Below are 144,179 nucleotides of genomic sequence, written 5' to 3' on the forward strand. Positions count from 1 at the left end.
ATCAACGACCTCCACCAGGCTAAGGCCTCACCTTTAAACGATTGAGACACAAATTTCACTATATCCTTCTCAGCGCACCCGCTGATATCAACCACCGTGTCCATCTCATCTAACCATGTCATGTAGTCTATTGCTCCTTTCTCCCCCGTAAAATCACGGGGCTTACATGAGACAAAGTATTTGTAGGAGCAACCCTTATCACGGGGTCCTTGATTCAGCACGACTCTTTGAGACGGAATACTATGATGGTTCGAAGAGTGATGATCGTCATCATCTTTCTTTGGTTCTTCTTTCTTGGAGGGTGGTGGCTTGCTATGTGCCTCGGAATGAGTCTTGGGCTTAGAATGCGGTGCGGATAGCGTCCTACTTCGAGTCCCGCTATATTCCTCATACTGCCATTCTAAGGCCGTTGTAACAGCGTTGTCCACTAACGCTTTCAGTTCAGCACCCGTTATATTAATCCGGGCATCATTCAGATTCTCCTTTGGGTGACTATTAATTTCATCCGAGTCAGCCATTGCAGTGTTTAACTGTCACAAAAGATAATGACAAAAATTTATTTGGGAGTTTATTATGGAATTGCCCTTATTGGGTAATTCATCAACCATGGTAACATATACCATATTTGGTTAATTTGTTACTCACATTCATTTAGGATTTTAAGGTAACTTATCCTAATTATAAACAATATTATTAGTGGCACGGAAGCCTAGTCACAGGGACGTTTTAAATTATAAGCCATGATTTCAGAGAATCAAGGCATGAAGGTTTGAACATAGTTCTTTTACCTTTTCTTGACAGGGAGTCATAGACTACTACTGTCTTTTGTCTTATATGACAATGGATATGGCCCGTAGGCACTACATCACTAATGGATGCTTGATACGAGATCATCTTAATTGATGATTTAAACCCATGATTTATAGATCATTAATTTAGGGTTAGGAATCCCTTGGAGGATCCTTGTGTAAGAATGACGCATGTGATTTTAACGAATCACAACTGCCAAGAGTGTTAACATGTTTTCAGACGTTAACAAAGATTTGAATCTTTTAACCAGGTCTTACCATCTTGGTCAGGTCTTATAATGACACGAAGGCTAGGTTTTACCGTTAAGATTCTTAATTAATATATGATAGGCAGATTATTTTAAAAGGAATGATTTTGATTTATCTATTTCTTATATAATGTACATAATGACAAAAATGAATTTCATAACTTAACATTCCATTAAACATAAAAGGATTACACACTTCCCTAAACGGGACTTTTAATAGACAAATTACCTACGTAGAGGTTAAACTAGAAAACAAGTCCTCGCAGGGACCAATACTAGGATAGATGTCCTCACAGGGACAGAAAGACAAGTCCACGCAGGGACTGAAAGACAAGTCCACGCAGGGACTAAAAGACAAGTCCACGCAGGGACTAAATACACACATAAATGTCCACGCAGGGACTTGATTGAAAATAAATAATACAAATAGAGATTAATGATCCCTTTTCTTCTTTCCTTTCAACAGGTTTGCTAGGCCCTTAAGGAATCCACGGTTGTTCTTACGTTCTTCTTCAAAATCTCGTTCCACCCTGTTTAAACGGTGGAGGATTTCTTCCTGCTCCGGTGGGGAAAAACGTGGCTGTTGTGATAGGTGCTGAGCCGGAGGTCTAGCAGGTATTGGATACCCATGATTTGAGTATCCCATTCCCCAAGGTGTTTCATAAGGTACTTCAGGATGAAGGGCGTGGTAGTTTGCCACCGCTTCTATGTATGGGTCGACACCAATATAGTTGTAGTGAGTGTGAGCTGGCTGCTCAAATGGGTTCTACGCTGTGGAACCGGCGTATGTAGGTATCGGGTTATCATAACCAAATGGTGGCGGAGGTGGTGCAACAGGTGCAGAATTCACCTCTGCAGCTGGGTTAGAAGGTCCACCCATTTGTGGGTCTTCATGCAGTGGCGGATAATGACTGCCACTGGAGTGTCGAGGGGTGCTAAAGTGAAAATCCCCTCTTCGTGCAGATATCCGCGCGCCTGCTCTCCTACGCCTTGGAGGATCCGGAGGTGCTTGATGAACTGGCGGCGGTGGAGGTGGTGGCGTGACTGCCACGAAACGCGAATCCTCGGAGGGATCCTGCTGTTGTTGTTGTTGCTGCTCATGAGGCGATAAATGTGAAAGGGTGTAAAGTACCACTCGCACTGGTTGAACCTTGCTTGAAAACTGTCTGGACCCTGATAGGGTGTTCCATGGAAGGATGATCCATCAGAGATCTCGATTGGATGGTTGGGGGTACCTCTTGCAGGCTCGACGGGATCCGTGTCCTCGTCCATGTCCATCGCATTGTCTTCTGAGAAATGATCCTCTGGTCCAAGAGGGTTAAAACCTACTGGTTCTTGGACATAGTTTGCCGGGTTGAACCGGCCCTGAAAGACAGGAGTAGGGTCGCCAAAGGAACGGTGCGAAACAGAACGCTGGAGAGGTATGAATGAAGGTTGAGGGTTATCGGGCTCGTTTTCCGAATTCGGCCCAAAAGAGTGACGATAAGAAGGTGTTGAACTGTGTGAGATAGACCGTCTAGCGGGCTCAAAAAGGTTCCTTCTGTTTCTCTGAGGGTCGGCACTCATTGTGCTGGCAGGAGCTCGCATGTGTGAAGGCCCGGCCTCGTGATAGTTGTGGGTAGTGATTGGCCCTTTGCCTCTTCCTCCTCTTCTGATTGCCGGTGGCATATTTCCTGCTTAAACAAATGAAATAAAATAACAGGCAATAAAGGACAAACTAGAACAACAATTCGAATTCGTCCTAAGTTCTTGTCTAGACTCGAGTATGTGCAATTGTGTCATTGAGATTAAACACATAAGGATAGTGTTTAATTCACTCAACGTTGGCTCTGATACCAACCTGTCACACCCCGATTTTCATACGTTTCACCGGTGGCCCCGGTGGGGGACTATCGTGACGTAGTTGGTAACATTATAGTCAAACAACACAATATTTAAATGCACAGCGGAAGCAAAAGATAGATATATTTCAACCGAATGTTATTTTAATATCATGTATCACAACAGTCGAAATTAATCCACAGGGGATCCAAAAATAAATAGGAAACATGTTTAACAGTTTGACATCCAAGCTTGCGGGACTTATTGAGGATGCTAGGAGAAAGCCAGCCTAGTTCGCTTAGTACCTGCACTTAACCTTTTTGGGAAAATACGTCAGTTTACACTGGTAAATACATTCAACCGACACTTTTGAAAATGTTTAATAAAATTGATTTGAATGCACGAGGCACAAATTTTTTTATAACTTGGGATAATTTTTTTAATATAATACTTGTAAATGAATTACATGTTGCTTATGCATTCAGTAGCCCGTTCCGTAGACCGGGTTAAAGATCAATAGACACACCACATTATTTATTCATTTATGCACCGACGGGTGTACGCCTACACCCCGAGCTCAGGTCGTGGCCATCTCGTAAGATGATGCCAAGGATATCTGGGACATGGTCATTAACCCCCCAAAGGCTTTAAGCAAACAAAACATTTTAAAACAAAGCATATCAATTGATGCGTGTGTAGTGTAATATATTTTTAATGTATAATTAAGCCCTTTTTTTACACCTTTAGTCAAGTTTTAAATTTATAAAACACGATATTCACTAACACTAAACACACATATGGGCAAGTGCACCCATCGTGGACGTAGTATAGTGTTGGTAAGATACCGAGGTCGTCCAAGGACACAAGAGCTTTTAGTACCGGTTTATCCTCAGCGTCTAATCAAATCAAAAGGTTAGAAAAATGTTTTTAAACTAAGAAAATAAAAACTAAGTAAATGCTGAAAAATAAAAATAAAATAAAAACAGATAGACAAGATGAATCACTTGGATCCGACTCGTGTATTAGTATAAACTTTGATTATTTTCGCACTTTTGCACTTGTTTAAGAGATTATCTTAGTTATTGTAGTAGGCCCCTCTTTTGAAGGCGACGTTACCCTCAACCCAGTAGTTTGAGTCAGCAAGGATACAATCCTAAAGGGTTGGATTATTGGAAGATAATGAATTAAGTTATTAATGCAAATTATGGTAGGCCCCGCTTTTGGCGGTGACGTTACCCTCGGCTAAGTAGTCTGAGTCAGCAGGGATACAGTCCTAAATAGCCGGGTTATAGTATTAATAGTAGTTAACTTATGAGGGGGTCAAAGAGTTTGGATCCCCGCCATTCAATACCTATGGGCATTGAAGGAGATCCTACTAAATTTGACCCAGGTCCCTTGCAGGACCTCTAAACGCTGAACAAGGGCAAGACCCTTACCAAACCGTTCCCTTAACCCCCGACCAGGTAGCCAACATACCTCCATATAGACCGTGGAGATATGAATGGTGAAAATCTTTTATTTTATATAGACAGTAAAATAATGCCAAGACACCACGGACAAACGATAAGGAAAGATCACCTTCAACATAAGCAACTAGTTATTAAAGTCATTAATACAAAACCAAATAAAAAGTGCAAAAGATTAAAAATAAAAAGTATTATACTAAACACTTGTCTTCACCAAGTGATGTAAGAGACTTAGGCAAACATGGCCTTGATTGTCAAGAACTCTTACTATCAATCTTGGATCCCGAGACGACTCACACACTCTACGATGGACAATGGATGATGGTGGTGGATGATGGTGTTATGGTGGTGGTGGGTGGTGGATGAAGTGTGAGAGAGGTGGTGTGCCAAGGGATGGATTGGAATGAAACCAAGCACTCATATTTATAGGCTGAACAGAAGGCTAGGCATGGCCCCGTGTCCGCTGGACACGCCCCCGTGCCCGTCTGACACTCTCTCTCTTCATTAATTGTAATTCGCAATTACAATTAATGCGCCTGCTGTACTTTCGCCACGCCCCCGTGCTCACTGGACACGGCCCCGTGGTGGGCAATAGAAGCTTCTACAGGTTTGTCTTTTCTGCTGCTTCTTGGGCACGGCCCCGTGCTGGCTGAGCACGGGGCGTGTTCAGGCTTCTGTTTTCTCTTCTTTGCTTGGGAAGATTTCGTTGAGGGTTCGGGCAGTCTACTTTTATTCCTTTTCTTGTATTTATGTTAGAATTAGCTGTCTTTTTGCTTCTTTTGTGAATTTGAGCTCATTTCATCCTGAAAATACAAAAGGAAGACAAAAACACTCTTTTTCCAACATTAGTACTTAAAAAGGGTTAGTTTTATGCCTTAATTGATGTCATTTATATGTTGCATTTTACACACATCAAATACCCCCACACTTGAACTTTTGCTTGTCCTCAAGCAAAACTCTTTAAATGTGGCTTACACTCCCAAATGGAATTGGTAGAAGAGAAGGTTTTTGGCTTGTCATAGAGTGTCGGGAATCCAAGATCTTTTTGGGTTTTATTTTTATTTATTTACAATCCTATTCGTTATGATTTATTTAGAACGCTTCATAGGATAAATTACTTATTTGGGCATAACATGCCTTTTTAAAATTCCATTTATATACAAGTTCACATACCTCACGGGAGAAATCACTCAACACTCGGCCGAAGGTGTATTTTTATAGTGAATCACTCGAGAGCGGCATGGAACTTACGCCTTCCATAGGCTTGCCAAGCAATCAATCCTCATCCTTTTTAACTTTTATACCTTTGTAAAATATCAAGAGGACTTTTTGGGTGAAGGGTTAGGCTTGGGCTAAAGGTAGGTGGTTGGGTTAGTGGTTAGTAAAAGGGCGAAAAGCGTAAAAAGCGTCGGTTTTCGTAACACACTTTGTTTTTAGTGACTTTTTATTTTGAAGTATTTCTTCAAACAAGCTTTTGTTTGCATACCTTGTTTGTTTTTAACTTCATCATCATATATATTTTTTTTCAGTCACATAAAAGAACGAGCTTGCGAAAAACCGAGCTTGTTACTAAAATAAAGGGTGAAAAATAAAAAGGGTTTTTGGTGGGTAAAAAGGGTTTAGGGTAAAGAAACGAAAGGTTTAGGCTCAAAGGGGTTAACTTGGGGGATTTTGGGTAGGTGGTAAAAAATGAAAAATAATGGTGTAGAAAGAAAAAATGGTTAGTCCTAATGCCTCCATCATTTACTTACTTGGGTTTAAGTTGGTAAGGACTGGGAATGAATCGTCGTGGCAAGTTCTAGAGTTGTAAGAACCAAGCGGCTATTCACACAAGAAACGAAAAATGAGCATTTAGTCTAAAGATGTAAATTTGTATGCTCAATAAAGGCTCAAAACTCACTTTTGTGGGAATGGGTTTTTTAATGTGATCAAGTATATATAATCAAATTTTAACTAGACTTGTTATGCCGTTTCATAATTTTCTTATGTTGGTTCTTGTTATCACGATGCTCTCGGTTGTAAATTTAAAAAAAAATATAACCTTATTAATCTTGTGATTCCTAACTTAAACTTTAGACAAGTAAAAAAATAAAAATTTTTGTAAAAAATTTGGGGTGTTTAGCGGTTCCAATAGAGTTTTGTGTAAGGCTTGTTGTTAGGACTTGCAAAGTTTCAAAGTGTTAGCTTCCTCCCCCCCCCCCACACTTAAATAACACATTGTCCTCAATGTGTCCCAAAAATAAATTTTTAGGTTGATTGGATGTGCAATGTGGTGTTAAAAAGCAAAGATTTATGTTACTGGCCGTCTGGACACGGCCCCGTGGGGACCGGACACGGCCCCGTGTTCAGGTGCCAGTAACATAAATTAAAGAAATGAGACAGAAGCCTGGACACGGGGGCGTGTCTGGTGAACACGGCCCGTGTCCAGTTACCTGAACTGGGCGTTTTTCTGCAGGTGGCTCAGCACGGGGCCGTGTTGGTTGAGCACGGCCCGTGTTGAGCCTTCGGTAATGGAGATTTGTGTCGGGTTGCTTCGTTCTTTGTGCATGGGGCCATTTTTCTCGTTCCCTTTTTCATCCATTATCACCATGAGTGTGTTTTATTCCTGCAAATTAAAACTAAAAGATTAAACTAGACTAAGGATAGTTCTGCGGAATGCCTCCGTGGTGCGCCACGTTTATAAGGGTCCTTGGCTAGACCCAATGTGAGGTTATATATTTTCTGAGTGGGATGCTTGGCGTCCCATGTTACACCGTCGGAGAGCAGCATCCAAGCTCGAATCAATAACCTTCATGAAGTTGACCGGGTCGTCGTCCTCTATTCTCTTCCCAACTCCGAATTTTACTTCATCATCCACGTACCTCAAGGTGAGTGTTCCGTCATTCATATCTACCACCGCTTGTGCGGTGGCAAGAAATGGTCTCCCTAGTATGAGGGGGACCTCGGTGTCTTCCTCCATATCGAGTATAACAAAGTCGGCTGGATAGACGAATCTGCTTACTTTTACCAAGACATTTTCAATGACACCTTGTGGGAATTTGATGGATCGATCAGCGAGTTGTATGCTCATTTTTGTAGGACTCGTGGTTCCCAGGCCAAGTCTTTTAAACAATGATGAGGGCATGAGGTTAATGCTAGCCCCAGGATCGGCTAGGGCATTACGAACGGGGGACTCCCCTATTGAGCAGGGAATCGTGAAGCTTCCGGGATCGATTTTCTTTTGGGGAAGTTTATTGAGTACGAGGGCAGAGCATTCTTCGCCTAAATTGACTAATTGCAAATTTTCAATTTTCTTTTTATGAGTGAGGAAGTCCCTCATGAACTTAGAGTATTTGGGCATTTGGGTTAGGACCTCAATAAAAGGAATATTGACATGCAATTGCTTTAATAGACTTTCGAACTTCGCGAATTGCTCATTGGTCTTCTGACGAATTAACCTACCGGGGTACGGAACTCGAGGAGCTTTGGTAGGCTCTGGTGACGGAGGGGAGTTCTTTTCCTGCAGAGGTGTGGGTGTCGTTTCTTCTGTTGGCGGCGGTGCTTCTACAGGCCCTACGGTGCGGTTTCGTAGCGTGATGAGGTGAACTTGCGCTTTTGGGTTTGTTTCGGTATTGCTAGGTAATGCGCCTTGCGGTCTCTCGGCAAAATTTTGAGCTATTTGATTTAATTGTTTTTCTATGTTTTGAATACTAGCTTGTTGATTTCTAAAATTTGATTCTAATTGTAGAAATCTTTCCGAGTTTTTCTTTTCAGTGTCGGAGATGAGGCGAGATACAGTATCTTCAAGCCTTTCTCGTCCACTTTGTTGTTGAGTGAAATTTTGTGACTCATTTCTTGGTTGTTGAAAGTTTGTTCGTTGGGTTTGTTGGTTGCTACTATTGCCGGGTTCTCTCCAACCAAGGTTTGGGTGGTTTCGCCATCCTTGGTTATAAGTTCCCGTTGGAGGACCCGACGGCCTAGGTCTATTATCAATGTAGTTTACCAATTCTTGTTGATCGTCCGTTTCTTTCATACAACTCCAATTTTCATGTGACCCACCACACCCTTCACAAGCCATAACCGAGAATGTTTTTGTCATTTCCAATTTTTTTATTTTTGAAGAAAGGGCCTCGATTTGGGCTTGTAAAGAAGTGCTTTCATCGACCTTATGGGCGCCCGGGGCAATAGATTTATTGCCTCGGGGGGTGTGCCATTGAAAATTGGTTTGAGCAATTTCCTCAATTTGGTTATATATTTCATGCGGGTGTCGATTACCTAAAAGTCCCCCGGAGCTAGAATCAAGTGTCTGCCTTGTGTGTGGCAACAATCCATTATATAAAGTGGATACTTGTTGCCATATCGCAAGGCCGTGATGTGGATACTTGCGTAATAACTCCTTGAACCTTTCCCAAGTTTCATATAAGGAGTCCCCGTCCTCTTGTGAATATGTATTAATTTCAGTCATTAATTTAGCCATTTTAGCGGGAGGGAAATACTTATATAGAAATTTTTGGGCTAGTTCATCCCAGGTGTTCACCGATCCAGCTGGGAGGGCGTTGAGCCAAGCTTTCGCTCGGTCTTTTAGTGAGAAAGGAAACATTCGGAGGCGGATGGCGTCATTTGATGCTCCGTTGATCCGAAAGGTATCACATATTTCTAAGAAATTAGTGATATGTAGATGGGGATCCTCGTCCGCAAGCCCATGGAAGGTTGCGGAGTTTTGGAGCATTTGTATCAGATGCGGCCGAAGTTCGAAGTTATTAGCTTCAACATTCGGAGCATTGATAGCGGCGCCCAGGTTACCTACGGTAGGTCGTAGATAATCCATGAGGGTACGTTGGTCCGCCACTGGAGGTGGATCACCCGAAACTTTCTCTTGGTTTTTAGCTTTTAATCTTTTTCTGAGAAAGCGTTCGGGTTCTTCTAGAGGTTCTTTTATGTCCTTATTAGAACTGGAGCTCATACACTATGTAAGATTGGCGTCTGGTTCCAAGTCCTGCAATAAAAACAGAAAAGAATGTTGGTTAGAAGGTTCACCACGGCCCCGTGTTCAGTGAACACGGCCCGTGGTCGGAGTTACAGTGATTGTTTTCCAGATCCCAGTTACTGGAAGTTAGACACGGCCCCGTGTTGCACCGACACGGCCCCGTGGTCAGCCTTCTGTAACTTGGAAAACTAAAAACTGCCAGTAACGATGCTGAGCACGGCCCGTGTCCGACCAGGCACGGCCCGTGCTGAGCTCTGCAGAATCTGAAAAACTAAGAAAATCCTAAAAATTAAAAAGAAGAATAAAAATATGATTAGGCCGTTGATTCCTAACTTTCTTAAAATCCTTGTGTCCCCGGCAGCGGCGCCAAAAACTTGATGCGTGTGTAGTGTAATATATTTTTAATGTATAATTAAGCCCTTTTTTTACACCTTTAGCCAAGTTTTAAATTTATAAAACACGATATTCACTAACACTAAACACACATATGGGCAAGTGCACCGATCGTGGACGTAGTATAGTGTTGGTAAGATACCGAGGTCGTCCAAGGACACAAGAGCTTTTAGTACCGGTTTATCCCCAACGTCTAATCAAATCAAAAAGTTAGAAAAATGTTTTTAAACTAAGAAAATAAAAACTAAGTAAATGCTGAAAAATAAAAATAAAATAAAAACAGATAGGCAAGATGAATCACTTGGATCCGACTCGTGTATTAGTATAACCTTTGATTATTTTCGCACTTTTGCACTTGCTTAAGAGATTATCTTAGTTATTGTAGTAGGCCCCTCTTTTGAATGCGACGTTACCCTCAACCCAGTAGTTTGAGTCAGAAAGGATACAATCCTAAAGGGTTGGATTATTGGAAGATAATGAATTAAGTTATTAATGCAAATTATGGTAGGCCCCGCTTTTGGCGGTGACGTTACCCTCGGCTAAGTAGTCTGAGGCAGCAGGGATACAGTCCTAAATAGCCGGGTTATAGTATTAATAGTAGTTAACTTATGAGGGGGTCAAAGAGTTTGGATCCCCGCCATCCAATACCTATGGGCATTGAAGGAGATCCTACTAAATTTGACCCAGGTCCCTTGCAGGACCTCTAAGCGCTGAACAAGGGCAAGATCCTTACCAAACCGTTCCCTTAACCCCCGACCAGGTAGCCAACATACCTCCATATAGACCGTGGAGATATGAATGGTGAAAATATTTTATTCTATATAGACAGTAAAATAATGCCAAGACACCACGGACAAACGATAAGGAAAGATCACCTTCAACATAAGCAACTAGTTATTAAAGTCATTAATACAAAACCAAATAAAAAGTGCAAAAGATTAAAAATAAAAATTATTATACTAAACACTTGTCTTCACCAAGTGATGTAAGAGACTTAGGCAAACATGGCCTTGATTGTCAAGAACTCTTACTATCAATCTTGGATCCCGAGACGACTCACACACTCTACGATGGACAATGGATGATGGTGATGGATGATGGTGTTATGGTGGTGGTGGGTGGTGGATGAAGTGTGAGAGAGGTGGTGTGCCAAGGGATGGATTGGAATGAAACCAAGCACTCATATTTATAGGCTGAACAGAAGGCTGGGCACGGCCCCGTGTCCGCTGGACACGCCCTCGTGCCCGTCTGACACTCTCTCTCTTCATTAATTGTAATTCGCAATTACAATTAATGCGCCTGCTGTACTTTCGCCACGCCCCCGTGCTCACTGGACACGGCCCCGTGGTGGGCAATAGAAGCTTCTACAGGTTTGTCTTTTCTGCTGCTTCTTGGGCACGGCCCCGTGCTGGCTGAGCACGGGGCGTGTTCAGGCTTCTGTTTTCTCTTCTTTGCTTGGGAAGATGCCGTTGAGGGTTCGGGCAGTCTACTTTTATTCCTTTTCTTGTATTTATGTTAGAATTAGCTGTCTTTTTGCTTCTTTTGTGAATTTGAGCTCATTTCATCCTGAAAATACAAAAGGAAGACAAAAACACTCTTTTTCCAACATTAGTACTTAAAAAGGGTTAGTTTTATGCCTTAATTGATGTCATTTATATGTTGCATTTTACACACATCATCAATAATTTAACCTCTAATCGATTAAAAATTCAATGCTGGACCAAGCGGTATTTTATATACCGTACCCCAAGCCCGTATAGGGAAATAAGTTAAAAGTATTTACCTTTGCAAAGTATCAATTCACAAATAGCAAGTGCGGCAGCTTTTACCGGGTCTCCTATTCTGGAACAAAGGTTTATAATAACCTATTATAATCCTAACGGGTCTTTAATTAAGCCTAAACTTAGACCGGTTAGTTTTAACGAAAGATACGGTTCGAACGCACGAATAAGCGAAGACCAGAATAGAATGTGATTTAGACCCGACAAGTTTGAAGACTTGTATAATATGGGTAATCCAACCACATTCTGGATTTTGAGATAAAAACGATAAGTTGTAAAACAAGGTTTCCAAGGCCGAGTACTCCCTGAGTAGTCGCTACAAGGTAGGCTGCCGAGGCGACTTTCTTTGACTCCGCCTAATTACTCGGAATCGGTCAAACGCGGTCAACCGAGGCCAAAACCGTATCTAGTAGGTCAACTTGGACCGAGTTTGACTTTAAAAATAATAAAACATAATTTCTATGCCTATCATATTAAAGAATTAAAGAATGAATAATATTTTCACGTATTTTGTTATAGATATTAGTAAATTTATGTTATTTGACACGTATTTAATTTCCAAAAACTAATTTCTTTATAATTTAACATGTCCGAGTACTCCCCGAGTACTCTCCGCCTAGGCCAAGTACTCTCAACTCCCCGGTCGACCGACTAGGGAGCGCCTAGCGACTTTTGCAACCATGCTTAAAAAGGGTTAGTTTTATGCCTTAATTGATGTCATTTATATGTTGCATTTTACACACATCATCAATAATTTAACCTCTAATCGATTAAAAATTCAATGCTGGACCAAGCGGTATTTTATATACCGTACCCCAAGCCCGTATAGGGAAATAAGTTAAAAGTATTTACCTTTGCAAAGTATCAATTCACAAATAGCAAGTGCGGCAGCTTTTACCGGGTCTCCTATTCTGGAACAAAGGTTTATAATAACCTATTATAATCCTAACGGGTCTTTAATTAAGCCTAAACTTAGACCGGTTAGTTTTAACGAAAGATACGGTTCGAACGCACGAATAAGCGAAGACCAGAATAGAATGTGATTTAGACCCGACAAGTTTGAAGACTTGTATAATATGGGTAATCCAACCACATTCTGGATTTTGAGATAAAAACGATAAGGTTTGACCCGTTTCGGCTAATTTATGTAAACTAGTTACATAAACCGAACCGAACGCGTAAATGGCGTAACGGGTAACCGTAAGAGTCTTATACAGGTTTTCCTAAGTCAATATGCTCTAAATATGTTGTGGTATCAGTAGGATACCTTCCATTATGCCCATAACGAGTTTAATCCCATAATACGCCCCGTAGGGGTATTTTGGTCATTTTAAAGATTATAAAAGAGATTATTTATACTTCTGATGTTCGGGTCTGAAGTAATCAGTAGAACCACTTATTTTAACAAGTTACATCTGTAGGTAAATAAGTCTTTATGACAAAAATGGTTTTAAACCCAAATTATGCGTTTAATACGCGTATAAAGTCGTTTTAAGCGATTTCCAGGTTATACAGGAAATTTGAGTTTTCTGATCAGGTTATATGGTTCAAAATACTTTATTTATTATTTAAAATCAGTAGCAATTGGATTGGCATCGAAATACTATGTAGAACTCGTTTTATGTCCGAAAAGGGTATATTCGGTATTTACCGAATCAAGGTCATAACCTCAGGTTATGAGCAGGTTAAAAATAACTAAAAAATCTTTAAAATCTCAAAATATTATATTACATCAGTGTGTAAAAGGTTTGGTGTTGAAATTTGGGTTTAGATAGGCTTTATGCTAAGTGCGCTGTTTAATTAACAAAAGTTTTCTTAATTGCGCTATTTAGCATAACTCCTATTCTAGACCTCGAATTGACATGAAATTTTTGGGACATGTTTAGGAATCAGTAACTAAGGTTATTGTTCTTTCACATATCCAAAATTCGCGTTTTAAGGTCAAAAGGGCATTATGGTCAACTTTTAAGCATATAACGGAAATGTGCAAATGACTCGGACAAACAACGAACCAGTCACAGAGGGTCATACCATCATGTAACCTGGTCCTAAGGAAGTCCTAAGGCATTTCTAAACTCTACTAAAACGGGTCAGAACTGAAGTCAAAACAAAAGTCAAAGTTTTGCGACTTTCGGTTCCGAACCGGGTCTAAATAGGAAAATGGTCGGATCAAACAAGCTTAGACCAGTTCTTATACTTCTTATCAAGTTATATGAGTGATAAAATATGTTACATGCCTTCTACATTTCTAATTACATGTTAATTCAAAAATTAAGCTTCTGTTGACTTTTTCTAAACAACTTTGACCCGACATTTGATCTAGATAGAGTGGGAACCAGGGGGTGCCCTCATAAGGGTTTAAAGCCCTCATGATTACCAACTTATAACTACCTTCGATTCGACTAATCACTGGACCAATAGTGATTAATCGTTAAGTCAACCGCTAATTACGACGGTTTGACTTTTAAGCTAAAACTAAGCAAAAACTAAACTAAGAAAGGTTAAGCATACTTACTGAAGTCTAATGAACAACCAGAGATGCTTAGAGAAGGCACTTGTGCTCCAGAGAAGCTCCAAGAATGCAGAATGAGGAATGAACACAATGTAGCAACTCATGGCCCTTTTATAGTGTTCTTAAACCATTGAGATCATGACAACTAGGTCTATCATTGTTCCCAGATCATTTACAAGTGTTTCCTAGTGTCTAGGAAAGGTTAGGGGTCGCCCATGTTGCTGAAAATATCTTACAAGGTCGGTTAAACTGTTATAACAGCCAACAGCCAAGTTGCTGTCGCTGGGCGCTCCTTACGGACCGTAAGGCAGGACCTTTACGGTCCGTAAGCCTTTGACAGAGGAAAAGTTTTAACCTTTCGCACATTACGGACCGTAAGGCAGGACCTTTACGGTTCGTAAGCCCTTGCCAGAAGCAAAAAAATAACCTTTCATGCTTTGAACGGACAACTTGTAATGCATGATTTTTAGGCTGGAAAATGTCAGTATGAGGCCTTTTTACCCATGCTTGACAAGTTATGTCTACTTATCTCAATGTATCATTGGTTTGCCTTATGATGGAAAAGTATAAACGATTTAATGAGCATTATTTCATAGGATCCATACTAGTAAACTTGGACCTCCATTATTATTAGTAATCACCGGATTAAGGGTATACTAGATGTTTATTAATCATGTTAGGGTCTTGGGATTTATAATAAAGTCGTTCAGAGGTATAAATTAACATGTCGACGTGTTTAAAAAATCCTGCCATGCATCTTTAACTAAATCCGGGTTTATAATGCTTTTGTCGTATGTGACACGTGTCGTTTATCTATTGGACACAAATTTTCGAGGTGTTACAGAAATAGAGTAGAGAGAGGCGACTGTTAGGGCAAGGGTTTCACTGTCGAAGAAGTAGGGCCATCTGACGGAGATAGCCAGTAGGAGCTGAATTGCTGAAGTCGAAGAAGAAAGGAACGGTGAACATCCGATACCGGCGCAGAGGCCGGTGAAAACGATGGTGTTGAAGCCGAAGACTTACCGAATCAGCTTCGTACATCTGCGGCCTTAAACGCTTCAACCGGCGGTGCAAACACCGTGCTATCTGGTAAACTTTAAACACTCCTGTCTCAGTAATCAGCTTCACAAACATTCATTTTTTCATGTCAAGAATTTTCATATCCATGTAAGGTTTATGTTGTACTTCACACATTTAATGTTGTATTTTAGGTTATGGTGATGGTAACAGCGGTTTCAGGTGATGGGTGGTAAGTGTGGTGTTTGGTTCAAGATGGCGGGGGCATAGTGGTGGGGTGGCGGTTTCAGGAGGCTAGAGAAAGAGATGTGGGGGGATATATTGTTTTTTTTGGCTAACGATATGGCCTAATTCGTGAGCGCCCCTACCGTCACAGGTCATTGATAGGTATGTTGACTAATTGGTTTGAGATTTGTCAAAGATTGGTGAAGTTTGTGAATTGTGGTGAAGACTTACAAAATTAGCGTAGTGTGTATTGATGTTGCTGCTATTCTTTTGAATCTATTTGAAGTATGCCTTTTAATGGATTATTTATCACCCTCTTATTTTATACTTGCTTTGGGTTGTCTGGGATTTTATTCCTAATTCATATTTGTTGTGTTGGTTATAATTTCATCTCAGATGAGACAGGTTCAAGCATATCTTGGCGTTATTTCAAGAGCAGAAGGGTATGGTTTCAGTGTTTAACATTATTACATGTTTACACAAGATTAAACGATTTGCTAAATCTCAAAGGTGTGTTGGTTAATATTGGTTGTTGTTTCTTAATTTTTGATGGCGGTGGGTCGGCAGTTTTTGAGATGGGGAACACCAAAGTCGGTGTTGGACTTTATGTTAACCTAGGGTGCGGGTGGGTCGGGTCGGTTTGGAATGGTAGAGTTTGCGGGTCGGGTCGGCAAGGGACAGTGCGAGTCGGCTACGGTCTGGGTCGGTTCGGAACGATGGAGGTCGGCGGCGGTTCGGTTCAGAATTTGGTGAATGAGGTTGTACAAATGCACAATTTAACATTTTGACTAGGACCTTGGATGGAACTTAGTTTATTGGGCCATCTGAATCTAGCATTCGGTTTGGTAGTACGTATGTCTTGATGAAGCTTTCTTTGTTAAAGTGTTTCATAGTACTAGATGACTTTTATTGTGAATTAGGTTGCATATTTTTTTTCTGCTGAGCCGTCTATAGTTTTATTTTCCTGTCAATTTTTAATACCTATAAGTGAAAGTATTTCATCTATTTGAAATAGCTGGATCTTTTTTTATCATGGATCTGTGACAGATTCGATAAAGTTCTTTATCGTTACTAAACTTTTCATCTGCTTTTGCATTGTATTTATTGACAACTCTTAATGTATCCAATCTTCTTTATAGATTTAATATTTGCAGGTTTGGGATTTTCCTGTCAATTTTTAACACATGCCTTCCGGTGTTCGTACTATGGTCAGGTATTTGAGTTTTACCCCTGTCCTATTCATGTTTAAAAAAGTGATGTTTTGTTTTACGATACAGTGACTAATATCTGTTTTTGGCTAAACTAACATGTTTGGCTAAAAAAACATGTATTTGTTAGTTCTTATTTCTAATTACATTATGTATATACTTCTTAAGACTGCCTTCATTACATCAACTATATTGATAAAAATAAAATTGGGCAAAATGTGGGCTGAGTTGGTTTTTGTAACGGGTCAAATTGAGTAATTTTAGGTATATGTTGAAATGGGTCGGGTGACCCACAAAATATAAGGTCAACATGATTTTTGATTATTTTAATGACTGCATTTTTGTGTAAAATAATTCAGGAGGTTTTACGAATAGAAATTACACCTAGGTGACTTTAATTTTTTTAACCCACCTGGCCTATCTGATGGTGTTTTATCTATGATTTTTTATGCGATTACTAGAAATAAATTTAGCGAACACTTATAGTTATATATGATTTTGTCATTTAATTACTCGATGTTTTGATTAATAGTGTAAAATTGCGGGAACAACAAATATGGCACCGGGGGGAGAAAGGATTGATTAGTATTCTGTCAGTTCGAGATGATGCAAAAACAACGCGAGTGGATCCTATTGTCAATGTTTACTTTATCGTATATATTTGTTTCTCTGACGACTATGCTTTTATCTATGTCTTGGTATAATGTTTCCTGAGATCGTGTTATGTCATCAAACAGAGAACAATTTGGTATATGCGCCGCAACGCGCGTAGGATTTAACACTAATTAAAATAATAAAACTATTAGGTTAGAACTCCGTGTATTACATGGGCTGAATACGTGTAATTTTATTTACTAAATAATAAAACAATGTATTTTTTAAGAACCCCATTTATTACACAGGTTGATTAAATGTAATTTTATATATTAAATAATGAAAAAGTTATTTTTAAAAATTTCGTGTATTGTACGGTTGAATAAATGTAGTTTTATATACCAAATAATACAAAAGTTATATCTTTAAAAACCTCGTGTATTACACTAGTTGAATAATGTAATTTTGTATACTAAAAAATAAAAAGTTACATCTTTAAAAAACCCTATGTATTGTACGGGTGAATAAATATAATTTTATATACCAAAAATAAAAAAAAAAGTTATATCTTTAAAACCTTGTGTATTAGATGGGTTAAATAAATGTAATTTTGTATAGTAATAATAAAAAAGCTATGTCAAGCCATTTTTTACTTGATTACTTAAATTTTCTGAAATTTAATTAATTTATCAGCTTTAAAAAAAAATAAAACACATAATCATATATGATGTCAAAAAATTGCTTTTGGTAAGGAAACAAATTTCTTTTATCATATAGCAGATATATATATATATATATATATATATATATATATATATATATATATATATATATATATATATATATATATATATATGAACATGAATATAGATATAGATATATAGATAATTTTTCAAGTGAAGGAAATAAAATGTATAATTGACATTAGGAATCATTCATTTGTTTGGATAAATAATTTTGAAATCTGATAAAGATTTCAAAATATTATATTATCTCATATATAAATTGTTTAATATATTAAATTCAATTGTATAATTATTTTTTAATTAAAATTAGTTATGTATAGAGGGGATGATTCAAATGAAAACCACTTTTATTGCGAAAATTCGAAAACTAACTAAAAAAAGCCTAAAAAACACACCAATTTTTTTTTACAATTTTTTATTAAAAATCGCTAGTTTTTATATATAAAAAAATTTCAAAAAAAAAAATTGTAGTGCATATGTGTAATAATTCACATGTGTAGTACTATTACACATGTGCACTACAATTTTTTTTTTTTTGAAAAAAAGTTTTTTTTTATATAATTTAAAAAGCGAAAATTGGTATCCAAAAAAATTTTTTTTTTTTGTATTTTTTTAGGTTTTTTAGTTAGTTTTTGAGTTTTCACGATAACTAGTGGTTTTAATTTTAACATTCTCCTATGATATAGATATAGATATATAGATATAGATGCATTTATATTTATTAAAACTTATAATTATAATAAAAAATGAATTATACATTAAATGCAAGAGTTAGTATAGGAATAAGAACATATAGATATAAATTCATTTATATTATTAAAACTTATAATAAAAAAAAAATGAATTATACATTAAATGCAAGAGTTAGTATAAGAACAGAAGTAAAAAAGAAAAAGAAAAAAAATTAACCCTAAACACTACTCAACTTTCAACGGCGTTTACCCTCCGTTTTCTTTGGCCCTAGCAGCAGCCCTTACAAAGTTACCGGTCCCACCGGTTCCCGGTCATCCGGTTTAAAGACGTCAAATTACCATCACTATCCTCGTGGTCTCCTCTCTTTCTTCTTTCTGTGTGTTTTACTTTTTATACAGTATTTATACACACACCTATAATAATATTATACCTATACGTACACAAAACCTGTATCTATATCTCCTCTCCAAATTGTCTCCTGTAAATCTATAGATACAGTGTATACATTCAAACAACACAGATTAATCGATTATATACGCTTTTATCGTGCAAAATTGCACACAGTTCGATGCTGAATTTTGCGAATTTGAAGTGAACGTGACGAACGAGAAGATCTTCCGGTAAAATTCTCCGTTTATGATTTTTTGTTGTTGCATTGCTGGATATTTGATTCACGTTTAAGCTTAATTGCTGAATTATTGTTTTGTTGACGGTGATCTGGTTACAGGTTTGAATTAGGTTATGTTGATTATTGATTTTTGATGTGTGTGGTGTTTTGATTGTTGCAAATTGTTGTTGTGAAGGTATGAAGCGCTCTAGAGATGATGATGATGCTTACAGTAGTCCTCAAATCAAGCGGTCATTTGTTTCTGAACAGTAAGTGTTTGTAGATGTGTTGTTTTGGAAGAAGTGTGTGATGATGATGTTATGATGTTAATGTAAGTTGTTTAGGGAGATTTCATGTTTGTTGGATATAGAATTATAGATAGATACACTATTGTTCAATTAGGGTTATAATATTATCTAATTTAATTAATCATATGAATTTAGGTTAAATTTAGTTTTGTAGTGATAAGGCTTGGAATAAGTCATTCTTTTGTTAAGTGGCTAGATGATCTTACCGCCGCCACTGATCACGTGAGCGCGCCAGTGGGCCCCCGCTCACCACGAAGCGGTGATTTGTTTCAGAACAGTAAGTATTTGTAGATGTATTGTTTGGAAGAAGTGTGTGATTGTGATGTTTATGTGGTGGTTTTTGTTGTTGATGATTTAATGTAAGTTTGTTGGATATAGATAGATACACTATTGTTCAGTTAGGGTTATAAGAACAGTATAGGATCCTTGTCAATTGTCAAATTCAGTTAATCATGTGAGTTTAGGTAAAATTTGGTTTTGTAGCGGTAAGTCTTTGAATAAGTCAATCTTTTGTTAAGTGGCTAGATGATCTTAGTGCTGCTACAGAGTGGGAGTCTACGATCGCCTGAGTGCGTTAGTGGGCCCCCAATCACCACAAAGCTGGCAGGGGTAAAGGGAGAGCCGTCCCCAGGGGTTCTCTAGGGGCGCTTCCGGAAGAAAATTTGAATCACGGCTAGATCATATGGCGTTTTAACATAATTTGGCCTCCATAAATACAACTCCTGTGCAATTATAAACCCTAAACCTAAATGAGAATCGCAAGAGGTAATAAGGTTTTTTTGCTAGTGCAGCTATGGACCTGTGTTATTTATTGTTTACCTTGTTCAGTTATATTTCTTAGGTGTGTTCTTGCGTGTTTGTGACCTGTGTGATTTGTTAAGCCTTGTCAGTGTATTTTGATATTCTAGTAGCTTGTGGTCTTCTGTTAAGTGTTTTAATTACTTCCATTTATCTTCTGCAATGAAGCTCTAGGCATAGGCAATCCCCGATGACCGCAAAAGGCAGCTCACAGAAGATAACAACAAATGATGTCCTTACATATATCCAGAAAGTCAAAGATACATTTCATGACAAAAAGGAAAAGTACGGCGAGTTTCTTAACGTCATGCACGATTTCAAGGCGCAAAGGTTTGGCTAAGGTGTTGCTTCTTTCAGTTTTCATGCTTTCCTTATGTGGAAACGTGTTCTTGATTTTATTTGTGATATTTTCTTAGACTTGACACCACAGGCGTCATAGCAAAGGTGAAAGAATTGTTTGATGGGCATCAGGAACTAATTTCGGGTTTCAATCCTTTTCTGCCAAAGGGATCTGAGATCACCCTCTCACGGGATCATGCGCAACGTCATGTTAAGAAACCTGTGGATTACGAAGAAGCACTTGTATTTGTAAACAAAATAAAGGTAATAACAAAGTTATTGGAAACGGGGGCCATCAAGCCACAGATTTAAACCCCCCTTCCCTTTACCTATATAACGAAAAGGAGTAAAATGCCATTTTCGTCCCTGAGGTTTGGCTAGTTTTGCGACTTTCATCCAAAGGTTTGTTTTTCCGCATTTGGATCCAAAAGGTTTGAAATCTTGCCATTTTCATTAGGCTTGTTAACTCAATCCATTTTTCCTCGTTAATTCAGGGGTATTTTCGTCTTTTTTATTTAGTAAGGGCATTTTGAATTCTTGTACATTATGCTAAACGCTTGTACATAAAGTGAAAAGGGCCGAATTGCCCTTTAAGTTAACAAAAAAGACGAAAATACCCCTGACTTAACGGAGAAAAATGGATGGAGTTAACGGGCCGGATGAAAATGGCAAGATTTCAAACCAGTTGGATCCAGATGTGGAAAAACAAACCTTTGGACGAAAGTCGTAAAACTGGCCAAACCTCAGGGACAAAAATGACATTTTACTCGACGAAAAATGTGGTTTATAATGGTAAACCTTAGTTTCCATTTGAAACTTTAATTCTTACACGTGTTTTTTGCTTGCAGATGAGATTTCAAGGCCAAGACCATGTATACAAATATTTTCTTGATACTATGAATAAGTTCAAAAACGAAAATAAATCCATGAAGGAACTCCACCAAGAGGTTTGTCATGAAGACTGTAAACTATTTAGTTGTTAACAACCCTTGTGGTGTTACTTGACCGGTACATTCTACGTTTATCCTTTTCAGGTTGCTGCTCTTCTTAACGATCAACAAGATCTGCTAAAGGAGTTCACCAGTTTTTTTCCCGACTCTTCAACGGCAGGATCTAATAGTTCTGGTCACTCCAGTAGCAACAATAACTCTGTACATGATGATCGGAGCTCGCCATCTGTCACAACGAGACCTCTTCAGTCTAAAAAGGTAGTTAATCTAATAATGGTCTCCATAGGGAAAGAAATATTCTGGTTTTCAAATTAGTTTCTATTCATTGCCAGATTGCTGGTGCTTCACATGTTGAACGCAAAGTGAGTGTTGACCGAACTGATCCAGTTCATGAAAAAGGATGTGTCGCGGCTGATAAAGAAACAGACACATCAGAAGACACGGAACTCAAAGAACATAATTCGGATGTCAAAGACTGTGACGGGATGCAGCATTTTACCCAACATAAACCTGCTCGTACTCTTGAGGACTCTGTAGCTGAACTGTTTCATCAAGGTATCGCATAATTCAGAAAAAAAAAACTGCATTGTGTTATTTTATTTCACGCCCTTATTAAAGTTTTTTACGTTGGGAAGATTTGCATGGCCAAATGCTTTGTCTCCGTGAGAAAGTAAAGGAAAGATTGAGCAACTCAGAAGATTATCAGGCGTTTCTGAAGTGCATTGAACAGTACTGCACTGAAACTATTACTCGACCACAACTGCAATCACTGGTAAGTATATGTATATGATATGCATTAGCTAAACCTTTTTGCTGTTTATATATCTTCTCTTTATCAGTTATTCCGTATATGAACAAGTTTAGTAAGTTTAAAGAATTTTTTTTTTGTTAGGTAAATAATTTGCTTGGAGCATATGCGGATCTTGTGGAAGAAGTCAACGAGTTCATAGATCGCAGTGAAATGACAAGTAATTGTTAATAGAAGTTGTTAATTACCTGCTTACAAATAATCTATTTTCCTCTGTGAGTTAATAAGGTTTTTATCTAATAATTCATTTATGCGTATAGCTTTTTCTCCTTGAGTAAGTATACATGTATTTTTGCATATCTCAATGCTGACTTTGACTTTGCTAAATTTATACTATCTTCACATATGTAACGGTATTAAATTTTTGTGCTTATAAGATATAACTAATATTTGCAGGACCTGGATCGAAACCGTCTTTAATTTCCAGCAAGGACAAATATGCATCAAAATCGATTCAAGAACTTGACCTTTCTGACTGTAAAAACTGCACTCCAAGTTACCGACTTCTGCCAAAAGATGTAGGAAAATTTACATCACGGGTGTTTGGTTTTTTGGTTTTGCACTTGAATTGTTTTTTTTTTTTTTTTAATTTGAAACTGGGTTTTGCTTTACACAGTACCCAATTCCTTCAGCTAGTCAAAGAACAAAGATCGGTTTTGAGGTGTTGAATGATCATTGGGTTTCTGTTACATCTGGAAGTGAAGATTATTCTTTCAAACACATGCGTAAAAATCAGTATGAAGAAAGCTTATTTCGATGTGAAGATGACAGGTTGGGAGTTTGTTTGAAATGTCACATCACTGTGTGTGTCTCTACTATATGATGCTTTACTATTGGTTTGTATATTTCAGATTTGAACTGGACATGTTAGTAGAATCTGTGAATGTAACAGCCAAACGCGTGGAAGAATTGTTGGACAGGATTAATGATAATTCCGGCAAGACCGACAATTCTGTTAATATCGAAGACTTCACTGGTGAGAAGCTTTTTAATGACCAGTACACGTGTCAAAATGGGTGATCCGGGGGGGGGGGGGGGGGGGTCAAAACGGGTAATTTTATACTTTTGTCCAAAAATCTCAAAATTCTTCTAAACTTTTAGTATGTCAGTTATGATCACAAAATTAATGATATTTCAATAATAATCAAGGTTCTTGAGTAGACCAAGTTATTAGATTTACACATTAAAAATACACTTCGAGCCACTTCAGATTTTACAAAGTGTTTTTGACCTGTTTGACCGGTGAAGAGATAAAAACATAATCAAGTAGATCTATTTATAAATAAATTGTTTATTTTTGTGTGTTGTTCAGCTATACATTTGAAATGCATTGGACGCCTGTATGGTGATCATGGGCATGACGTGATGGATGTATTAAGAAAAAACGCATCTCTTGCGTTGCCGGTAATATTAACTCGTCTGAAGCAGAAACAAGAAGAGTGGCTGAGGTGTCGTTCCGATAATAAAAAAGTTTGGGCAGAAATTTACGCTAAAAACTACCACAAGTCACTTGATCATCGTAGCTTTTATTTCAAACAGCAAGATTCAAAGAGCTTGAGTACTAAAGGTGAACACATTCTCTCCACTTGATATTCATTTTTCATATTTTATATACACTTGACAAAAAGACAGAAAACAACCTTAATCTTTCTAAATTGACAAAAACAACCCTAAACTTTAGAAAACTTTCTAAAAACTTTATAAATTGTCATTTTCACTCCTTGGGTTCTAACTTTGCAAATTTCCCGTATTTTCATTCTTTAGCCTAAAATTAAAAAAAAAGTTATTTTCTCAGGCGGTTAATTTTATGTACGTGTCTGTATAAATTCATGTTTGAACGTAAGTTTTTCCGAAATATAATGTGTTTTCAAGCTTATTTTTATATACGTTTTTGGTTGGTCTATGTTTTGACATTTTAATGTACGTGTCGATATAAATTCACGTTTCGACATAATTTTTTTTGGAAAGGATTCTGGTCTAATATAATACTTTTTCGTGCTTATTTTTGCGTACGTTTTCGGTTGGTCTATGTTTTGATGTAAACGAGTCGGTTCAAGTGTAATACGTTTTAATTCGATGGTATAAATTCAAGTTATTGTACGTTTTGACGCCGCTAAGTCTTGATGCAAAGGTAATGGTGGTGTAGTGGTTAGGTGGAAACCTCACTAAACGAACCAACACGGGTTTGTTTCCGTTTCTTTTGTAACCACTATGCTTTGATCGATACGCTCAAACACGCGTTTTCGTATGGTTAACGCATCACATAACGTGTGACAAGCTATAAACAACTTGCCACTGCAATGCACGACCTATGGAAACAATCTAGTTATTATAATATTCATAGTTTTCTCTTCATATTGCAGCTTTGTTGGCCGAAATCAGGGAAATGAGTGAAGAACGATCTGTAGAAGATAACATTCGTCAGTGTGTTGCTCCTGGAGGAAAACAAAACACTATTCCACATCAAGAGTTTAAGTACTCTGATCTGGACATCCATGAAGACTTGTATCAGGTTATGAAATATGCTGTTGCACAAGCGGGTTCTCCTGAACAAATTAATAAGACTGTGAAGATCTGGACTACTTTCGTGGAACCTATGCTCGGTGTTCCTCCTCGGTCTTCACGCATAGCTGACCAAAACGCTGCAAAAACAGCCAATCATGCTGTTACAAGTGGCGTAGCAGTACCGTCAGCTTCTAGAACTAGAATGTTAGATGATAGCAGTGGTGTTAAAGAGAACGGTTATTCCAAATCTGATCATTCGGAGCATACAGGAAGTGAATCTGGTGATGAAGAGGACCTCTCTCCTGATGCAGACCTTGATAACAACGGTGAGAGTGATGATGTGGCGTATGGGATGGGTGACGAGGTCTATCCAGTAGAAAATTTGTTAGAAAGAGTGAAGCCGGTAATGCTGCATCTTCCTGCAGCATTTAATAATAAAGATAGAAAATCTCGGGTCTTTTATGGAAATGATGACTTCTATGTTTTCTTCAGACTTCATCAAGTAAAGCTTACGTGTTATATTGCATATTTTTACAAATATTTTTCATTTGTTTATTTAATTTTCATTGATCTCTTTCCTTAATTAACAGATACTGTACTCAAGGCTAGAGGAAGCAAAGGAGAAGTCTTTAGTTGAGAGATGGAGGGGTTCAAATGATTCAACGCCTAATGATTCATACGCTAGGTGTTTTAGCTTTAGTAACTGAAGTCTATTTTCCGTTTTAACCAAACTAGTGGTTATCACCCGCGCTACGCAACGGGTTTGAAACGTAGATAAAAATAAGCAAATCGCGAGAGTTAAAGTTATTTGATGTTTTAGTTAATGTGCTAAACATGTTATTATTAAAGTTGAGGGGTTAAACATGTCATTATTAAAGTTGAGAGGCTAAAGTTGCTATTTATTAAAGTTGAGGGGCTAAAGTTGTTTATTATTAAAGTTGAGGGCTAAAGTTGTTTATTATTAAAGTTGAGGGGCTAAAGTTGTTTTACTTAAGGGGCTACATATGTCATTACCAAAGTTGAGGGGCTAAATATGTCATTATTAAAGTTGAGGGACTAAAGTTTCTTATTGTCAAAATTGAGGGGCCAAAGTTGGTTGATGCGACAAAATAGCAAACTTATAGTATATGTAGTTTCTCCATGGCCATTCTTATAACATAGTTTTTTTTTTCTTCTGCAATACAGATTCTTAGATCTACTGTATAGTTTTCTTGATGGTGCTATTGATAGCGCAAAATATGAAGATGAATGTCGGGCTGTTCTCGGCACTTGGTCATTTCCCGTTTTCACATTGGACAAGCTAATTGACAAGCTTATTAAATTGGTAACATCGTCATTTCTCTTAGTTATTTTTTTTATTTACATATTATTGTTATCCGGTTTGATCGTTGATCAATGCCTTCCGCAGCTACTAGCAATTACCATGGATGAGGTTAATAACAAGCTGCTTGACCTGTATGCATATGAAAGTTTAAGGAAGGAGGGATTCGTAGACGAACTTTATAACGCAAACGCCAGCGTAATTGTTAATGACTCCAAGATCTTCCGGTTCGACTGTGTGAGTAGTCTAATTTTGTTTATAAAGTTAATTGATTGAAATTGCAACGTCTACCTTATAGTCTAGTTTAACAAGTATTGTTTTGCTGCAGTCATCTATCCCGGAAACACATAGACAAACCCGACTAACCATACAGATAATAAACTTTGCATATGAAAAATCTGAACCACCGGCTGCTTCATTGGACCCGACATTTGCAACGTATCTAAACTCCCAACTCCTTTCAGTTAATCCGAAGAAAAAGAGGCACAGAATCTTCTTGAAGAGGTATGCAGTTGTCATTTATAGTTTAATGCCATTCAATTTGTCTAGGACCCACTAATTATAATATAATTGTCGGTTTTTAAACAATTTTGGTTCCTGCGTTTTCAGGAATAAGCGGAAATATGCGTGTGAAGACGTGGACTTGGCAATGGCAAAGGCCATGGAAAAGTTTCATATTGTAAATGGACTCGAGTTCAAGATAGCCGCCTTTACACATAAGGTAATTCTCAACTTCCTTTTTCAGATGTCCTATGAAGTCGTAAACTTCCATTTCTAAAAGATCCAATCAAGAGTTTTACCCATTTACCTATTTTCATCATTATAAATAAATTGATAATTCATCGATTTGGTAATTAATCTATATCAGAAGATATTTTCCATAATTGACATATACTCAAACATGTTTCTTAAACTATGTATCATATCAAATTTCTTATTTTTCATGGGACTTATAGACTTCATGGTAAAATGCCTAGAGTTCATGGCTATTTTGACCCATTTACTTATGAACGGGTCAATTCAGATTATAAATCTTTAACGGGTGACTATTTATTCATTTTCATCATTATAAATAATGTCCTCATCTCACCCTCTCCGGGCCCTTCTCTACGAATAGGATATTAATGGGTAGGTTTGTTTGTTTGTATCAATCTGATTCTAAGATTCCATAATTGATCTCTATTGGAAGATATTGTACATAATTGACAGATACTCGAAACATCTTGAATGATTTAACTCGAATGGGTAAATTCAGATTATAATCTTCTAATTGGTCAAACAGGTAAAAAATAAAATAGAATTTTTGCTAAAATGGCCCTACTTTTATGTAAAATAATTTTAGCAAAATCCAGTTAAAATAGCTTAAAAAAGGAGAAACAAGTCAAATGGTTAGACTACATGGTATGGTGATGGACCATCCTTGGAGGATGGTCCGCCACGTAGGCGACACGTCACAATCCTCACTAAGATGCTCCATCCTCCAAAACTACAAGGCATGGTAGGATGATCCTAGTCATAGTCCTCACCATGTTTTTTTTATTTTTTTTATTATTTTATTTTTTTTTAACATTTGACAAATATACTAATAAAATATTTTCATTAATATTAAACCCACATTACATAAATATTAAAAAAAAAACATAAACTTAAAAAAAAAGACTTAATAAAAATAAACATAAAGTTAAATAATTTGATGCTTTTTCATGATGTCGTCTTGTAGTTTTTTCAACATCGAACGTCTCGGCTCGGGTTCGTTCTCGACATTAATCATCATTATTTCCCATTCCTTAAGCCGAATTTTTTCATCGGAGATTCGGATTTTCTCATTCGACAATCGGACCTTTTCTTTTAACTTCTCGTCCGATGCACGGCTTTTTTCTTCGACGGCCCGCTCCTTCGTCTTCGACTTTTGGGCCGATATGTCGTTGTACACTTTTAGGTGTTCCATAAACTCAACCATGTTCGGGTCCACCGTTTCCTTTCCTTTTCCCTTGGCCCGCTCCTTTTTTGTTTTGTCTCGGCCCGGTGGACGGTCGGGTTCACGTACGTTATACTCGTCTTCGTCATAGTCGGCGTCATCATTTAAGTTAATGTGACACCTCGCGTCCGACCCACCGGCGCTTAAACTACCCGTTTCCGATGTTTTTTGGCGTTTCGCCATCGCCACCTCGTTAGGAATGGGCGACCATTTTGGGTCGTCTTTTACAACCATCCACGCGCGAACGTGAGGAAAGTTGGAACCATGATTTTGCTTATACTTTTGCAATGCCATTTTGAACACATCCTCGTCGTTCCACCCGCTACGACGGTCACTTGTGTATAATTTGTTATACTCCTCGCAAAACCGATTAATGGCCGAGTTCAATTTTCGCCACTTCGAGGAAACCGAGTCGATATCTCTATACGGGCCTTGGTCCATCATGGCGAGAAACTTGGTCAATACTTTGGACCAAAACCCGTCACCCGGTTGATTGTTACCTATATAAAAACGAACAAATAAAATTAAATAAACAAAACATATAAAATAATAAAAAAAATACTTACTGTTATGAATTAAAAAATTAAAAAACCTAAACTAAAAACTAAACTAAAAATTAAAAAACTAACTGTGAAGAATTAAAAAACTAAAAACTAAACTAAAAACTTAAAAACTAAACTTAAAATAACCTACTGTTATTAAAAAAAATTAAAAACTAAACTTAAAAAATATTAAATTTAAACCAAAAAAAAACTATAAAACTTAAAATGTAAACTTTATAAATTTAAAAAGATGTAAACTTTAAAAAATACGAACCTTTTACCGGGTTGTCGGAAGTGCCAATGAAAGCCTTGGCTAATGCTTCTTCTTCGATTGGGGTCCATTTAATCGCCTTCGGTTTCGACGCTTGATCACCCGCTACTTGTTTCCCTTTGTTTCGTTTTCCTTTCCCTTTTGGCGGTTGGGTTTCGGGCACAATCTCCACATCATCTTCGGGTTCGGATTGAACGGGGGGTGTGGGGATCGGTTGGGGTTGAACGGGGGGTGTGGGGATCGGTTGAGGTTGAACGGGTGGAAAGTTCCAAGTCCCCGCATCATCATTTGTTGAAGAGCTTGATTTTGGGAGATTTGAGTGAATTGGTTGGGCGATTGTTGGAATGACGCAAAAGCGTTCGATGAAAATTGGGAGAATTGGTTCGGTTCTAGCGTTGGATAATACCCCGGAACCGAAAAAACATTTGGTTGGGTCGGATTAGTGGGAGTATTCGGGTTGTTCGAAGGCGTGTTGGGAGTATCGGGGTTGTTGAACGGATCCATGAAAATTATGTGGAAGAAGGTTGAGAGTGTAGTGGAAGAGAGTGTAAAAATTATAGGAGAAAATGGTGAATTGTGGAAGTTAATTTGGTGTTTGATAGTGAAAATGGGGGTTTAATTTATATATTTTAAAAATGTAGCCGTTTGGCTTTATTCAAAAAATAGAAATTTAATTTTTTTTTTTTTTAATAACGGTCATATTTTAATTAGGGGGGCCCACCTTTTGCTTCGTCGAGATCGTCCGAAAAGGGACGTTGGGGACGGCGACGTATGGGGGCGGCACGGTGTTTGGACCGTCGCCGACCCGCGACGGGCCGGGGCCGACCCCCATACCGTATAGCCTTAGAAAATTGTCCAAAGTGTAATTTACTAATTTTAATGTAAAAAAGATTAAACTTTTTTCCATTATCATTAAATAATGTAGTCTACAATCATATTTGACAAAATTAGTTATGTATAAAATATATGGACAAAAAGTGGGCCGGGCCAACTCAGCCCATACCAAAAGTGACCTATTAAACCCTAAACCTTAAACCTGCCCGAAGTTGTGGATTTTCTGACCTTTGAGTACGGTGTGTGGCAGGTATATTATGTGATGGGTACATCGGATTCGATGGTGCAAATGCGCAGAAAAAGGATAACTAGTCGTATGGGGGCGGGCCAGTCTGTTGATCATGCTACTGCTATTTCAAATGGTCGTCGTGCTCTCAAAGCATTGAAGTTCAAGAAGCTTCTATTGTCTAGGCTTCCTCCCATGGAACAATGGGAAGCAATTGGATGAGGTACTTGCATAGCAACAAACATCTCCCTTGCTCAGTTTGACTTTGACCGAGGAGTTATTTTCGACAATTACTCAGTAGTTTTTATATAATCCGGTTTCTGAAATAATCATATATTGTGAAAAATTAGATTTAAATTAGAAAGAAGACAGTAGGAACCATGTTTTGATGTTTATTTGTTTTTACTTTTGATTTTAACATTTACCTTTTATGAGTCATTTTATACTTAAAAACACAAGACTATAGTAAAATGGTTCATTTGCTCGCCCGACAGGGATGACAAAAGAATCTGAAACAGGTGGGACGGGTATTTCGAATGGATATGTCATTAGATGATCACTGCCCAATCACCCCAACCGAATATGCAACTTAAAAGTTGAGAAAATATATCATATGGTAAATGGTATGTTAGAAATTTAGGGGGTGTTTGGGGTTGAGTTTTGAAAATAGATTATGCGTTTTCAATAATCAGAATCAGATAATTAGCTGTAATAAAACGTGCTGCAGAAAGATAGTGTTTGGATTTGATTATGTTGTTTGATATCACAATAATCAGATAATCAACATTGTTTGGATTTGATTATGTTGTTTGATATCACAATAATCAGATAATCAACTATTTGAGTGTTTGGCAAGTATATATATTTTTAAAAAATACATAAGTGAAAACGTAAAAAATCAGTTTTTGGATTATCACGTTTTCCTGCAGCAAGGGGTGACCTACTTATGAATTATCACGTTTTGAACTCTACAAAACGTAAAAAATCACTTTTTATTAATTTTTTACCAAACACTCAAAATAGATTTTTTGCGATTTCAAAACACAATAATCAAATAACCAGGTTGAAAACACAATCCCAAACACCCCCTTAAAACTTTGAAATTATAAAAATGATTAGAATTGTAGCATGTGTAACCAATATTTCAAGTCGGTTTTTATATGAGTTTAACATCTTATTAGAATTATTACAATTATTTAGGCAAATTGGAAATAAATAATCTCACCTAACTCAATTTGGCCGATAATAATATCAAGTCAGTTATTGACCGATAATAATCCGAACTGGTCAAACTTTTTTTTTTTTTTTTGTAAAATAGTCCGCCGTTAAAATAGCTTAACGAAGTTAAGTTTTTTTTTTTTTTTTTCCGAATTACAAACCGATGTTTTAGGGCTTTTGATCAGAACGAGGATACGAGTCGATTGATGTAAAACTTATCTCGAAATACTGCCCAAACCCACGAAAACGATGCTTCAATTCGGGTGTTTAAACTTCCAATTAACAAAAATCAAGTCATTTCGAGTACAATTTCGAGGTAAGTTTTACATCAATCGACTCGTATCCTCGTTCTGATCAAAAGCCCTAAAACAGCGGTTTGTAATTCAGAAAAAAACTTAACTCCGTTAAGCTATTTTAACGGCGGGCTATTTTACAAAAAAAAAAAAGGGAATATGCCACATAATAGTAATGAAGTTTTAGGAGTGTTCCAATTAGGTCACTAATAAAATTTATTGTTCCAATTAGATCATTCTACTTTATTTTGGTGTTCTAATGTTAGATATTTTACCTGAATAGCAGATCATAGTCCTACATGACATTTATTTATGGTTAGTTGTTTATCTTATTTTATGACTATAATTTAAATGTTTTTGGTGTAAGAGTAATTAGTACTTTCTTTCATTAAAAATTTACTGACATCTAACTATTTTTCATGATTTTATAAAATTTTGATAACTTTTTAGAGATTTTGAAAAAAAAATCACATTTTTTATTTTTCTTCGCATTTTTTTAACTTTTCTACAATTTTTTAAAAAAAATTTTAATTCTATTTCGCATTTTTTTCTAACCCATTTGGCATTTATGTGCCATGTCAACAAATTTTTTAAATAAAAAACCTAAATAAATGCCATGTAGGATGGATGACCTTCTATTTAGGTAAAATATCTAGGATTGAAACATCAAATGAAACTTGAATGACCTAATTGGAACAAAAAAAAATTATGAGTGACCTAATTAGAACACTCTTAAAACTTGGTTACTATTGTACAAAGTTAACCCAAAAAAAATTGACCAGTTCGGATTATTATCGGACAATAACTAACTTGAGATTATTATCAGCCAAATTGAGTTAGGTGAGATTATTTATTTTCAATTTGCCTTTTCCTTATAATTTAAAGATACATTATACCAACTCCATTGTGACTTGTGAGTGCTCTTAAAATTCAGATTCAGAATACAAAATGTAAGAAACTATCAATACCTTGTTAAATTAGTTTTCTCTCACATTTGATCTATTTTCCATCTGTCATTATCTTTGTAAGGGTGGAGGGTATGGTTCAATCATTTTAAGGTGTTTGAGTCATTCTTTACCCAATAATAGCATGCAATGTCAACTTCCCTTTTTACACTCAATCACTAGGTATGGTTCAAACACCCCTCAATTAAAAAAAAAAAAAAACTTGATTGGTTGTATCTCTCCTCTCTCCTCTCTCTCTCCTCTCAATCAATCCACTCAATCATCGGTGACTATACACCGAATACCCTCACCGAATCACCACTCACCGAACACCTTCATCATCATGGTGTGGTTCACCGATCGTTGACCCCCTTCCCCGGATGAGTCCCCACAACCATACCGCTTACCCTAAGTTGGTTAAAGTGATACATATGCCACTATGTAGGTCACTTGAGGTTCGGTATTGCAAATTACATATATAAAGAAAAAAACATACATGGTCACTTGACCTCGATACCATGGACCTGGATCCAATCTTGACCTTCTTCCACTATGTAACCCTGAGAAACCCCTCGCCCTCGGAACGTAAGCATTATATAAAAGAAGAGGAAAATATTGGATCTGTTATAATATAACAAGGATTAACACAAGATTAGTGCTAAGACTTAAGAACTTTAGAAATATTGTAAGATTAAGAAGTGGAAAAATGTATAACTTATTGCATGATGTGCAGTTTCTCTTCTTCGTTGAGCTAGTATTTGTTCTATAAAAAGATTAACTATTTGGTAGACAAGTGTAACTATTTGATGGACAAGTAGCATGGTATATTATATAAGTTTGATAAAGAGTTCATCCACTTGCTTGGTAGATTTGGATGGTAAATCTTGATCTAAATGGCCTTATGGCCTAGTGGTATTTTGGTGGTGGGATAAGGCTTATGACCATTAGGTCATGGGTTCGATTCCCACATGGGGGTTTTTCCCAAATTTATTGGGTTTCCTCCTTAATTGGTGTGTAGGCATTGTTGCCTAGTGGAGATGGATATGATCGGGTGGTTTCGCTAGTGGCACGATGATACTCTAGTGATTCGTCAGTGATCCAAATTTGCCGTTCAAAAAAAAATGGTAAAAATAATATAATATTTTTAATACCCCCGGGATGACACCTTGTAAACTTTGGGATCTGAAAGTAGTGTCTCATTAAAAACCTTGCTAAAGAAAAACCCAATAGAAAAAAACCTTAGCTAAGGGAAAAAGTGCAGTCTATAGCTCCTCCTCAATTTACAATTTGGCATTACATTTTTCGTACATAATGTTAGGGATGAGCTCGGTACCAGTACCGAAAATACTAATACCGAAAATCGCCAAATATGGGTACCGGTATCGGTATCGAAAATCGGTACCGGTATTTGTGTGTAAAATTCAGTAAAATACCTGTACCGTACCGAACAAAAAATATCCGAAAACGTCAAAAAGTGGGTAGCGAATCGGTACCGAAAAAATTTTGGTACCAGAAATTCGGTACCTATACCAAGTCCCAAATACTCATCCCTACATAACGCATGCCAATATCATGAATGTAGGGCTGTAAACGAACCGAACGAACACGAACAAAGCCTTGTTCATTCGTTCGTTAAGGAACAAGCTTGTTCATGAACTGTTCACGAACGCTTACTGAAGAGACACTGATCTAATTAGGGAGCTAATTAAGATTGGTTTATGTTCCTTTCATAATGGTTAATCTTCTTATGGATATTTGAGCTCCGACTTGATAATCGATCCTGCAAAACAGAACACCGTTACTCGTTAAGAGGGGAATGTGGGGGTTTCCCTCTTAACCAGGCTCCGGCGTGAGAATAAGCGACTGCTTTGAGAGTAATTAAGTGCTAAGAGTGAGAGTAGAGGGAACATAATGTTTAACCTGTGGAATGAGGTCTCTATTTATAGCCGGAGAGGTGTAAGGGGTTATGGGCTGATGGGCCTTGGGCCGGAAGCGGACAACAAAACGGATATGCTCTTTGTCTCATTGGCGTCGACCGCTTAGTGGCTTCTAGACGCTCCTCGGTGCTGGCGCACCTTGATTGGAGCCACGTGTCATTGTTGTCGGCCTTGTTGTCCTTCTGTCATCAGCAGACAAGTGGAGATCGTGGGACAGTTGTCTCCGTCCTCTGATTGGTGCCACGTAGACGTCCTTGTGTACTTCTTGTCAGGCGATCGTGGCGCACGATTGACCAGAGCCTGCTGGACGCTCATTGGCTCCTTTTACTGCCACTTGTACCTTGTGTACCACTGTAGGTAGCCTTGCGCTTCCCTACTGTGTGGTTCTTGTTGGACAGCAACTAACCCGCGCGGGGTTAGTATGCTTATTTGTTCCATTGTTTCATGCTAAGTGCTGATATCTGAGCCTCTTGAGGGCCGTGCCTCGCGCGGGGTAGATCAGAACGTGGAGTGTGGCGCGCGAGGATCTTATTAATAAGTTTACTGAAATAAGGAGTATGGTCTCACGCGCAACCTGAGAGGAGGTTTGCGCGACTTTTTGGGACCATACCCCTTCAAGTCCCCCCAGTCCAGTGCTGCACCATGCGCAACGCAAGTGGTTGGAGCTCTGGACTTAATAAAAATAAGAGAAATAAGAGTAAAGGGGAAATGTTCTTTTGATCCTGATTGGTGTGGCGCATGTGGAAATTGTTGGTTCCAATTGCGCCGCTACCAAGGCGGGTCTTGAGGAATTTCTTTTTGTTTGTCCGATCAGGCGCGCAAGGTTATTGAAGGTAGCGTTTAGCTTGCGCGGCTCATGTAACTTTTGCCTAAAGTTACTTGTAATTTTTATGGCGGGAAACTTTGAAATTTGAACTTCTGACAGGTTGGTGGGATAAGTCGTTGAGTGCGACGTTTGAGTTGACCTCTGGCACGGATGTCATCATGCCGACTGCGGCGGTTGCACTTCGTGTCAGGAGAGTGAGGCCCACGCGCGTGTGGTAACTGTCACCCCTGGTTTTCCGCTTGACGTGGCAGCCTCTCGTTGGTTAGCCTAGCGGCGAAAGTGGCACAGTTACCCATCGCATTAAATGCGATGGGTATATATAATCGAAGAGAGGTGAGAGGTTCTCACTTCTCTTCGTTGCTTTGTTACTTTCTCTCAAACATCTTCTTTGAATCTTCAAACTTGTTCTTCACATCTTCAAGATTTCTTCAAATCTTCCAAGTTTTTTCCAGAATTTTTTCCGATATGAGTGAAGAACATCAAGAAGTTGCTGTTACTGAGGAAGGATCAGTTCCTGTCCTCAGATGGGACCTAGGGCTTTTCGAACAAATCGTTCGGAGCTTCCGATTCCCACCAGAGTGGGATGCCCGGTATCCGGCTCAGGGCCAGACCGCGGCTGATGCACCACCTGGATACATTACCCTATATGAAGATTTCTTTCTTCAGGGTAATTTCAGATTGCCGGCTACAAACTTCATGGGCCACATTCTTCATCATTACAACTTTCATCTATCGCAGATGAGCCCCCCTGGGATGGTTAGGGTTCGTCACTTCGAGTTCTTGTGCCATTCTCATGGTATTGAGCCATCTGTGGATAAGTTTCGGGCCTTCTACCAGTTGCAGAGGACGATGGGTTTCTTCTCCTTTGCAAGCCGTGGTGCGGCGAAGAAGATTCTGCTAAACCCCCCGAAGAGTTTCCATGACTGGAAACCTAAGTTCTTCTTTATCCGTGAAGAGGTTTTGCCGATTGCCATGCCCTTTAGGGATTGGACTGAGGCAATACCGAAGGAAGACCTTCCAATTCCGAAAAATGCCCGGTGGTATCAGCAGTTGAACCCAACCCCAAATCGGGTGTTTGGGGAAAACGTTTTAGTAGCGGCTAAGATGAGTGACCAGTGGTCACCGAACAGCAGGGAGGTTCCGGTGTTGAAGATCGGCGATCAAGGTCAGTTATCTCCATTTTTTTTTTAAGTTCTTTGCTTTAATTGTTACTTACTTACATTCATGTTTAGAGGCGCAACTCTATCAAGCTGCCTTCTCCACATTTGGTGGTTCCATGGGCGTGCGCCCATTGCGCGATGATGAAGAAAGCTGGTATGACCAAATTAAGGGCAACTTCATGTTTCCAGTTGCTGGTGCCTTTGCTTCGCCGCCAACCGCTACTGAAGGTGCGCAATACCCTAAACCTCGTCCTTTGCGCTCTGTGACTTCTGCTGGGAAAGAGATTCTCTATCTTTCCAGCGAGGAGTCAGTAGGGTCTTCCAGCGGCGAGCTAAGTTCGTGGTCTAAAATCTTTGCAGGTGTGTTGCGCGACCTGGGGATTGACCCAGAGGAGAAGAAGAAAAAACCTTTGAAGAAGAAAAAGAAGGTTGATGTTGAAGTGACCAGCAAGGGGACTGGCACCAGTCGCGCAACTACTGCTGCCGTCAAAGGTACTCTTCGCCTTCGACAACGTGACTTAGATGATTATGTGATAATCAGTGACTCATTTGAAGGCTTGTCGCATACAGCTAAGGCCAAAACTGGTGCAGGCGGCTCAAAGAGCTCTGGGAGCGCGGGTTCTCGTAACCCTGATGCTGGCGCGACCCCATCGGTGCCTGAAGATGATGAGGCGGAAGAAGAAGAAGATGCTGCTGCCCAGCTGATTGGCAGGAAGAGAGGTAGGAGCGAAACCACGGCTGGTGTGGCTTCCGCGCCTACTGCTGTTGTGTTTCCCGTGGTTGGGAAAACGAGCAACTTGCGCTCGTTGTATAAATTTTCTCCGGGTATGTTCTTTGCTTCTCTTCTTAATACTTCTCTTTGCTTAAATGTACTTGCATTATTTTTGCAGAGATCAAGAAGAAGACCCCTGAGAAGGGTGTCACGTTCAATGAGGCTGCGTCGAAGAGGCCGAAGATTAGCATCAAGTCCTCTGATATTGCTGCTCAAGACGCCGCGAAGGCTGCTGAGGCGCAGCGAAAGGCGGAGGAGAATCAGAAAAGAGAAGAAGAAAAGAAGAAGAAGATTGAGGAGGAGAAGAGGAGGAAGGATGAAGAAGAGAGAAAGAGGAAGGAGGAGGAGAGAAAAAGGAAGGCGGAGGAGGAGAGGGTGGCCGAAGCAGCGAAGAAGAGGGCCCTGGAGAAGGAGTTAGAAAAGAAGAAGGCTATGGATCAGCCTGTTAATGTTCAAGGGCCTGAGGTCGCAAAACCTACCCACTCCGCGCATGTCATTACTTCTAAGGGGTCAGGTCGTTTCACCTCTAGCGGCGCGGGCTCTGGTGGAGCTGGGGGTTATAACCCAAATGTGATTGGGGCGAAGGATACCGTTGGTGATATCTATTATAAAACTTATAATGAAGAAGAACGCGGTGATGCTCCTCATCAAGCCCCCTGGAACTTAAAACAGAAAGATACCTTCCATGAGTTCGGCCCTTGCCGCGAGTGGTTCTTGAACTCGTTTACTCCTGCAGAGGTCAATCGGCAAAGGGCGAAGCCCCATGAATTGTTATATCGCACCTTTATACTTGGAGAGGCCAACGCTCGTGCTGCCAATCACCAGATAGTTCGCGAATGGCGAACAATGGTTAGAGAGCGCGCCGACTGGGAGGGTTATCGTGAGCGCACGTTAAAACGCATTGCTGAGTTTGAAAAGTCCAAGGCTGCTTTTGATGAGGAGAGAGCCAAATTTGAAGCCGATAAGAAGGCCGAAGAATGGGGCCGCGAGGGCCTGCAAAAGAAACTCCACAATGTTGAGGAGCAACTGGCCAAGGAGAAGGCCGAGTTCAAACGTATCTGCGCCCAGGACAACGAGCGCGCCTACGCGGCTCGACAGAAGATTGTTGATCTTGAGGCTAAAGTTGCTGATTTGACATCGAAGGTAGAGGAGGCGCATGGAGAGAAAGCTGCCAAGCAGCAGATGGAGGTTAGTTTATTTGTTTTCATTTATTCTTGCTATGTTGTTAACAAACTGGCCTAAGTTGTTTTGTCGATTTCCAGGTTGAGTTATCTGAGGCCAAGGTGCAGCTGTCTAGCAAGGACAGAGATCTCCACGCCAAGGACGCTGAGATTGCGGAGCTCAAACGTCGCTTGAACGAGCAAATCGACAGATGTGAGTCGTTGGAGATCGACCTGGAGGCCGAGAAGGTTAAGGCTGCTACAGCTGAGGAGGCGCGTGCTGTTAGCACTGCCGCGCTTAACGTTGCTCAGACCAACTACTCCGAGGCCCAAGGCATCGTTGATACGCTTGTCTCGGAGGCTGAATAGATGCGCACTCGTGGAGTAGTGCTGGTAAGTTTGTACTTCTGTCTTTTATGTTTCCATCTTGCTAAGGGTTGTCCTTAATGCTTTTCTTTTGTTGAAGGTTGCCAACTCCATCTTAAATGCTGGCGAGCTAGATCGCGCCGTTGCTGCTCTCACGGATGCGGCGCGTGCGGTGGGTCATCGAGGAGGTTACTTGGAATGTGCCAGTCACGTTGAGCAGATGCTAGGGCAAGAATTTGATGTAAGCCATTGCTCGGTGACTGAACATGCTGATGCTGCGCTTGCACATGCTGAAAACTCGTATGACAACCTTACCTTGCCTATCATGGATCTGGTTGTGGAATATTTGAAGAAAGACGACTGGTGTCAGCGTCTTAAAGCAGTCCTCGATCCACCAGTTACCGTCGAATTATCCGATGAAGAACCAGCTGGTGATGACGGTGGAGATGGTGATGATGATGGCAACGATGACGATGGTGAGGATGACGGAGATGATGATGGTGATCGACGCGATGACTATAATAGGTTGTTGAATAGGTTGTTGATAGGCGTTTGTGCCTTGTAATTGTCTTTTGCAACTTGATTGTAAATGTTGCGCTGTTGCGCAAGTTTATTATATGAATCGTTTTCGTTTTTTCCGTTGCAATTATTGCATTGCTGTCAAAACTTAGGTTAAATTAGCTCGAATAAATGGAAGTGTCTTTTAAGTAAAAGGTGACCGCCCGGTCTCGCGCTTTGTTCACGGAGGACCTTGGAGGCGGTTCTTGTCAACAAATTTTAAAATGCTGGAGTGTTTTCGCGCTAATCAAAAGTTTAGCATGCATTTGTAACGAAAAAATGTAATAGAAAAACATGTCGTATGTTTTCATTAAGTCTGGACTGGGCGCGTAGGCCTTCATACATTAATTGCTAATGGCGTATAGCCGACATAGGAAAGTAAAAACGGGCGCAAGGCCGAAGTAAGTTACATATAACATTTGCGCAGTTGTTGCGCGTTCCATGTTCGTGGTAAGACGTGGCCATCTAGGGTGCGTAACTTATAGGCCCCTTTGCCCAGGACCTCGTGGATCAGATATGGGCCTTCCCATTTAGGTGCCAACTTCCCTGGGCGTTCTGCATTTGACGCTTCATTGTCGCGAAAGACGTATTCCCCTGGAGTGAAGGTACAAATGCGGACCCTTGTGTTGTAGTACCTTTCCAGCTGGGTCTTGTACTTAGCCTCTCTGATTCGCGCGATTTCGCGCCTTTCTTCCAACAAGTCTAAGTCAAGGCGTCTTTCCGCTTCATTGTCAATTGTGTTGACCGCTGTCATGCGTGGTGAGGGTAGGCCAATCTCCGCCGGGATAACTGCCTCTGATCCATAGACCAAGCTAAAAGGCGTCTCGCCGGTACTTGTTTTTGGCATGGTTCGGTGAGCCCATAAGATGCTCGGGAGCTCATCAACCCATCCTCGTCGCCTTGTCCCCAATCTGGCCTTTATTCCCTCGACAATGCATTTGTTCACGCTTTCCACTTGTCCGTTGCCTTGGGGGTGCGCAACAGATGTGAAAGTGTGTTCAATTTTCATCTCCTTCATCCACTTCTTGAGATCTTCCGATGCAAAGTTGGTGCCATTGTCAGTTACAATTTTGAGCGGGAGGCCAAATCTGCATATAATGTGCTCCCAGATGAACTTGCGCACAATCATAGCTGTGGTGGATGCAAGGGCTTTGGCCTCCACCCACTTTGTGAAGTAATCGACAGCCACTATGATGAATTTTACGGCGCCGGGAGCATCCGGGAAGGGTCCCACCATGTCAATTCCCCACTGCTGGAAGGGCCATGCAGTGGATACAGGGATAAGATCGTTCTTGGGGCGCAGTGTTTTTGGAGAATGCCTCTGACAAGAGTCACATTTGCGGATCTCCTTCAGTGCGTCGACATGCATACCAGGCCAGTAGTAACCGGCGCTCATGATCTTCGCGACAACCATCCGTGGTCCGGAGTGAATGCCGCAGATCCCCTCATGGATCTCCCTTATCAGGTAGTTCGCATCCTGGGGGTCCACACAGCGCAGTAGTGGCCCCAGGAAGGATTTTCGGTACAAAATACCGCCGTTCATTTCATAGTGTAGGGCTTTGTTTTGGATCTTCCTCGCTTCCGCTTTGTTTTCAGGGAGTACCCCTTCTTGCAAGTACTGGATTATCGGGGTCATCCATGAAGGTTGGCCGGTTTCGATCACGTTCACTTGTCGCAGCAGCACCGATGGATTCTTGAGTACCTCTATCCTTACATCTTTGGCAAGATGTTGAAAGGAAGTCGAGGCAAGCTTGCTCAAGGCATCAGCTGGCTTGTTTTCGGAGCGATTGATGTGTATAACCTTGTGAGATTTGAATTGTTGGAGCAATTCTTTCGCTTGTTCCAGATACAAAGCCATGACTTCTCCCTTCGCGTCGTATATGCCATTTACTTGACTGGCTATCAGGAGTGAGTCAACATGTGCGCGCAAGCTTTTGGCTCCCATTTTGATGGCGAGGCGTAAGCCTGCCAGAAATGCTTCGTACTCAGCCTCGTTGTTGGTGTTTTTGAAGTCCAACTTAATGGCGTAAGTAAACTCGTGATTCTCTGGGCTCACTAGGCGCAATCCTGCTCCCGCGCCATCTTCATTTGATGCCCCGTCGGTGTAAAGCATCCAAGTTTCATCTGTTGCATCTTTCTCGGGAGTCTCTATCAGCTCGCACTCCTTGATTTTATCGGCCGGCACTTCTGTGATGAAGTCGGCTAGGACCTGACCCTTAATGGCTGGTCGTGGCCTGTACAAGATGTTATGGCCTCCTAGTTCAATGGCCCATTTTGCCAACCTGCCTGATGTCTCAGGCTTTTGCAGTATAGTGCCGATGTGGAAGTTTGTAAGCACAGTTATCACATGGCCTGTGAAGTATCGGCGCAGCCTTCGAGAGGCGTGCAGAAGCGCAAGAACCAGCTTTTCCATTGTGGAGTATCTTGTTTCTGGGTCTGTGAGTACCCTGCTGACATAATAGATCGGAGTTTGCACTCCGTTTCTGTCGACCAACAATACTGACCCTACTGCCTTATCCGAGGAGGACAAGTACAGTACGAGGGGCTCTTTTTCAAACGGTGCCGTCAGGGTAGGGAGTTCAATTAGACACGCTTTCATCTGTTGAAAAGCTGTTTCTGCTTCCGGTGTCCACTTGAACTCCTGTTTCTTCACGCAGTTGCGCAACGTACTGATGAAGGGATACGACTTTGCGGCGTGGTTGGAGAGAAAACGATTAAGCGCGGCCAGCCGGCCGGCCAGTCGTTGCATTTCCTTGATGTTTCGCGGTGAGGGCATTCGCTCAATGGCTTGTACTTTCTCCGGGTTCACCTTGAAACCGCCGTTTGTAACAATGAAGCCTAGAAATTTCCCTTCTTCCATACCAAACGAGCATTTGGCGGGATTTAGCTTCATATTAACGCTGCGCAATGAGTTAAACGTCTTCTCGATGTCTTTCAACATTTGGTCCTCCTCGGGACTCTTAACCACTAGATCATCGATGTAAACCTCAATATGCTTTCCGATGTCTCCTGCAAAGGTCTTATCCATCAGGCGTTGGTATGTTGCGCCTGCATTCTTTAAACCAAACGGCATCTTTGTGTAGCAGAAGATTCCAAGATCAGTCCTGAAGGCTGTCTTGTCTTCATCTTCGAGTTTCATCTGCACTTGATGGTACCCTTTGTAGCAATCCAAAAAGCATTTCCATCTGTAAGGTGCGAGGGAGTCAATTTTTTTGTCGATCTCGGGCAAGGAATAGCAATCCTTTGGGCACGCCTTGTTGAGATCGGTGTAGTCTACGCACATGCGCCATCCGCCATTTGACTTTTCAACCATCACTGGGTTCGCAACCCAGCTTTGATATCTTACCTCTCGCAAGATCCCAGCCTTGAGCAGCTCACATACTTGCTCATTCATTGCTTTTGTCTTATCTGCTCCTAGGCTGCGCCTTCTTTGGACCTTCGGTTCTACAGAGGGGTACGTGTTTAAGCAATGCTCGGTTATGTTGCGCGGGACACCGGTCATGTCTGCCGGGGTCCAGGCAAATATATCCATGTTTCAAAACAGCAGTTGCTTTAGACGTGTTCTGATGTCTGACGAAATGGCGTGGCCAATTGTCACAGTCTGCTCTGGGTATTTGCGGTTTAGGACCCATTTTTCTGGCTCGGTCGTGGAGACCTTCGCCGCTTTCGTGGGGCGCATTTCGTCGGTTGACATCACTTCCTTCTTCGCATAGATGATTGCCACTCCTGTTTTGGTTGGGAACCCTATTGCAGAATGGGGCGTTGAGGTTACCATGTTTAACTCGCCCTGGGTTTCCCTCCCAATTAGCACATCATGCCTTGATTTTACCGGCATCACCATGAAATTCACATTTGTCGTTCTTGAATGTTTCCCGTCAGAAAACGTGACGGGGAAACTGATCTGGCCGAGTGGAAAAACCATCTCGTTGCAAAATCCAGACAAAGGATAATCGACCGGCTCGAGTCTCGCTTTATCCTCCTCATCCAACTGATTGAAACACTGTTCGTAAATGATGTCGGCTGTACTTCCCGGGTCGATGAATATGTAGTCAGTTTCATAATGCCCGATTATACCGGTAATGACGACGGGACGTGTGGCGCGAGGTCCGCCGCGCACTACCGGAAATATAACCTGCTGCTCTTGCCAAGAAGGTTCATAGGGGCGTTTGCCTTTCTCTTTCGCGCTATACCTGGGTCCGTTGACCATGTGAGTCTCTAGTCGTCGGACCTTTTTGTGGTTCCCTTCGTCGTGGCGCTGGAGTTGACGGGTTTCCTTGCGTACATTCTTCACCAAATGGCTTAGCTTGCCGCTTTTGAGCGCTCTCTCAATCTCCTGGCGCAAACTATAACAGTCATCGGTCAAATGCCCTGAATCTTTGTGAAAATCGCAGTACAAGTTGGGGTCTTGCCCTTTCTTGTTTGTCATAGGCCTGGGAGCCTTGAAATCATGGTTCTCCGTCATCAACACCTCTTTTGGTGTTTTTGTGAGCGGAGTCCAGTGTTTGTCACGATTGTCGTCTCTGACCGCCTTCTTGTAACCAATTCGGTCAATCGTTTCTCGCGCATCTTCTCTGTAGCGCGGCCTGTCGTTGCGGCCTCTTGGTCTCTCAGACTTCCAGTCATTACTCTTGTATTTGTTACGCTTGTTGTTGTTGTCGCGCGTATTTCCTCTTGAGAATCGATCTTCAGAGTAGTAGCCCTTTCCACCAGCAAGGGACTCCTCAGTTTGCGCGACGATTTTTGCGGCTTCCATTAGTTTATCCCACTCCTTTGGCATTCCATCTTTGCCTGTGATGGTTCTAATGAGACTATCGCAGCGTATGGCCTTCTTGAAGTGACAGCGCATGAGTTGCTCACTGACGCCGCCTATTTCCAGACATTCTTTGTTAAAACGCGTGATGAAGTCCTTCAGACCTTCACCATCTCTTCGCCAAATATTTTCTACTTCGGCTGTGTCGCGTTGGTAGCGACGTTGTTGGCTAAAGTAGCTCAAGAATTGCGTCTTGAAATCTGTCCATGATTTAATATTCCCAGGCGGAAGGCTGTCAAACCAGGCGCGAGCCGCCCCGGTAAGAGTTTGAATGAACAGGTGGCACCACATGGGCATGTTCCAACCTCCCATGCAGCCCACACTCGTGAATGTTCTGACGTGATCGTCTGGATCAGTCAATCCATTGAATTTCCCGACAGTCGGGGGTAGCTTCTCTCGTGAAAGCGGCGCGAGTGCAATTTTCGGGATAAACTTGGAGTGCTCCGCAGCTTCCGCTGGTCGGTATGCCAGGCGGAAATCTCTTTCAGCTTCTTCTGTGTAGCCAATGTGTTGTCTTGGCTTGTAGTACTCATGGTTTTTTGGTAAACGATTAAAGACTGACGATTCCTCGTCACCTTCCCATGTGGGATCATACGGGTCCGTTTCTTCCCATTCGTTGTTCATGTTGCGCGGCGTGAGCCGGCTGTGAACAGGGCCTCGTTGAAGGTTCGACGGATAGTCGTAGTAACTATCCGTTTCCCCTCTTGTATCGCGCGTGTCTTGTACGCTTAAACGTCTTGTAGGGGGAGGCTTGTTGATTCTGCCTTGTAGATTGGCTGGCGGGGGCATTTGGCGCACCCCCTGACTCTGAGGGGTGACCAAGGACGGTTCTGCCGTCAAAACTGCTTGCTGAGCGATCAGCGATTGGTATGCTGCATTGATGGTGGCGATGTTCTTGGCATACCACGAGGCTGGGGTTTCGCCTTCTGGTAAGCCTAGTAATGCAGATACATTTTGAGCTGGCGCTGTGTTCGAAGGTCCTTCTCCGTTGTTCCCTAGGGTGACCACTTGGGTGATGCGGGTGATGCTCCCGCGCGGACCCCCAGTATTGGTGATTTCAACTTCGCCGATTTCTTCGATTTGTTGGGCTTGGAAGTTTTGGATTCCTTCACCCAACGCCGTGTTAGAGTTGGTTCCGAAACCGAACTCCGGAATGGTTCCTTGACCAGCCATAGTCGAAGGATGAAAAAGATGTCAAAGGCTCAAATAAAAGAAGATGAGGGTGGTTATAGAAAAAATGGGTGGGCGCCAATGAAGAGATACTGATCTAATTAGGGAGCTAATTAAGATTGGTTTATGTTCCTTTCATAATGGTTAATCTTCTTATGGATATTTGAGCTCCGACTTGATAATCGATCCTGCAAAACAGAACACCGTTACTCGTTAAGAGGGGAATGTGGGGGTTTCCCTCTTAACCAGGCTCCGGCGTGAGAATAAGCGACTGCTTTGAGAGTAATTAAGTGCTAAGAGTGAGAGTAGAGGGAACAGAATGTTTAACCTGTGGAATGAGGTCTCTATTTATAGCCGGAGAGGTGTAAGGGGTTATGGGCTGATGGGCCTTGGGCCGGAAGCGGACAACAAAACGGATATGCTCTTTGTCTCACTGGCGTCGACCGCTTAGTGGCTTCTAGACGCTCCTCGGTGCTGGCGCACCTTGATTGGAGCCACGTGTCATTGTTGTCGGCCTTGTTGTCCTTCTGTCATCAGCAGACAAGTGGAGATCGTGGGACAGTTGTCTCCGTCCTCTGATTGGTGCCACGTAGACGTCCTTGTGTACTTCTTGTCAGGCGATCGTGGCGCACGATTGACCAGAGCCTGCTGGACGCTCATTGGCTCCTTTTACTGCCACTTGTACCTTGTGTACCACTGTAGGTAGCCATGCGCTTCCCTACTGTGTGGTTCTTGTTGGACAGCAACTAACCCGCGCGGGGTTAGTATGCTTATTTGTTCCATTGTTTCATGCTAAGTGCTGATATCTGAGCCTCTTGAGGGCCGTGCCTCGCGCGGGGTAGATCAGAACGTGAACTGTGGCGCGCGAGGATCTTATTAATAAGTTTACTAAAATAAGGAGTATGGTCTCACGCGCAACCTGAGAGGAGGTTTGCGCGACTTTTTGGGACCATACCCCTTCACTTACCTAACGAGATTTCTTGTTCGTGTTCATTCATTAAGGAAACGAACATGTTCATGAACTCTACCAAATGCTAATGAACTCTAACACTTACCATATGCTAATGAACTCTAACAAATGTTCATGAACATAAATGAACACAAACGACATTTATGAACATAATATTTATTTTAGAATAAAATCTGCATTTTCATCACAAACATTACGAAGAATCCATAAAATAAATAAACACTTAACATAATTATCCGAACACAGTTGGCGTGATTACCAAAAACATGATAAACACAAAATTAAGAGTTTGTCAAGCTTTAACACAAACGAAAATTGAAATAGTGAAATGAGGGATGTTGTGAGAGTCATATAAGATAACTAGGGTTTCAAAATTTTAAAAACTAGAAATAATAAAACAAAATACAACATATAAAAACCTTTAATCGAACTAACACAAATAAATATTAACGAGCAAACATAAATGAACTCGTTACCGAACGCTCACGAACATAAATGAACACATTACCGAACGTTCACGAACATAAATGAACGAACACAACCTCTGTTCATGTTCGTTCGTTTAACTTAACAAACGAAATCTTGTTCGTGTTCGTTCATTTACTAAACGAACGAACATAAACGAACTTCCCGCCAAACGGTTCACGAACTGTTCGCTGAACGTTCGGTTCATTTACATGAATGTGTTTCCTGAAAGTTGTTGTAGGGAGTGCTTTTGTGAAAAATGCAGTTCAATTGGACATATCTCATCTTAACCTGATTGTCTTTTAACAAGGTCCTGCGTATTTGCAAAGAATCTTGGTGATATATGTTTTGTTTAGTCAATTTTTGAATATCTTCTTTCATTTGCGAGACACAAGAGGTAGTATATTCTATCTTCCTCATGATGTTTTGGAGGGTGTGGCTCTACCGCATTGATAAGGTGTTTGGGCAAACTCGTTAGTCTACAAGGTAGTGGAGAACATCTAAGAGACCACGTTATAGTGGATGTTGAAACAATCCAAGGTGCAAGTTTTGTCCTTTGTTAGCTGGTGTAGTTTAGATGTCTTGTAAAGTTTTTTTCGTATGGGTTTCTTGTGGTGGTTGGTATCTTTGCTTTGTTTTGGTTTGGTTGTTAAAAAAGACAATAACTTATATTATCCAATACTATACATCTTTATAGGATAAGATGATAATTTTTATTTAATTCTAAGATACTTTAAGACGTTTTACAAAAGCTTTTATACATTTGGTATAAATACTTTATGCATTTTTGTTCTGTGTGTAATTTACATTTTTGTTCTGTGTGTTTTGACCTGTCACTACATTCAAGTCACTATATCTAGTTTTTGTTTGGATAAAGGACATCACCTGACAAACTGTATAAAACCCAATGAAAAAAATACACCTTCAAAGGGGCATTCCCTCGTATCATCCCCAATACATGCTTTGGAGACCAGAAAATAAGAAACCATACAACCCCGTACAAAAGAACCTAAATTTACCTTGTGTCGTACACACATAAGCACCTAACCAAAAGCGTTTACAAAAATTACAGTCTTTCTAAGTAGCGGAAGGCGATCTATCTAGGCATTTTTCCCATATGCACCGTAACCAATAAGTACACATTGGATCCCAACCCAAAACGAAAAGGCCCATGGAGATCCCGTCGCATGTTTTGAAACTGCTTGTAGTAACTCATTGCTAAGAAGGTAGTGAAATCTTGGAACCACCTCATATGCACCCAACCCAAAGACACCAAGCCCATGTGAAGCCAGTTGGTACCAATATATCAAAGGGACTTGCGTTGATAATACCCTTTTAGATTGTCGGTGCACCCATGACCATAATGCGGTCAATAATGCAGCATCAGACTGGCCCGAAAATGGTTGTTTTAAGGAGTAGCCAATTAAACTGAACCGTACCTGCTTCAATGGCCATCTGATTAGCTCAGACATGCAGAATTTTGACCCGGCCCAAACTCGTCCAAACATGGGCTTTCTGTAGCGAAATAAACTAGAACCTGGGCTGATCCGGCAGCGAAGTAAACCCAAACTTGGACTTGAAGACTATATCTAGTTTGATGATGACGACACATGAACAATAGAAAATACGTGAATAACATAATCAGTAACTAACAAATCGTTTCATTAGTTGTTAAGTCAATTTTGATGATTTGCTAGTTTTTTTAGATAGAATATATAGATCGCGTTCTCTAAAAAAATCTTAGTAAAAACTTGTCCGCATGACCCGGACCAGTGATAACAATGTTTAGGGATGAGCACAGTACCCGTTCGGTACCGAACCGGTACCGAAAAACGGAAAGAGTGGGTACTGGTATGGTACCATTACCGAATACACCGGTTCGGTACCGGTACTTACCGGTGTTTTACCCGTAAATACCGGTACTGATACTAAAAAATGAAAAAAATTGGTATCAGTACCGAATATATCCGATACGGTTTGGTACGGTACCGGTACCCGATACCAAATACTCATCCCTGATAATGATAATGTTACAAGTAACTATCTAATAAGAAAGAAATTATATAAATATTGTTGACGAAAGACGATGAATAATATTTTTTTTTTTGTAATAATATATAGGTTTTTGTTTTTCTTTTATTTTATATATTATAATAACATATTTTTTATTTTCCCTCCTTTTCTAAAACCATATATTTCATATACCATTTTTTACTAATTATTTTTTAGAAAATATTAATTTTCGATTAATTTGATATTCTTTAATAATTTACATTTATAACTTTTTTCTAAAAACTTAATTATGTAGTTGTGCTTGATTTTTTCCCGACATTCTGTTATAAGTTTTGTTAAAAACGAAGTTGTATTCTAAATAAAGTATTTATTGTGTATCATAAAACAGTACAATAATAAACTAAACCGGTTTGACTTTCTAAATAACATGCTTTATTTTTAAACTACGTTTCTTTTATATTATCATTTGCTTTGTTTCGCTACAAGGCGCGACATAAAAAAACTAGTGATTATTATGTTAAAAAAGAATATTCCAACGACGTCGTATGAATGACCAGTAGCTCCAACCCAAATGTTATTGTTGTACACAACCGTACGCCACAACCTCATCCATCCCGCCATGAACAACATACTCTCATCTCCTTCTTCATCTTCTTCAATCTCCCCCCTTCAAAACCCTAATTTTCAAATCTCTCTCCACCATTATTACTTCAACCTCAAATCTCACTCTCCAAACATCCTCCCTTTCACTTTCCACAGATCCTTTCAACCTCTCCACCACTGCAATTTTCACTTCAATGTTCGGTGCAGTTACAAGCTACCGAGATCGAATCTGCCAGTAGGCGAGTCTCCGGTGGTTTCGGATACGGAAGAAGATGACGAAGAAGACGATGAGGAAGCAGCGGCAGAGTACGAAGTGGATGCGGAGTTTAGTGAGGCGATTGAGGCGGATAGTGACGATGAGGTTGAGGCTGAGAGTGATGAGAATGTTGTTGTTGTAGAACAATCTAGGTTTGAGGAGTTTAAGTGGCAGAGGATTGAGAGGATTCGGAATGATGTGAGAGAGTATGGTGATGGAATTTTGGATGTTGATGAGCTTTCTTCGGTTTATAACTTCAGGATTGATAAGTTTCAGGTTGATTTTGTTCTTGCACACTTTGAAATTTCATATTCAGTGTATGATAATTGATGTTTATGTTTGCATAAGTTTTGGTGATTGGAACCCTAGGAATAGGTTTTGTTGTAAACTGCTGTTACTGATTTCATATGTGGTTTTTTAAACAGTTAGAATTAGAATAGATTTGCCAAATATAGTTGCAGAATTGGTTATCCTAACACTATCTTATGAGCGTTCAGTTGGAAGTTTGTTTAAGTTTGTGTTCGTTAAATAAATGAACGGACATGAATGCAGAATTCCATTCGAGTAAATGAACGAAAATGAACAGAGGTCGTGTTCGTTCAATTGTTTTCATGAACGTTCGGATATATGTTTGTTTATCTTCATTAATGTTTGTTCGGTCATGTTTGTTTGTTTAAGCTCAAAGTTCTATTATTAGAGGTTTTTTTTTATATATATATTTTTTATTTTTTAACTTTTAGTTTATTACCCTAACAATTAAACTTCTTATATTTTTATTTTTTTTAATTATTAGTTTATTGAAACTAAAAGTTCTTATAAAATTTAATTTCTATTACATGAGATTAAGAATGTTCATTTTTATTATTTTTTATGATATCTATATCTTCATTTGTGTCTGTTTATGAAATTAACAAATGAACACGAACAAAATCATTTACTTAACAAACGGACACAAAATTTCGTTCGATTATTGTTTGTCCAATAAAAGCTTAACGAACGAACATGGACGACGCCTCATCCGGTTCGTGTTGGTTCGTTTACATCCCTAATGATGTCTGAAGCTTGCTAATGTTAACTTTGACTTTTTGCAGCGGTTAGCAATTCAAGCTTTTCTGAGAGGTTCTTCAGTTGTAGTTTCGGCACCCACAAGTGCGGGTAAAACTCTGATTGCTGAAGCTGCAGCTGTTGCTACAGTAGCTAGAGGGAAAAGATTGTTCTATACTACTCCTCTCAAGGCACTATCTAATCAGAAATTCCGCGAGTTTTGGTATCTAGCATCCATACATCTAAACAAAAACTATATTAGAAATTTAGATAACACATTTGGTTCTTGGTTTTACAGTGATGCATTTGGTGAAGACAATGTTGGTCTTCTCACTGGAGATTCTGCCATTAACAGGGACGCACCGGTTCTAATTATGACCACTGAGATCCTTCGGAACATGTTATATCAGAGGTGTGTACTGTGTAAGTTCTTCGTATTTCTATTTCCTCGAAATAAGCGCTTGCCCAGGTATGCAAACTACACACATTACCTATCGTTTTAAATGCAGTGTCGGAATTATGTCATCGGAAAGTGGACTTTTCAACGTTGATGTGATTGTTCTGGATGAAGTACACTATCTTAGTGACATATCGCGGGGTACAGTCTGGGAAGAGATAGTGCGTTTTCTCACTGCCCTAAGTTTGTTAAATCTTTGAACCGTTGGTGTAGTCTAACTTTGTGTAAGTACGCATTTTATAGGTTATATATTGTCCAAAAGAAGTTCAGCTTATATGCTTGTCAGCTACAGTAGCAAATCCAGATGAGTTATCTGGTTGGATTAATCAGGTATATTTCTCTAGAGTAAAGTACACGAATGGTCCATGTGGCTTTGTAACGCATTTAGTCCCCAACTTTTGTCAAAAGTACACGGATGGTCCCTGAGGTTTGAACTTTGTAACGCATTTAGTCCCCAACGTTTAGTGACTAAATGCGTTACAAAGGGCATACCATAGGGACCATCCATCTACTTTTGGAAAAAGTTGGGGACTAAATGCGTTACAAAGTTCAAACCGCACCATCCATATACTTTAAAAAAGCTAGCACTAAATCCAAAATTTTGGTTAACCAAGGGACCATCCGTGTACTTTACTCATTTCTCTATTTACAATAACATCCCACATTTTGAAATCATGTTTAATTTTTGGGTTTGTGTGTTCTAGATTCATGGAAAAACCGAGCTAGTAACATCAACAAAACGTCCGGTTCCTTTAAATTGGCACTTTTCTACCAAATCAGCTTTGCTTCCCCTTCTCAATGAAACGGGAACCGGCATGAATAGGAAGTTATCAACCAATTATCTGCAACTTAATTCCTTGGGAGGCACGTCATACGAGGAAGAACGGCCGAGAAGGAGGAACTCAAGAAAGTATGAAAACGATGTATCACCTTCTTCAAAGAATGACAAAAGCAACATTCGGCGTTCACAGGTACAAACTATTTGAAATTTTACTATTGAGTAAAATGCCATTTTCGTCCTAGAGGTTTGGCCAGTTTTGCGACTTTCATCCAAAGGTTTATTTTTTCGCAACTAGATCCATAAGATTTGAAATATTGCCATTTTCATCCGGCTTGTTAACTCCATTCATTTTTCTCCGTCAAGTCAGGGGTATTTTCTTCTTTTTTGTTAACTTAAAGGGCAATTTGGTCTTTTCACTTCATGTACATTATGCTAAATGCTTGTTGATTGCCCTTTAAGTTAACAAAAAAAGACAGAAATACCCCTGACTTAACGAAAAAAAGGAATGGAGTTAACAAGCCGGATGAAAATGACAATATTTTAAACCTTTTGGATCCAGATGCGGAAAAAACAAACCTTTGGACGAAAGTCGCAAAACTGGCCGAACTCAGGGATGAAAATGGCATTTTAATCTTTACTATTTAACCAACATAATCTTCAACAACTTTGTAATTTTTTAGGTTCCGCAAGTTATAGATACATTATGTCACCTTAAAACAAGGGATATGCTGCCTGCAGTGTGGTTTATCTTTAGCCGAAAAGGGTGTGATGTGGCAGTTCAGTATCTCGAAGACTGCAAGCTTTTAGACGAGTGCGAAATGAGCGAAGTTGATCTGGCCTTAAAACGGTTCAGACTCAAGTATCCAGACGCCGTTAGGGAATCAGCCGTGAAAGGGATACTTAGAGGCGTTGCAGCTCACCATGCCGGCTGTTTACCTCTTTGGAAGTCTTTTATAGAAGAATTGTTTCAGAAAGGACTTGTTAAAGTCGTTTTCGCTACCGAAACACTTGCGGCTGGGATCAACATGCCTGCACGGACGGCTGTGATTTCATCACTCAGCAAGAGGAGTGAAAGTGGGCGGATCCAGTTAACCACCAACGAGCTGCTTCAAATGGCGGGCCGGGCTGGGCGAAGAGGCATAGATAAAACGGGCCATGCGGTTGTTGTTCAGACTCCGTATGAAGGAGCTGAAGAATGTTGTAAACTTCTTTTAGCTGGGTTACAACCGCTTGTTTCGCAGTTTACTGCTTCGTATGGAATGGTTCTCAATCTTCTTGCGGTAATATGCCAAACTATCGTTACTTTTTGGCGGCAATTAACTAATTTCAATTCGTTTACTAATCAAGAGTTCTGGTAGGCAGGGTGCAAAAGTTACTCAGATACCGAATGAAGGAGATGGTACGGTTGTTTCTAGAACAGGACGAACCCTAGAGGAAGCAAGAAAGTTAGTTGAGCAGAGTTTCGGAAATTACGTTGGGAGTAACGTTATGCTTGCTGCTCAAGATGAACTTAATAAGATACAAGACGAGATTCGGATTTTGACTTCTGAAATTAGTGATGAAGCTATTGACAGGAAGAGCAAGAGTATTTTATCGAAATCAGCATACAAAGAAATGGCAGATTTGCAGGAAGAGCTCAGAGTAAGTATTGTGATATTATCATCATCGAAAAGATATTGACAAATGACAAGATCTGTTCGTTTTATTAGTTATCGTAAACAATTGTATTTCTACTTGTAGGCAGAAAAACGTGTTCGAACAGAGCTGCGTAGAAGAATGGAAATGGAAAGAATGTCTTCTTTGAGACCGTTGCTGCAAACATTGGATAACGGACATTTACCTTTTTTGTGTTTGCATTATCATGATAATGCTGGGACTAAACATTTGGTCCCTGTTGTTTATTTAGGCGATGTTGATTCTATGCATGGTTCAAAACTTAAAAATATGGTACGTCATACGTGTCCTTGCATTGTTTGTGTTTTTTAAGAGTAAAGTACACGGATGGTTCTTGTGGTTTATCAAAATTTTGAATTTGGTCACTAGCTTTTGAAAAGTACACAGATGGTCCCCTGCGGTTTGCACTTTGTAAAGGTTTCAGCATTTAGTCCCTAGCTTACAAATCTAAAGGTTTCAGCATGTCCAAGTTAGGGATTAAATGCGTTACAAAGTAAAAACCACAGGGACCATCCATGTGACTTTTGCCAAAGTTGGGGACTAAATGCGTTACAAAGTGCAAACCACAGGGACCATCCATGTACTTTTGAAAAGCTAGGGACCAAATCCAAAATTTTGATAAACCACAGGACCATCTGTGTAGTTTACTCTGTGTTTTTTAATGTGTTAAAAAACTTGTTACTAAAAGTAATTTATTAAAATCACATTGCTTTGCTACATACAGGTTGTTGAGAACGATTCTTTTGCTATAAAAATAATATCTGTAGATGGTGTTGACCTTGAAAGTCAACTTACTACAAGGCCATCTTATTATGTGGCTCTTGGTTCCGATAACACATGGTATCTTTTCACGGAGAGGTGTATTAAGACGGTGTATAGAGCGGGTTTCCCCAATACTGCTTTGAATAACGGTGATGCTTTACCTCGGGAAATCATGGCCGCCCATCTTGAAAAGATGGAGATGCAGTGGCAGAAGCTTAGTCACACCGAACTTGGAGCTATTTGGTGTATGGAAGGGTCGTTAGAGACATGGTCATGGAGTTTAAATGTGCCGGTTTTAAGCAGTCTTTCTGAGGATAACGAGGTAATGAATAATAATCACTGTTTTTTGTTTTCATTTATATGTTTTGAAGATTATGATATTTACAAAACTACTTCTAGCCAATATATCATGATGGAAGATATCGTTAAGTGTCTAAGGAGGTGTTTGGATGTGTGATTTGAAAGTGATTTGTGATTATGATAAAATAAAGAATAGAGACATCAGTTCTGTTGTAGCTGACTAACTGGCATGAAACTGATTATTTGACCTCTAGATAATGAGAAATATGTCTGTAAACGAACCGAGGCTTTAACTTTAACCGAACAAGAACATATAATCGAACAACTTTTTGTGTTCAAGTTAGTTCATCAAGAAAATGGGCATGTTTGTGTTCGTTCGTTTGAACTAAACAAACAGTTCATGAGTGTAAATGGACATAAACAAACAAACTTAAACGAATATAATTTAAGAAGCATCAACGAACACAAATTAACATAATTGAACATAAATGACCAAAATAAACGACGACAAACGAACCTAAACTAGTTTTTATATGTAAATTAGTGATTAACTACGATAAGTTCCATTGTAAAGCTTATTTTTATTACTAGAAAGCCTAATTACTAATTATTTATAGAGTGAATTGCAAGAATTGTCCTTTATCTTTATGCCCCTTTACAGGCGGTGTCCTTTATGTTTAAAATTGAAGAGTTTTGTCCTTTATGTTTAAAAATCAAGCACGTTTTACCCTTTGGGCCTAACCCAGTTTGTTTTCTCAGTTAAATGTGACCACATGCAGGTCACATGAGGGTAGTTGTGTCATTTAATGTACCCTGAGCATTTCCCCCAAATTTAAAGAACCCCAAACTCTAATTCCTCTCATTTCCCCAAATTGATTATCATCAAGAACTGCCAAACATTGCGAGGTAGACCCACCACCCCCCGTCTTCACCGTAGCAGCAGACACAAACCGGCCAGCTTCTTGATCCCAATACACAGATGACGATCGCGTACCCTCGTTGCCAGCCATGTTTCTCCTAGGAACCTGTGATAACCTAACCGGTGGCGGTGCTGGTGCGGGTGCAGGTACAGGAACCGGCACGGGTGCGGGCTCGTTAGACCAAGGAGACTGGTTCCCGGATGACTGGTATATCGGGTTAAAATGATCCTGCACGGGAACTGGGCTACTCAAATTACTAACGACACTATGAGCACAAGTTTCGGTATCATCACGGCTAGCTCGACTAGGCAGATACGAGCTTTTCGAGTCATGAAACCGGTGGTGGGTACTGTTCGGGCTGCTTTTTATGCTCACATTGTTGCTGGATAAATGATCGGGGTCGTATTGATTGGGTTTAGACCCTACAGGACGAAGAACAGAAGAGGAGGTTCGAGACTTAGCTCCTGCTTTCATGGCTTCAGTTGAATCCAGTTTCACAAGCTTCCAAGCACTGATTCGAACCGGACAGTTAGGTGGCCGTTTACCCTTGTCGGGTGGCTGCACTGCATCTGGATCAACCGTTGATGGAAGCCGTCCAGGCTCCAGATGAGCTATGATTTCATCCTGATTTTTTAAAACAACGGATTAATAAGAAAGGTTGTGAACAATCCTCAATTTGGGGAAAGATTTCAACTTACGATGTTTGGTAGTTCTTGATGATAATCGATTTTGGGGGAAATATGAAGAATTAGGGTTTGGGGTTCTTTAAATTGGGGGGAAATGCTCAGGGGTACGTTAAATGACACAACTACCCTCATGTGACCTGCATGTGGTCACATTTAACTGAGAAAACAAACTGGGTTAGGCCCAAAGGGTAAAACGTGCTTGAGGTTGAAATATAAAGGACAAAACTCGTCATTTTTTAAACATAAAGGACACCGCCTGTAAAGGAGCATAAAGATAAAGGACAATTCTTGCAATTCACTCTTATTTATATTTGTATAAGTAGTTATAAAGCCACTTTTTTGTTTATATTTATATAAATATAACTACTTTTGTATATATATTAAAATTTAAATAAACGAACAAAACATGTGTTTATGTTTGTTCGTTTAACTAAATGAACAAAAAAATTTATTCATGTTCGTTCGTTTATTAAATAAACGAACTTCCTGCAGAACAAGTTCATGAACATTCGGTTCGTTTTACAGGCCTTGAGAAGCAGCATACAGGCATCTGAAAAAACTGATTATCGCAACTGCCACATCTTAACACTCCCTAAGAATCATTTGGACCATTATGTTTGACTAATAATTCTTATTTGAGACTGGATTAAAGTTTTTGTCTGTATATGAATATTCTACTTCGTTTTGTTGGTTAGGTTGTGCAATATTCGCAAGCATACTACGATGCAGTAGAATCTTACAAGAATCAGAGAAACAAAGTTTCTCAATTGAAGAAAAAAATAGCTAAAACAGAAGGCTTTAAAGAATATAAAAAAATAGTGGATGTGGCTAGGTTCACCGAGGAAAAGATCCAACGGCTTAAAGCTAGATCAAATCGTTTAATGACTCGTTTAGAGCAGATTGAACCATCTGGCTGGAAGGAGTTTACGCAGGTAATCTGAAAATAACAATTTCCTACCGTAGTTTTTAACTTTTTATGATGATAACAATTTCCTAAAAGTAGTTTTTAACTTTTTATGATGACGGTAACTACTTCTGACAGGTGAGCAATGTGATACATGAGATAAGGGCTTTAGATATTAATACCCATGTGATATTTCCTCTTGGTGAAACCGCTGCTGCTCTTCGAGGCGAAAACGAGCTATGGATTGCAATGGTTCTTAGAAATAAAATTTTGTTTAATCTTAAACCGCCACAGTTAGCTGCTGTGTGTGGAAGCATTGTTTCTGAAGGAATCAAGGTGAGACCTTCCAAAAATAACAGGTACATTATATTTAATCTATACTTATATTAGTCGTTTAATTGATTTTGAGTAAATTACAAAAATTGTCCTTTATGTTTATACGAAATTTCAAAAATTGTCCTTTTCCTTTAAAACTAACGGGATTTGTACTTTATGTTTTCAAATCGTGCACATTACGTCCTTTAGTCTTGACCTAGTTAATTTTATCCGTAAGAGAGAGAGAGAGAGAGAGAGAGAGAGAGAGAGAGAGAGAGAGAGAGAGAGAAAGAGAGGTGTGGTGTGGTGTGGTGATTGGATTTATGCATTAGGATGAGAAAAGACAGTATTACCCTCACATGAGGTCAACATGATCTGACTTAACGAAAAAAATTAACTGGGTTAGGGCCAAAGGACTTAACGTGCAAGATTTGGAAACATGAAGTATGAATCCCATCAATTTTAAAGGCAAAGGACAATCTTTGAAATTTGGTATAAACATAAAGGACAATATTTGAAATATACTCATTGATTTTTAATTGTCAACAACTTCTCTAAGTTGCAGTGAGTTCATATACTTTGCTCCTTGCAGTTATATTTATGAACCTTCTAGCACCGTTTTAGAAGTAATCAACTTTCTAGACGACCAGAGAAGATCGCTCTTACAACTTCAAGAAAAGCATGATGTAAAGGTTAGTCCGTAACGGGCCAAAACAGGTGCTTTGTATATAACCAATTTGTATGCTAGATATGATTATATAAACCTATATTATTACAAAAAAAAAAAAAAATTTTTTATGCATTCGAATACAGATACCTTGCTGTTTAGATAGCCAGTTTTCTGGTATGGTAGAAGCATGGGCATCTGGTCTGACCTGGAGGGAAATGATGATGGATTGTGCAATGGATGAAGGAGATTTAGCTCGCTTGCTACGTAGAACGATCGATGTGTTGGCACAGGTACATTTTTACAGTTCCAGAGAATGACATTATGCATCAGGCTCAGCTTGTCTTTTTTTCTTAATAAACATTTTTTTCTTATAAAATTTAGATTCCCAAATTGCCTGATATTGACCCTCAATTACAAAGAAACGCAATAGCTGCATCTGGTGTGATGGATCGTCCACCAATAAGTGAACTTGCAGGATGACATTTGTAGGTCAGTCAATGTATATATGCATTTACGACATTTTTTAGTTTATTCTTGAAATTAGTAGTTTGTATATTTAGGCCTTTGCCTTTCACCCTTTGCTCGCAGGCTGACCAACTTCTATTCAACTCATTTTGTGCCATTAAGTCACAATGTCTGTGAAATGACCCTTTACCCTTGAAAGATGAAATTACCCTCAGTGACATGTCACAGTTTTATGGGGTAAAATTAGAAGGGTAAAACCTTTCTAATAATGCTAATCATATACAATCTCTTTACAAATGATAATGTGATATATGTGATCGATTTCATGGTGGTTATTGTTTAATCATGTGTTAATATAATTGTCATGTTTAACATTCAAATGTTAGGTGCAACAGTAGTTCTGCTACCAGAATCTGGGACTCATGCTATAATTACAGTTTATATTGTGTATTTGATTATTACCACCGGGAACGGGTGATTAGTGGATGCTCTATCGTTGACAAAACAAATACTTCAATATCATATCTGCTGAAATCCTCACTGGTAAGCATTAATGTACAGATCTATTACACACATGTGCGCATGAACACACACATATGTGTGTGTGTGTGTGTGTATATATGTAGAGAGAGAGAGAGAGAGAGTCACAGTCATGCATGCTAGGGTTTTGACAGAAATTCTGGGCCAAACAGCTAACTATGCTTTTGAAACACGCATGCCAAAGCAGCCCGTCTGAACTGGCTTTTTTTTTTTGCAAAATCTTGAGCTTGTAAATTTTTTAGGTGATTCATAATTATTATACATAAGTACACGTTCCGAAAATGAAAAACAAATTACATATCTGGTTCCAAGTTCCTGATCATATAAATCTCAAACCAGCCAAATCAACCGATTTGCTTCGGTTTGGGTAGTAACGATTTGTGAACACCCTCATCTTTTACCGGCTAGTTAATAACTCGTTCCTGTATAATTTATGATGCAAATTCTCTGTTGGCTGCAGAAGAATGAACCCACTTCTAAGAGGAGCACTAGGCATAAAAATGGAAGGTGATTCAGTGCTTGTAGCATTAAGTGTATGCTATATTTGAACTTAATTGGCAGTTATACTCCATTGTCTCATTAATCAAATTGTATATTCGAGTAACTGAAATAACTGAACTGTTTGAAACCAATCAGCTATGGAAATCCAAATTTAAAAACATTAGTATTATGTTTTTTATTTTTATTTTTATTTTTTTATTTTTTTTTTGTCCCATAGTAAGAACCGCACTGGCACATATAAATTTCACATTTTTGGTCTTATTGATATTTGTTGAAGTCTTTATAACCAGTTGCATCTTGAAGGGGTCAAGCCAACAATGTCCCATCATTATTCAGTCAAGCTTTCTATAAAATGAATGGTCAACTCTATGTATACGTTAAATGTATATATTATTTTAATACAAAGTTATAAAAGATATTTTTTTTTTGTCAATTTTAGGATAAGTACAAACATAAGAAAGAGTTTAACTATTTACCGAATTACTGTACTTAGGGTGAGGGGAGTGGAGTTGGGATGGTTTGGTTTGGGGCGGGATGCCATGAGTCCATGATTCAAGAGGGTGAGACGGGCTGAGGTGGAAGGGGAGAGATGGTGACGCGGGCCTCTGGGAGGTGGTGGTGCTTTAGGGGAGAAATAGAGAAGGGGAAAGAGAAGAAGAGAGTCAGGTGGAAAATTGAAAATGAAACGAACTAAAAAGTATATAGTTTTGTTTCTTTATCGTTTTCAAGAGAATATAAATTTTATTTTAGTTACAAGTTTATATAAAGAGTTGCTATACGAATTAAAAAAATGTATTTCAAGCTTATGTCAAATTGGCTGTGGGATATAGGTTGTTATTAGCTAAAACCTAATATGATTTTATAACATTAGTTGTCTTTAACCTAAAAAGCAATAATTTAGGTACTTACAAAGAAAAAGAATCCATGTTCTTATTATTCCATATCTAAATTACCAACTACTTTATGCATATAGAACTTGTACATATAGCTTTGGGAGTTTTTCAAAAAAAAAAAAATAGAATTTTCCTTTTTAATCCTAATGTTTTAATCTTTGATAATTTACCCTAAAGTTTTAATCTTTGATAATTTAATCTTAAAGTTTTAATCTTTGTTTCCTTTTTAACCCTAAATTTTTAATCTTTGACAATTTAAGTTTAAAGTTTCACTTCTAATTCAAAAGTTTCTATTTTTTGCGATTTAACCACTATGATTTTTTTACTTATGTGTTGTAATCTTGGCTTTGGGGGTTTCTCAAAGAAAAAATGATTATGATATAGTTGTTGTAACCTTGGCTTTGGTTTTTTTTTTTTTTTAAAATTGATTTTTGTACTTTTCACCCAAAAGTATTTTATAAATTACTTTTAATCCAAAACTATTTGTTTTTTTACTTTTAACACAAAATTTTTTACCTTTTGCAATCTATCCTCACAACTTTTTTAACTTTCAACTTTGGTCCTTTATAGTTTCATTTTCAGCAAATTTTTCGCTTTATACTTCGTTCTAAATTTTATGACTTAACACATCGCAACGTGCGTCTTTGGTTTAACGTTTTTACGTTTCGTTTTAAATTCTGCGAGTTAACATGACGCAACGTGCGTGTGTGGGTGAACGTTTTTACATCGTCTATTTTTCCCCGTTTGACAGTTTCAACATAACGTGCGCGTCCTAAATTGACTTAGTTATAACTTAAGAATCCCCGCCGCATTGCGGCGGGTCGTAATTCTAGTTTTTATAAAAATAAAACAGAATAATGAGAAGTGATTCTTTTATTAGAAAAATAAATTAAACATACGAAAAGTGTATATAATCATGACCATCTATTTTAGTGAAATTGAACTAAAAAAAGAGTCGGATGAGTTTGTTTAAAGGTATTCTAGTTAAAGATAATAGTTTATCTCTCCTCTAATTATCCGTTGTTTTAAGCGTTAATAACTCTTTCATATGACATTATTTTTTTTATAAAAATTGTATCAAAAAACAAATGTTTTTTTAATCTTTAAAACAAGTATACTATTACTATATTTTCGGGAAAAAATTTCGAAAACCCAAATGCATAAAATGCAATGGACAAAAAAAAATAATAATAATAATTTTTTTTTCTAAAACGCAATTGACAAAAAACACAAAGAAAATATTTTTTTTCTAAAATACAATGGACAAAAAAAACACAAATGAAATGTTTTGTTTATAAAATGCAATGGCTGAAAAACAAAAAGAAATGTTTTTTTTTTTCTCAAACGCAATGGACTAAAACAAAAAGAAATGTCTTTTTTTTTCTAAAACGCAATGGACTAAAAACGCAAAAATATATTGTTTCTAAAACGCAATGGACAAAAAACAAAGAAATATGTTGTTTCTAAAACGCAATTGACTAAATATAAAGAAATGTTTTTTTTTCCTAAAACGTAATGGACTAAAAACACAAAAAAAATGTTTTGTTTCTAAAACGCAATGGACAAAAAACATAAAGAAATATGTTATTTCTAAAACGCAATGAACTAAAAACACAAATAATATGTTGTTTCTAAAACGCAATGGACTAAAACACAAAAAAAAAAATTTCATTCCTTTGTAAAACACAATGACTTAATTCAAAAACCCATATCGTAAAAACGCAATTAAAAATTTTCTTACACAGATCGAAGCCGATTTCTTCAACGATTGACAAAATTTGAATGCTAGAAACACTTATCAGTGATCGAATCGAGTGATTCGGTTTAAAATCACGGGAAAAAATGAGAAATTGTCTGAAATTAAATTGGGTTTTCTTAAAAAAAAGTTGAAAAACATGGTGATTGGGTTTTTAATCATTGATTGATGACGAAGATCGCACTATGATGTAGTGATTATTGAGATAGAAAATGAAGAAAATGTTGAAGATGGTGGGTTTTGAAGTTGAGGGTTAGGATATAATAGGAAGTTTATTTGGCTAAGAAGGCTAGGAAGTAATCTTGACCATCCATTTATTTAATCAAGGGCTAATATTAAATGAGGGAAATTGAAGGAAAGAAAAGAGGCGTGTGAGTTTGTTTAGGGGCATTTTAGTCAATCCAAGGCAATAGTTTCTCTCTCCTCCAATTCCCCCCATTTTTAAACGTTAATAACTCTTTCATACGACATTATTTTTTTTTATAAAAATTGCACAAAAAAAAACGAGCGTTTTTTTTATCTTTAAAACGAGTATACTATTGCTATATTTTCAAATTTTTTTTTCTAAAACCCAGTTGCGTAAAACGCAATGGAAAAAACCCAGTTGCGTAAAATGCAATGGAAAAAACCCAGTTGCGTAAAACACAATGGAAAAAAAAAACCTAAAAAATACATTTTTCTAAAACGCAATGCACAAAAAACACAAAGAAAATGTCTTATTTGTAAAACGCAATGGCCAGAAAACACAAAGAAATGTCTTATTTCTAAAACGCAATAGCCTATAAACACAAAAGAAAATGTACTTTCTAAAACGCAATGGACTGAAAACACATAAAAATGTGTTTTACCTAAAATGCAATGCACCAAAAACACAAAGAAATGTCTTATTTCTAAAACGCAATTGCCAGAAAACACTTAAAATGTCTGTTTTCTAAAACGCAGTGGACTGAAAACACATAAAAATTTGTTTTACCTAAAACGCAATGCACAAAAAATACAAATAAATGTCTTATTTATAAAACGCAATGACCAAAAAACACTTAAAAATGTCTCATTTCTAAAACGCAATGGCCTAAAAAAACAAAAGAAAGTGTTCTCTCTAAAACGCAATGGACTGAAAACACCTAAAAATGTGTTTTACCTAAAACGCAATGACTAAAAACACTTCAAAAATGTGTTTTCCTAAAACGCAATGGCCAGAAAACACATAAAAATGTCTTATTCTAAAACGCAATGGCCTAAAAACACAAAAGAAAGTGTTATCTCTCTAAAACGCATTGAAACAGGACAATATTTTTGTCTGTGAATTGTCTGAACCAGGGAGTAGGAGATCAAAAGGCTGTATACGAATGCAGTTTTCCAGAGGCAATTTACAGAAAATTAAATTTTCTGATGCATTTTTATTAAAGGAATTTAATCGACCCCAGCCAGGGGCTCTGCCCCTTGGACCCCGCCAGGGGCTGCCGCCCCTTGTACCCTGCTACCAGGGGCGCTGCCCCCGGACCCTCGCCAAGATCGTAAAACGCTATGACTAAATCAAAAACCTAGATCGTAAAAATGAAATCAAAGAATTTCTTAAATGAATCGAAGCCGATTTCTTCAACGATTGACGAAATTTGAATGATTGAAACACTTATCAGCGATCTAATCAAACGGATCGAGTGATTATCATCAAAATCACTGGAAAAAACAAGATTTTGTATGAAATTAAACTAGGTTTTCTTCAAAAAAAAAAACTGAAGAACACGTTGATCGGGTGTTTGAATCATTGATTGGTGACGAAAATCGCACTATAATGTAGTGATTATTGAGATAGAAAGTGAAGAAATGTTTGAAGATGATGAGTTTTAAAAATGGTGGGTTTTGAAGTTACTGGGGAGAACAAGGAAGAAGAAAGGATTAGATTGACTAAAATACCATTCCTTTTTATTTTAAATTTTGTCACATGTGCTAATCCTATTATTTCCTATTCTTTCTAGCTAAAATAAACTTACTATTTGATTCTTACCCTTGTGAAATGAAAGAAAAAAAGGAGAATATTGGATAAGATTTACTAAAATATTTTTCTCCTTTATTTTTCAATTTTACCACATATTATAACTATATTCTTTTTTACCCAAACTACACTTCCTATTTTATCATATTCCACAAAATTATATCATGAAATGCATGCAAAACATTAAAGACATGATAAAAACACAAGTAAATGAAATGCATGCAAAACATTAAATTAAAGACATGATAAAAACACAAGTAAATGTGTTCGTTTTTCAACTTTCGATCCAGTGATTCCTATTTTTTTAAGCCCTCGTTACACGTATACTTGACTGGCCAATGGGTGGAGTAATAAACTCTTCGACAAGTATCGGGTCTGGATTGTTCCTATCATTTTAAATTGGAGTCCAAACTAGCATCACTTTACAATCTCAGTCCACAATAAATTTTCTAATAACAATTAAGTCCATCCATAGTTCAAGTTGACTTTTTTTGGTATAAATAATTGTATTAGAATATGTTTATTTATAGAGAGTTAAATGTCATTTTAGTCCCTGTGGTTTTGGTAATTTTGCCAGTTTAATCCAAAGGTTTGAAACGTTGCTATTTTAATTCAAATAGTTTCAAATGTTGCCATTTTAATCCACTGGGTTAACTCCGTCCATTTTTTCTGTTAACTAGAAGGACATTTCAGTCATTTTATATGTAATTCTATTAACCAGAAGGGCAATTCGACCATATAAAATGATCGGATTACCCTCCTAGCTAACAGAAAAAATGGAATGAGTTAACCCAGTGGACTAAAATGGCAACGCTTGAAACTATTTGGACTAAAATGACAAGGTTTCAAACTTTTGAACTAAACTGGCAAAATAACCCAAACCACAGGGACTAAAGTGACATTTAACTCTTATTTATATGTTCACATGTTAGGCTAGAAACTTGTGTATTAATTGGAAAAGCATAAACTTATCTTTAACAATTAGATTTTTTTTACAAGCATAATCACTAAAAAACTATCCCAACCTCACTCATGTCTATCAAGGCCGTCCTTGAGAATTCGAGAGCCCAGACCAAGTAAAAAAAATAGGTCTCTAAAATCGTTCAATGATCCCAAATTAATGTTAATTAATCTTAATCTAAATGGTAAAAAAATATATTTAATGTTAACTTAATAGGCGGTAAAAAAGAAGGTTATTTAATGATAATTCAAATGCTAGCAAAAAGAGGGTTGAATTGCCACAAAGTAATTTCAAATGTAGGACCTCCCATATAGAAGTGTATAACCAGCTCTACTAGCTTGTTATTTACGCATGTAAACGAATTGAACGTTCATGAACTTATTCGGCGGGAGGTTTGTTTATTTAATAAATGAACGAACACGAACAAAAAAAATTGTTTGTTTAATTAAACGAACGAACATGAACACACCTTGTGTTCGTTCATTTATGTTCGTTCATTTATATTTGTGAATGTTCGTTTACGTTCGTTTATGTTCATTTAAATTTTAGTAAATACATAAAACATTTATTTTTATATAAATATTAGGTTTTCTACCTACTTATATAAATATAACTAATTAGTAATTAACTTTTCTAGTAATAAAAAATGAAATTTCAAAATTTTTCTTAGATCGTAACTGATCACTTACTTAATATTTATATAAAAAATACTTAAATTTAGTATCTGTGAACCCTAATTTAGATGTGTTTTCAGATGAACTATAATATATTAGACTTGTCTGTTTGTGTTCACTAATGTTAAATTGTGTTTGTTTATATTTGTTCAATTACGTTCATATGTGTTCATTTATGTTTGTTTATGTTTATTCAAATATACTTAGGTAATTTTTTTTTTTGTTTATGTTCGTTTGTGTTCATTAGACTTTAAACGAACGAACACGCCCGTTTTCTTAATGAACGAACACGAACAAGAAAAATGTGTTCGATTATATGGTCGAGTTCGTGTTCAGTTAAAGTTAAATGAACGAACACGAACATGTCTATGATCGTGTTCATTCGGTTCATTTACAGGCCTATTGCTATTGATACTTAAACCGTTAATAATCATTATAACCCTTTAACTTACGTACATATATAAATAAAAAATTAAAAACTTTCGGCCCCAATAAAGTGGGCTTAGGGTGGTCACCCACTTTGTCCCTTTCATGGATCGGCCCCGATGTTAACTGTTCCCTCTTAGACCATGTGAAGTGGGGCAATATGATAATGCCACTCCCTTGGGCATGAAACGATATGTGGCATCCTAGTCAGCATGGAGGCATTACGGGAGGTGAAGTTCAAAAGTGGTGTAATGGTATAATGCCCCATAATGCCCCTACAATGATTAGTTAATTATTTATTTTTAATTCTTTTCTTTTTTTTAGGAAAATACATCAAATAATATTACATTAATATATAAAAAAACACACAAATGATACTATTCGTCTTAATTTTCATCTTCACTTTTGCCATACTCGTCTTCGTCTACATGTTGGCCTTTGTCATCATTTTCACTTGCGCCTTCGTCATCATCTGGAAAATGACACCTAAAAACTTTTGGATTTGGGTATGCCGGCGCTTCGTCCAAGTAATCTTTCATCAAACGATCATCCGCCGCAAGTCGATCTCGTTCCGTATATTCTCTTGGAAAACTTGGGCGTGGAGGGCGACTAACGTGTTTTATATATCTCGCCGCGAGCTGACACGCTCTCGTAACCGCCTCTTGCTCAATCTCCTCGTTGGCCGTGTCACCGTCATCGGCTAAAAACTCTTTGAAAAATGATTTGCAACGGATGAGGATGATGTTGGGGAATCCATTTTTGATATGGTGGTGTGGTTTTGTGTTTATTTTTTAGTTCTGTCGTCTGCCTAATTCCATATACTGTTAAGGCAAAATTTTAACTCATCATACTGTTAGGTAGTGTTTGTTTCACATAATGAAATGAAATCCGGATGGAATTGGAATTGAATTCAAATCTCTTGAAATCCTACAAGCAATGAGATTTGAAATTACTTGAGGAGAATGTTTTAGAAATCTCAAGAAGGCCAAAATTCTTGAACTTTATATGAACTACTCCAACTAGTATACAACTCCCAGGGGCCACAAAACCCACAAAGCCTTCAACAAGCTGAGATGAAATTCCTTAAGGCACAAGGTTTAGACTTCTAAGGACTCTTATTTTAATCTTCAAGCTCATATCTTTGAGACTTTTTTGAGGACCCTTCTAACTTACCACTCACACAACAAGCTGTTTTTAGCCAATTCAAATTACATCTTCAATTACAATTCATTTTGTGAAACGAACACGACTTTAGTGTTTGGTGTTGTAAATTGCCCTAACTTCCCTTTTGATATTGAAACATGTGTTGCTAAACTATCACTAATGACTCATACCATAAAACTAAAACTAACTTTTACCAACACTCTAACAAATCAAACCTTTGGCCTCGAATCAGAAACCGATAAAAAACAAAGGACTAAACTTGTAAATTACTCTTACACTTTTACACTTCATAATATTCATTATGTTTTCATAATCATCATTTTGTTCTCTTTATTATTCCTCTCCACCCCTCACCAACCCTAACATTCCGATCAATTCACCGGCCCAACCACCGTTGTCATGGCTCTAACTCGCCGGAGCTCCGGCCTCCTGAAGCCTCTCTCCGCCGCATCCTCCGCATCCTTCCTCCACCGCCGCCCGTTCTCTACCGACGACACCACCACAATCACCGTCGAAACCAGCGTTCCGTTCACCGGCCACAACTGCGAACCTCCGTCGAGATCCGTGGATACGACTCCGAAAGAGCTCATGAAGTTTTTTACGGATATGGCGGTTATGCGCCGTATGGAGATCGCTGCGGATTCTCTGTATAAATCGAAGCTGATCCGAGGGTTTTGTCATCTGTATGACGGACAGGTATGAGATTTACTAATTGAATTGAATTTTTTTGATGAATATTTACAAGGATACAGTTAGGTTAAATAAAATGAAACACAATTCAATACATGATAGGCATAAGATTTGTGAAAATTCACCTCACGTGAAATGGATTGAATTATTGTTGATGAATATTCATAAGGATACAATCAGGTTTAGGCATTAAACGAACCGAACATTCAGTTAACGGTTCGCGAATCATTCAGTTAAATGAATGAACATGAACAAACATCCCGTTCGTTTATATATGTTCATTTGTTTTTTTGTTTAATTATTCATTCAAATTTGATTTATAACTGGTATTAATTAGAAATCAATCTGAATTAAATAATTTAAAATCATTTGCTTAGGTATGTTTAATTTTTGAATGTTTGATGTAATGATGATGGTATTTCAGACTTTAGTTTGGGTATTCACATTAACTTATAACTAGTTACTAGTGTTAGTTTTTGTTGGTTTGGTTATGTTTGTTTGTGATTTTTATGTTAATGAATTGTTCGTTTAGAATATTAACAAACGAACATGAACACGTTCATTTTCTTAACAAACAAACACGAACAAGAAAATTCGTTTGTGTGAGTGTTCATGTCGGTTTGCTTTTAAGTGTTAGTGTTCGTTTGCTTGTTCGGTTAAATTTAAACAAACAAACAAACAAGAACAAACCCCGTTCGTGTTTGTTCTGTTCATTTACAAGCCTAATCAGGTTGAACACAAGGACACACAATCAAACACAACACTACGAAAATAACTAACTAATCTTATCTCTAATAACAGGAAGCTGTTAGCATAGGTATGGAAGCTGCAATCACGAAGCAGGATTGCATAATCACTGCCTATCGTGACCATTGCCTCTTCCTAGGGCGCGGCGGGACGCTGTTGGAGAGTTTTGCTGAACTTATGGGCCGGCAAGCGGGTTGCTCCAATGGGAAAGGAGGTTCGATGCATTTTTATAAGAAGGAATCATGTTTTTTTGGAGGACATGGGATTGTTGGAGCTCAGGTGCCGTTAGGGTGTGGATTAGCGTTTGCTCAGAAGTATAGGAAGGAAGATCATGTCACTTTTGCTATGTATGGTGATGGTGCTGCTAACCAAGGGCAGCTTTTTGAAGCGCTGAATATGGCTGCTCTTTGGGACTTGCCTGCCATTTTGGTGTGCGAAAACAATCACTGTAAGGCCTTTTTTATCAGAAATAGGAAAATCATGATTGATTGTCTGTCATGTTTTATTAAATGAAATAATGAGTGATCTTGTTTGAATTTGTCTATTTGTTGTATGCTAGTTTGTACACATGCTAATTTGAACATTCATAAATATCATCTAGAGACTTAAGCTGTAATACTTCTTGTTTGCTAATCATTCATACTTGGTTTTAAAATAAGCGTGAGGCGCTTTGAGGCGTTTAGGCCCGAAAGTACGCTAGGTGTTACTCTATGTACAACCAAATAAACTTTACTTACAACCAAAAGTTGTGCCTCTCTCGTCGGTTTTACATATCAACCTTTTTATCAAGCAAACATTTGATAATTTCTTCATCCCTTTGGTTGTTTATAAATATCACCCTCCTACTAACCCTAGTAATGACGAGCTTTAACCACTTTTGACCTATAAGTACATGAAACGCTGATTTAAAGCCTCAAGCTGCTTTCCTGATCGACCCGCACATCAGGCGCTTAAGGGGCACCTCTTAAAATCAAGCATACATATACCATTTGCTGTAGGATATTAAACATGTGGATATCAGGATACATGTGCCCTGTGATATAAATTTTATTGGAACAGTTGGTTGGACTAGAGTATTGAAGTATATAATTATTTGGGCATGAATTCTGGACATGATAAGCTGACCACCAATAAATTAGAAAATCAAACAAAATATAGAAAATAATGTAAAAACAATATTGGAGTTTTCTGAAAGTCTAGTTCTAGAACATAAGCTCTGACAACTTAGTGGTCTAATTAAGAAGAGATCCTGTTTCAAGATTACGTGTGTTTGTGTGTGTATCTATTCATCAACTTAAAGAGTACAAACGTAGACAGTACACATACTTTGGTTGCTCATTGAGTTTTATTGGAGATGTGCAGATGGTATGGGTACAGCAGAATGGAGAGCTGCAAAGAGTCCTGCTTATTACAAGCGTGGGGATTATGTTCCAGGATTGAAGGTGAGTTTGGTTCTTTTATATTTTTCTGGGAGTCTTGCATGCTCTTTAAAATTAGTTTAGACGTGAACGTTGAAAGAACAAAAGGTGACCGAGAATCCAAGACTACATACTCATTCTTGTTAGGTGTTTGTTTATATTTTATATATTGTACTCTTTCCTTGCCATGAACTTTGTAGCAGTACCCTTGACACAACTTGAGTAATTTCTATATATCTATATATATGTATATCTTTGTGAAATTTCTATATTTCTTTATGCATATAGTTGAAAGAACAAAAGGTGACCGAGAGTCCGAGACTACAACTTGAGTAATGATCTTAATGCTTGTGCAGGTTGATGGTATGGATGCCTTTGCTGTCAAACAAGCTTGTAAATTTGCAAAGGAACATGTTTTGAAGAATGGACCTATTGTAAGTAGTCAACGTTTTTGTGTGCTTTTCATGCCAATTAGGACCCTCGTTCTTTGTGGGATTCCTATTTTATCCTTCTCCTGATATTGCTATTTTTGTCAAAGTTATATGAAAAATTAGTTAATTAACTTAACCCTATTACTCGATGCAATACAAGCATGGGAAACATCACATATGTTCCTTACGAGCATTTTTAATATGGAATTATGGATCACTCGTTTAACTTTATTCTCTTGTTAATTATTATTTTCAGATTCTGGAAATGGATACTTACAGGTACCATGGCCACTCTATGTCCGATCCTGGTAGCACCTACCGTACACGTGATGAAATTAGCGGTGTCAGACAGGTTCGTCAAATTTTTAACATATTTTTATTAAATCATTAATTTTATTAATTCTATTAAGAGTTAAATGCCATTTTAGTCCCTGTGGTTTGGGCCATTTTGCCAGTTTAGTCCAAAGGTTTCATTTTTAACCTGTGGGTCCAAAAAGGTTTCACAGTTGCCATTTTAGTCCACTTGGTTAACTTCATCCATTTTTTCTGTTAACGAGAAGGCCAATTTGGTCATTTTGTATGTAATTCTGTTAACGAAAAGGGCAATTCAGCCATATAAAATGACCGAATTGGCCTTCTCGTTAACAGAAAAAATGGATGAAGTTAACCCAGTGGACTAAAATGGCAACTGTGAAACCTTTTTGGACCCACAGGTTAAAAATGAAACCTTTGGACTAAATTGGCAAAATGGCCCAAACCACAGGGACTAACATGGCATTTAACTCTTCTATTAATAGTAATAAACTAATAATGTGTAATCCACTATTTTCAGGAACGTGATCCTATTGAAAGAATAAGGAAATTGATACTCGCTCATGATTTAGCCACCGAAAAGGAGCTAAAGGTGATCCACAGATCCTCCTTTGCTGTTCATGCTATTGTTCTTCACTTTTTTAATCTTCAATACATCTTCAGTGACCGTATAAACCATTATATATTTTTCAGGATATAGAGAAACAAGTTCGAAAAGAAGTAGATGACGCTATTGCTCAGGCGAAGGTGATAAATTTGTCAAAGTTCTCTTTTTTTACTTTCATCCATCAACTTAAATGGCGGTTCATAAATAACCTGATACCATATTTCTCTGAAACTACAGGAAAGCCCGATGCCAGCTGAATCTGAACTCTTTACCAATGTTTATCGTAAAGGATTCGGGGTTGAGGTATTTTTTTATTTGTCTCCCGTTATTAATAATCTTTAATTGCTATTTTCTAATCTAACTTGTTACTTATGTTTTGCAGTCATTCGGGGCAGACAGGAAAGAACTCAGAGCTACACTTCCCTGATTGCAAATATGAAACCATAATCAACAGTATGTTTCTGTTCACTCCTGCTCTATTCTGCTCTCCGCACACCAAACAAGAATAACGAGAACAGATAGACCCGACAAATAACCTTTTAGCGCACGCTGTTTTGCTTTGATTTATGTTGTTTTCCGTCAATTTCACGGCACAACCCAAAAGTTGACATTCTTGGGTGAGATGATTCTTTTGGCCAGAATCAGATGCTTCTGATTTTTGTGCTCCTGGAGTTTCATACACTTTGACCCGTAAACCCATTGACCCGTTGTTTTAGTTAAAGCTTGAATTTGTGGGATGTATTTTCCCTTTCGTGGTCTATTGAAAGCCTGTTGACATTGAATTGGTATTTGGTATTGTGTTTTGTGATTTATCATAGGTTTGCGAAAATGTTTAAAACTGTTTTATGAGTAGGAAATTGTATGTTTACTTCATCTCCGGTATATGTATTTGATCTCTCTTCCTATCAACGGTATATAACTCGTGGTCACGCTTACTTTTTCATACCAAAGTGACACAATTTTTATCAATATAATTAAGGTCAAATTTGAGTTGAGCTTTTTCGAGTCATCTTATGGAATTCGTGCAAGACAAAAATGACGTATAAGGTTTGAGATCAAGTTTATAATGATTTGACTCGAGTTCTTATCAAGTTTTGAGTTATATGTAATATGCTAATATATATGTACCTAAGGCTGTCAATGTGTTTGAACTTTTATGGAGTTATTAGAGCTCTTTTGTTGTTGAATACTAATACAATACAATACTTGGCTTTTATCATGTAGGTGAGATTTTTTACAACTATTTTTATATTAACTAATTTAATTTGGGTTTCATTTGTAACTATTCTTTATTTATTGTCATAAATAATTGACAAGTTTTTACTACCTCATATCTATCTCTAACATAACCACTGCCAGATCTTGGTTGGTTTGTCAGCCTCTTTCCCATCTCTCCCTTATGATGCAATTTTTTTTTCTCCAGTCTTAGCGGCAACTAGGGGGCGTAAACAAGTTGGGGTCTAAACCAATTGAGCTGAGCCCAGGCTTATATTGGCTCGAGCTCGACTTACTTAATTTTAAGAGAGCTTGAGCTCGGTTTGTTTAAAGTTTTATTTCTAAGGGTATACGGCGTTGATGCGGGGAACAATGCGGGGAGGGTTTTTGCCGCATGAGGGGTGCACCACCAACAAGGTTTTGCCGTGCGGTGAGTTGTTGCTAGGGCTGGCATATCGTGTGTACCCGTACACGATAAGACACGATACACGAAACCCCATACACGAACACGACACGATAACTTATCGTGTCCTTTTTTTCAAACACGAACACGACATGATATACACAAAAATTACCTGTTAATACCTGTTAACACGACTGTTCGACTGTTATACACGAAAATTACCTGTTAACACGAACAAAAGCACGAACACGACATGCTATCTGAGAGTTACAGAGGAGTTTAGGGTTTTATTTTTTTTTAATTGAATGAGGAATGAAAATAGAAAGGAATTAAAGAACCCACACGTACATGTCCAATGAGTTTTATTTAATTTAATTTCTTATCGTGTACTAACAGGTATTAACAGGTAAACATGTATTTAACCTGTTTATACACGAAAATTAACAGGTAATCTCGTGTCTACCTGTTTGGTACACGATACCTGTTAAGGCCATACACGATACCTGTTAACTTCGTGTAGGTTCGTGTCGTGTATTCGTGTAAAATTGTCAGCCTTAGTTGTTGCCGCATGCGATGAAGGTGTGGGAGAGGGGATAAAGGTGGGGCCCACTAGTATTTAACCAATCATGCCTTTTATTATTAGGCAAATTGGAAATAAATAATCCCAACTCACTGTTATTGGCCAATAATAATCCCAACTCATTTAATCACCAATAATAATCCAAACTATTCACTTTTGTTTGTAAAGTACTCCCACGTTAAAAAAACACTAACTAGGTTAAAATATTGCTGATGTGGCTTAACATGTGTGGACTGACGTGGCTGGTTAACATCTTACTTGTGTATAAAATGATTATCAGCCTCATTTGCACACACAATCGCACTCTCCTTCAAAACCCTAATTCAACAAATTGGGGAAATTCAGTCGATTGTGTGTGCAAATGAGGCTGATAAACATTTTATACACAGGTAAGATGTTAACCAGCCACGTCAGTCCACACATGTTAAGCCACATCAACAATATTTTAACCTAGTTAGTGTTTTTTTAACGTGGGAGTATTTTACAAACAAAAGTGAGTAGTTCGAATTATTATTGGTGATTAAATAAGTTGGGATTATTATTGGCCAATAACAGTGAGTTGGAATTATTTATTTCCAATTTGCCTTATTATTATTATTATTATTATTATTATTATTATTATTTTAAATGGTTTGGGTGAAACCACCCTTTGTGTTTTTGGGCAAAAGGGGTGTATGAAAGGGGAATTGACATGGCAAATCATGATTGAGTGCGTAAAAATTTCTCTCAATCTCATGAGAGGTCTACCCCCTTCACCCTAAAAGATTAAGCTCAACTCAAGAGTAATTTTTCAAGGTTGGATTCACTTTTATCATTTCTTAAAGTATATAGCTATATGATTTCTACATTTATAGTTATAACTTTTATTTTATATAAAATAAAATTTGTATTATTGATTTATTTTTTTATTCACTTTTATTTTATATATTTGGGCCCTCGAAAGGGGGGGGGGGGGTGATAGTGCACTAATTTTAACGTTATTTTACTAATTTCGTGAAAATAAACGTTAAAAGCGGTGGACGGTTAATCATACATTGTGTGGTGGCATTAATAGCTGAAAGACAAAAGGGTACATGCACTAATGCTTTTGTCCCGATTGTTGAGTGTTATGTGCCTTATATTCAAGTCTTGATGCAAAACTACTATCAGGGTCTCACTGAAAGCAGTCTCTCTATTCGTAGAAGGTAGATGTAAGGTTGTCTACATCTTACCCTCCTCAAACTCTACCTTAGATTTGCTATTGGTGGGATTTACTGAGTATGATGATGATGGTTTATTGTTATTATAATTTTATGTACAATAATAATTTATATATAAATATGTATTCAACATATCAAGTAAAATTAATGTAAATAAAAGGCCCTTTTAGGTTCATTAGTCGGCTCGAGCTTGACATGTGAAACTTGGGCTCAAGCTCGACATGTGAAGCTCGAAAACCAAGCTCGTTTATTAAATGAGCCTCAATAAAAGCTCGAGCTCGTTTAAGTTCCATTCAATTCAAGTTTTAGCGAGCCAATCTCGTATGGCTCATGACCGGATGGGCTCACTTACACCCTTAGTGGCAACTCTTGCTGGCATACCGTCATGGTGTCATGCCTCTTATCACCACCGCTATGGCCTTAGATTCCTTGCTGCCGTTTGCCTCCATCAAATTTTATATTGTTCTAAATTTTTTAGAGTTCATTTTTTTTATATATTGTTTGTACTTATTCCACCGAGCTTCTTTGTTTTTAGCCTGATTTCCTCCTGCTCCGTATGCCCGAGATAAATCTAGTTAAACTTTACTATATAGACAAGATTTATTATAATCATCTTCTATATCACGATAAGGACTTATGGTCATTGTCAAAATGGTATAAAATATACAGCACAAACACAGAAATAACAAAGAACACAGAGGAAGCGACAAAACATGACGTAACTTTTATTATCTTTACCAACCCGAAAAACACCCAAACCACCCAAGATCTTACAGAACTGTAAGATCAGAAAAACGAACAATACAAAGTTCACAATCAACTGATAACGATCAGTTGATTAATCAAAACAAAAAAACAACTAGAATGAAATGTTACAACCTGAACAAAGAAGATTTGCAAGATCTGGAAAATAATACTAAACAGACGAAGAGATTAATCTTCACTAAATCTTCGACATATCACCAGCAGATCAAACGAACATCAACTAAAACGAACAGACCTTGATTCGTCTTCAACTTGATTCGTCTTCAACTGGTATGAACAAAAACCCCAAAGTTAGAGAGTGAGATAAGATGAATGAACGTTCCAGAAACCCTAGCTCACAAGAGGCCTTTTATACACCTGCAAAAATACATTTACACTTTGCACCCACATAAATCATCACATATGATCGGAACCCCTGAGAAGTTTCATATTACACCCTTGAACTTAAAACAATAACACTGATGCATTTAGAAGTTGTTATAACCGAATGAATTAATCACAAGCCCAGCTTGTATTAGTTATAACTTGACCGGGCCCAACAACAACATAAGCCCAATAAATAAGCAGTCTAGAATATGAATGAACATATAAGGATATTTTCAACATGCCCCCATCATTCATATTCTGTACATGTCAATTTTCCCAGTTTATGACACATAGTGTGTTGCAACCTGAATGACAGCCTAAAAAGCCACTTTTAACACGCCCCCTTCATTCAGGGGTAAACATGGCAAAAATTACCAAGTTCCTTACAAAGAGATTGACATCGGTTAACACACAATTCCTTCGCAAAAAAAATTTTCAGGTTCAATAATACTAGCGTAAAATCCCTTTCTCAAAAATACAGATCAATTTCAAAGTGAACAGACCTCTGATGTATAACAGGATTCTTACAAACGATATGACAAGAACACACCAGACAGTTAACAAAACAGACAACTAACAAAACAGACAAAACTGTTATGATAAGAACACCAGACAACGATGAAAGCCTACATGGTTCTGGCAACCAGAAACATATCTCTTACACAAGAGAAAACTTACAAGGCTAACATTACATACATTCAAAAAACCAAGACTATAAGACACAGCCAAACAAATCCTGGTTAAACACAGAATTACACAATTTGTAACCAGAATAACATATCTCACACGAGACAACATAACTCGGAACAAAGACTGAAAACAACAAATCATACGATTCTAAGAATTCAGAACCAAGTCCAAAAAACAATACGTGTGAAGAACTCAAAGATAATTTGAATAAAGCAAAAAACTTTTTACAACTCCACAACAAATACAAAATCACAAGAGCCATACCAAATGCATAACACAATCAGATACACATCTGACAATCATAAAGTCACACGACTTTCACAACTAAGACAAAACTCGCAAACATGAGTATCAAACATGGAATTACAAATCCCCATACAAAACAACTATCAGATACAATACTAATAGTACAAAGAATGAAGAACCACATGGTTCTATCATAATTCAAGAAACATATCTGATGAAAAACAAAGAGATATAAACCTCTATACAACTCAGAACGATGTCTGAAAACTTGAATCACATGTTTCAAGACCATAAAAAGTCACACGACTTTAAAAAAACAGAACCAAGTCTGAAACTTTTGAATCACACGATTCAAAAAACAGTTATGACAAAACTTAGAATCACACAATTCTATGTCACATAACAATTTTACAGCTAAAAAACCCCTAGGAGAATAAAAACAGAGAACTTTTTCAACTAGATAAAGAACTAACAAATATTTATTGGGCTTATGTTGTTGTTGGGCCCGGTCAAGTTATAACTAATACAAGCTGGGCTTGTGATTAATTCATTCGGTTATAACAACTTCTAAATGCATCAGTGTTATTGTTTTAAGTTCAAGGGTGTAATATGAAACTTCTCAGGGGTTCCGATCATATGTGATGATTTATGTGGGTGCAAAGTGTAAATGTATTTTTGCAGGTGTATAAAAGGCCTCTTGTGAGCTAGGGTTTCTGGAACGTTCATTCATCTTATCTCACTCTCTAACTTTGGGGTTTTTGTTCATACCAGTTGAAGACGAATCAAGTTGAAGACGAATCAAGGTCTGTTCGTTTTAGTTGATGTTCGTTTGATCTGCTGGTGATATGTCGAAGATTTAGTGAAGATTAATCTCTTCGTCTGTTTAGTATTATTTTCCAGATCTTGCAAATCTTCTTTGTTCAGGTTGTAACATTTCATTCTAGTTGTTTTTTTGTTTTGATTAATCAACTGATCGTTATCAGTTGATTGTGAACTTTGTATTGTTCGTTTTTCTGATCTTACAGTTCTGTAAGATCTTGGGTGGTTTGGGTGTTTTTCGGGTTGGTAAAGATAATAAAAGTTACGTCATGTTTTGTCGCTTCCTCTGTGTTCTTTGTTATTTCTGTGTTTGTGCTGTATATTTTATACCATTTTGACATGGTATCAGAGCTAATAGCTCATGAGTCTGATTTATGGGATTTCCGCTGTGCGTTGAGTTCGTTTTTTGGTTTGTCCTTGTCTCGTTTTTTTTAATCCGTTTCTTGTAGTGTGTTGAGATATTTTCTAGGGTTTCACTTGTTCCTCTGGTTCGCTCATGTTCTTGGTGATTCTGGAATCATCTGGTGTTGAAGATCATCTTGTGTTGATCATCCGTCTTCATCTTCTGGAGTTGATCATCTTGTGTTGATCATCTGTCTGGTTTAGATCTCAGTGTTGAGATCGTTGTATTAGAGATTGTGTTAATCTCTTTGTTTTGTATCCTTCATTTTTTGTTCTTGTATTGTTCTAGTTAATGTTCAACAGATTTCTTCAATCTGTTGAACTTGTATTGTACACTGGTTAAAGATCTCAGACTTTTGAGATCTAGGGTTTGGTTGGGTTATTTTCTGGGTTGGATAATCAATAAAGGTTTTGTCACAGTTTTGTCGCTACATCCTGTGTATTTGTTCAATATTTGTTAGATCTATACCAGCTTGTATTAGTTATAACTTGACCGGGCCCAACAACAACATAAGCCCAATAAATAAGCAGTCTAGAATATGAATGAACATATAAGGATATTTTCAACATGCCCCCATCATTCATATTCTGTACATGTCAATTTTCCCAGTTTATGACACATAGTGTGTTGCAACCTGAATGACAGCCTAAAAAGCCACTTTTAACAGTCATTATATGTTTCCATTTAATTATCTCATTCTACTTTTATAATTAGTTCATCGCTGCAACGAAAATTGGTTCGCGTTGTTTACGTCTAGCTTTCCCGAACTATTTTCGAGCCTAGAATCAAGATCCGACCTACAACACATAAATAAACTCATTAGAAGGTAACCCGAGTCCAAACCAAGTAACCAACATCATCATCATCATCGTACTCAGTAAATCGCATCAATAGCAAAGCTAAGGTAAGGTCTGAGGAGGGAAAGATGTAGACAACCTTACCTCTACCCCGTAGGAATAGAGAGACTGCTTCCAGTGAGACCCTCGGCTCGATAGTTGTTTTGCATCAAGCCTTGGACATAAGGCACATAACACTCAGCAATTGAGACAAACGCCGATTAGTGCATGTACCTCATTGTCTTTGGGCTACCAACGCCACCACATAATACATGATTAACCATCCTCCTCTTTTAATGTTATTTTCACGAAATTAGTAAAATAACGTTAAAATTAGTGCACTTTCACTTTTACCACCCGAGCGCCCACACATATATACATTATATGAGCATACCACAAGCGGGGTATCATCATACTCAGTAACTCCAACAAATAGCAAAACTAATGTAAGGTCTGAAGAGGGTAAGATGTAGACAACCTTACCTCTACCCCGTAGGAATAGAGAAGTTGCTTCCAGTGAAACCCCCGCCTTGACAGTAGTTTTGCATTAAGCCTTGGACATAAGGCACATAATACTCAGCAATTGAGACAAATGCCAATTAGTATATGTACCCCTTGTGTTTCGGCTATGATCCAATAATGAAGTTAGTTATCTATTCAAATCAATGTAAAGTATGTTAAGGAACATCTAAGATAGATCTGATAACTTTACTTAAGAAAACCGTGGGGATAGATAAGTACACTTGGTGTTGGTGTTGTCAGTTGTCACGGGTGTACCATTTAACGCAACGGTGATGTCTTATTCCACCAATCACATTATTTTTTTATATAAAGTAGCTCAACTAGATTAGTATCATTCAATATTCAATATTTTCTGTTTTAAGTTTGAAGTGAATATTATTTATATAAAAACATATTATAATAATATATTTGAAATCAGTTTTCTATGTTATATATCGTTTCTATATGTGAAACATGACTAGTTGAGTCTAGTGTTTGCTTTAATTCTCTAAGAACATATTTGGTGTTCATTTGTGCTTGTTTCGCATGGTACAACACCTGCATTGATAGTAATGCTAAGAGATAACCAACAAGAGTGCGAATTAGGCGAGGATGTTGTGTTCAGTTTCAAGGTTATGATGTAGAGTGTGTTTTTGAGTATGAATACACGAGTGTTTTCATAACGCTTAAAACGGAGTTGGAAGAAGAGAGAGTTGCCTTTCTTTATTGTGTGATTCATTGACTATAAAACAAAACTGGCAAGCAACTAATCTTGCAATAAACAATGTCTAGTTGTGTTTAACCGGCATAACGACCAATTCATCATGGTAAATGAACCAACCCGACGTCACTAATTGAGTTTAACCGGATGGAGAACTTCGACCCCGTAATCATCGAGTTTGCAAGCCACGAATATACGAGTTTAAGTTTTCCAATCAAAACTTGAATTGGTTTTTTGAATTTTAAAACTGTTAAATGTAATTTGGGAGTTTCTTTAAAAAGAACTGCATAAATAAATATTATCAATCGATAACTGTAGCACACCCACAAATTAAAAAAAGGGCAACTTAATCGAACTTTTCATAACTTCAAAAATCAAAACTACCCCCACCTCTTATATACTAATTGTTTAATTTAATGATGCTAAAAAGATTATATAAATAATTACCCCATCATCGAATTATTATATTTTAATCACTAGTTGGGTATATTATATATAGAATCTTACGCTTTACGGCTTTACAAATAATCCTTTAATAATACCATCAATTAATTTTTATTTATATAGTTATTATTGCATTGTCATTTAATAAAATCCATCAACTAATTTTTATTTATATAGTTATTATTGCATTGTTTAGTGAAAAAAAAATATATTAAACGATTGTTAGGTGAAGTCCATGTGTTTGTTTCTTAATAATAAGAATAGTGGGTGTGGAGGCGTCCTGATCACCTCGGTCAATAAAGCCCTTTAAATTTCTTTAACACTGCCCCATCTTAGTTAAAGGAGGGTTGTCATCGACTTCTTCGCTGTCACACCCCGTTAAGTCGATTACATCAAAGCCGAGTGTGACCCGAATGGTATCTTTATTGCACAACAGAAGTATATATTGCTAAGACTTTTAGAAAGTGAACACCCACTAAGTACTCGAATCTACATGTTTCTCCTATGCCAACCGTGCCATAATAGGAAGAGCGGTGGTAGTGGTGGAAGGAGGTTATGACGGTGGTGTTGGTGGTGGTGGTAGAGAAATGGAGCAGAGAGTGGAAGGAAGAGTTTTGTTTGTTCAGAGAGAGAGAAAGAGAAAGAGATCAGTTTATATAGAATATATATATAGGGTCATGATTTAGAGAAAACGGTGAAAAGTGTGAGAACGGTAAGAACGATTATGGATCGTCCGATCAAAACAATCCATGAACTAGATTGCGCGGTGGCGTTTTCGTAAATAACATGAATGTTATTATGTGGGACGCGCTACATTAAGGGTAAAAGGGTCTTTTACCCCTCATATCCAAAACGCTATCAAATGATAAAACGCCATACAAAAAAATAAAACGCCATTAAAAACAAAACGCCAAAAATTAAAAATAAAACGCGTTGAATATTACAGGGAGATGAAACAACACAAATAACTGAATTTCAGTTATTAACATTTATTAGAAGAAATTCCCTCCTAAATTACGCGCCAAAAACATCATTATATAAACAAACGTAAAACATAGCTTCCATAATCACTTCAATCTATCAATTTTCTGCAAAAAAAAAAATCGTTAACCAAAAACGCCAACTAAAACAAAACGCCAAAAATGGCAACAATCGTTTCGTGGAGATACACTCTGGAAATCAGGCGATACGTCCTCCATTTTAACAACAGAAGGAGGGTGTATGTTAAGACGGTCAGGGCAATTCTGAAGATGGAAGAAGAGACATAGAGGCAAATCTTATCCATTGACATCGCTCTAGACAACGCATGCCATGAAATGCATATGCTTATGAAAGCATTAACCAGCAAATTTGGACCAATCAAAGGAGATGTGAAGCCAGACCCTGTCATGACATCATGGCGTTTTGATGATGAAACAGACATGGTGACGGTTACATACGACAGCGGAGAGTAGGAAGTCTACTGGCTAGAGAACATCATGACAAAGCAGCGACTGGGTTTCATGGAAGAATTGCATAACGCCACTTGTACCAACACAGAAACAGACTCAAAATTGGAGTTAATGCAAGACATGTTCAGATGGAGGCTTCAGAATCTTCAGGAACAAGAAGCTAATGAAGGTGAATGTGATGACATGGATGAAGATCAAGATGAATACTCCGAGGAGGAAGAAGATGACAAAAGTGATGGATACCATTCAGATAAAGTACTTTCTGACGAAGAATTTTAATTTTTTTTCCTCTTTTTTTTCTTCTATGCAATCTTCTTTTTTTTAAGATAATTAAATGATATATTTCTATCTTTATTAGAAAAACGCCAAAATAATAATAATAATGGTTAACCCTTACAAAACGCCAAAAAATAACAAAAAATATTTTTCCTGCTTGATATTTTATTTACTCCATTATTGTATTTTGTCATGTTGGTCTGCATAAGACCATTTAAAAAAAACGCCAAACTCAGAAGATGAGACAGTAAATACAAAAAACAGTAACTGAAAAGACAGTTACTTTATTACTATCATTTATTACAATAAAAAGTCCCGGCTAAACTACGCGCCACAAAACTCCTATAAGAGAGGGGTCTATACACAATGAAATTAATCACACCCAGAAAAACACAAAAACGCCATATCCTCTAGAAATCACTCCATTTAAAACGCCACAGATGTCAAAGCTTTCACTGAAATGGATCATTTTTCTGAAGGGGTTAACTCAATAATATTTTGCTGGATGAGATGGACAAATATTTAAGAAAAAGAGACTGATGATAGTGATATGCCATCATGTGAGCTTTGTTCTTGATGATTATAGGCATGGAAGAAAGGGTTCAACACAAGTGTAAAATGCTATTTTGGACTCCATTATTACAAATAGCATCAAGCAAGAGTTGATCTTCAATGACATGCCACCAAACAAGAATATCATACCAAAAAACAGGATGCCACTAAGCAGCTTCTTCTGAAAAAGACGGGGTTTATGTAGGAAAGTTGGCATCTAGCTAAAGTATTCAAAAAAGGTTCAAAACGCCAAAACAAATTCAAGAAGATAGAGGCTGATGACAGTGAATATTTGGAAGAGAAATTAGATTACCATTTTTTATTAATTTTGTTTTCATTTTATATTGTTTTGATATCAAGTTATACGTTGATTTGTTATCTAATTCTATATAAATAAAATACATTATTATATAAAATGCCAAAAACTACAGACACCAAAACGCTAGAAGTATGAAAATTGGGAGAACAGCTGCTGGCAAAACACCTGGTAAAAGAGTATTAAACGCCAAAAAATTCACTAAACGCAAAAAAAAAATTGGTCTTATTGTAATATTATGCAAATATTAGTGACTCGAAGTGAATTATTATACAAAACGCCATAAACGCCAAAAAAATTAACCAGAAAATGCTATAACGCCAAAAAATTATATATGTGACACAAAAACAATTAATTCAACGCCAAAAAGTTAAAAAAATACAATTAACGCTAAAAAAACTTAGACGGCATAAAATATTATACCGCGTTGGGAAATGAAAGAAAAATGAAAAGTCAAAAAAGCCCCTCCTCCCTTCTGTATGCCGTGGGACACGTGTTGGGCCAGGATGCGTTCTCACCGTTCTCACACTTTTAAGCGTTTTCTCCTGATCCTGTTTCTATATATATATATATATATATATATATATATATATATATATACCTTATAATAAAACAAAACAAACTTATGCCATTTGTCCTATTCTTAAAAACCTTATTGCCACGTGTCATCTGATTGTATGTCTGAATAATATTTTGAGCGACAATTTGTTTTGGCTTCTCAAACACGCTTTTCATCCATGTCATTCAAAAACCCTAACTATCATACGCTGATTCTCTGACGATTTCATACATCTTTGATTGTCTCAAACACAAAAACTCTCATCCAGGTATCTTTATTATCTTCAACGTGCTTTTAGATCTTGAAGATCCATCCAATTCCTATGATAAATGGACGCTGGTTCATCAATTTGAATAGGTAATGTTGTTACCTATCATTATTTCATGACAATATATCTGATAATATGGTTGCTGGTAATATGTATATATTTGATCGAAATTAAACTAATCGTAGAGCTAAACTTATCATCAACAATCGTCTCCAACACATTTGTAGAGAAAGAGCAGAACTGTTGTGCTCCGGCGACAACCACTACCAGCTTGAACCACCCTTTTCTACAGATCAGGATTATTCGTTCCATTCTTCTGATGGTGTATGTTTAAATCCGTCGTTGCTGCTCACGGATCCGCTCAAGATCACATTTAATTTAAGGTTCAATTTCCTGGAAGCTTTAATGCTGGTATATGTAATCATCTGTGGCGGAACTAGACCTTCAACTCAGGGGTATCCCAAAATTTTTTAGGGGTGTCCTCGTACTTGTTCAGGGGTGTCCTGTGTATAAAAATCGGAAAAAAAAATTTTTTTTTACACTACCCGTAAAAAGTTGAGCCGTAGCCCGGGCTACGCCCGTTTACACTACAGGTCCGCCCCTGATCTACACCCAGTGAGTTCTTCATACCGATTTCTAGGGTAGATGATTATTAGGCCCAATCATAGAGACGATTCACTTCTAATCTTTCTTAGTTCACCAATCTTTCTCATTACAAATAATCAATTTCAATTTATGATTATTAGTCTTGATTTTAAGTTGAATTTGTCGATTCAATTTAGGGGTTTCAGAGTATACTATTGTTTATAATTAATAAATTTTTGCCTATTTCTACACATTAGTTTTTGATTTTTATTTTTTTCTTCCTTCCAGATTGAGTTTGAATGAGTTTTCTTTGGCAAACATTTTTTCGAACACCTTCCATGCAAGCCCAAATTCAGTTTTTTCTCTTATCTGGTTTTTAAATCAACTATTAATAATGTAGGGATGAAGGAGGATAAGGTTATAGTAGATATAAATGGTTATGATGGAGAAAATGAGGAGGAAGAAGGGGAACTTAAGAAGGTGCGATTGATTTGGATATGGAGGTTGTTGTAAACAAGAAGGGGTAAGGGTGATGTTGAGGTTTTGATTAGTGTGATTCGGATCAGGTTAGAGGGTATAACAGTTATTGAGGTTAATAAGTATGTTGAATGATAACTAATTTGATTACTGAGATTGTTGATGGTTGGTTTAGCGAGTTGATGTTTTAATTATAGATTGTTTGATGGGGTATGTTCCAGGCTTGGAGATATGTTGGATAGTTTGTCGACTTTGCTTTCGGAAAATTGTGTTGAATATACATAATTTGGTTCAGTTGGCATTTGCGGCTATCGAGTTAGTTAATTCAAGATTTTGAATTGGATTTATGTTCTTATTTTTTATGAGTGAATTATCATATTTCAATTTTTGTTGTACATATACATACTGTTGATATCTTTACAAATTAATTGCAGATGCGAAGGATGTGAAATATTGGAAAATCTTTGATTTGCCGAGTTCACTTGAAGATTATGTTCATAGGATTGGTTGAACTGAGGTTCAAAATCAGCAGCACTACAAGCTGGGAACACTTATGCTAATATGATATTAATGTTTTATTTGTTTTTTTGGCAGCCTTTGGTTATAACTCTTCACATGTATCAGATTGATCATCGAGTTTCGCAGGTAAACACATTTCCAGTAGTGTGTATATAATGCTATGCCATTTTACTATTAGTTCACTTTTATTGTCTTTTATTTATCACTGACTTACTATTAGTTCACTATGTTGCCATTTTGTTAAATTAGCAAATAGAAAGTTTTTGTTCTAAGATAATTAGGTGTTTACATTTGCTTTCATCATGCCAGTCGTTATTGAGAACCCGTTTTGACCTGACCCTATTTCGGTTCGAACCCATTTTGACCGAAACCTAACTGAACATGTTTTTAAGAAGCTCATGCCGATGTTTACTATAGCGAGGAGCTGAAGTTTTCAAGGGACCTTGGCTACACTGTGCTCCCACTCTCTCGCTACCTCTATGAGAGGGTAAAGCCTATTCAAGAACTTTTTTAGCTCTCTATATTCAAGCAGGTTAGAAGCTAAGAAAGATGGAAACAAAGCTTTATTTTGTATGTACAAGATACAGATGAATTCGCTATTTCAAGGGCCAAGAGGTAACTTTTATTTTATAAAAATAATAAATTTATGCTATTTGAGTTATCTGTTGTGTTTTAAACCTGCCTTAGATTGCTTTTGGCATGAAGTTTGTATTTAATTTGTTACAATGGCACTTATAGTTGTGGGCTAAATTGGGTCAAGTTAAAAGAAATAAGCCAGAAAGGGAATAACCCTAAATATCTTTTATTCAAAGATTTATATTGATATTGTAATCATGATCTTTATATTATAAAAAAGTGTTTTGAGGGCTAACCAACCCATTACATGTTACTTAAGTTGCTCGATTATATTTCTTTAATTTTGGGTTGCATATTTCTTGGTTTGCTTCAGGTATAGACGACTTATTATTATCATTCAACAAACGTCATTTTATTCGTTTTTTACTTGCATAACTAATTAGCGTTCGAGGTACTGTTATAATTCTTATCCAACAATTTTAATCAAGGGTTTCAACAGGATTTATGCACTTCTTTAACCGTTTTCTTTTTTTGGTTAAATAATTTAACTCGGCCCATTCGACCCCTTAGTGATTAAACATAACCTGTTTTTTTTTTTTGTTAATGGGTCAAATTAGGTAGATTTGAAATTAAACAAAGGAAATCACCAACCAGACTAGCTGGTATGCGTCATACCACGGGAAAGTTCATTGACATTAACATCTTTGATCTTTTCTGTCCTTAGATCTTGGTATAATTTTAATTAGTATTTTTTTATTTCGTTTTCTAACTTCATGATGATCTTTTGTACGTTGTTTTTTGATTGATTACATTTATGTTTTTTTGGGGGGGTTGACGTGTGTGGCCTTCGGCAACAGTCGACTTGCTGTTGTATGCATATTAGCGATGTTATTATTCGGCGCAACCATGGTATCATCGGTGAAAACTTGCTGGAGCAAGATACAATCTTAGATCCAGTCAGAGCTCTAATAGGACAGACAAGAGTATTTGAGGTTCGTTTCAGCAGCCCCTTATATGCGATGTCGACATGGTTCGTTATCAACCGTGTTCTTGACCCAACAGTGCATAAGGTTACAACAATTTGAATAAATAGATGTGCTTCCATTTAAAAAAGGATTGGAGCAAGTCATCTTCTACCAAATTATAGTTCAGGTTACTGGCCATTTTGGGGGTTACTAGAAAAGTCAATAAATGTGTAGATGTGATCAAATCACCTGAATTTTTATTTTTGATACGGCTTCTTTTTTTCTTTGATTTTTATCATTTTGACAATTTGATTTTTTTTCCCAAATCACCTGTTTTGACATGAACTTATTTTGACTAGAACCTGTTTTGACCCGACCCTATTTCGGTCCGAACCCGTTTTGACCCGACCCTGTTTCAGTCCGTTAAAAGAAATAAGCCAGAAAGGGAATAACCCTAAATATCTTTTATTCAAAGATTTATATTGATATTGTAATCATGATCTTTACATTATAAAAAAGTGTTTTGCAGGCTAACCAACCCATTACACGTTACTTAACTTGCTCGATTATATTTCTTTAATTTTGGTTGCATAGGCTACTTGATGCCACGTGGAAGGACTCGTGATATGCATCCATATGATCTTTTTTTTTTCATGAAGTTGGGTAAGATCATGTTTTTACGGGATCTTTTTTAAAGCATTCATGGGTTTTGAACAGTCATTCTTAAATCTACGTGTGTTCTACATTTATACAAATCTATAACTGATGTGAAATCAATTTACCATTTGCAGGACTGCACGCCAAATACCTCGCTATAACAACCGATCAACTACTTCTTCAAGGTGCCAGTTACATAAGTTTTTATTACCATGTTTTCATTTACTAAAAACATTTTTATTACAAGTTGTTTTGTCATCTTTAAAGTCAAGTTTGCTAAACGAATACTTCGAGAAATTGCACATGTCCCTGTCTGACCATTTGGTGTGTAGTGTAGGGGATGAAACTAAAGCGAGGTTTTGGGTTGATAATTGGATTGAAGGCGGTCCTCTTTGGCAGAGGTTCCCAGATTTATTTAGGCTTACCCAATACAACTCCGCCTGGATCAGTGACAACCGAGTATTTATGGACAGAGGGAGTATAGTTTGAAGGTAAGTACACGTATATGCATAATTGATACTAAATGAACTTGCTTAATATCTTTCTTTCTTTTTATAATAAATTTATAGGGAAATCCTTGCAAATGCTTCTCTTATAACTTGCCAATACCGACAGGCAGAGAAGAATGAGCATCAATATAAGTTACCGGTTCTTTTACAGGCACAATATAAGTTAATTTTATTTTTTACAAAATGGGGATAAAAAAGACTTTAATAATCTAAGTGGCGTTTTAGAAAATAAAATAAAACTTTAGTCACTTTATTTCATGTTAGACGATACAAGTGTTTTAATCATGTAATGTACTCTTTTGACCTTATTGGGTTTGTACCGGTTAGGGTCGTGTATTTTCTGTTTGAGACCTATTTCAACCCTTAGACGTGAAGCCTAAGTTTGGAAAGGTCTAGAACAAAAATGATGATCTACATGGGCTTCAATGTCCGTAGATATTATATGTTTGAGTTAAGCCACCCGCGAAGCTCGCGGGATCTTAGGCTAGTATATATATATATAGGGTGGGAGTTGGCTACAAAGTCATTTTTTCCTACAAAGTGTAGGAAGTGATCTTGTGATGACATGTGGCATCTAGAGAATTTTAATAAAAGGGTACAAAGGTAATTTAATAAATAAGTTATTTTTGAAAGTGATAATATTTAAACAATGAAATGAGATTTTTAAGGAAACTCTTTATCATTAACAATCCAAATATATCAGTTACATAATTAATCATTCACGCATTATTCTATCATCATTTAACAATTTTGCTCATTTTCACATAACATGCCAGTTGATCATTCATTAACAATTTCTTGACGATGTGTTTTACCAGTTACAAGTTCACTCACATGTGCTATAACAGTTTATGTTTTAAGAAGGTCATGTAGACGATTTTTGTTTAACTTCACCTAACACACTAGTTGATCCTTCATTAACAATTTCTTGACGATGTGTTTTACCAGTTACAGTTGACTCACAATGTGTTATAGCAGTTTATGTTTTTAAGGGGGACATGTAGTTATAATTATTGACGTTGTGTTTTATCAATTTTTTGGTTTCGTCGCGATGTGTTATATCAATTATGATTCACGAATGGCATGTGTTTGTATCTTTCTTGACGTTGTGTTTTACAAATATTGGGGGTCTTCATGGTGTGTTATATTGTATATTCTTGACGATGTATTTTACCAGCATGTTTACTCACAATGTGTTATAGTAGTTTATATTTTTAAAAACATGTAGTTGTAATTATTGACGTTGTGTTTTATAAGTTACCGGTTTCATCACGACGTGTTATACCAATTATGATTCACGAAGAATATGTCTTTGTATTTTCCTGACGTGTTTTATAAATACTAAGGTTCTTCTTGGTGTGTTATATTGTATAATTTTTTTACAGATACTAGTTCATCAAGATTTATCAAATGCTCTCACAATGTGTCATACAAAAAAAAAAAAAGCATTACCAGATCATGCAATGGCATCTAATAACCTATAGTTAAATTTTATAATATTAAATTATTAATAATTAAATCTGTAGTTACATTTATCATATTAAAATCGAATAGAGTATGAGTTGAAATTTTGGAAGAAATATGTGAATTAGGTGATATTTGCTTATGATATATTTATATTATCAAAAGGGTGTTTCAGAGACCTTTTAAACAAAATTTGGTTTATTGTTTTCCATAACAACACTTCATCTTTACGAAGTTAGAGAAAGAGAGAAAGAGAGAGATAATTGTGAGAAAGATGGTATGTGTTATGATAAAATGGTTATTACCTTATTTAAAAGTAGTTAAATGACACATTTACCCTCAATCAATCAATAATCCTATTTTTAAAACATTCATATTACCAAAATGCCATCAAGATGATCTCAACCATTAAACACACTTATCCAATGGTCAAGATCACTTCCTACACTTTGTAGGAAAAACACACTTTGTAGAGGAACCACACCATATATATATATATATAGGGGAAGGTTCATTTGAGAAGAAATTTAATGTGAGAAGAAAAAGAAGAAAGGGTATAATGGTAAAATATTAAATAGTTTATAACTCCTCCCATTATTTATGTTATCTCTCATTAATAAAGAAAAAAAAAACAAAAATCATCCTACACATTTCAAAAATTATCTTACATATATCTTACACTTACCGGAATTTACCGTACGCATATCTAAATGTTTCTTACACATTTCAAAATTTATCCTACACATGTCGAAAAATGTCTTTCACCATAAATTATTTTATCTTGAAAAAAGTATAATTAAAAGTGAGTTACAAGTTTAATTAATTAGCTAATTAACTACAATTTTAAATTTACCCATATGCCCTTTTCAATAACATTAAGTACACATATTAAATGAAGTAAATGGAGCATTTCTATTGGTTTAAAACTTGTTCTTTTTATTCTTACAAAAAAATTCTTCTCATTTGAACCTTTCACTATATATATATATATATACATATATATATATATATGGGGACCGCTAGAATGAGAACCACCTCGAGTTGTAAGAACCGCGAGAACCACACCGTACGGGGCGAGGTGGACCAAATTTTTTTTCAAAAACGTAGATGCATGTATTATAAACACATTCGTAAAAAAAAATTTTAAAAAATGCCGTGCGTTTAGTTTTTTACACCACAAGTTTGTGGTTTACGAGTTCCGTAAATTTACGGGACTCGTAAACCACAAACTTGTGGTGTAAAAAACTACACGCACGGCATTTAAAAAAAAATTTACGAATGTGTTTATAATACATGCGTCTACGTTTTTGAAAAAAAAATTGGTCCACCTCGCCCCGAATCAAGTAGTTCTCGCGGTTCTTACAACTCGAGGTGGTTCTCATTCTAGCGGCCCCCTATATATATACATATATATATATATATATATATATATATAGGGACAGGTTCATTTGAGAAGAAAATTTTATTGAGAAGAAAAAGAATAAAAGGGTATAATTGTAAAACATTAAATAGTTTTTTTCTCATCTCATTTATTATTATGTTTGACTAATTAATTAGTCATTAAGACTATAATCCTACACACTAAATATTTTTGCCTACACACATCAAAAGTTATCCTACACATTTCGAAATTTATCCTACACATATTGAAATTTATCCTACACAACTCGTAATTTATCCTACACGCCTCGTATTTATCCTACACTATAAAATGAATTTTTATTTTTATTTTTTGTTAAAAATATATATTTTAAAAATAAGTTACAAATTTAATATAGTTAGTTATTAAAGATGAAACTACCAATTAATGATGTATGTAAGTTTACTAATATACCCTTATAGTTACATTTAGTACAAATATTAAATGAAGTCTAATGAAGCATTTCTATTGGTTGAAATTTCTTCTTTTTTCTTCTTACAAAGAATTTCTTCTCATTTGAACCCTCCACTATATATATATATCCTTAAAGATGTTTTTTTTAAAATAGGGTAAAAAGACAATTTTACCCTCATATGCCTTGCACATGATCTGATTTAACAGAAAAAGTTAACTGTGTTAGGCTTAAAGGAAATAGCGTGCAAGATTTTGAAACAATAAGTACAAAACTCTTCAATTTTAAAGACAACGGATATCGCCTGAAATTGGGTATAAAAATAAAGGACAAAATTTGAAATTCACTCAATAGTTAAAGGGCTTTATTTCACACCATGGATGTTAAAATATAGGGACTTTAAAGCCTCAATATCTACGTGGCGTCATAACTAGCATAAGGATTTTTTTTCACACCACCCAGCCTAATTGTAATTTTATGTCTTTGTGTATACAATTAATGACCTAATAAGTTGTGTTCTAGATAAAAACTGTACTTAAAAAGTTCTACATTTCCTAAGCATATTAGGAGTGTATATGTAACATCCCGTGTTTCGAAAGTCAAAGTCAAAGTCAAGATTGAAGTCAAAGGGAGAAAAGATTGCTAATTGCAAACTGTCTCTCCTCGCTCAATTCCTGTTTTGACTTCTTTAACTGTAGTTAGTCCATTTTGGTGTTTTACGTTAGTTGTACTATGTGGAGTAATCATTAAAATCGCAGTAATCAAATATTTATCGCTACGAATCGCTTTACGACTGTGAATAATAGGAAGTAACAATGCGATAAAGTAAACTAAACGCTAATCGAACTAATTTAATCAACATCGCGCTCGCAACTCGAAATACGCATTTTGATGGTTAATATACGTGTGTATGTGCCTTATGTGATACTTGTGCATGTTTATTTATGTTATGTGTGGTAATCAATCGAATCGCAATCGAAACACAATCAATCGCAATCGAGTCGCAATCACAAACTGAATACGAAACAAGGATGACTGTATGTAGATATAGTATGAAAATTAGTGGAGAAGAGACAGCGCAAGATATGAGTAGTTGGGATTAAAAGTAATTTGAAAAGAAAACTCTATCGCATTCGCATCGCCACAATCGAAATCGAAATAACAAAAATGTGACAACCGGTGATTTACGGCTCTTAACTACGTGATTAACAGGCGATTAACGCTATAATAAATAGTGTTTAAGATGCAATTAACTTAATTAGGCCCTTGGAGTGCCTGGGAACGATTATCGTACGCTACAGTGCACATATGGTGATTTTCGGAACAACTGCGCAACGACAGACGACAACGGATTGAAACCGAACAGAATACTGACAACGCCGAAAAATATTAAATTTTTACGATATATTTTAGATTCGTAATTAAATTCTTATACGCGTAGTCGAAACCGAATCGAATAAAAAAATGGATTAACACGATCAACATAGTATTTTACGCAATTTTCTTTAAAGCGACGAACGAATGCGTGAAACGCGACAACTGACATTACTTTAAATATTTAAAAAAAAATCATGTTTTACAACGCTACGTGGAGATCGGGTGCGTAAACGGGTTCGTAGATTTTAACGGGCCACTTAAAACACGAGCTTTGGGCTTGTGGGCCTTGGGCCCAAGCCCAAAGCCCATTAGAAACAAACAAAACACAGTAACACACTCACCCACAACATTCTCTCAACTCCCTCCCTCTCGTGAACTTTCACTGGCAAAAGGAAACCGGCGACCGGCGAACTCCGGCGACCGGCGAACTCCGGCGACCGGCGACGGCGACGGCGCCGCCGCAGACGGCGGCGGTGGAGGTTCTCCGGCGTCCTACCTTCCCCGACAAACCAAACACACACGCACACCCCGATTTCCTCTCCCCTGTTATCTCTCCGGCGGCCGGAGCCAGAGATCCTGGCCGTGACTTCGGCACCCTGTGTTTGTTCCGTCAAATACACACCCACCTATCACACCTATTAGACCCCCTTTTGCGATCTGAAAACGATCACCACCACCGTCATCCGGTGGTGGTGCGGCGTCGAAAAACAAGCAGAGAGAGAGACTGAGAGAGAGAGAGAGAGAGAGAGAGAGAGAGAGAGAGAGAGAACCCGGCGGTCGGAGGTTCGGACCGCCAGTCGGCCCATTTATCCGGTGGTTGGTACTTTTATCCGGCGGTTCTTGCTTCGAACCTTCGAGTTTCGCATTGATGATGAAAATGATGCCTGAGATGTTCAGTTTTGTTCGAATTTCAGAACTCCGGTACGGTTGATGGTTCGGGTTTCACGTTCGGGTTTCCAACTTCGGGTCTTACGGGTCAACTTCAGTCGACATGAGGTTCGGGTTTCGGCATTCGGTTCGGTCAGGCGGCTCGGTCAGGCGGTTCGGTTGACTCAATCAGCGAGTCAACTCGGGTCAGACGGGTCCACTCGGTTTGGTTTGGGTCAGTTGGTTCGAGTCAGCCGGCTGGTCAACAGGTTCGGGACGGTCAACAGCTTTGGTTCGGGTCAGTTTATGAAGCGGGCCGGGTTGACTCGGTCAAACCGAGTCAACTCAGTCAAACCCGGTCAGCTCAGTCCACGTTCGATGACTCGGCGACAGTTTTGGTAATAACTTAAGTCGCGATTTCATTAAGTTATCTTTATAGTTTTGGTAATAATCTCCTCTGTTTTATTAAAATCAAGGAAAAATTGTCAAGCCAGGGGTGAGACCCTGACCTTGACAGCTTGCCCATGGTTTTACCAAAACTCTCACCAAAGTCTCGACGGACTCCAACGACCTGAACTCACGGTATGGCTAGAAGGTTTTGCTCCAGATGCACAAGAATCGAGGCAGAGGCTCAATTATGAAGGTCAAACTGTGAACGACAAGTCCTTGAGAATAGTCGAATCGCTTTGGGTAGTCAATGTCTAACAGCCGCAGACAATCTACTCCTTGATTTTTATGAGTTTCGATTCTGAGCCCGCAACTGCTGACTCTGATGATTCGTTAATTTTATGTGTTTCATGTATATTTACCTGTTACATGTTTAAATTTTTGGAGACTTGTTCGATTTTTACTTTCACTTCGATCGACACACACGACCCGCATTGCTCTTCTATCCCAGAACGTTAACAAATCGTTACTACTATAAGGAACGTTGTGTGCTGTGATGCTCACTATACTATACGCTTATGCTATACTAATCACTACGCTAAACGCGATTGCTATATTCAAGCGATCGCAGACTTGAATGATAGGTTTCTGTATTCTGACTGCATCTTGTGATTACGTGCTTCTGTGAATCTGTGCCCTACGTGCTTATGTGCTATTGTGTTTATGTGAATCTGTGATTTCGTGCCTATGTGTTTATGTGATTACACATGTTACTAAGCTTTGGTAAGTATTAGACGTGTGAGGTGAGATTCGATTAAACTGTGTCTGAGACCTACGACAATGTCTGTTGCAGACAATGTCGTCATCTGGACACCGTCACCCATCAATTTCTCGTCAAGAGAAGAGAGACAAACGTCTTGCTGCTATCATCGCCAAAAAAGTAGCAAAAGCCGTCAGTAATGTCTACGAGAACGCCAGCAAATCATCTAAGGAGTCGAGAACTGAAGCTCCTAAAGCTGCCCCCAAAATTGCCTTCAGTTTCAAACATTTTAAGGCTTGTGGGCCAAAAGAATTCACTGGTGAGGAAGGCCCCACAGCGTTGTTCCAATGGTTTGATTCCATTGAGGTCACTCTGCGACAGAGCGGTTGCCCCAACGATCTCCGTACTCTCAACGCTACTGGCGTCTTCCAGTCCCACGCACTAGACTGGTGGACGGCCGCGAGAAACAAAAGAGGGAACGATGCAGCCTATGGCCTGTCGTGGGACGAACTCAAGGAGGTCATGCTGGAAGAATTCTGCCCTCCTCATGAACGCCAGAAGTTGGAAGATGAATTTTGGCACATAAAGTAGAAGGATGGTGAAAACGCTGCTTTAACTGCTCGATTCAAGCAGCTCAGTATCATCTGCCCTGATCAGCTGAAGACTTCTGACATGACAATCAAGAAGTATATCCGAGCCCTGCCTGACTGTGTTGCAGATTTCGTGCAAGCGACTAAGACTAAGACGATCGAGGAAACCTACCTGCTGGCCGCTGAAATCAACGACAAACGGGTTAAGGCTGGTGTTTGGGATAAAACTCCGAAGCACCTACATCAAGCTACTACTGCACCAACCGCTGACTCCACCGCCACCGCACCTCCGTCATCAAAATCCTCACGCCGAAAGAAGAAGAAGAACAACAGCAGCTCCAGCAACAAGAACTTCGCTGCCACTACCACTGCTGCTCCTCTCCAGGCCGTACCGGCCCAGCAGCAGCCCCATCACCGTCCAGATCCAACTACCTATGCATCACCAGCAAAGCGTGCGTACACAGGTCCCCACCCGGTTTGCCCAACATGCTCTTACCATCATCCAGTGGGTATTGCCTGTCGTTTCTATGCTCACTGGAACATGTACGGCCAATTCACTATTAACTGCCGTACTGGTCCTCGCAACACCGCAACTCCTGCCACTGCTCATCAAGATCTGCTCCCTGCCCCGCAAGGCCAACATGCGGCTCCGGCACCCGCGATCAATGCCAGAGTCTGCTTCGCATGTGGTGATCCCAACCACTTTGCGAACATGTGCCCGAACAGGGTGGTGAAACAAGAGCCCCAGCAGCAGCAGCCTCACCAGCAGCAGCAGCCTCAGCAACAACAACAAGCCGCACGCGCCAGAACTTTCAACATCAATGTGCGCCAAGCCCAGACCGACAACAATGTGGTCAATGGTACGTTCCTTGTGAATGGTAATTATGCATCATGTTTGTTTGATACTGGAGCCGATAATTGCTTTGTGTCATTCGAATTTGAGAAACTCCATAGTCGTAAGCGCTCTTATCTCTCCTCGACAATCGATGTTGAAGTCGCTACCGGGAAAACTGTCGCCGTAAATTCTGTTCTTCGTGATTGTACTCTTGAGCTCAACAATCACATCTTCCGAAATCGACCTTATTCCGATGCAACTCGGAAGTTTTGATGTCATAGTAGGCATGGACTTTCTTCATGAAAACCATGCTGAAGTTGTATGCTTCGACAAGATGATTCGATTTTCGCTCACGAACGGTGATTTATTATGTGTCTACGGCGAAACTGCTTCAACAGGTCTCAAACTCATGTCGTGCGTCCAGGCTAGCAAGTATCTCCGCAAGGAATACAAAGCTTTCTTGGCCAACGTTGTAGTAGCGGAGAAGGAAAAGAAAAGGAAGACAGAAGTGAAAGACGTCCCAGTGGTCCGTGAACTTCCTCGGGTGTTCCCTGATGATCTTCCTGGACTTCCGCCAAGTCGTGATATCGACTTCCGTATCGACCTCATTCCTGGAGCCAACCCTGTTGCCAAAGCTCCCTACCGACTTGCACCATCCGAAATGCGTGAACTCTCAAACCAACTCCAAGATCTACTTGAGAAAGGCTTCATTCGCCTGAGCACCTCTCCTTGGGGTGCGCCAGTCCTCTTCGTTAAAAAGAAGGATGGGTCGTTCCGGATGTGCATTGATTATCAGGAATTGAACAAGCTAACCATCAAGAACCGTTATCCACTACCTCGCATTGACAATTTGTTCGATCAGCTACAAGGTGCCACGTGTTTTTCAAAAATCGATCTCCGCTCAGGCTATCACCTGGTACGCATACAAGAGGAAGATATACCCAAAACCGCTTTTCGCACTCGCTATGGCCATTATGAGTTCATTGTTATGCCTTTTGGTTTAACTAATGTACCCGCGGTTTTCATGGATCTAATGAATCGCGTGTGTAAACCCTATCTTGACCGTTTCGTCATCGTGTTCATCGACGATGTCTTGATCTATTCTAAGTCAAGATCCGAACACGCGCAACATCTACGTTTGGTTCTCGAACTACTCCAGGGGGAATCAACTCTATGCTAAGTTCTCCAAGTGTGAATTTTGGCTAGGGGAGGTTCAGTTTCTGGGTCACATCGTAAATAGTTAAGGTATTCACGTTGATCCCGCGAAGATTGAAGCAGTTAAGAGCTGGATTACACCTAAGAACCCGTCCAAAGTTCGTTCTTTTCTCGGACTAGCGGGTTATTATCGCTGATTTATCGAAGGATTCTCCAAGATCGCTGTGCCGCTTACCGCTCTCACGCATAAAGACAGGTCTTTTGTTTGGGGAACTGAACAAGAGTCTGCTTTCCAAACCCTCAAACACATGCTCTGCCACGCTCCTGTTCTCACATTGCCCGATGGAAACGACGGTTTCATTGTCTATTGTGATGCTTCCAACCTTGGTCTTGGTTGTGTTCTCATGCAACGGGACAAGGTTATAGCCTACGTGTCTCGTCAGCTCAAAATCCACGAGAAGAACTATACAACCCATGATCTCGAGCTAGGCGCAGTTGTTTTTGCATTAAAGATTTGGCGACACTACCTATATGGTACCAAGTGTACGATCTTCACCGATCATAGGAGCCTCCAACATATCTTTGATCAGAAGGAACTCAATATGCGTCAACGCCGATGGGTAGAACTTCTCAACGATTACGACTGTGAGATTCGTTATCACCCAGGCAAAGCAAATGTCGTTGCCGACGCCCTCAACAGACGAAGTTATTTGCTCAGCATACGCAATACCCAAGCCCAATATGATCTCGAAACCCTCATCCGCGAAGCCCAACATGCTTGTTTTAATGAACGCACCTTGAAGAAGGAGAGAATCTATCACGATGGAGCTCAGCTCGTAAGTAAATCGAATGGGATCTTCTATTTTCTGGACCGAATTTGGATCCCTAAGCGGACCGATTTACGAAAGATTTTAATGGACGAAGCCCACAAATCCCGGTATTCTATTCATCCCGGAGCCGATAAAATGTACCAGGATCTTCGTAACAAGTACTGGTGTCCGGGTATGAAAAGAGATATTGCTATCTACGTTGGGAAGTGCTTGACTTGTGCAAGGGTCAAGGCTGAACATCAAAGGCCCTCTCGCTTACTCGAACAACCCCCAATCCATATGTGGAAGTGGGAGAGCATAGCTATGGACTTCATAACAAAGGTTCCGCACACGTCATCAGGTCACGAAAACATATGGGTTGTTGTTGATCGTTTAACCAAATCAGCCCGCTTTTTGCCAATACGGGAAGACTACAAGGTGGAACAATTAGCCAGATCTACACCGACGAGATCATTTGTAATCATGGGACGCCTCGTGACATCATCTCCAACCGTGACGCTCGGTTTACCTCGCGATTGTGGGAAACGTTTCAAGCAGCTCTTGGTTTTACGCTTAATCTGAGTACCGCATTCCACCCTCAAACTGACGGTCAGACTGAAAGAACGATCCGTACTTTTGAAGACATGCTCCGTTCGTGTGTCATAGACTTCGGTGGTAATTGGGACAAATACCTGCCGTTAGTCGAATTCTCGTACAACAACAGTTATCATACCAGCATCCAAATGGCACCATTCGAAGCTTTATATGGAAGAAGATGTCGATCGCCTATTGTATGGCACGAGATCGGTCACTCGCAATTAACCGGGCCTGAGATATTGCAAGAAACGACTGACAAAGTCCTCCAGATTCGATACAACTTGTTGAAAGCTCGAAGTAAACAGAAAAGTTACGCCGCTAGACGACACAAGCCCCTTGAATTTGACATTGGCGACTACGTACTCCTAAAGGTATCACCTTGGAAGGGTGTGGTCAGATTCGGCAAGAAAGGGAAACTAGCGCCTCGATATGTTGAACCTTTTAAGATTCTGGAAAGGATCGGAAAAGTCGCCTACAGACTCGAACTACCGGAGGAACTTAGTAACGTCCACCCGACTTTCCATGTATCGAACCTCCAAAAATGCCTGGCTGAGCATGATCTAATTGTACCCCTCGATGACCTCCAAATAAACGAAACACTACACTTCGTGGAGAAGCCTGTCGAAATCATGGATCGCCAAACCAAGCAGCTCAGACGCTCGCGCATTCCTATTGTGAAAGTCCGATGGGAAGGCAAACAAGGCGCAGAGTTCACTTGGGAACTCGAAAGCGACATGAAGGCGAAGTACCCGCAGTTGTTTGGGAGAGCTTGTTCTAGAGAGTGAAAGTCTAGAGAGAGAAAGTTCTCCAAAGTGATTCACTGTGTTGTACATCTTTCGACCGAATTTCGGGACGAAATTCCCTAAACGAGGGGAGGCTGTAACACCCCGTGTTTCGAAAGTCAAAGTCAAAGTCAAGATTGAAGTCAAAGGGAGAAAAGATTGCTAATTGCAAACTGTCTCTCCTCGCTCAATTCCTGTTTTGACTTCTTTGACTGTAGTTAGTCCATTTTGGTGTTTTACGTTAGTTGTACTATGTGGAGTAATCATTAAAATCGCAGTAATCAAATATTTATCGCTACGAATCGCTCTACGACTGTGAATAATAGGAAGTAACAATGCGATAAAGTAAACTAAACACTAATCGAACTAATCTAATCAACATCGCGCTCGCAACTCGAAATACGCATTTTGATGGTTAATATACGTGTGTGTGTGCCTTATGTGATACTTGTGCATGTTTATTTACGTTATGTATGGTAATCAATCGAATCACAATCGAAACGCAATCAATAGTAATCGTATCGCAATCACAAACCGAATACGAAATAAGGATGATTGTGTGTTGATGTGTGTAAAATGCAACATATAAATTACATCAAATGAGGCATAAAACAAACCCTTTTTAAGTACTAATGTTGGAAAAAGAGTGTTTTTGTCTTCCTTTTGTATTTTCAGGATGAAATGAGCTCAAATACACAAAAGAAGCAAAAAGACAGCTAATTGTAGCATAAAAGGAACAAAAATAGATTGCCCGAACCCTCAACGGCATCCTCCCAAGCAAAGAAGAGAAAACAGAAGACTGAACACGCCCCGTGCTCAGCCAGCACGGGGCCGTGCCCAAGAAGCAGCAGAAAAGACAAACCTGTAGAAGCTGGCGCATTAATTGTAATTGCGAATTACAATTAATGATGAGAGAGAGTGTCAGACGGGCACGGGGGCGTGTCCAGCGGACACGAGGCCGTGCCCAGCCTTCTGTTCAGCCTATAAATAGGAGTGCTTGGTTTCATTTCAACTCATCCCTTGGCACACCACCTCTCTCAATCTTCATCCACCACCCACCACCACCATAACACCATCATCCACCACCATCGTCCATTGTCCATCGTAGAGTGTGTGAGTCGTCTCGGGATCCAAGATTGATAGTAAGAGTTCTTGACAATCAAGGCCATGTTTGCCTAAGTCTCTTACATCACTTGGTGAAGACAAGTGTTTAGTATAATACTTTTTATTTTTAATCTTTTGCACTTTTTATTTGGTTTTGTATTAATGACTTTAATAACTAGTTACTTATGTTGAAGGTGATCTTTCCTTATCGTTTGTCCGTGGTGTCTTGGCATTATTTTACTGTCTATATAAAATAAAAGATTTTCACCATTCATATCTCCACGGTCTATATGGAGTATGTTGGCTACCTGGTCGGGGGTTAAGGGAATGGTTTGGTAAGGGTCTTGCCCTTGTTCAGCGTTTAGAAGTCCTGCAAGGGACCTGGGTCAAATTTAGTAGGATCTCCTTCAATGCCCATAGGTATTCGATGGCGGGGATCCAAACTCTTTGACCCCCTCATAAGTTAACTACTATTAATACTATAACCCGGCTATTTAGGACTGTATCCCTGTTGACTCAGACTACTTAGCCGAGGGTAACGTCACCTCCAAAAGCGGGGCCTACCATAATTTGCATTAATAACTTAATTCATTATCTTCCAATAATCCAACCCTTTAGGATTGTATCCTTGCTGACTCAAACTACTGGGTTGAGGGTAACGTCACCTTCAAAAGAGGGGCCTACTACAATAACTAAGATAATCTCTTAAACAAGTGCAAAAGTGCGAAAATAATCAAAGGTTATACTAATACACGAGTCGGATCCAAGTGATTCATCTTGTCTATCTGTTTTTATTTTATTTTTATTTTTCAGCATTTAGTTAGTTTTTATTTTTCTAGTTTAAAACCTTTTTCTAACTTTTTGATTTGATTAGACGTTGAGGATAAACCGGTACTAAAAGCTCTTGTGTCCTTGGACGACCTCGGTATCTTACCAACACTATACTACGTCCACGATGGGTGCACTTGCCCATATGTGTGTCTAGTGTTAGTAAATATCGTGTTTTATAAATTTAAAACTTGGCTAAAAAGTGTAAAAGGGCTTAAAATATACATCAAAAATATATAACACCTCGCACACATCAAGTTTTTGGCGCCGTTGCCGGGGACACAAGGATTTTAAGAAAGTTAGGAATCAACGGCCTAATCATATTTTTATTTTTCTTTTTAATTTTTAGGATTTTCTTAATTTTTCAGCTTCTGCAGAGCTCAGCACGGGCCGTGCCCGCTGAACACGCCCCCGTGCTCAATCATTGGAACTGGCAATCCTGTTTTAAGTCAGACAGTAAGCTGAACACGGGGCCATGCTCACTCAACACGCCCCTGTGCCCAAGATTCTCTTACTGAAAACAGAACCGTTAGATCCCGGCGGTTGGTAATTTCTGACATAAACATGAGTGATAGTAATTCTTTTTACTTTCGGCACTCTTATGGTATGTGGTGTCAATTATGTGGAGGCGAACATGAAGAATTAAAATGTTACTTTCTAAATTATAGGCCCCAATATATAGACCCACCAATTCCTTATAACCTTAAGAGGGGCGAAAGTAAAAATAAGCACTATCTCTCCCTCGAATGCGCCCAGCCAGATATTCTAGGGGAAATGCTCCTTGACGAGTTATTTCAACTAGAAGAGCTAATTCTAAATTGGTCAAGAGAACTTAGGAAGGATTTTATTGATCCGCCCTAAGATGATGACCATGAGGAAATGTTGGAACCGCATTCCGACAACCTCGTTGCTTCCGAAAATACCTTCATACCTAGAAAAGACTTGGACGATAGTCGTCCCTGTGCCGATTGTGCCGTGAAGGACTCCCCATCGACCTCGTTCGGTGCATACATAGACCTGAGCGATTCGGCATACACCTTCTTTAACGAGAGCCCGTGAAAGGGTTGGACTTGTCCACCTAGAATGAAAATAGGAATTACCCTCACCGACAACCTCTTGCGTTCTCGCCTTAGTCTAGGACAATTTAGGTATCTTAGGCACTTTGGGGTTGTTCCATCCAGTAAGGAACCACCCGACATCAATAAGATCCTTAGGGACAACAAAACTCCATAAGACAGCCTCCAGACACGGGGCCGTGTCCGGTCAACACGCCCCCGTGCTCACCTAAAAGATTCTCTGCTGATTTTGTCAGAATACGGACAAAATGTGTCAGGATTTTCTCTGCACACGGGACCGTGTCCAGTGCGCTGTCGTTTTCTTTAAATGCAGCCTGATTCCTGCTCATTTTTGACCACTTCACTAGACAGAGATTCCTGGGATCTTCACCTATACCATCCTAGGTAAGTGCTAAAAGAAGGTTCCGAAGGACCATCTTGTCCTTTCCACTTTTGTTCATTTCCCCTTCTTTCAAAATTTTTCAACATCTCCTCCATGGAAGCTTGGAAACTCTATGACTCCAACCTTCTATGTAGAGTTTGTAGGATTATTTGCTACGGATTCTTGTTTAAAGTTAGTTGTATAACTTTGTTTTAAATTATCTAAGTTTAAACCACAGTTAAAAATCATGAAAATAATTTAAAACCCCAAGAATCATTAGCCAAAAATCCTGCAGACAAATGAACACGGGGCCGTGCTCAGCGAGCACGGGGCCGTGTCCGAGGTACTGTTTTGCAAAAATTTAGCTTTCTTCGGTTTCTTTCACAGAAAATGGCCAGCAGAACAAGCGGATCATCTTCAAGAGGTAACCGAAATGGGAGAAGGTCGTCCACAGCAGAAGACTCCCTGGTGAACTATGTTTACGCCTTGAGGGAAGCCATAGACGAAATGACAGGAGTAGAGGAAGCGTTAGTGGACCGTATTAACCATCTGACGGTGGGATTGGAGGGCTGTCTCCGAGAAGTAAACCTCTTGCACCAGAGGTTAAACCTTCTCGCTTCCCCGCCTTTGGTTCCCATAATAACCCAAAGAGCGTGGAACATAGTTCCCGAGGTCATCATTCCGGCCGAATGGTATGCCATGCACCAAGAGCCTCCGCAAAGGGTGGTGCAAGGAGTCCCGGTGAATGTTCCTCCTCAAGCCACTGAGGAAAATGAAGCCGCTTTCTTCCTTCCAAGGGAGATAGAAGAATGGCTTTGAACAACATCCGAGGAACCATCGGCTAAAGGTCTTACTACATCGGGAAACTATTCCCGAAATTTTCTTAAGAAGTAGAGCCCTTTATGATAACCTCGTGTATCTCCTTACATATTTAGTTAAGTTTTTATTTTATTTTATTTAGAAACTATATGTATCTCTCTATGGTTGCAATGAAATGTTGGTTTTCTAAAGTTTGATGGTTTATAATAAATAAAACACACTCGTGGTGGTAAAGGATGAAAAAGGGAACGAGAAAAATGACCCCATGCACAAGAACGAGGCAACCCGACACAAATCTCCATTACAGAAGGCTCAACACGGGCCGTGCCCAACCAACACGGCCCCGTGCTGAACCACCTGCAGAAAAACGCCCAGTTCCGGTAACTGGACACGGGCCGTGTTCACCAGACACGCCCCCGTGTCCAGGCTTCTGTCTCATTTCTCTAATTTCTGTTACTGGCACCTGAACACGGGGCCGTGTCCGGTCCCCACGGGGCCGTGTCCAGACTGCCAGTAACATAAATCTTTGCTTTTTAACACCACATTACACATCCAATAAACCTAAAAATTTATTTTTGGGACACATTGAGGACAATGTGTAACTTAAGTGTGGGGGGAAGCTAACACCTTGAAATTTTGCAAGTCCTAACAACAAGCCTTACACAAAACTCTATTGGAACCGCTAAACACCCCAATTTTTTTCAAAATTTTTCATTTTTTTTACTTGTCTATAGTTTAAGTTAGGAATCCTAAGATTAATAAAGTTATATTTTTACAAATTTTACAACCGAGAGCGTCGTGATAACAAGAACCAACATAAGAAAATTATGAAACGGCATAACAAGCTTAGTTAAAATTTGATTATATATACTTGATCACATTAAAAACCCATTCCCACAAAAGTGAGTTTTGAGCCTTTATTGAGCATACAAATTTACATCCTTAGACTAAATGCTCATTTTTCGTTTCTTGTGTGAATAGCCGCTTGGTTCTTACAACTCTAGAACTTGCCACGACGATTCATTCCCGGTCCTTACCAACTTAAACCCAAGTAAGTAAATGATGAAGGCATTAGGACTAACCATTTTTTCTTTCCACACCATTATTTTTTTTTACCACCTACCCAAAAAAAATCCCCCTAGTTAACCCCTTTGAGCCTAAACCTTTCATTTCTTTACCCTTTTCACCCACCAAAAACCCTTTTTATTTTCACCCTTTATTTTAGTAACAAGCTCGGTTTTTTGCAAGCTCGTTCTTTTGTGTGATCAATATATATATATATATATATATATATATATATATATAGGATAGGAGTTGGCCAGAAAGTCCAAATTTCCTAAAAAGTGTAAAAAGTCATAAAACACCATAATGTCAACCATAAAACACACCAAAAACCCACAAATAATATGACGAAGATTATTAAAACATCATGTATGTGGGTTTTGTGTTGTGTTTTAGATGTTAAGACTCTGATTGTGGAATGACAAATATTATTGTGTTTTATGTTGTTTAGCATTGTGTGTTTTATATTCATAGTTCTACGATGGTGTGTTTGAAGTTTTTATGGACTATTAGAGTTTGAATATGGTGTTTTAGTAATATTCATTCTATTATTTGTGAGTTTTAGGTGTGTTTTATGCCTGAAATTATTGTGTTTTATGACTTTTTACACTTTTTAGGAAAAACACACTTTCCGTAGGATCCCCACTCTATATATATATATATATATATATATATATATATATATATATATATATATATATATTTGAATGATGAAGTTAAAAACAAACAAAGCTATGAAAACAAAAGCTTGTTTGGAGAAATACTTCAAAATAAAAAGTCACTAAAAACAAAAGTGTTTTACGAAAACTGACGCTTTTTATGCTTTTCGCCCTTTTACTAACCACTAACCCAACCACCCACCTTTAGCCCAAGCCTAACCCTTCACCCAAAAAGTCCTCTTGATATTTACAAAGGTATAAAATTAAAAAGGAGGAGGATTGATTGCTTGGCAAGCCTATGGTAGGCGTAAGTTCCATGCCGCTCTCGAGTGATTCACTAAAAAAAAAAATACACCTTCGGTCGAGTGTTAAGTGATTTCTCCCGTGAGGTATGTGAACTTGTATATAAATGAAATTTTAAAAAGGCATGTTATGCCCAAATAAGTAATTTATCTTATTAAAAGTTCTAAATAAATCATAACGAATAGGATTGTAAATAAATAAAAATAAAACCCAAAAAGATCTTGGATTCCCGACACTCTATGACAAGCCAAAAACCTTCTCTTCTACCCATTCCATTTGGGAGTGTAAGCCACATTTAAAGAGTTTTGCTTGAGGACAAGCAAAAGTTCAAGTGTGGGGGTATTTGATATGTGTAAAATGCAACATATAAATTACATCAAATGAGGCATAAAACAAACCCTTTTTAAGTACTAATGTTGGAAAAAGAGTGCTTTTGTCTTCCTTTTGTATTTTCAGGATGAAATGAGCTCAAATACACAAAAGAAGAAAAAAGACAGCTAATTCTAGCATAAAAGGAACAAAAATAGATTGCCCGAACCCTCAACGGCATCCTCCCAAGCAAAGAAGAGAAAACAGAAGACTGAACACGCCCCGTGCTCAGCCAGCACGGGGCCGTGCCCAAGAAGCAGCAGAAAAGACAAACCTGTAGAAGCTTCTATTGCCCACCACGGGGCCGTGTCCAGTGAGCACGGGGGCGTGGCGAAAGTACAGCAGGCGCATTAATTGTAATTGCGAATTACAATTAATGAAGAGAGAGAGTGTCAGACGGGCACGGGGGCGTGTCCAGCGGACACGGGGCCGTGCCCAGCCTTCTGTTCACCCTATAAATAGGAGTGCTTGGTTTCATTCCAACTCATCCCTTGCCACACCACCTCTCTCACACTTCATCCACCACCCACCACCACCATAACACCATCATCCACCACCATCATCCATTGTCCATCGTAGAGTGTGTGAGTCGTCTCGGGATCCAAGATTGATAGTAAGAGTTCTTGACAATCAAGGCCATGTTTGACTAAGTCTCTTACATCACTTGGTGAAGACAAGTGTTTAGTATAATACTTTTTATTTTTAATCTTTTGCACTTTTTATATGGTTTTGTATTAATGACTTTAATAACTAGTTACTTATGTTGAAGGTGATCTTTCCTTATCGTTTGTCCGTGGTCTCTTGGCATTATTTTACTGTCTCTATAAAATAAAAGATTTTCACCATTCATATCTCCACGGTCTATATGGAGGTATGTTGGCTACCTGGTCGGGGGTTAAAGGAATGGTTTGGTAAGGGTCTTGCCCTTGTTCAGCGTTTAGAGGTCCTGCAAGGGACCTGGGTCAAATTTAGTAGGATCTCCTTCAATGCCCATAGGTATTGGATGGCGGGGATCCAAACTCTTTGACCCCCTCATAAGTTAACTACTATTAATACTATAACCCGGGTATTTAGGACTGTATCCCTGCTGACTCAGACTACTTAGCCGAGGGTAACGTCACCGCCAAAAGCGGGGCCTACTATAATTTGCATTAATAACTTAATTCATTATCTTCCAATAATACAACCCTTTAGGATTGTATCCTTGCTGACTCAAACTACTGGGTTGAGGGTAACGTCGCCTTCAAAAGAGGGGCCTACTACAATAACTAAGATAATCTCTTAAACAAGTGCAAAAGTGCGAAAATAATCAAAGGTTATACTAATATACGAGTCGGATCCAAGTGATTCATCTTGTCTATCTGTTTTATTTTATTTTTATTTTTCAGCATTTAGTTAGTTTTTATTTTTCTAGTTTAAAACCTTTTTCTAACTTTTTGATTTGATTAGACGTTGAGGATAAACCGGTACTAAAAGCTCTTGTGTCCTTGGACGACCTCGGTATCTTACCAACACTATACTACGTCCACGATGGGTGCACTTGCCCATATGTGTGTCTAGTGTTAGTAAATATCGTGTTTTATAAATTTAAAACTTGGCTAAAAAGTGTAAAAGGGCTTAAAATATACATAAAAAATATATAACACCTCGCACACATCATGTGTAGATATAGTATGAAAATTAGTGGAGAAGAGACAGCGCAAGATATGAGTAGTTGGGATTAAAAGTAATTTGAAAAGAAAACTCTATCGCATTCGCATCGCCACAATCGAAATCGAAATAACAAAAAACCATCGCGCCGCGCACTCGAACCAGATGCCAGCTGGCTGGATTGCCATCCGACTGGGCTGCCATCCGGTCGGTGTGCCATCCGACCGACCCGACATCCGGGTGTGGTGTCATCCGACCGACCCACATTTTCCTCTTTTGGAATCCTATAAATACCCATGTCACTTTCAAACTTTCTACTTTTGGAAACCCTCTGTCCGAGCAGCACACTCTCCTCACCTTTTCCTCGATTTCTCTCAAACCAGGTAAGATCTCGTCCTAAATCTTGCACTTTCTTGATCTACACGCACTCCTACACATTTCTATCTTTTGAATTTTAACTTTTAACCGTGAAATCATCAAGATTCAAGTGTTCGATGATGACGTCATCATGGTGTTCTTCAAGAACTCCATGTTTTGGCCTGAAACCTTCAAGAACAACTTGAATCTAACCTATTTCCACATAAATAAACAAAGATCTACCATAGATCTAAACATTTTCACTAAGAAAAGGATTGAAAGATGGTTTTCCTACTTTCTTTCAACTCTTTTACACTCAATGCACTCAAAACCGATAGAATCGGGCCTTGTGTCAACATACTACTTATTCTATGGCTACGTTAGCTCAAGATCCGACCCTATCCACGAGGTTCACTGGTTTCGGGTTAAACAAGAACTCCGTCTCGAAAGGTTCACTAGTCGGGCTTGGGTGATTCCTGTCCGATCCGGAGAACCAAGTATTGACAAGTTCCCGATGTTTGACTCGTTATCAAAATATCTCGATAAAACGACAAACCATCAGAAACATCCGAGTGTAAGACGAACGGAACGACCAGGATAGGGTGTCGTCCGAACAGACTGCTGTCCGAACGGACAGCCACCCGAACGGCCGGGCAACCGATCGGCTTGCACTATGGGTCCCACATTTTATCACTTTTTCTAATCTTTAAGTTTGAGTATTGAACGAACTGCTATTTGATCAGACTAGCATCCGATCGGATTACTCTTCGGATCATGAGATACTTGGGGTTTAACACTTAATCGATTTTTCAACATGTTCAATGAGTAGGAATGCCACCCGATCGAACTGCTGTCCGATCGAGTGACCTTCTGCTATGAACTTGTTCTCAATAGGGTGCCCACCCGATCGGGTCACCGGCCGATCGAACGACTGTCCGATCGACCGACCTGAAAGGTGGAAACACTTCAATGTTTTCAAATGCTACAACAAAAACTTCAAAAGTCAAGCCATCATACACAAACACATCTCTCTCATAGGAAGAAACAATCCACTCGAATACTCATCCGACCGGACTACCGCCCGACCGGATGACCATCCGAATGGATTGTCATCCGCACGAATTGGCCGTCCGATTGGATTATCATCCGACCGAACTGCCATTCGACCCGTCAACACTTGCTCTCGTTTTGCGAATCACTTATCATTATTCTATCGAACTATTCAGGCTAACATTACTCTCAAGCGCTCCCTTCAATCCATCAACCGCTGTGAGTATACTCGATCCCTTTTTGCTTTAAGCACTTTTGGGTGTTACATACGTTACTTATACGAAATCACATCAAACACACTACGCAATACTTTTAACGCTAACCGTTACCACATGTATTACGTGACTTAATGAATGCTTGTTTGTTATGTTTACACATGGAATGCTGTCTACCTGCCTTAGCAACGATAGTACTATAGTTTGGACTCAGCACCCGCTCATGCGGGGGTTGTTAAGGATAATTACTTGCATGGATTACAGTGGTGATCATGTATTGCGAACTGCCTTGGGCAGTCAACCTGCAGTCACTGGTATCGATAGATCCGTGTCGATAATTAACATGCTTCGTTTTCCTCTGTGTACGTGCTGGTTATGCGTAAACTATTTCGAACTCTATATGCTATTATCAAACTTGTATTACACTTTGTGTATTGACTTTTATTTTAACGTATGTGACAGGTAATTAGGATGCTTATCTGCTAGGAAAGCGAGGCTATAATAAGCTTCTAGAGCCCAACAAATAGTTGTCTGTAGATCTGAAAACAGGAGTCTCTAGAAGCAGATAAACAATTGGGCAGTTTTGTAAAATCTGAGTTGTCGGAATAGAACTATTTGCCTGGATTTTGTCTGTTATAATTTGTTTACCTTTTGAGGCATGGCATGGGACATGTTAATTTAAATTAATTGGTAATGATAATTGTTATGGAAACTTCTGGACAATCTGTTTCGCTCAGTGCCGCGCCCCGATGATTCCGCTATCGGTTGGGGTGTGACAATATAAGAGCTTATGGATTGGAGGATTTTCCAGTAAAAAAACCAACAAGTTCACGGAGCTCCCACACCCCTACCTCTTTCCTTTCTCTTTCACAAAATGCCCCCTTCATCTATGGATTCGTCTATGACCATGAATTCTACGTTATACTCTATCCTCCACATCACGGTCCATGGGTGGACTGACTCTCGTTTGCAGATGCTTCAAGGATCTTCACACGTGAGAAAAATTGTTGATTATCCAGTCTGTAGGGTAGAAATTGGAGAAAAACAACTATCTGGACCTAAAATAGTACAAGAAACAACGGACAAGATTGTTAAAGTCAAGGAAAGACTGAAAGCAGCATGTGATCGACAAAAGATTTATCCTGATAACAGGCGAAAACCGTTGGAATTTCAGGTAGGAGACAAGGTGTTATTAAAGGTCTCTCCTTGGAAATGAATGGTAAGATTCATCAAAAGGGGAAAGCTAAGCCCCAGGTATGTTGGACCTTTTGAGATTATTAGAAGCATAGGACCTGTAGCCTATCAGCTACAACTGCCAGAGGAAATGGCAGGAATACATGATGTATTTCATGTATCTAATCTCAAGAAGTGCTTAGCCGATGAATCATTAGTGGTGCCTCTTAAGGATATAGAGGTAAATGAGAAGCTAAAATTTGTAGAAAGGCCTCTACAGATTGAAGACAGGAAAGTCAAAAACCTTAAACACAAGAGATTGGTTCTAGTCAAAGTGAAATGGGATTCCAAGAGAGGACCAGAATACACATGGGAGCTTGAATCAGAGATGCAAAGGAAATACCTACACCTGTTCTAGTAGACCACGAGGACGAGTTCTAAAACAATGTGGGGAGGATATAACAACCCTCCTAAAATATTTTCGACACCCCTAATATATTTAGAATGTCCTTATACGTCCTAAAATACACCCCTTATATGAAAACCGGTCCCGAATACCCTTAATTTTACAAAAATAAAATAAAAACAAACTTTAACGATCTGTCGCGGGGCGCGACATACTACACCCGAGCCTTCACGGGGCGCGAGCACTTGGCTACGAGGCGGCACCCTGAGTTGCCATGTGGCAGCCCCGTGTCAAGCCTAGTTCGGCGAATCAGCAAGCCTACGCCCTACACCCCTACGTCGCGGGCCGCGAAATCCCTCTATGTTTCCGTCGCGGGGCGCGACGCCCTATCTGATCAGCCCTATAAATAGCATCGAGAGGCTCAGTTCACAAACCGTTCAAAACACACAATTCTCTCTCAATTTCTGTAGTGTAGAAGCTATACCCGGGCATTATACCCACTAAAATAACGAAGTTCTGCCTCGTTGTAAGTATCATAACCCCCGGTTACGTATTAGATATGCTGCCCGATTGATCTAGTGCTCCGTAACGGTTGTCGAGGCTCTGCCCGACGTAGTCGTTGGAGTTCTGTCTCGGGGAGGGTATAACTAATGTAAATATTGGGTTATTATACTAACGCGTGTGCGTTGTTTAATTAATAGATAATAACCAGGAAATCACAAAGGAAGACCCTAAAGTTGTAATGTGAGTAATCCTCCTTTTTGCAAACTGTTTTTACCAAACCTCAAATGTTTTACATTATAATTAACAGTGATTGAGTATTTGTATTCTATAATTATCGTCGGTATGTTGGGGTTTTGTATACAAAATTTGTTACTACACTGTGAGTAGTAACATGACCACAAGTCTGGTTGACAGTACCGTGGGTGGTAATTAAAGTAGAAAAATAAACAAATGTAATTGCGAGATCGCCCTCAATGCTGTAAACGGTTTTACCTGTCTTGATTGAATTGGGATTCACTCACCAGTATTTCCCACTGACAAAATGTTTTTAAACCCGTTTCAGGTAACAAAATGTGAAAGCCAAATAGAAGCCAACTGGACAACACTGAAGGCTTGGAAAAGTGGCTATAAAAGTTACCTAAATAAAGAAGATGTATTTATTCAATAAAATAGGGTTTATCCCAATAAAATGGTTGTAATGGAAACTTGGGAATTTCCCATGTGTTTAATATTATAAAAGTGTGGTATTTTACTCTGATAAAATATTTCCTAACTACGGCCCTGATGTAAATTCTGCTGCCAAATAATGATAAATACCGATACCACCATCTCTGAGTAGGCCGCGGCCGCCCGCCTCCCGAGGCAGGGGTCGGGGTTGCGACATCATCACATTCGTATCATGGTTAACAAACATGGTATTACGTATCATTAAATCATATTTATTTCACATCTCGTATTTGACTTTTAATAGTCAATTCTAACAAGCACAAGACATAGATTTAACAATGCATCATTCCAATTTACGCAATTCAACATACCATCAAGTATAACATTTAATGACCCATCATGCATCACCCGATCCCTCTAATCTTACAATCATATTAGGATTTCTAATTATACTATTCTCATACTGGTTAACATTTTCATAAATTCAATGGTCAAGTATACAAACTTCCAACTTAGGAACACATGTCTGTATCGATGTAGTCGATCATACCAATTACATGACACTATAAACATTTTGGGTCATATAGCGAAAAACATATAACCATGTAATCACTTAGTTACATTCACATACACATGTATAATCATTTTTATGCATGTTAGCATTTTCATAACTTCACATCTAGTATATCTCATACTTAGCTAACTCAACCTCATTCCAACTTCATCATATTCTAATGATCTCATATGCTTCACATTTAGTATATATTTACTTCTTACTTTTAATTAAGCAATTATTCAAACATATGGTGAACATCATACCACTCCAACATAGAGTACAACCTTCTAATGCACACTTTTTACCAAATCACATAACCAACCTAAATTCCTACCTGTATTCCATCTAAGATACATTTCACATGTTAATTAACTCATTGTTACATCCTATACATGTTCACCCATCAATTACATAAAATTTCATACACAATTGTCACTTAGGCATTACATCAAACACTTGGTGGGCATACCATATTTTAAGCACAAAGTACAAGTACCTCATGCTTCCATTCCTTTTCTTACATTCATTCATCATAACCACTAAACATCACATAAATTTCATACTATTCTTCAATCTAACTAACAATTATGCATCACACACTGCATAATTCATTATATTTGCACAAGGATTGGACATGGGTGACACACCCATGTCGCGATCTTCATCATCCCAAATGGGATTCACTTACAAACATCAAGTTACTCAAAATTGTTCATAACCTAAGACCTATATGGTGATTCTAACACCTCTTGATACTTAATTTCATACTACTTCATGGTTTGATCATAACCCACTTCTTGAAAAATCACCAAATCAAAATTTATAACTTACTACATGTTCATTAGCATGAGATGGTGAGGATTCTTCATTCATGCATTGATTTAGTTTCAAATCCTTCTTCAGTTGCCTCAATTTAGAGGGTTGTGGGGAGAACTCTTTTTTCTTCTTCCTGTGCATATGTATATGTCAACATATACATACACACAAATTAAAAGCTGAATTTTTATAAAGTTTGTTTCACATGTCACTTTTAGTCCCTCTAATTGGGTTTTTGGTTACTTGCAACCAATACTCTCATTTCCAACCACCGAACCTTTATGTTAATAGCTAAGTTACATAACTTAGTTATTTTATCTCGTAATGTAAAACAAGAAAAACATTCTATTAATTTCAAATTCGGTTTTGGGGCGTTACAAAACACAACCATTCTCCTTCTATATTCTCTCTCTATAGACAACAACCAAAGCCGCCACAAGATAACTTTCTACACCTCTGCTCAAATGGTCGTATCACCGAAGCATTCAAAACCTTCAATGCATACATATATAATGACACATCTCTATACTCTTACCTCCTCAAATCATGTATACAAACCCACTCACTCTCACTCGTTTAATAGCTCCATTGTTTAATAATCACCTTCGGATGTTCTTCCGTTAGGTTTGTCACTTATTTGTAAAGTTTGGTCAATCAAAGGTTGCAGTCAAGTTATTCAACGTAATGCTTAAGAGAAACATCATGTCTTGTAACATTTTGATTGGAGGGTTTGTGCAAACTGGTGAATTGGATCAAGCACGCAAGTTGTTTGATGACATGTCTGAGAGAAATATCGCGATGTGGAATGCTAAGGTTGCAGGGTTGGCATATTTTGAATGTAATGAGGAGGCTTTAAGGCTTTTGTTCGAAATGCGTGTTTCGGGTTTTTACCCGAATGTTTACTCTTAGCAGGTGAGATATGTTTTTCTCGGCTATTTAGGAAGTTTTGCAGCTGGTTTACGTGTTTTTTATATGGATAGTGTTTGGGATTCCTTCTAGAAAACAACTTATTAACTTATATAAGTGTATCGTACAAAATGCCTTAACGTACGATGCGTATGCGACGAAAGTTCGCACGTTAAAAAGCATTAAAATTTAATTTCGCATGTTATACAATTTCGCATGTTTATACAATTTCGCATGTTGTCGCATGTTAACCCGATTCGCATGTTAGTTACAGATATTCGCATGTTGATAATGCCCCGTATAGGGTTGTAAATGAACTAAACGAATATGAACAAGGCCTTGTTCATGTTCGTTCATTAAGGATATAATGTGTTCACGAACGGTTCATGAACACCTACCGAACGAGATTTTTTGTTCGTGTTCGTTCATTAAGGAAAGGAACATGTTTATGAACGGTTCACGAACACAGATAAAATCGACAAAGTTCATAATGAGAAGGAAATTGGAACGGTGCATAAACAAGGTGAAGGTAGAGTTTCCTATTTTATTAGTTTGGGTAATGAGATAAATAAGAATTAACGAATATAAAAGGTTTATATAAAATAAATAGATGTTAAAAAAAATATTTAATGAATAACATATACAAACGAATATGAACGAATATTCACGAACACATTACCGAACGTTCATGAACGAAATTGAATGAACCAGACATCTGTTAGTGTTCGTTCATTTAACTAATCGAACGAAATTTCTTGTTCATGTTCGTTCATTAACTAAATGAACGAATGTAAATGAACTTCCCGCCGAACGGTTCACGAACTGTTCGCTGAACTTTCGGTTCGTTTACAACCCTATCCTCTCGTACGCGTCAGGCATTTTGTACGTTAACCGGCCTATATATATAGGATCAAGATTAAGGGAAAACCACTTTGAATTGTGTGAACTTAGAGAACTCGACCTTTCCGTTCGAGTTTTGCCGCCATATTTTTCACACCCCTAGATTAAAATATTTAGAAAGTCTGCCGTAAAAAAAATTGAAATGGTGTTTTTCGCCGCCTTACAACAGCTGTAAAAACGTGATGACATAAACATGACATCACTTTTACTGCATTTACAACTTTTTTTGGAAAAGTTGATTTTTTTATAGAAATTTTGGTAATTTTTTTTTTTGAAAAACCTTCATAAGGTCGAGTTCTCTAAATTCTTACAACTCGTATAAATTTTCATTTTACCCTCACTTTATATAATTTTTACAAATTAAAAAAAATCATTACAATAATTACTGTGACAATACATTATTTTTATTATTATTAATTAGTTAGTTAAATAATAACACAAACAAAATAGATAAAAATTGTTGGCGAAAAAAGAGTAAATTACAGTTTACTAACACTATAAACTGTAGTTTATTTTTAAAAGTTTATATGTTACCAATAAAGATAAAGTACAGTTACTTTTAGAATAAACTGCAGTTTATAATGGTGTATAAATCTCAAAATATAAAGGTTGTGTATCAAAACAAAGGACCCAAAAGTAATTTTTTTTAACGTTCAATAAAATCAATCAGAGTACTTTTGAGACACCCACTGAATTAAACGGAGTATTCAGAGAGTAACTTGAGTCCACATCAATTTCGGGGAAAACCCGATAACTCACCCGCCCATAAGCATTACGGTGAAATTACTGTTAAAACCCGTTTGACTCAAAGATCAAACCTAGGTTTCCTATCCTTGTCCACAAATGTCTCACTTTGTAACAAATGAAAATTCTAACAGAAATGCAAAAATACGAACCCTCTCCCGCTTGATTTCACTATCGACCCAAAATTGATTTAGTCTAATCTTTTTAGCTATGCAGAATACAAAGTTTCGGTTCATAATCTTATCTTTCAAGCTGATGGTATTGTAAAGAGGACACGTGGCAAGTGGCATTGTGGAGCCCACAAAAACTGCGGTGACAAGACATATATAGCAGCTGTAAACATCACATCACATCTTTTTAATGTTTCCAGAGTTCAAATATCTCTTATCAGATCAATATATGACATCTGAAGCATGAGTTACATGGTTTAAGAAGACACATTATCTGGATTTAGAAATTCATATAAAAAGACAAGTAACTTTACTTTATGCACAGCTGGCACCATTATGTTTCAACCAGCCTCTTCCCTTTTTTTTAATTTAACGGTCAATAAAATCAATTTCGAGCATTTTTGGAGGCATTTACCGGATAAATGGAGTACCCCGAGTTCAAGGATCCAACTCAGATTTCACTGAGTCTCCTATCATTGCCCACCGGTATCTCACTCTGCACTAAATGGAAGTTAAACCTACATATCTAAAAAAAATGCAAATTTTCTAACACTTGATCTAGAGATCATTGTCACCAGCCTCTTCCAATTCCTCACTGTTTAATGATATTTCTCACTTTCTATTTTTATAAACGCACATAAATAATAATATTGTGCATTTGTGCTTGCTATACTTCTAATTTAAGCATGATGATAGATGGTGGACGGTGGGTGATGTTATCACATAAATTAACTCATCGAGAAAGGGTTAAGGGGAAGCTTTGGCTAATAGTACACTATGCTTCAAGAATAACAAAAAGGGGACAATAATTTTCTTTCACAAACAAAATTTGCTAATTGTGTATATATGTAATGTAATACATGATAGTAAAAAAAAATTGATATGGACGAGTATTCGGGTATATGACTAGGTTGGGTGATTAATTTTGAAAAATGTTACAAGTTTTGGGACGAGTATAAAATGTGGTGTACTTATCTGATAATCTGAATTTATTTAGTGGCATGATAATAAAATATATTAATATATTATATAATACATTAAATATATAAAAAATGTTTTGTTGAAGTTATATGTATGGCAATATAATACATTAAATATATAAAAAATGTTTTGTTGAAGTTATATGTATGGCTAAGTATTTGATATTTCAAAATATTTTTTGACGGGGTAAGGGTGTAAGGGGCGTAAGTGGGTGGGCTACTCGGGTAGAGCGGATACGACGATAACATAACACCCCGCAAGTCATTTGGGTTCTGGGTGCGGATAGGGTGCTTGGGTACAGTTAGCTGCATCGAATTAGTCCTTTTTGTCTTTCCACAAAGATCATGTGGAAGAGTAGGAGGCACCCAATAGGTATGAGAGAGGATCAAGGTGAATCACTCTTATTCCTGAGGGTGGGATGTTGGGTCTAATTGACAAAACCATTGAAGTTAAGGTGTTAATGTGGTGTTGTGTCGCTTGAGATTAAGGGTTCGAGCTCCGTCAAAAACGGATTTTGTATAATTTTAGGACGTCAGAAAAATCACTATTATTCCTAAATGGTGTTTAAACTAATCTAAAACAAATCATAATTACTATTATTGTCAGATTAATCAAGATGCATTGTATTTTTCCGTTGCATAGATTAATGCACACAAAAACCAAACAATAAAAAACATTTAAATATTAGACCATGCGTAGTGGTAACAACAAATAATGTCCCATTTATGGGTGTTGTCCGTCACGTGCAATCATAGTTAGCAAATGAGTGTTTTTCACAAAGGGGCGTAGTAGTGATAATGCCCAATAATGCCCCGTCAATCATTACCCCAACCAAAACCCACCAATTAATCATGTCCTCAACGGTAATGTTTCGAAATTTCTGCGGAGCTCAAGTGTAACGCCCTGCGTTTTCATACTTCCCATATTTAGAAACCACTGCTTAAAATTCTTTTTTTGGAAATTTTGTGTTCTTGTAATCGTCGTTTCGAGGTAATCTTTGTAGAGTCCGAGACTTAAATCACATTGAAATTAGCGTTTGAACAATATATTATCCGAGACTCTTGGTTGTTATTACGCACGATGCTCGTTAATCTAGATAAGAGAAGTCGAATCCTAATTCTTGAAACTTGGAAGTTTCGCGAAATGGGTATCCGTAGAAGAAATATTTTATTTTTAATCTAACTCGTTATAATTATGGTTAATTATCAGTTGTTTAAATTAATTGAATTAATGTTACTATTTAAAAGTCTGTTTTTATAATAATCTAGTTAGTCTCGTTAGCTTTTAAAGTTAGAAAATATAAACTAACCTAGTTAGTTTAAGTTATGAAGTTAATTACTTTCTTTTATAAACAACATAGGGGAAATAGCAAGAATGGCATTGACCCGGTCAAAATTTCCAAACTAGCCATTCGAAACGTCTTACTGAGACGCCACGACACCCCCGTAACGTCTCAACTATTAACCAACGAAAGGGCTGCACGTGGCAGGGTCATTTGACGTCTCAGACGCCACTGCCGTTTGACGTAATATTCTTTCCTGGGCTGCACGTTGTATTGCTTTATACAAACTCCCATAACCTTTCTCTCTCCTCTTTATCTCTCAACTTTCTTCCCAATCCACCTGCAACTTCTCTTCCACCATAACCATGGCTTCCTCTCTCTCCTCCACCTTCTCCACCCTCAAACAATGAGTAAGCTAGTAAGCTCCTGAATAATATTATCAGCATTTCAATAATTGTGTATACGATTTTATTTCTTGCTTTCAAGTTTATAGTAAGTGTGAATTCTAAGGCTCGAAATTCTAAGGAGAAGGAGCCGGAGTAGGAGTCGGAGAAGGAGCCGGAGCAGAAGCCGGAGAAAGAAGTTATTATATCAGTGGATGATGATGAATGCACAAGTGATGATGAAGTTGGATGGACAACTTATAACTCTTCTAGTCTGATTAACAAGTGATGAACGAAGTTGCAGGTTGGCCATGGTGAAGACTGACTTTTACTTTTTCTAACAGGTAATCTAATAAATCTGAATTTGCATCTGTCAATCACCACTGAAAATTCTAGAGGAGTGGAGCGCTCTTGTTGTTTAAATACATGCTTCGGTAGGTGATGGTGGTGGTTGGTTGGTACGTGAACGTGGACCGTGGTGGTTTACGGTGGTGGTTGTGGTGGGTGGAGGTTGGTGGTGCTCGGTGAGGGGTGGTGGTGCTCGGTGAGGGTGGTGGGAGGTTGCAAGGTGGTAGTGGGAGGTGAGGGTGGTGGTGGTGCTCGAGGTGAAGAAGATGAAGACAGATGAGAGATAAAGAGGAGAGAGAAACATTTCACTGAAAAGTCTAGCTAGTGTTTTGTACTTAACCTGCAGTCTAGGTAGTGCTTTTCACCGAAAAGTCTTGGTAGTGTGCTTTTCAGCAGTGAGACGTTACGGGGTGTCGTGGCGTCTCAGTAAGACGTTTGGAGTGGCTAGTTTGGAAATTTTGACCGGTCAATGCCATTCTTGCGATTTCCCCAACAACATAACTTAGTTAGGGGGATCTTAGAATAAATTGCTAAAATTTCAGGGACCATTTGAGTAACTTGCTGAAAGTGGGTGTTTTAAAACAAAAAAAAAATAATAAAAAAAAAACTAATGACCACAGGGATCGAACCCGGGTCATTAGCATAACCAAACATGCGCCTAACCAGCTGAGCTGGATCTTTTTACTGAACGAAACCCGGCCAAAATTCATTTAAAGACTCGCCGCGACAGCCCAGCCCAACAGCCGCGATTAGGCCCCTATTCAGCTCGTTTTGGGCGCGAGTTTTTGAGTTTATTTGAGTTTTAAACCATGTTTTAGCCATTAATATTCAACCACAACCTAACCTAACTCTTCCCTATAAACCCAAACATAATCCAAGCTTCATACACTTTACAAACTCATCTAAATCACTTTCAAATCACCTAAAACGCAGCTGCAATTCAGTGTTCGAGCAGATTCTTCAAGCTTCACGAAAATGAGCATAACTTCTTTGTTTCTTGTCCGTTTTAGCTCATTCTTTTTCCTATGTGCTTGGATTTTCCTTAGCTTCGATTCCATGGGTGATTCACAGTAAATAAGTCCCTGGAACTCCCGAAAAAAGGCTCCAAAGTCCACTGTTCGTTTATGTTTTCATTCAATCTTTGTTAAACTTAACCAAACTTGAGTTTTCTCATCTCAAACCTATGTCCTAATGCTCATAATCAAATGAATGATTAGTTGGGCTTAAAAACAAGGTTGAGACATTCAAAAATCAGAGGTTAAACCTCATATAAATTCTGTTTTGCTTAGGGTTTTTAACCCACAAGTGATGTTCAAGCTTCAAGCTTGATGAAGGTGTGATTATGGATCAACTGGGGTTATCCTACATAAAATCCCCACATTACTTGATGATTTCTCTTAGATTAGTGTTTAATATTCTTGTATTATTTATAGTTCATGACCCTCCTTGAATGTTCTTACATCAAGTGTAGTGGTGAACACTTAGAGGTACCTAAATGGAAGCTTGTTCTTCCTACCTCTTACATGATTTCCATGATACTTAGAGGTACCTAAATAAAGATCTTAATCTTCTACCTCATGTTTGAAATATTGGACATAATAATGCATATAATACTTATATTTATATACTATTCAACATTCGAACCCTTGATGGTGAGCTTGTGTTCATTCGTCAAAGTGTTAGAATAACATCATCTAAGACATAAGACTTGTTTCGATTCTAATGAGTATACTACTCATGAAAACATTAACCCTTGAGGTTTCATAGTGTCAAGAACAAGTACTTGGTCTTAAAGGATGATTACTTTCGAATACCTATATTCTTGTGTTTTAACTTCCTAAATCCCTACATGAACATATTCAACCTTCTAATCTCATCAACTTCGTCACGTTGGATAATCGAAAACCATATGAAAATTTGTTAGTATACTCGCAACCCCCTTTTTATGTTTACCACTTTTTGGGGTGTAACATGTTTAACTATTAAACTACACTTAAACTTATTCTTTATGCAATGCACGAAAACAATCCTTATACATGAATACAATGTTATGATACTTGATGCTTACGTGGACCATACTTATGTGATATGTTTTAGTCATTAGCTTTCACGAGCCTCCATTCGACATGTATAGCGCTATAGGAGTAACGCACCGCCCCCCTTAAACTTGTGGTCATGTCGAATTAACTAAACTTTCTTGCGTAAACAGAGGATTGGCTAGAAATATTGCATGCCATGTTAGGTTGATCTTGTATAAACTAAGTTGCCATGTGGATTCGTTTTAAACTTTTATACTTATACTTATGCTTAAACTTGTATACTCGCCTTTGCTTTTGCATTGAATTGTATTTTAAACATGTTACAGGTTGAGGATTGATGATGCTACGAAAATGGATGAGCAAAGATGCCTAGATACTCATTTAGACGTTTAGGTTTAAAGTGTTGTATAAATTTTGTTATGTTATGTTGAACAATGTTGTTATTTGAATTTCTTGTAATGCTTTGACAATTTATCTATGAAATGAAAATGGTTGAATTAAATATTGTCACAATTAGTGTTATGAAGTCTCTTGCAATCTTGAACAAGTCCCACTCCAATAATTCCGCCATTGGTTGGGGTGTGACATCAAGCGTTGTTAAAACAACGCTTTTCAAAAAATTTGATCAAAAACGCCCCGAGGGGCCGACGTCGGGCGTGCTTCATCAAAAGAACGCCCAATTTTACAACGACTACACATGGTCTTAGGGTGTAGGGGTGCTCCCCTCATAAGGAGCTGTAACCTCTCTCCATCACATTCAATATCATATCATGCAATATCAGCTTCTCTCTCCACTTCCAATTTTGTCTTGAACATAATGGGTGCTCCCTTCGTGGAATCGTGGGGAGTGTTCCATTTCATTTTTTATTTTTTTTATTTTTAAAAATTATGCATTAATATTAATAACTAAATCATATTTTAAACAAACTTAAATTAAATTCAAAAAAAGAAATCACATTAAATTAAACTAAATAAAATTACACTAAAAACTAAATAAAACAAATTAACTTTTTTTTTTAAATTTGTGAGAGAATAAAATGTGAGAGAGGTATTAAATAAATAAAACAAATTACTTTTTTTAAAAGTTAACAGCTATAGAGTCGTTGGAGAGGAACAACGGTAAAAAAAACATGCATTCTTTGCAGTGGCAACTCCCCATTTGACATTGTTCACCGCTCACCGATGGGGGTCGGCGGCGGCATGTCTGCGCGGGAAACCCCTATTACCGCACCCCTCACCACTTACACCCCTGACACCCTAAGTTTTTATCAATATATTAGACCATGTTAACATATTGGACTGTTAATGAAAACTTACTTTAGGTTATATCAAATTATAGACCATGTCAAGTTATTAGACGGTTAATATGCTTAGTTTACTCATTCAAACTAAATATACTTGGTTTATATCAGTTTATTAGACCATGTCAAATGATTAGGACATGTTATCTACCCCACATAGCGTTCTTTTAGTTTGTACGACATTTGTAAACTCTCCTCTGAATCATTTATCGAACCATCCACAAACTTAATGTTTGGTTAAGCCGATTCCAATTTGTTAAGGTCGTGTTTATCAAATAGTTCATCAATAATAAAAAAAATTATTCTATATTTATAGTTTTTAAAAGAATTAGTTTTACCGTTAAAAAAGGTTAGCGATGCAGTTTATTGCCTGTTTAGTATCTAGTCTTTGTTTCGATATATTTTCTCTTTGGATGGAGACCTTATAATATACTAATATAATACCAAACAAAAGTTTTGATCCTATAGAACCATGGAATTAAAACTTACTTAGAAATCGAAAACAAAGAATAAAGGTTACTTAATGTACAAGTAATCTAAATATATTACAAAACACTCAAACATTGATTTTATTTAGAGTACTCTTTTATTTAATTCCATATTATATGCAACTATGCAAGCATTAACTAAATACATGCACCACAATTAATTAATGAAATACCGAACATATGAAACAAACTATTTAACCACAACTCAATTTATCATTTAATAAAGATACTCTTGTTACTTGGTAAATATCGGACCACGACATTTCACCTTGTTCATTACGACTTAGTTATAACCATTTAATATATATTCGTGCCAGTTTTTTCCATTGCATCTTGTTTTAGTTTACTTTTTTTTTTAATATTCAACTAACTTTTAGTTACCTGTCATTTAACAATTTTTTCAAAATGCTACTGTAAAATCACTTTCAACAATTTTTTGTTTTATCTATATAAATATCCACTAGTTTGTCACTTTCTAATATTAAATCAAATTCAATTTAACTTTTATACTTCTACATAAAACAGTATTTTTTAAACTCCTAACAAAAACTTTCATTAAAAAAACCAAGGATAGCAAGAAGCTAGACAACCAAATAAGCATCCTCAAAATAACATAAACTACTCTCAAAACTAATTTGTTTTCGTTAAGCAGGGTCGGCCAACCCATGCCGTCGCCCAAGAGCTAAATTTTTAAAGAGCCAGAAAGATTTTTATAATCTTTTTTATATGTAGTAAATTATATATTTAATATATGGATCCGTGTATTTATATACCATTAATTAGTAACTCTTGTATGCATGAGGGTGTTATACCACATGCATTGGGTGGTTTAAAAAAAAGTTAAATTTTTATTTTTTACTTAAAACTTTTCATTTCTTGCAATTTCAACCTCATAAATTTGATTTTTTTTTACTTATAATCAAAAACTTTTCATCTTTTGTAATTTAACATCACAATTTTTTTATTTTCAACTTTGTTCCCCTACACTTTTCATCTTTCGCAAATTTTCATCTAACGTTTCGTACTAAATTATGCGAGTTAACACGATTCAAACATGCGTGTGTAGTTTAACGTTTTTACGTTTCGTTCAAAATTTTGCAAGTTAACACGACGCAACGTTCGTGTGTAGTTTAAGGTTTTTACGTCTATTTTTCCCATTTGGCATGTTTGTCGCAACGCGTAGGTTCTAGATTGATGTGGTTATTTTTATATGTTATACGTTTCGGTCTTATTTCTTCGCATTAACACATCACAGTTTCAGTGTTGGTGGTCGCTAGCGGCGGTGTGTCATTGATGCTATTTGACATAGTTATACATAAAAAGTATGTGGTGGAGTGGAAAAAACAATCTCAAAATAACGTAGTCTCAATTTCAAGGCTTGGCTCCACCATTTTGTTTTCTTAATTTATATCTTCTTAACCACAAATTTAGACCAAGTTTTTATGTCGTCCGGGACTTAGAATCTTTTAAGTGTTCTCAGGAATGGCTGTGTTGTTAAGGTAAAGCTTCAAGCCATTTTTTTAAACGGCAAATTTGAATCACTGACGGACCACTGGAGTATTATTGTGTCACCAGCGAAATCACCCGATCATATCCATCTCCACTAGGCATAATGCCTATACACCAATTCAGGAAGAAACCGAATAAATATGGTAAAAACCCCCTTTGTAGAAATCGAACGCAAAACCTATTGGTCTCAAAGGCTTACACCACCGAAATGCCACTAAGCTAGAAAGCTATGTGCTTTTTCAAAAGCCATTGATATGTTCACATGAGAATCACAACTATTCACTCACTTTGTCACCATCTTTATTTAGTTCCCCAAAACAAAAAAAAAAAAACGTTACAAAATACATTTATAAAAATACCATCCATCTAATTTACTTTAAAGTATATATTTCACTTGGAAAAAAATATATTATCATTAAATAGATATGTCTTACATGGTAACAAAATCTTACACTTACAGAACAAAAACAGCAAATATTTTCTCATTTTCAATATACATTAAATATAATCAATACTTTTACTTTTGTAATTTTGTTGCCAAATAAATAAATATATTTTGGCTATTTATAGAAAGGTAGTGATTGAGTACAATGTACAAACACCCCCCCCCCACCCCACCCCACCCCCAATTTAATCCCCAAATTCATCCTCTTCATCTTCAAGTGTACTCAAATCTCCACACTCACTCACCACTTATTCTCAAATGAAGAAGTAGCATTACATCAATCAATCAGAATTCTGAAATGGATTATTATTCTCAAAAACTTAATCAATCCATCGTCGTTTTACTCTTATTTTTATCCTTCCCCTTAATATGTTTCGGCATTCGTTACTTCCCCTCAAACGACCACCCAGACATCCTGTCCGAATTCACTGAAGCGCCGGACTACCGTAACGGCATACACTGCTCACGTGACCTCATCCATGTCGCAATGACAATCGATCTAGAATACTTACGTGGCTCAATCGCCGCCGTACATTCCACCCTCCGTCACGCATCCTGTCCCGAAAACATCTTCTTCCATTTTATTGCCGCTGAGTTCGACCCGGCGAGTCCACGTGAGTTGACTCGGTTAGTACGATCCACTTTCCCCTCGTTAAATTTCAAAATGTATATCTTCCGTGAAGATACAGTCATCAATCTGATCTCGTCTTCCATCCGGATCGCACTCGAAAACCCGTTGAACTACGCCCGGAACTATCTGGGTGATATACTTGACCCGTTTGTCACTCGGGTCATTTACCTCGATTCTGACGTCATCCTCGTTGACGACATAAACAAGCTTTGGAACATAACATTAAAAGACAACCGGGTTATCGGAGCTCCGGAATACTGTCACACTAATTTCACCAACTACTTCACCGACAGTTTCTGGTCCGACCCGGTTATGTCCCGGGTATTCGGGTCGAGAACGAAAAAACCGTGTTACTTCAACACGGGGGTGATGGTGATGGATATGAAGAAATGGAGATCCGGAAACTACCGGAAACGGATCGAGAACTGGATGGAGGTCCAGAAGAAGAAACGGATCTATGAGTTGGGTTCTTTGCCACCGTTTTTGTTGGTGTTTGGTGGTAATATTGAACCGGTTGATCACCGGTGGAACCAGCATGGGCTCGGTGGGGATAATGTGAAGGGGAGTTGCCGGAATCTGCATGCCGGTCCGGCGAGTTTGTTGCATTGGAGTGGGAAGGGGAAACCGTGGGTGAGACTTGATGAGAAGAGATCGTGTCCGTTGGATCGTTTGTGGGAGCCGTACGATTTGTTTAGGAGGAGGGGTTGGGGTTATCAGCAGCCGTTGGATGGTTAAGTTGGAAATTGGTTGATTTAATTTAATTTTGGTTAAATTAAATAAGGTTTTTGTGTAATTTTTGATGGTTTCTAGGGGGTTTTCAGTTTTGTGATTCTTTTGTTGACAGCTGTGTACAGGGGGTTTTGTTTGGTTGGGTGGATGGATGGATGGGTTTTTGGTTGTATATTACAATGAATGTTTACAAATTTTGTTTTTGTGTTTAAAATGGGATCACAAATGGAGCGTTTGTGGAGTTGTGGTCCGGTGCGATCCGTGATAAAATTCAGATGTGGTGTGGTGTGGTCCGGTCTGGTTTCGCTTGTTCGGGTCCATACATGGTTTCTTTCAGTCTAGTAATTTAGCAAATGTGGCTAATCATAGGTGAAATTTAATCTAGAATCTTATGCTATCGGGTTGTAAATGAGTCAAAGCTTTAGCCGAGGCGGAGCTCATTTAAGATCAATCTTGACTCGTGTAACTAAAAAAGTTGTGTCTAAATCTTGACTAATGTAACTAAAAAAGGTTGTGTCTGGAGCTGAGGCTTAGCTCGTGAGTGCCTTTTCAATCAATCTTGACTTGTGTAACTAAAAAAACTAAAAAATGTTGTGTCTTAAGCTGAAGCTTAGCTTGTTAGTGCCTTTTCAACTTCAAGCTGAAGGGAAAATCGGGATTAAACGTGTAAACTCTGACAATTAATTTATAGGTAATCGGTGAATGAATTGCTAGTCGGGCGGATATCGCCCCTAGTTGGCCGGAAATAGGCAATTTCGGCGAAATTCCGACCAAATTCTAGCTAAAACTTGTAAATTCCGACGATTAATCTTGTATGCTTTTAAATGTGTAGAGAAGGGGTTAAAACCTATCTACTTAAAAAATTACATATAAAAATGTGTATACATACGTATAAAAATAAAAATCACATATTAAAATAACAATCTGATTAATCAATAGTTCTTACCCTACCTTCCAACTAGCGCCTATCAATTCTTACAACTATGATCAAGAGGAATAAATTCAGGGGCGGACCTATATGGACACAAGGGGGAGCGCCCGCTACCGCTTGGCGGGGAAAAATTTGACATTTTTAGTGTAAATTTTGGAAAAATTTGACGTTTTTTCGATTTCGTTACCGCTTTTCTTATAAACGTTCCTGCTTGGCGTGAATCCTAGATCCGCCACTGAATAAATTTATTGTTGATTAACATGCTATAGCTTCACAAGTTGGTTTTGATAACCAATTACCAACATGTAGTTCTAGTCGAACTTATTAATTGAAACTCTTGCTAGGACTATTTTAAGCTAAGCTTAATTCCAGCTTATATTGAATAGTTCGGTTCATTTACACCATAGCAGATTTTGCTGCTTTTCTTTTGCGTTTTTTTAATTCTTGTCTTGCCATGTTCTAAGTACATCTCTAACTGTGATCGAACCATCGATCAACCTTTAATTTTACAAGTCTGTAACACATTTACTTTAAATAATTTAAGAAACGTATTGGCAGAAATCAATACTAAAATTATGACGTTTGATTCGTTTGACCCTCTCTTTTTAACGAATTTATTTTATTTGTTAAAAAATAAAATATAACACAAGCTAACCTATATTTACTAATATCATAATATCTTATTCTATAACAATGACACTTTAACTAATTAGATTGTATACGAACATATAATGACAATATAACGGGAACCTTTGTATGTCACCATTTTGCCCCATGTTCATTGGCCTTGGAAGTGGCTATCGTTATCAATCGCTCAAAAGAAAAGTAAAATATATATTAAAAGCTTATATATTTCGTGTTATTCTATCTACGTGTTGTGTTATTGTAGAAACATACAAAACTTTTATATTCAATGATTGATTTTAAACAATCGTGTAACCGACAACACCAAAGGAAGTGTTTTTTAACGTTGGACTGGTGTGTTAGATTGGGAACGGCTTGTACAATAGTCTGATGACTACTATTGAACCGTTTTTATTGGATTGGTCGGTTATGACGTCATTGGGTTAAACTGGATCGGTGGTTAGACCGTATTTTCAAAAACCCTTTTACATATCTTTTACTCTAATTTTAATTTACTGATTTCCATTTTTTTTTTAATTTCTGTTTTCATATTTTGTTAACATTATAAATATACAAAAAAGATTTAGTAATGTCATATATTGTTTTAACTTAGTTACGTCTACATTATTAGTATTTAAATTATTTATGACGTCAACTGGTATTTGTATTTAATCAGTTAAATGAACTGGTAACTCACAACATAAGACAATATCAAGAAAACATTAAACAAAATAAAGTCTAAATGTGTTAATCGGGTTGGTTACGTCTTACAAGTTGCATAACTGTTTTTATATTAACATAAAAAAACCTGAACATAAAGAAACCAAGTTTAGTTTCAATAAAATCCTAAATTCTTATATAATTAGATTCTAAAAAAGAGAAAAAAGTTATTAAATTGAATGTTACCTTATATTGTAACTTTTTTTCTTTTTCATAATTCGACATATGCAGAACATAGAAAAGGAAAGTAAAAGATATATGAAAAAAAAATATAAAGGAATAAGGACATTAAAACCAAGAAACTTTTAAGTCTCTTGACAAGGATTCATCATACTATTCACAAGCTATGGCTGGATTGTAGTTAAAGTTCCAACTTTAAAGGGGTGTGTTTGGTTTCATATTGTTTTTAATAGGAATTAAAATTAAATTTTGGAAAGAAATTATTATTTGAAATATTATAATTTTAAAGTGAAAAATTTTCAATAGAATTTGAGACTTAAAACAATTGAAATCTATTACATGGATCTAAATTTCTTATCCATTTGTATTACATAACAATATGACTCATGAAAACAATTATCATTATTAGTCTTCGACTTTTAATATTTTCATTAACATAATTTTAAACTCGGTAAAGCTTTTAAGTAAAAAATATAAGTTTGTTTAAAAAATTAATAATTAATTTCATAAAATTCATTTGGCCAGTGATATAATAATTATTTTTATTTAAAAAAATAAGTATCCATGATTAAAATAAGTATCCATGATTAAATATGACTGCACATTAATACTTGTTTTTAAATTTAACGTTTTTCTAAAATTTCAGATTACACCAATTTAACGTTTTTCTAAAATTTCAGATTACACCAAATTGATGCATGCTAAAAACTAATACAGGTCCATATTGCAATTCGGCTCTGACCGGCCCACCATTTTACCCTTTTTCGTTACTTCAAGTCGATCAATTAGTTTAATTTAACCTTATGCAATTAGGATTTGATATATACATATACTATTCTAAGTATCTGTGTATTATACGGTTACTAAAAATAAATGATATAATATTTAAGAGTTTAAGTACTCGTGTGTACCCGTGTGTTACATAGGTTGTGAGAGTGAACTTATGGTCACTCTAGTAATCCTTGTACTAAGATCTGTAAATGAGAAGTTAAAGAGTAGATGCTAATTGCTAAGGAGTTACAACCAACACAAGTTTGATGCATAAGTGAACCATAAGCTTATATCATGTTCCTTAAACTTTAAAGATACAAAGCAACTATTATGAGTAGTATGTATAAAAATGGCCTCGAATAAAAATTTTTGCAAAAAAGAAAAAAATATATAAAACAAAATTGCAAGCATTTAACCGATGTAAATTGTATAGTTTCATTATTCTGAAGTTATAATAATAACCAATGAAATTATGATAATAACCAAAAAAGAGTGCAAAACAGAATTGGAATTTCATGCTAAACAAATGGACATTTATACACAACATAACTGAATGCACTAATATTACTGAGATGGACATTTATACACAACATAACTTAAAGCACTAACTCTAACAAATTAACATTTATACACAACATAACTGAAAACACTCATCGTGCCGTAGCGATCCAGCCAGACTTGACCGGAGTAAATGTGTGACGGGCATTTACCCAGAATTAGAATCTTCCTCACCCATACGCCATCATTATCATTTTCTCCGGTGTTCTTGCACTTGCATAGTCTAAAAAAAACATTAGCTGGTTTAGAAGACTATCAAAGTCTTAACTTATAAAACCCAAGACATGATTCAACCCGAACCCACTTTGAGCTGTTACCCAACCCACTTGACCCACCCAAGCAAGAATCATTACAACCATGGTTGTAAAAGTCCCGCCTAGGCTCCGAGTACTCTCCGAGTACTCGCTACAAGGTATGCTGCCGATGCACGAGTACTGGTCTCCCAGGCCAATTACTCCCCGAGTAATCTCCACCTAAGCCGAGTACTTTCCGAGTACTCCCGAATCCGACTATGGAGCGCCTAACGACTTTTGCAACCATTTTACAACCATGCGAAGATGGTGGTTACCGGTTGTGTGACCAGAGCAAATTCCTAGCCGTTGGATCAAAATCTTTAACTTGCAAAAAAAGCATATACTCAAGTCATGACATCAGCTGGCTTATTACATCAGAATGCAACTTATTTCAACTTTCTATGTGCAAATATCAAACCCGTAATAATTAATAAACTGAAACTCAATGGATTAACATATTACAATTATTAACATATTTTAACACCGCCTACTCTTTAACATGATGTAGCTACCAAGTGGGCTAGCCAAACATTGGCGATAAAATTTGATGTCCTAACTCTAAATGGCTCGAAATTCCCCCAATAAAGAAAACATAAAATAACCAACAATTGTTTCTTTAAGAAAATCCATACATTAAAGTATTCTTGATAGCTAAAATAATAATTTACCATAACTTACAGCATTTACCAGTGATCAAAACTACCCTTTTTTTCCACCTACAAATACCCGACCCAAACCAATAGTTACCAGTTTTGTGTTGTTACCCAACCCACTCTGGCCCGCTCGTCTTTCCACCTCTAAGGAGTAACCTTCTTGACCATTTTGGATTTATGTAAATAGTTGTGAATTGACTCACAATGCAAATCTTGAAATTTGATGGGCTTGTAAGCTCATTGGGATCACTAAACCAGATCATATTCCCTTTACCGGCTAGCTTCAAGGGATCCACATATACCAACTTTGGCTTGTTAGTCAGGAGAAGTTGGTACTTTTTTACTCGATAGTTTCTACAGTTTCTTGAACATTGAGATCATAAGAAGGGACTCACCTGCCTCCGAAAATTGTTTCCTGTTGAGAAGTTAAAAACTCTGGTCACGAGTCAAACGTAACAACATTTATTGTCCAAACCAAAAAATTGCTCATTCTTGCAAAGTGATGCAATTTCTTATGCACAATCAGTGGAACTCAGAATTTCCCAAACAGAAGCTGTGCCAATTCTTTATTAAACAAAAATCAATCAACGTTCTTAACAAAAAAGACCTAGAATATAAAGTATTCCAGATCCTACAAAATAGATAACAACCTAAAGAGATAAAACCAAACTTAAACAACGTCAAATAAAACAAAAGAGCTGAATAAAAATAATAAAAGATAATCTCCACTTTGGCGGCTTCCAGCTGGGTCTTCACCCGGGTCGAGTCAGGTTAACGGGTCGGAACCTGGAACTGAGCTGCTTGCATCATTCTCCTCCTCTTCGAAAGGACTCGTCCTCGAGTCAAACGGGTCATCCTCCTCTGGAACAAACGGGGACAGGTCAGCCACATTAAAAGTTGCAGAAACATTGTAGTGACCCGGTAAGTCAATTTTATAGGCATTATCATTGATGCGTTTGAGAACTCGAAACGGGCCATCGGCACGGGGCTGTAGCTTACCAAACCGTCCACCCGGAAATCTATCCTTACTCAAATGAATCCACACAAGGTCCCCTTCTTGAAAAACGACCTTCTTGCGATGCGTATTTGCTCGTCGCTGATAAACAATATTATTATTCTCAATCTGTGCGCGTACCTGCTTATGAATTTCTTTGATTTGGGCTGAACGTTCTTCCCCATCAGCACTAAAGTGATCAGTTGGAGGTATTGGGGTGAGGTCCAATGGAGTGAAGGGGTTCCGACCATAGACAATCAAAAAAGGAGACATTCCTGTTGAGCGGTGTGTAGACCGATTGTAAGCAAATTCTGCCTGGGGCAGGACTGTGTCCCACTGCCTGGGGTGGGTTCCAACAAGACTACGGAGCAGATTGCCAAGGGTGCGGTTTGTTACCTCTGTTTGACCGTCGCTTTGAGGGTGGTGAGCGCTGCTGAAGTGTAACCTCGAACCTAGACGTTTCCAAAGTGTCCTCCAAAAATGTCCCACAAATTTAACATACCGATAAGAAGTTAAAGACTTGGGAACCCCATGGAGCCGCACAATCTCAGCAAAATAAAGACGGGCTACTTGACTTGCATCATACGTCTTGGCACATGGAACAAAGTGTGCCATCTTGGAAAATCGGTCGACCACCACCATAATCGAATCCTTTTGTCGTTGAGTACGGGGAAGTCCCACCACAAAGTCGAGACTAACATCTTCCCACGGGCCTTCCGGGACTGGCAACGGAGTATACAAACCTGCATTTGAGTGGTGAGTTTTGGCAACATGGCAGATACGGCACCGGTCGACAATCCGGTTGACATCAGTCTTCATTTTTGGCCAAAAAAAACGTTCTTGAATCAACTTAAATGTTTTATCTTGTCCAAAGTGCCCTGCTAAACCCCCTTGGTGGCTTTCCAGAATAATAGCCTCTCGTAACGAACATCGAGGAACACACAACCGAGGTCCACGGAACAAAAACCCATCCTGGATGGTGTAACCTTTTGAAGGTGCCAACTGACACTCCACCCATAGTGTTGAGAAGTCGGGATCATCCGGGTAAAGGCTGCGAAAAACATCAAATCCTTCGACTTGAACCTGAAGTGAAGTTAGGAGGTTTCGGCGCCGACTTAAGGCATCAACTACAGTATTGTGACTACCAGCCTTGTGTTTAATGACAAAAGAAAAATCCTGCAGATACTCCACCCACTTAGCATGACGAGCATTCAGCTTATGTTGGCCATTAATAAACCGTAAGGCCTGGTGGTCTGAGAATAATACGAATTCTCCCGGTAGTAAATAGTGACGCCAGTACTCTAAACTTCTAATAATAGCATAGAATTCTTTGTCATATGTGCTATACTTCAGTCTCGCATCACTGAGTTTTTCGCTATAGAAAGCGATGGGGCGGTGTTCTTGACTCAAGACTCCTCCAATACCGAAACCCGATGCGTCGCATTCAACTTGAAAGGCGATGTTAAAATTGGGCAATGCGAGTACGGGAGCTTGGGTGACCAGCAGCTTTAACTCTTCAAATGCCCTATTAGCAAGGGTGGACCAAGTGAACGTCTGGCCTTTTAAACAATCAGTAATGGGAGCCACCACAGAGCTAAAATTTCGGATGAAACGACGGTAAAAGGATGCAAGGCCATGGAAACTTCGAACCTCATTGAGAGAAGTGGGAGTGGGCCATGACAATATAGCTTCAATCTTGGACTCGTCCATCCGAATTCCTTGTTTTGAAATAAGATAGCCCAAAAATAGGACTCTCGTGAGAGGAAGTGACACTTCTTACCATTAGCATAAAGTTTCTGTTCCCGAAGGACTGAAAATACCTGTCGGAGGTGTCGGATGTGCTGTTGAACATCTTGGCTAAATACTAAGATGTCATCGAAATAAACGACGACACATTGGCCGATAAGAGCTTTGAACACATGATTCATTGAACGCATGAATGGACTTGGAGCATTTGAAAGCCCAAAAGGCATAACCATCCATTCATAGAGACCGTCACGTGTTTTAAACGCAGTGTTCCACTCGTCCCCGGGTCGCATACGAATCTGATGATACCCGCTACGTAGATCAATCTTGGAAAAAACCGAAGCCCCATGTAACTGATCAAGGAGGTCCTCAAAACGGGGTATATGAATGCGATACTTGACAGTGATCTTGTTGACTTCCCGACTGTCGACACACATGCGATATGCTCCCCCGGGTTTTGGCACAAGTAAAGCTGGAACTGCACAAGGGCTCATACTTTCTCGAATGAGTCCTTTGTTGAGTAACTCGGTGACTTGTCGATGGAGTTCCTCGAATTCTTTAGGGTTCATACGATAAGCAGGTTTATTAGGTATGACCGAACCCGGAATAAGATCAATACAGTGTTGAATATCCCGCATAAGCGGTAATCCTGCTGGAATTTCTTCCAGAGATATATCACTAAATTCTTCCAGAAGAGGTTGTACTTCAACGGGTGGCACTCCTGCTGAGGTATTCTGTTCGACAACCACAAGAGCATGTATGAATGGTGGCACGGTGAGTCTGGTGAAATCGATGAAGGCAGATTTTGTGAGCACAACAGCTTCTGTCCATGTTTCTCGAGTATCTAAGGGTGCAAGAATGATGTTGATTCCGTCTTTCCGGAATGAGTAAGTGTTCTTAAACCCATCGTGTTTCGTTTGTCGATCATATTGCCACGGTCGCCCTAGAAGGAGATGACATGCATCCATAGGAATAACTTCACACCAAACCTCGTCTGAATACTTATTGCCAATTGAGAACTTTACCAGGCATCTTTGAGTGACTTTCACTACATTCCCCTTCTTCAGCCATGTTAATTGGTACGGGTCAGGGTGTGGATCCGCCTTCAAGCCCAATTTTTCAACCATACTAGTGGCCACCATGTTTTCACAGCTCCCCCCATCAACTATAATTGTGCAAACCTTCCCTTTTACAGTACATCTGGTGCGAAAAATATTGTTGCGAAGCCACATGGTGTTGTCGACACAGGTTCCCGGGGCCGTACTAAGGACCCGCTGTACAACGAAGGACTCCCCCTTGTCTGGGAATATCACCTCCTCATAAGCTGCTGATCCGTTTTCCTCCTGCCCAGAGGTATCATAAACAGGGTCGATGTCTTCGGTAAGCGTAACAAGGTGCTTATTTGGGCACTCTCGGGCGAAATGACCCAAGCCATAACACTTAAAACACTTTGTGACACGAGTTGATGTAGCTGCTGAACCGGAAGAACCACTCGTAGCCTCGGCTTTGATTGGGCCGGACCGATTGGTTGATGTAACAGGTGTTGGACTATGAGCAACCTCAGCTTTGATTGGGCCGGGTTTGGATAGTGTGTTTTTGGACCTTGCCTTGAGTTGTTTCTCAACTTTCAGTGCCAGTTGGCACACATCATTAAAGCTCCAATATGGTTGGAGTTGAACCATATCAGATATGTCTGAACGCAAGGCACCCAAAAATCTGGCAATGATCTGTTCTTCTTCTTCGTCAGCCCCACATCGCATCCTTAACCTATCAAATTCATTAATCAAACCCTCAACGGTGGAGGTCCATTGGGATAGGTTATGATACTCCAAGAAAGCTTCTTGGCGATAATTAGCCGGTAAAAATTTCTTCTTTAAAAGCTTCTTCATTTTTTCCCAGGTCCTAACTTTTGACTTGCCCTCCTGAGCCCTTTGTTTTTTTATATGATCCCACCATAAAGATGCATATTTACGAAGTTTAATAGCCACAAATTTTACCTTATTTGAGTCAGAAATGTCCTTGAGGTCGAAAATACGCTCCACGGTGCTGAGCCAATCGATGAACTCATCCAGCATTGCTCGACCCTCGAATTCTGGAATCTCGATCTTAATCCCCATGTTTCGAAGTGGATCTGGATTCGCTGGTTCCCTTCGTCGACCCCGCCGACCAAACGGGTTCCCGTCACCTTCCTTAAACTCCTGGACATCGGTATCAGATTCTTCATAGTACTCTTCATGTCGCAACTCCAGGTCCCGGACCCGTTGTTGCAACCTCGCAATCTCTGCGATATCACGTGGGTCTCTCGCGCCATCTTCGTTGCCTCGGTCGGCGTCTCTACGGTGATGTCGTCGATTGTTTCCTCCACGTTCTGCCATCAAGCTGTGCTGGGCTCTGATACCAACTGATGCAATTTCTTATGCACAATCAGTGGAACACAGAATTTCCCAAATAGAAGCCGTGCCAATTCTTTATTAAACAAAAATCAATCAACGTTCTTAACAAAAAAGACCTAGAATATAAAGTATTCCAGATCCTACAAAATAGGTAACAACCAAAAGAGATAAAACCAAACTTAAACAACGTCAAATAAAACAAAAGAGCTGAATAAAAATAATAAAAGATAATCTCCACTTTGGCGGCTTCCAGCTGGGTCTTCACCCGGGTCGGGTCAGGTTAACGGGTCGGAACCTGGAACTGAGCTGCTTGCATCAGTTTATTTTATATTTTTGCTTGCAACATAAAATGCGAGTGTGATGGTATAAAATATCAATCAACAGAAACAATGGAATAGATATAAAGAACTATATATAGATTTTTAGGAGTCTAAAGTTTTAACAAAGTTATTTACCTTTTCGAATCGAAGGAATCCATTGAAGCAAGTTTAGTTATATGGCCTACATCGGAGGAAGAAGTGACATCAGCAATGCTATTTCATGTCCTAGTGACATCGCCAATATGTGTCAGCTTCCATGATGAATCTGAAGTGTTATCATCTCCACTTGGGCGACTACTGGTGGGAGCCTGTAGAAAGTTGGATGATAATATGTATAATGTATCAAGGTAGAATTACTTCTTTGGCCAATAGAAATAGGTTCTCCAATACAAGTATAGGACACTTTGACTTTATATCATGCCAATCGACTCCTTAAAAGAACGATAATTCTTTAGTGACTCATAACCACCGGGTCCTGCACCCGGTCTTTTAGCAGGATCAATATTCTGCATCATAATTTTTCATAATTAAAGTTAGTCTAAACTCAGCTAAAGTTGTTAGTCTAAAAAAGTCAGCTGTTATATAACATATTGAACAAATCAAATGCAAAAAGTTGCTATGGTTTAAGCGCATCAATCATCGACTTTTTCGACAACCGGTCTGCATTCAATAAAAGCTTCTCCACTTTCCGTAAACAAAAAACCATAACACACAATCAAACAAAACTAAACACAAGCAAACAAACATCAGACATTCACTCAGACATTTCATCAAACACCTTGTCTACATTCAACCAGTAATAACATTCTCAATCCCAACTGTTTGTAATTAGATTTCTCATAAAAATACTTGATCTATATATATATTAAAGTATATAGATGCAAACAAATCATAATTACTCAATCAACTCTATCATATCATACATCACTATAATGTATAACAACTATAACGATTACTTGAAACGGCTGATGGGATAATTGTTTCGAATAATAACTGAGACATACATAATCCACGAAATCATCAACTGATAACACATTGGAAACAGAAAACATGAATAGAATAAACAAAATACCTAAATCAATTTAGGAAAACGATATATAAATTTCGAAACAAAGAACACTTTCTCCCTAAAGTTTTAGGGCTTTTGATTATTACAAAAAAAACATATAGAATACATGAGATTAACTGAATAAACTATACTAATAAGTAGAATATATGATGGATTATGTTGAAACATGTACCGATTGAAGAATTAATTGTAGAAATGAAACGACAAAGAGGAATCCGGTGAGTTACTTTGTCGAATTACAGTCCTTTCCTTTGATCCATCTATCTGCAACATCAACAAAGAAACCAGCAAATTGCAAATAAACACATCAATAACCAAAATAAACATGCACTACAAATATTCCGCATCAGGACTCTCTACCCAAAAAAAGACCTGAATAATAACGAAAAGAGTAACCCTAAACCCCAAATACAACAATCAACTAAACGAAACAACAAACTACCAAATTCAACACTTTCGACAAAAAAAAAGCAAATAACTATAGCTACATGAAAAAACTAAAGCATACCACATAATGTCACACCCCAACCGATGGCGGAATCATCGGGGCGCGGCACTAGGCGAATCAGATTGCTCAAGAGAATCCATAACAACTATATTGCGACATTATTTAATGCGTTCATTATCCCATACTAATAAACAATTACAATCACATAAGCTGTCACGAATTTCTTGTCCTCTCAAACAATTCAAATCCGACAACCTAGATTTTAGGTGAGTTTCTAGACTTCCTAGCTTGATTTGATGTAGACTGCGACTAGACCTTCAACATACATTAAAACAACGTCAATACAAAAGTATTGGCGAGTATACATGTGTTGATAGAGTAGCGTAAATAGTTATGAGTGATGCGAATTACCAAATACATAAACGGGATACCTCAACATACATGCATATAAGACAGATGCTACCAGCTAAGTCACTCGAGCTGCGATTGCGATTGCTATTCATCCTAACTAGACCCCGTCGGGTACTATAGTACTATACTAGTTAAGGCGGGACCTTGCGAGTATAAGTCTTAACACATATGTAACTAGCATCACGTGTAAATATGCATAACAGTTATTCGCAAGTGATAAATAGTTTGTTTGAATAATTCGATTTTGATAATTTGATTTGATAGAAACGTATGTTACACCCAAAATGCGATAAAAGGGTTCGAGTATACTCACAGTCGGTGTTCAGCATGTAAACACAACTTGGTTGTTTTGAAGGGAGCGCGTCAGAGATTAGCCTGATTATAGATTGATAGCGTGAGCGTTGAATAGTGTGTTAAATGGTGGCGGTGAACCAAGCATCGGATGGCAAGTCGATCGGGTGGCAATCCGTTCGGATGGTCATCAGGTCGGATGGCCATTCGATTGGATTGTCACCTCGTTTGGCATGGATGTGTTTGTGTATGATGGTTTGTACTTTGAAGTTTTCATTGTAGCATTTTGAAAACAGAGAAGTATCTCTACCTTTCAGGCCGGTCGATCGAACGGCGGTCCGATCGGGCAACGGTCCATTCGGCGAGGTACTGATAATGCATTGAACATGTTGAAAAATTGTTAAGTGTTGAAGTTCCAAACATCACATGATCGGATGGTCGTTCAATCGGATGGCAATCCGATCGGGCGACAATCCATTCGACATTCAGCTCCCCAAAAGTTGAAATAAAAGTTAAGTGTCGGACCAAGGTGCAAGCCGATCGGGTGGCTGTCCGATCGGGTGGCAATCCGATCGGATGGCAATCCGTCCCGGTGGCCTAATCGTCTTGTTACTTGGTTGTTTTGATAGTTTTGCAGTTTTGATCGAGACGGTGTGATAACGAGCTAAACAACAGAAACCCCATCGTGACCTAAGTGATCCGATCGAACAAGAATCACCCTAGTCCGATCAGTCAACTGTTCAAGACGGTCGTTCCTGTTTAACCCGAACTCGGTAGTCTCTTTGATAGAAGCCAGATCTTGAACCGATACATCACTAAGAAGGAGTAGAAGATCAGTACGAGCTCTGATTTTATCGGTTTTGAGTGCGTTGAGTGTAAAAGAGTTGAAAGAAAGTTAGAAAACCATCTTTCAATCCCTTTAATCATGAATATGTGTAGATCTATGCGAAAACATTGTTGATTCATGTGGAAATCCTTTAGATCTGAGTTGTTCTTGGTGAAATGAGGCCAACACTTGAAGTTCATAAAAACTCCATGATGACATCATCCTTGGACACCTCAAATCCACTGATTTCACGGTTAAAAGTAAGGATTCAAAGGTGAAGATGATGAAGAAGTGCGTGTAGATCATAAAAGTACAAGAATTGAGGTAGAAACTTACAAGAATCGCGAGAAATCGAGAGCAAATAGCCCCAAAGCATGCTGGTCGAGTGAGAGCTGTCACATCACTTGAACAGTGATGTGACAAGGGCTATTTATAGGTGAAGAGGAGAAAGGGTGATAGAGTGCCATGGATCGGATGGCTGTCCGATCGGGTGGCTGTCCGATCGGGTGGCAATCCGATCGGATGGCAATCCGATCGGTTGGCCATCCGATCGATCAGTCACTCGATCGGTGGTCTCCGGCGAATTGCGTTTCGATGTTTCGTTTTGTTCGTTAAGCTTTGCGATAGTTTGGTTACGCATCTTCATACCCACATCCATATATTTATTATAATTAGTCACAAAGGGTCGTATAAATATCCACATTTCAAAGTCTGTGTTGCAATAATCGAGTTGCGCATTTCGAATATGCGTTGCGTTGCGACACATCACGGCTATCGAGGAGGGTAGAATAGGTCCTCCCTCAACATCATCGTGAGTGTTAGTACGTGCGATGTGATGTGTTATAGCGATAAAGTATGCGTAATATGCGAAAATACTGCGAAATAGCGATGTATGCGATATAGCTACATTATGATCCGAATCTTTGGTGCTAGGCGTAACGAGTATAACGAGTAGTAACAGCGCACGAACGTGCGGGTTGTTACACATAAATCATGCGCAGATTAACAATCACCTAAAAAATCGCACAAACCTGAGGCAAAAGCAAAAAATCAGATATTAAACAAAACAAATAAGTAGATCGAAAACACAATAGAAAAGAAACGAATTTCAGCAAAAACTAACCTGAATAAAGAGAACTACTGATGAGTTCTAGGTTTCTGGTCAAAAGCGTGTAGATCGGATTATACAATGAATAGCCACAGATGAATTACTACATAACGAAATAGGATGAGAGATCAGATTATACGATGATACCACATATGGGTATCCATATTTGGCGAATTTCGGTACCGATACCGTACTCATGCATAATATATATATATATATATATATATGGGTAGGAGTTGGCTACAAAGCCTACTTTTCCTACAAAGTGTAGGAAGCAATCTCCTTTAGACATGTGGCATTTAGTTATTTTATACAAAAAGGTATAATGGTAATTGGATAATTATTTTAATTATGGAAGATTTATTATCCTAAACAAATTAACGAGTTATTTTAGGAAACCGCATATCTCCATTGTTTTCAAAATCGACTATAATATTTTATATCATGATGATCGCAAATTCATATTCACATTCCATTATTTCTTCACACTGTGTTATATCAGCTTCTTATTATTCACACTGTGTTATATCAGTTTTCACATCCCCTCGTTAATTTCGAAACATAAAACACATCTATAACTTTCTAGACGTTGTCTTTTATCAGTTTCTGGGCTCTTCACATTGTGTTATATCAGTTTTCATAATTAAACACACCCATTACACATAAAGCACACCAACGTCTGATATAAAACACATCAATGTCTGAAATACACAATATAAAACACACCAATGTTTGATTCAATGTAGACATACTAGGGTCTTAAATACACAATATAAAACACATCGGTGTCTTAAATACATAATATAAAACACACCAGGTTCGGAGCTGTGGAGGTTTAAAACACAGTAGTTTCCGAGGAGAGAAGATAGAAAGAGAGAGAGAGAGAGAGAAACTTGCGAAAATGAAGGGGAAGTTATGGTATGACAATTATTTCCTTATTTAAAATGAATTAAATGACACATTTGTCCTCAATCAATTAAATTAGCCTATTTTTAAGACAAATATATTACCAAAATGCCATCAATATAATCTCAACCATCAAACACACTCATCTAATAGTCAAGATCACTTCCTACACTTTGTAGGAAAAACACACTTTGTAGAGGAACCCCACCCATATATATATATATATATATATATATATATATAATGCATTAATCATTAATCACAACGTATAAAAATGCAGCATGTCCCCTAAGAGTTGAATTCTAAGGTATTGATCTATTCTTTTCTTGTGTAAACTTTATCAATTTTCTACCAACAATGCGCATATATTTCAAAACCAATTACTCTATTTACACATATTATAAGATAATTTTATTATTATAAAATGTTAATTCTTACATTATAAAAAGAAATCAAAGTAAACCAAACAAAACAAAAGGAAATTTCCATCACCGTTGACATCATCAAATGGAAATAAAAGAAAATTCATTCACAACTCTAATCACTTGAAGTCATGCTACCATATACACACACCCTCACCACACACCTAAAAGCCACTGTATACCTCTATTTCATGCCTTAAGAACAATTTGCAAAACCAACTCACAAACAAAACAAAACCTGATAATAAACCATATGTCCGCACCTCTACAACACTAAAAACTATTCCAACCGCTACACACTTTCACCAAATAAACACAAGATCCTAATTTATTGATAGGATTTTCCCTTATGTACAAAATCAAATTGCAACATTAAGATCAATGATATACCTTTTTTCGTTCTCCGTTTCGGACTCCGGTACAACCGGCCGGTTTGAACCGGTTTTTAAAACATTGGATAAAAAGCATTAATCATAGGTATTGTAACATCGTTTATACATATGCGATAACTATCCAAAATCATCACATATAAATGTAAATACAAAAAGTATAGCAAAACAATATTAAAAGTCCAAAGTAATTTCTTCCTAACCAGTCATTGTAATCTCGCACTTATCATAGTATGAGTTGCCTTCACAAGCATAAGTTGTTTAGCATTAAAAAAGCAATCTCAGATAACCATTGGTTCATATATTTCAAAATAATAGAATGGCTCAACTTTATGACCATATTTAAGACTTGAGAGAAGTGTTTTTAGGTCAATTTGACCCAATATGCACAAAAATATTACCAATTTTCAAAATCACTCAACGCATGACTTGCCCATTTTGCTACCTTTGAAAAATTCATTAGCTCAACATTCTTACCATGATTCTAAACCAAAACCCATGATATTAAACAAAATTTTCAAGTATAAAAATTGTTTACCTTTCTTTCAAAAGTTGAGTCCCTTTGATGATACTCTTGTCATAGAGTAATGTGAAAATAAAAAAAGATCACAAAGAAGATAAAGAAAAGATGGGCCAACAGCCAACCATTAAGTAACAAAAATGCATACTACATTACTACCTCTTAACCTCTGAGGATGACTTCTTTAACTAAAGTAACCTATCTAAAAAGCTTAAAAAGGTTCATACACACAAATGCATAAGCAAACAACAATAGTTGTGTTTTGGTCAAAAATCACACAAGGATAATGTAACCAAACTTTATGTAAACGGGGTATGATGCTTGGTTAGCTATGAAAGTAAAGGATCACTTCCGTGATAAAGATACAAAGACACAGTGATTTATACGAGGAAAAAGCCCTTGATCAATGTATGATCTCCGGCATAAAAAACCTCGGGTGATGGCAACTACCGATCACCAACTTCAATATAATAAAAATGTAGTTACAACTTCGGATGATAATGAGCTGAGTACAAGGATCACTGAGTGTCTAAGTGTTGAGAGTTGTGTCGTATGTTGTGTGTGTTCTTCCGAATGAGGAAGATGGGTATTTATACATGTGTAGGTAACTTATTTTAGGTAGATAGACCACTAATCAGCTCATTACCCCTTTAGAAATAAAGATAATCTAGCCTAAATTGCTGCCCTTAGATCAAGCCATGTTTCCATATCCGGCACAACGTTCATCTTCAATTCAGCTCTTGCCATATTTGTAAAAGCGCGTCCCTGGATCATGATATGTAGGGCATATCCTGCTAGATATTCCTGCAAAATAATATTGTAGTAATCGAAAATGACCGTTA

The 144,179-nt window shown here is 38.0% G+C and overlaps 5 protein-coding genes and 1 non-coding gene across 10 annotated transcripts; 5 read left to right on the plus strand and 1 right to left on the minus strand.

Moving 5' to 3' along the window:
* Positions 1-8,687: 8,687 nt before the first annotated feature.
* LOC118487832 lies at positions 8,688-8,794 on the plus strand. Its single transcript, XR_004882775.1, has one exon. It is a non-coding gene; the product is annotated as a small nucleolar RNA R71 (small nucleolar RNA).
* A 10,056-nt stretch (positions 8,795-18,850) lies between these two features.
* Positions 18,851-30,404, plus strand: LOC110911337 (paired amphipathic helix protein Sin3-like 3). Of its 2 annotated transcripts, none has more exons than XM_022155943.2 (20): positions 18,851-19,099; positions 19,207-19,355; positions 20,361-20,522; positions 20,609-20,795; positions 21,380-21,478; positions 21,566-21,739; positions 21,814-22,036; positions 22,117-22,253; positions 22,374-22,449; positions 22,686-22,807; positions 22,906-23,060; positions 23,141-23,265; positions 23,602-23,856; positions 24,653-25,296; positions 25,385-25,479; positions 25,980-26,118; positions 26,203-26,352; positions 26,444-26,619; positions 26,725-26,836; positions 29,991-30,404. In XM_022155943.2, exons 2-20 carry the CDS (start codon positions 19,285-19,287, stop codon positions 30,186-30,188), a joined length of 3,300 nt encoding a protein of 1,099 aa, XP_022011635.1. In that variant the 5' UTR covers positions 18,851-19,099; positions 19,207-19,284; the 3' UTR covers positions 30,189-30,404. The 2 variants fall into 2 exon arrangements, with proteins under 2 accessions (XP_022011635.1, XP_022011634.1); XM_022155942.2 differs by having other exon boundaries at positions 19,283-19,355.
* On the minus strand, positions 27,769-29,741 carry LOC110911339 (glutathione S-transferase T3-like). Its single transcript, XM_022155945.2, has 2 exons — positions 28,910-29,741; positions 27,769-28,593 (listed from the first exon to the last, which is right to left on the minus strand). The coding sequence occupies exon 2, from the start codon at positions 28,535-28,537 to the stop codon at positions 27,797-27,799; it is 741 nt and encodes a 246-aa protein (XP_022011637.1). The 5' UTR covers positions 28,538-28,593; positions 28,910-29,741; the 3' UTR covers positions 27,769-27,796.
* An 18,792-nt stretch (positions 30,405-49,196) lies between the features above and the next one.
* On the plus strand, positions 49,197-59,675 carry LOC110911341 (DExH-box ATP-dependent RNA helicase DExH15 chloroplastic). Of its 4 annotated transcripts, XM_035984542.1 has the most exons (18): positions 49,198-49,763; positions 50,579-50,754; positions 50,830-50,943; positions 51,041-51,149; positions 51,232-51,318; positions 51,693-51,959; positions 52,450-53,049; positions 53,132-53,410; positions 53,510-53,716; positions 54,168-54,527; positions 56,807-57,043; positions 57,154-57,374; positions 57,923-58,022; positions 58,144-58,290; positions 58,382-58,489; positions 58,589-58,716; positions 58,852-59,008; positions 59,466-59,675. In XM_035984542.1, exons 1-15 carry the CDS (start codon positions 49,200-49,202, stop codon positions 58,478-58,480), a joined length of 3,567 nt encoding a protein of 1,188 aa, XP_035840435.1. In that variant the 5' UTR covers positions 49,198-49,199; the 3' UTR covers positions 58,481-58,489; positions 58,589-58,716; positions 58,852-59,008; positions 59,466-59,675. The 4 variants fall into 4 exon arrangements, with proteins under 4 accessions (XP_035840437.1, XP_035840435.1, XP_035840434.1 ...); XM_035984541.1 differs by lacking the exon at positions 58,589-58,716; XM_035984543.1 differs by lacking the exon at positions 58,589-58,716 and having other exon boundaries at positions 58,861-59,008; positions 59,466-59,666.
* Positions 59,676-67,687: 8,012 nt separating this feature from the next.
* LOC110911342 (pyruvate dehydrogenase E1 component subunit alpha, mitochondrial) lies at positions 67,688-72,454 on the plus strand. The gene is made up of 9 exons (XM_022155951.2): positions 67,688-68,072; positions 68,868-69,261; positions 70,176-70,255; positions 70,588-70,665; positions 70,919-71,014; positions 71,495-71,566; positions 71,668-71,721; positions 71,819-71,884; positions 71,964-72,454. The coding sequence occupies exons 1-9, from the start codon at positions 67,776-67,778 to the stop codon at positions 72,006-72,008; spliced, it is 1,182 nt and encodes a 393-aa protein (XP_022011643.1). The 5' UTR covers positions 67,688-67,775; the 3' UTR covers positions 72,009-72,454.
* Positions 72,455-125,567: 53,113 nt separating this feature from the next.
* On the plus strand, positions 125,568-126,978 carry LOC110911344 (probable galacturonosyltransferase-like 9). Its single transcript, XM_022155953.2, has one exon. The coding sequence runs from the start codon at positions 125,703-125,705 to the stop codon at positions 126,768-126,770; it is 1,068 nt and encodes a 355-aa protein (XP_022011645.1). The 5' UTR covers positions 125,568-125,702; the 3' UTR covers positions 126,771-126,978.
* The last annotated feature ends 17,201 nt before the right edge of the window (positions 126,979-144,179 follow it).

Source organism: Helianthus annuus, chromosome 15, assembly GCF_002127325.2.
Source record: "Helianthus annuus cultivar XRQ/B chromosome 15, HanXRQr2.0-SUNRISE, whole genome shotgun sequence".
NCBI classification, from domain to species: Eukaryota; Viridiplantae; Streptophyta; class Magnoliopsida; order Asterales; family Asteraceae; genus Helianthus; species Helianthus annuus.

Coding starts and splice junctions, on each gene's coding strand:
- LOC110911337 (XM_022155943.2), top strand. CDS start 19,285: ATGAAGCGCTCTAGAGATGATGATGATGCTTACAGTAGTCCTCAAATC. Junction 19,356..20,360: donor CGGTCATTTGTTTCTGAACA/GTAAGTGTTTGT, acceptor TCTGCAATGAAG/CTCTAGGCATAGGCAATCCC. Junction 22,037..22,116: donor AGCTGAACTGTTTCATCAAG/GTATCGCATAAT, acceptor TACGTTGGGAAG/ATTTGCATGGCCAAATGCTT.
- LOC110911339 (XM_022155945.2), bottom strand. CDS start 28,537: ATGATGGACCAAGGCCCGTATAGAGATATCGACTCGGTTTCCTCGAAG.
- LOC110911341 (XM_035984542.1), top strand. CDS start 49,200: ATGTTATTGTTGTACACAACCGTACGCCACAACCTCATCCATCCCGCC. Junction 53,717..54,167: donor GTTCAAAACTTAAAAATATG/GTACGTCATACG, acceptor TGCTACATACAG/GTTGTTGAGAACGATTCTTT. Junction 58,023..58,143: donor AAGAAAAGCATGATGTAAAG/GTTAGTCCGTAA, acceptor ATTCGAATACAG/ATACCTTGCTGTTTAGATAG.
- LOC110911342 (XM_022155951.2), top strand. CDS start 67,776: ATGGCTCTAACTCGCCGGAGCTCCGGCCTCCTGAAGCCTCTCTCCGCC. Junction 70,666..70,918: donor TTTTGAAGAATGGACCTATT/GTAAGTAGTCAA, acceptor TATTATTTTCAG/ATTCTGGAAATGGATACTTA. Junction 71,722..71,818: donor ACGCTATTGCTCAGGCGAAG/GTGATAAATTTG, acceptor CTGAAACTACAG/GAAAGCCCGATGCCAGCTGA.
- LOC110911344 (XM_022155953.2), top strand. CDS start 125,703: ATGGATTATTATTCTCAAAAACTTAATCAATCCATCGTCGTTTTACTC.